Below are 115,385 nucleotides of genomic sequence, written 5' to 3'. Positions count from 1 at the left end.
CGACCTGGGCTATAACCGCGAAACCGATGTTCGCAAATTGCGGGCATTTTTCTCTGTCACTCAAATTACCCCTTCATTGGAGTAAAAGAGAAAGATCCCCGCAATTTGCGAACTTCGGTTTTCGCGGTAGCCCCTCTGAACTCACGGCACCTTAACCTTTTGGACGCCAATGACCGATATATACGCACCGCAGGTCCAACGCCAACGACGTATTAATCGGTCATAGACCACAGAGCAACATAGACCTAGGTGCATATGCATAAAGTTCAATTTCAGTTTTGACACTTCGGTGACGTGGCGTCTGAGAGACAGCTTTTGTGTTTGACACGGCGTCGAAAAGGTTAAGAGTATTTAGCCGAATTTCACCTTCCCATACAAACGGAGTTTCGTTCTCATTTTAAAACTACGTGTTGGATTGTCATGAAACTTTGCACATACAATGACATGAGGTACGAGGGGTATTCAAAATATTCTCGGTATGAGAATGAAAACAAACAAGTACGAAAAGTTTGATATTTTTATTTTTCAATATACTCCCCCCCTATGTTCATACACTTAAAAGATCGATCAATTATTTTTTTTAATCCCTCGTAAAAATATTTTTTATCTTTCGTGTAAAAATGCTCCTCCACTGCCGCCTTCAATGCTTCATCGTCAGAAAATTTATTTCCACGCAGATCCTTTTTAAGATTGGGGAGCAAAAAGAAGTCGCTGGGGGCTAAGTCCGGACTATACGGTGGGTGAGTAACAGTTTTAAACCCACGTTCAACAATAGCTGCCTTGGCAATATGAGCAGTATGGACGGGGGCGTTGTCATGCAGAAGCAGAATACCTTTGGTTAACTTTCCTCGCCTCTTTTCTTTAATTACATCCTTTAATTGACGTAGAATGTTAGCGTAGTACTGTCCTGTGATATTTACACCTTTTTCTTTATAATCGATTAGTAATACTCCTTCACAATCCCAAAATATCGTGGCCATGACCTTGCCAGCTGAAGGGATGACCTTGAACTTCTTGGGATGAGCTGAACCCTTAATGTGCCACTGCATGGACTCTTGTTTACTCTCTGGGTCATAATGATGAACCCAGGTTTCATCTCCAGTAACTATTCTTTGCAGCACCTCATCAGGATTTTCACCGCACAGGTCAATAAAATCGGAACAACAAGCTACACGCATGTCTTTTTGAAGCCGAGTCAGCATTCGCGGAACCCATCTTGCACTTACTTTTGACATATTAAGATGGTCATGTATAATATCATGTACGGTACCAATAGAGAGATTGGTTACTTGTGCTATAGATTTTACCTTCACTCGACCATCTTCCAATATAAGTTTTTCCACTTTATCAATATTTTCTTGTGAAGTAGCTACTACAGACCGGCCAGGTCTAGGGTCATCTTCAATACTCTCCCTTCCGCGTTTAAACTCGCTTGACCACTTTTGAATGGTAGATAAAGAAGGAGCAGACTCACGGTAAACACAATCCATTTCCTCTTTTATGGTTTTTTGATTTTTACCCTGTTTAAGAATTTTATCACGCATCGATGTTCTAATTTAGTTAACATTGTCAATTCGCACAGGATGTTCATGTTTGTTCAGCAATTGCAGAAAAACAAAAGACTATCTCGGTTCGAATTATACTTTTTTTTAATGTCAATGAATAAACCTTAGCGGCCAGTAACGAAAGAAATTTTAGAAGAGGTCGTAAGATATCAATACCGAGAATATTTTGAACGCCCCTCGTATATCTAGGTCTGTAATTAGCAGAGATCGGCGGGTGTGAGCTATTTACCTTATAATTTGACAAGTCTTACGTCATATTATAAGGAAAATAGCTCACCCTCGCCGATCTCTGGTAATTAGCAGAGATCGGCGGGGGTGAGCTATTTACCTTATAATTTGACAAGTCTTACGTCATATTATAAGGAAAATAGCTCACCGCCGCCGATCTCTGGTAATTAGTTTATATAGCTCCAGTTTATAAAACGAACGAAAAAGAGCAAAAATAGGTTTTGAATTTAAAACTTGTAAGTGTAACTGTGTAAGTTTAACTATGGTACTTATCTGAATATGCTACATAAACTAATGGGGTATTTGACTGTATTTAAAATAAATTATTTTACACCATGCATCAAATAAAGCACCAGAAGATTAATAGAGAAACGTAGACAGTAGTTATTTTTAGACACAATTTAACTGTCAAATCGTATGAGGTTCCATAGCAACACACTAATAATATTAGTCTAATACCGTTCGAGAAATGGGCCCCAGGACTAGTCTAGTAGTAGGCAATAGGATAGGGTATCTTTAGAGATACCCTATCCTATTGCAAGTACAAAGTTTCAGAGCAACCTAGCTGGTAGTTTTAAAATGAGAGCGTAACTACCTTTGTATGGAGAACCCAGCTTGCTGCGGACTCTTAATCTTAGTCTAATTCATAGAAGAACTATGGCTTATTCACCTTACTTCATGACTTTGTGGACTTTTATTCCATGTGTCCGTTTTGACTTTAATTTAATTGTTGTTTCTAGACATTCTAAGTCATTCTTTTCGTTGTCTTGTTTATTTGTCCCCAAAAATGTGACGGACAGTAGTTTTTTGTATGGGGTGAAATTTAGTTTTTATTTCTTTGATAGAAGACGGAAATACAAGCGTGACAGAGTGGTCAGAACCAAGACAACGAAAAGAATTTTGACCCGCTTGCCGCACTGATATCAACCATATTTAGTTGATAATAAGTGTCAAATTTCTTGTTGTATAACTGTTTAATCGTACGGCACAGATAATTATCCTGCAACGGCAAAAATCACACAGCATTTCGGTGTCAGAGTATAATCTGTGCCGTAGGGTTAAGCTTTCTCTTGTTGTGACGATGTTTAGATGTTAGATAAATGTTACATTAGATCATAAGATTTATAAGATCACCTGTTGAGCCGGGGTAAGTTTATAATACTTAATAAAACAAAATACGCTGAATAGGCACAATGGTTGTCAATTTGCGGATATTGCCTGTATTGAGTTGTTAACCCGTCGTATGCCGCATGTCGAATTTGATCATTGAAAGTGACCGTGACATTTGAGACAGATTTAAAATCAAAATATAATTCGAAATAGTCAAGGCCAGGGAAAGGATATAGAATAGTTTATATCTATCATCATCATCCCTCGTAGAGAAAGTCGCGGGCAGAAGCTAGTGAACTATAACTTTGTACAATCAATTCGTGATTATTATATAAGTGGAGGATTATTTTTGTACGACCTCAACAATATTGAAAGGCACTTTGGTACTGGAAAAAAAAGATAAAATATATTTAAAAAAAAAGTCGGGACTGGAAAGTTTATTGTTGAGATCCCTTCCTCGTTGAATGATCTATTGTAGTCCAGTGTCTCAGTGTCTGTATTTACATGGTCTTGTTTTGATAAATAAAAGTGTATAAATATATGAAAATCATTTTATTTCTCTATTTCTAAGTGGATAAACAACACAAGTAAAAATAATAGATATATTTGGCACTTTTTAAAGGTAAAGATTTTAGCTGACAATACAGCGAATAAAAAGTATACTAAGGGACAATTGCGCCATCCAGGGTTAGCCGGTTAAACGGTATACCAGTACAATTTAACCCTGTGTTGACGGTTAACTCCGAGGAAGTGGCTAACCATGGATGGTGGAAGTGGCCCTAAGCATAGGAAATGGCACAGACAGCTGTCAAATTAAATTTTACCCTTTTAACGCTATCAGCCTGCCTACATGACAGTTTTTAATTAACCCTCTAACCGCCAAAGACGTCACCTGACGGGCGCGGCCACAGCCCAATATCAATCTTCGTGCATTCCGACAAGGTTCACGATGACGCGCCGCGCACGATACGCGTTAAAACGGGTTAAACCCTTTGAACGCCAAAGATGTCTATAGACGCGCGCGGTTACCGTTTAAATAATAAGTTTTATGCATTCCAATGAGGTTTATTATGGAGTGTTTTATATAAATTAGCCGTAATAATTTAAAAATAAGCCTCATATTTCCCAATGTGTTTCACAATTTCTTTGCCATTCTCCTAAATAAAATGTACAATAATTTATAAAACAGTGATATGAATTTTATTCAACCTAATCATAGACAAAGAAATACTGAGTAAAGTAGTGCAATATATTGTAGCCGTAAAGTTGCCTCCCGAAGTAGATGGCGCCGTGCGGCCCAGCAAAGTATACGCTAACGTTTGACAATCCAGTTTCCACAAAACAAATTTTTCAATACTTTAAGCATAATTGTTACCAGGATTTACCAATACGTGTCTAAATTCATTAAAAAAATATAGTGTCATGTTAAAATTACAAAGGATCAGTCGTATCTATTCTATATACTACATGCAAACAAACAACATATACATTATAGCACCTAGATATACAAAAATATACGTTTGGAACATTTTCTATATTACTAACTATTCTAAAATAATAAAATCGTCATTTGCATAAAATACATATTTAATTCGCTCCTAATATTTTACCGAGTTCCATTATTTAGGTACTTCTCGGAAGGTTTTTTATCAAACAAAAAAACTAATCAAGAAATGTCTTTCTTTCTTATTTTTTTTATAAAAACTTACAACTTTTCCGAAACAAAAACCTATCAATTATCTGTATGACCAAAATGTACTTTGTCCAAGATTAAATGGATTAAATCAATTTTATTTAGCCCGATTAAAATTATTTTAAAGAACCTTCATTAAGTCAATTAAAAATGTTAATAATGTATAGACCGAATGTCCTACAGTGCACAGACTTTGAAGTGACAAAGCGTGGAAGTGACATAAACCTCATATTTCCATAAAGTTTGGACTTTTAGAGTTACACATTCACTGCTAACTCTGTGCAAAGATAGTTTGGTCCGACTCTAGGAATCCTTTTTGACAAAACATAGTCCAAGATTATAATTCTAAATTTCCAGAAACATCTTTTGGTTACACCAATGAACATTTCATTCAAAAAACCTATCAAATAATCTGCTCCTGACTATCAGTTGGCGTCCCTTTCGCGCTGCAGCAAGTTATCTTAGGGCTCTCCTCTCTCACCTGTTCAGGAGTATCCTGGTTACAGCACGAGCTAGAAGGCTGGTGGACTTCCACCTCTTTATTACAGCAACTGTCGCCTAGCAACTGCGCGTCTTCCACGGTCGGCTCCTCTTCGTGACAATGTTTCTGTAAAGTTTTAGCTTTGGCCACTTTGGACGGACACTTGGCGCCGAAGTGGCAGCTGGCTGGGGTCTCCTGAGACGAGCTGGCGCGGAAGTAGTGGGACGGCTGGATGCAGGTGCGCGTTTGGCAGATGAAGTAGTCGGATTCCGTGGTGAGAGACGCGTCCAGGAGCGGCGGGGTGGAGGTTTCAGCTGGAATAGAAGTGGTTTTTAGGTATTGTACATGTGCAGCCATCAGATATATTAGAGCGGCTAGGGTGCTCATAAATATCTGAACAGGCTTCTATTGCCAATGCGCTAGAGTGCGTGTTCAGATATTTCTGAGTACCTCGATATTCGCTGATGGCGAGTGTAGTTGATACAGAAGTGGCCATTGGCTACTGGAGTGGTATAAGCACAGAATAACTAATAGTACTACCGTACAGAAAATTCACTCCTTCACAAAAGTCAGGTTTAGGTATAAAATTACACCTAGATCGCCGCCTGCAAGCAAAATTGAAACTTATAACGGCGCACGAACCGTGAATCTCCTTTGCGCGCCGCAGTTTTATGACCGAGCTGTGAGTGTCGGCACGGGGTTATCACTTGACAAGTTTTTATACCTATACCCACTGATTTATTGTTTTTAAGATAAATATGTAGGAATTACAAACGTTGATTATGTAAACATACATTTTTTATAGAAGATAGCATGTCTGATTCTCGCGGAAGTAAGTTTCGAAGCCATTGTGTATTTTCAATTTTGCGCAAGCGCCATGTGACACGACTATCGTGCGCGCCGAGCGGCAGCCCACTGCTATACGCCTGTCCGGTGGGCGCGCCGGCCAAATGTACCTAAACTGCGGAGTGAAACCCCCCTGGTATAAGTATAACAAGTATCTTTAATATTGTTGGTTTTGTATTCTAGTATTTTAGAGGATTGTTTAAACTCTACAGTGGTATTTTATTGTATGCATTAATGCATAAAATAAATACTCGTTTACACGACAAACTCGTTGATAAAATAAAATAAAGGGCTATTCATAAATTACGTCATTTCAAAATTCTGGACATCGGATGATGGTAGCATGACGTAGGAGGAAGCGGGGTCATTCGAAGCATGATTTTTGGATGATTTTAGAGGGAGGGGGGGTCAAAAATCGTCAAAATTAGATGACGTAATTTATGAACAGCCCCTAAGCACTACACAAAAAATTTTACAGGTTATATTACCGCAAAACTGCTAAAATATCTTACACTATTATAAACTAAAAACCACTACTACCATCACAACTAAATACTACTACTAGGGTGAGTGCTATAGTTATTGGCCAGTCAGCAGCAGAAGTTGCTAAGCGGGCCAGGTGTTCAAAATGATCTTGACGCGACTTTATTGTTAAGAGAATAAGAGCGTGACAAGGTAATTTTTAACACCTCGCCCGCTTAGCAACTTCTGCTGCTGACTGGCCACTCTTAACAAATCAGAAAGAAACAAGGCAACAACACTCGTAGCAACTATAGTAATCGAAGCTCAACTTGATGGGTCGTTCAAATTATCAAGCTACTGCTTAAGGCGGTTATCCCGCGATCCGGTAACGGTGTGAAGATCTCGTATATCTCAAGCAGTATTTGACTTATTTGCTAACAATACCGTTCTCCGACAAAACCTACAGTACATCACTACATATAGTATAAAACAAGTCGCTTCCCGCTGTCTGTCTGTCCCTATGTATGCTTAGATCTTTAAAACTACGCCACGGATTTTGATGCGGTTTTTTTTAATAGATAGTGTGATTCATGAGGAAGGTTTATGTAAATGTTAACCCGTGCGAAGCCGGGGCGGGTCGCTAGTAAAAACTATACTGACTCCACGGCCGATTCGGCTACGGCGACTGCTTCAACTACGTTGCTGTCTCTGGTGTGCTCGCTCGTAGCCGATCTTAATAATAACTATACAAAACTGGTGAAAAATAAAATTAAGTTGCCCAATGAACACTTAAAATTTGGTAGCCACCTACTTTGGTTACTATAACGTCCATTGATAGTAGAAGTGTAGGAACAAATATGCTTTGTTTAAAAAAGCACTTTCGTAAAACGGTGTAAATAATCTGCTTAACTCTGCACAAATTTGGCAAGTAACGTAGTGTGGGAGCGCCACCACAAATTCACTTTCGAGTAATTTATTTCCTTATGCACCCTTTGTAAGTGTTGCCATTCATCAAATACAAAAATGACAACGCTTGCTGGATCTGTGGCGTCTCCTCTGTCACTGCCAACGTCGTGCCACAATATTGTAACAGATGGCGTTAGCATCATCTACATCGCGCTTGCGGAGTTCCGAATGTTAGTTCTGACCAACTCTCAGTGGACTTCGGTCCCCAGGCACACCTGCTGGGAGAGAGTAATCTCTATCGCCCGGTCTACATACAGATGTTATGGCCTTGGTTTAACGACTTCACTTAACCGTGTTGACGATGGTTCCTATGCTACAAAAGAACGATAATAATCATATTTCAAAGTAAGTAGTGAAGAGGATTTGAGTTTTGACAGCGTACGGCAAGGCAATACGTAGTCACTGTCGGAGTCGCACCGGTATTGAAGCCAACTTTTTCAAGTTTGCTTAAGGGGCCCACTCATGATCAGTCCGCCGGACTTAAGAGGATAAAACCAAACGGAGACGCCTTGTCTGTAATTTTCTATACAAAAAAGCCTGCCGATTTTTGCGGGGGAGAGGCACGTCAAATGTATGCGTAACGTTAAAATAGCCATGTCAGATAAACGTCAGTCCATATATTGTGTATGACCATTGGCCGCCTATTTTCGACAGAGGGTAACGCCTGCTAATGGCTACTCCGTTCGGTGATTATCGATGGGCCCCTTTAGGGTCGCTTGCACCAAACCGTCTGTCACCGTAAAAGAGTTCGCTAAATTTTATTGTATGGGAAGTTTCATAGTTGACTGCTGAGTGACGTTGTGATTAGTCCGCTAGATGTGGTTGGTTTAACTGTGCTCAATTAAAATATTTGAAGGGATTTAATAAATAGCTATATTACGAGTAGGACGGCTGCCGATATCTAGTAATGACTTTCGACTGAAAGTTAGCCTGAAAATTGTCAATACGTTGTGCTCGGAATTCAAACAGTTGCTACGAGAAAGTAGACGTGTGCGCCTCTTTATGAAACATAACAGCAATCCAAGATACGTACGATACGGCAATATTTTCACCGCAATATATACAGCCTAATATTTACTTACTTAATTGCAAATGCATACTGTTAAATAGAGTTCACAGAGAAGTAGCGAAAACGGAAACATCAAATTACAATTGTATTTTTGTACTGTCATCATCAAATTTGTAGTATTAGTAATAGTTAACTTTGTAGAGTTAGTTATACGGGGTGCTTCCTGTAACAGGAGCAATAAATTAAACTAAAGGCTGTACTCCTCAAACTGACCAACATTTGTTCAGCAAGTTTTGAAAATACCTTATGTTTTGATTTTTATTACACTTTAAAGTTTCTTCTAAGACGCAATGTATTGCAAATTTTGTTATGTTTAAAGCGTGACAAGCAACGTCAAACACACTGATGTCAGCGTACATTGAAGGCAATATTTATTTTGTATGAATAAGAGGAAGTCTAAAGGATTCATAAGTTGCTGAACAAATGATGGTCAGTTTGAGGAGTACAGCCTTTAGTTTAATTTATTGCTCCTGTTACAGGAAGCAGCCTGTATACGGAATTTCATTCTTAACGTCTCATATTTTTTCATTTATATGATGTCATTTGATTTGCGTCACAAGTTTCTTTCGACATGACAGTTAAAGTACAGTTTTCAATGTGTACTTAGGTATACATAAATTGGGTTAGGCCCAGTTTATTTTTAGGATTCTGTACCAAAAAGGTACAAAAGATACCGTTATGTTGCTTATGTTTAATTAAGCTTTGCTGCAGAAAAGAAAACTTTAACGTACAAAAGGCGGAATAATTTACATCAGGCATTCTCTATCAGTCCACCTTAGAGCATATAGCAGAGATTCTAGGCTGTGCTACTAACAAGCAAGAACAGAAAAACATGTACCACTACCAAATTAACTATTATGCCCCCTACACACTCGCGTTCGCGGCTTCGCGCCGCGATTTGCGCACGAGTGTGGAGGGGGCTTTAGGTTTACGTTTTTGGCCACTTCACTGAACAATCGATAAACGCCATAGATCAAAATGAAACACCTTATTAGCTCAGTAATCGCGCGGGCGCCGTCCGAACTCAACCTCCATTTCATGGGACATGTCTACTTTAAACCCCGACCTGATGGTGTAGCAGATTTGAGGGTAAGTAAACAGGTTACAGTAAACAATTATTTAAACGCTAAATTAAGGGTTGATTTAGACGGCGCGCGAACTCGCATGCGATTTTAGTTAGGTACATTGTGGACCATTGAGGTGATAAAACTCGCATGTGAGTTCTAGCACCGTCTAAATGAGCCCTATCGATATACAATGAGAGTGAAATTTCACATTCACAGTGGAAAAGATAGGTTTAAAAGTTGCAACGACGGTATTAGCATATAGTCCAGCGCACACGCCTACCGCGAACCCTCTAATGCAGACAATAGGTACCTACATTTAATTTTTAACAAGCAGGAAATTTAAAAGTGGAAAAATTACCCAAGATAGTAATTTTTCCACTTTTAAATTTATTCTAAGCTTAATAGGTACCTTACATTCTCAGTTGTCTGTCTTTTCGGCAGAATTAATCTATTATTTATTGATTAGAATAATACCTTTTGCTTGAAAACCTCACATTAGTCTTATCTTATCCCTAGGCTTTAATCTCTAGTATACCTAGTTGACATTTTCTGAGATGATTATTTCGGCTCAGACCTTGATCTGTTAAACAAAAGGCATTGTATCTTTTATGCAATCTCCATCGCCGTCATATGTCCGAAGCAACAATGTCGTTTAAAAAGCAACTATCTTGATACTCATATTGAATACCCATCTACAATTTAGGAGGGAATGAAATCTTCTCGGGTCAGAGGTATATTCTAGGTAGTATTCTATTCTATAAGGCCGCTCGGCAAGTTATTTACCTACTCTTGCGTTGGCGCTTAGGGTTGTCACTTTTATTTTTAGTTAAATATTATTTGCGTATTATGAGTAGCACTAGGTTTCTATTTATATAATACTAGCTGTTGCCCGCGACTTCGTACGCGTGGATTTGTATGTTGGTGGTTATTATATTCTACATTAGCTTAGAACATTCTTGTATTCTAATAATATGCCTTTATACAAAGATTCAAGTCCCGCACTCAAAAAAATGTTTGACTTTCACATAAACTTTCAACCCCTTTTTCACCACCTTGGGGGATGAATTCTCAAAAACTCTGAAATTCGTTTTCTTCTCTTTTAATATAATACCTTTTAACAAAGTTTTAAGTTCCTAGAATTAAATAAAATTTGAACCCCTTTTTAACCCTTTTAGGGGATGAATTATTAAAAACGCTGAAATCACTTTTCTTTTTTTCAAATAATTTGCCTTTATACAAAGATTCAAGTCCCGCACTCATAAAAATATGTAATCTCCATACAAACTTTCAACCCTTTTTTCACCACCTTGGGGGATGAATTTTTAAAAACGCTGAAATTAGTTTTCTTTTCTTTTAATGAAATAACTTTTTACGAAGTAAGAAATTCCTAACTTAAAAGACAATTTGAACCCTATACAAACTTTTAACCCCCTTTTAACCCTTTAAAGGGATGAATTTTTTAAAAACGCTGAAATTACTTTTCTTGTATTCTAATAATATGTCCTTATACAAAGATTCAAGACCCGCACTCACAAATATATTTTATCTCCATACAAAAATTTCAACCACTTTTTCACCATCTTGGGGGATGGATTTTTAAAAACGCAGAAATAAGTTTTCTTCTCTTTTAATGAAATAACTTTTTACGAAGTTAGAAATTCCTAACTTAAAAGACAATTTGAACCCTATACAAACTTTCAACCCCTTTTCAACCCTTTAAAGGGATGAATTGTTAAAACGCTGAAATAACTTTTTTTGTATTCTAATAATATGCCCTTATACAAAGATACAAATCCCGCACTCGCAAAAATATTTTATCTCCATACAAACTTTCAACCCCTTTTTCACCATCTTGGGGGATGAATTTTTAAAAACGCTGAAATCAGTTTTCTGGTCTTTTAATTTAATACCTTTTTGCAAAGTTTAAAATAAAATTTGCACGCCAAGACAAATTTTCATCCCCTTTTTAACCCCCTTAGGAGTTGAATTTTCAAAAACGTCTCAATTACTTTTTTTTTGTAATCGGCTATTATGCCTTTCTAAGAAGTTTCAAAGCATTTGTAATGTATTCAAACTTTCAACCCCTTTTTAACCCTGTTAGGGGATGAATTTTTGAAAACGCTGAAATTATTTTTCTTGTATTCTAATAATATGCCCTTATACAAAGATTCAAGTCCCACACTCATAAAAATATTTGGTCTTAATACAAACATTCAACCCCTTTTTCACCACCTTAGGGGATGAATTTTCAAAAACGCTGAATTTACTTTTCTTATATTCGAATAATATGCCTTTATGCAAAGATTCAAGTCCCGCACTCAAAAAAAGGTTTGATCTCCATACAAACTTTCAACCCCTATTTGACCCTTTAAGGGATGAATTTTTAAAAACGCTGAAATTACTTTTCTTGTATTCTTATAATATGCCTTTATACAAAGATTCAAGTCCCGCACTCAAAAAAATATTTGATGTTCATACAAACTTTCAACCCCTTTTTCACCACCTTGGGGGACGAATTTTCAAAAACGCTGAAATGAGTTTTCTTCCATTTTAATATAATACCTTTTTCCAAAGTTTCAAGTTCCTAGCTTGAAATAAAATATGCACCCCAAGACGAATTTTCATCCCCTTTTTAACCCCCTTAGGGGTTGAATTTCCAAAAACGTCGCAATAAGTTTTTTTTTAAATCGGCTATTATGCCTTTATTAGAAATTTCAAAGCATTTGTAATGGATTCAAACTTTCAACCCCTTTTTAACCATGTTAGGGGATGAAAATTGAAAAACGCTGAAATTACTTTTCCTGTATTCTAATAATATTTCCATACACAAAGTTTCAAGTCTCGCACTCAAAAAAATGTTTGTTCTCCATACAAACTTTCAACCCCTTTTTCACCACCTTAGGGGATGAATTTTCGAAAACGCTGAAATCAGTTTTCTTGTTTTTTAATATAGTACATTTTTACAACGTTTCAAATTCCTAGCTTAAAATAAAACTTGCACCCCATACAACCTTTCATCCCCTTTTTAACCCCCTTAGGGGTTGAATTTTTCAAAATCGCTTCTTATCTCTTGTACACTTTATAAATTCAACCTAGTGTGCAAATTTCAACTTTCTAGCTTTTGTAATTTCGGCTCTGCGTTGATGAATCAGTCAGTCAGTCAGTCAGTCAGTCAGTCAGTCAGGACACTTGCATTTATATATATAGATAATGAAATGTTCTATCCATTCATAAATGAGGTATAAATGAAGGCCGGTAAGAGCAGGCAAATGCGAGCGTACTCGAATGCGCGCGATCTCAGTCGCGGTACGGCCCGCACTGCCGCCACCGTATTCCCCCGTATATTATGCGAATGTGTGCGTGGCAGCGCGTGCGTACACGGCGCCCGGCGCGCACGCACACATTCAAGCCGGCAGCGGCACATTTCTATGAAGATTCACTACTGTTCTTGTACTGTGGTTAAGTAGAATCGTCGTAGCTTTTGCAGTGTAATTTTTCCTCAGTCACCCGTTGAAACGTCGGGATGTAGTATAAATACGTGTCGTCTCCGAATGGGCTATTTCATGAATTTGAACCATATAAATAGGATGGTAAAATTGCTTTTTGAACGGGCCTGTTCCCGTTCACTTATGACGGGGTCATTAGCAGTAGCAATTTGCACAAAAGAAACAATACCTTTTGTTTAATAACAGATTAGGGGTTTACGATCAAGAAATCACCTCAGAAAATTCCAACTATACCCGTACCGTTAATATTTTTCGTGTTTATTATATGTGACGTTATCTATGAAAAGGGACCTTATTGTCGATGGCGCTTATGCCATTATTAACGATGCTCCGATATAAATACGAGGCCACGCGACGCCGTGTGGCGTAAGCGCCATCGACTATAAGGTCCCTTTTCATAGATAATGCCCCATATAGTTGAGTTTGGTCCATCTCATTCCTCGGCATGTTCATCGAAAGCATAGAGAAAAAAATACATAGATTGCTCACTCCATACATCAGTTTTGGTACCAAAAAGACTATTAATTTCAGTGTCTACATCTAGCATCGAGTAGCGGAACTATCAGTACTGCTACTTGACAATAGATGTAGCACCGACTGGAAATTCTTTTGCTGAACAACAAGACTTTCCGGTCGGTGCTACATCTGTTGTCAAGTAGCAGTACTGATAGTTCCGATACTCGATGCTAGATGTAGACACTGAAATTAATAGTCTTTTTGGTACCAAAACTGATGTTTGGAGTGAGCTCTTGCCTTACTATATTTCTCTATCTCGAAAGTGACGACGCGCCACAACGCACTAACAGACCATGAAACGAAATTACTCAAGATAAATAGGATAAGGGGAGACTGAAAGGAAGGGATAGGATAAGAGGAAGTTCATGAGTTGCATTTACATGAGAGAGTGCTAAATTGATATTAAACCTTTTGAGCGCCAACGACGCCATATCACGTGACGGGGAACCTTTAATTTTCATAGACGTTTAATCAAATACCAATAGTACTCTTTTTTGATATTACAAGCATTAACTACCACCTGTCATTGGCCAATGAAGTTACCGTTTTAGCACAAAAACGTTTTAAAATGTAATTTACTACCTTCATGATTTATAATGAATATATTTTGTTATGTATTGGGTCACTGCTATAAAAAAAACACATTTTCTCCAATCCATTCATCCCGAATTTAAAGCGCAACAGTTTGTTGTGTTTTTTTAAATCGGTAAACAATTTAACTAACATATAACATACTTACAGGCACTTGCAATTATCAATATTTTCTCTAAAACAAAAGCGATTTCATCTGTAATTCTAAGTGTGACAGTTGGCGCTCAAAAGGTTAACACATTCAGTGCCGAAAACCCGACTATCGGGTATTTTATGATTTCGTTCCCAGGCCGGACGACACGATAGCCGGGATCGTGGTACTACAGCTTTATATGACGATATTTTAGTGGCCTGGCGCGGTCTTGTTTGGCTGGGTGGCAATGAATGTGTTAAACAAGTGTACAGAATAAATGGGACATGTCTGACTTGTTAAGATTCGTGTTTCGCGTCTGCATCTCCACTCCGTCCATGAACTTGCACAGTTTCCCGTCGCACTCCTCCCACGAGCACTTGGTGGTGTTGCAACGGTCTTCAAGGACAGGACAGGGTTAGGTTAGGGCATAGAGAAAAAAAATACATAGAGTGCTCACTCCATACATCAGTTTTAGTACCAAAAAGACTATTAGCATCTAGCATCGAGTAGCGGAACCATCAGTATTGCTACTCGACAATAGATGTCGCCACCGACCTGAAAGTCTTATGCTGTTGAGATAAGACTTTCCGGTCGGTGCTACATCTATTGTCAAGTAGCAGTACTGATAGTCCCGCTACTCGATGCTAGATGTAGACACTGAAATTAATAGTCTGAACTGATGTATGGAGTGAGCACTCTATGTATTTTTTTCTCTATGGTTAGGGCAAGAAGAATTTGAATTATGTAGTCACAGTAAATTTACTGCCATCTTTCGACAGAAGATTAAAACTGTTAGAACGCCATTTGACTTTGACCCTTATTCTTTCACTGACAGTAGGCCAACGGTGTGGTGCAATCTTTTCGAGAGATGGCGCCATAACCTGTGGCCTACTCTCGGGTAGATGGCTTTAAGTTCAATATTTAACAAATGAACACATATCAGTGAAAGAATAAGGGTCAAAGTCAAATTTAATGGCGTTCTAACAGTTATAATCTGCTGTCGAAAGATGGCAGTAAATTTACTGTGGCTACATAATTTACCATGACAGTAACTCTCTATTCTCTTTGGTTAGGGTATACACGATGATTTTTAAATCGGTGATCAAGAGTAGAAAAATATTAATATCTAGCCCAAATAATTCATGCACGGTGAAAAATAATTTATTTTAAATATAGTCGAATACCCTATTGTGTCATTTTTTTAAGCCAAATCTCATAGAAAAAGGGGCAAGCTATGATGGCGCCATCTATGCAAACCTTTGACAGTTGCCAACCCCATTGAACGCGAGGCTGCCTGTAGGTATCTGGACCTGTCTGTCTGTAGTCTGTAACTCCGGTACATACCCGTGTCGTCGCATTCAGGAGTGCATATCACGACGCGTTTTGTGCGGAAGCATTGCATTTGCAGTCTCGTAAGCTTCGGCCCGAAGAGGAAGTAACCTGCAGAGTAAAACATGTAAGTAAAGTGTCATTCTACGGCACTTGCTAACTATGTAAACAAAAGACATTAGTAAATTCATATTTTTTAACAATTCCAATATGGCGGTTGGTTGACATAGTTAGCAAGTTCCATAGAATGACGCTTTAGGTAATTTATTTTAGCCAATAAGTATCAATATCTGGGCGACCGAGAGAAGACCTAGCCGGATCGATTTTTCGCCCCCCAAAACCCCCATATAGCAAATTTCATCGAAATCGAAATATATATATATATAAATAAACAATAATTGCTCGTTTAAAGGTATTAGCGTTCAGCACTTTCAGCGCCTCTAGCGTCAATCCGCGGCCTACAAGTGGGAGCCCTGATGACAAATGTGACCCTACGAGTCTGCTACCTGTCATCATGCCCAGCACCACCGCCAGCATCAGCTCCACGTTGTAGATCATCACCGCCAACATCAGCAGGTAACCGACTATATTGTGGGCCGCGAACACGAAGGTTTGGTGGGAGTTCACTAGCATCCTGAAACAATAAGTTATTTATTTAAACTTCATTGCACAAAATATACATACATAGACTAGGAATCTAGACGGAGTTTAGAGCAATTATTTCATGAAACCGATGCTGCCAAAAATACTGGGGTGCGGGGGACGAGGTGAGCGAAACCCGTGCCGTGATTGGTCCGTTCAAAGACACGGACCAATCACGGCACGGGAATCTGACACTTTGACTCGAAGATGGAGTAAAACTACCGTATATTTGTGGCAGAGGGGTTAGCGTTACTATGCTCAGTCTAGACTTCTAGGGGATGTCTTGTCTGTGTATACATACAACAATGTACAAATGGCGGACCTAATGCCAAATGGCATTCTCTACCAGTCAACCATAGGGCCAAACAGAGATACCTACAATAGGGGGTATTACTGCAATGTTCTGCCGCCAGAGTGCAGCACTAGCACCCATCGTAAACCATAGAGTAACTTATACATACTATTCCTTAAACTGTTTTTGACAAGTTTTCACAGACAATCAAATATAACATTATTGACATTGATACATCAAGGCGGTTTGTTTTCAAGGGGCCTACCGGGAAACGTGAAAATCGTAACTCAGCTATCTGCCTCTTTATCGCTGCAATAGTATAGAGAGGTTAGATATGCAAGAGTGATAGAGAGGTTAGATAACAAAATTTCGACTCTCTCGTTTGCGGTAGACCCTTAGATTTTGACGGATTGTGGAAGTGGCGCCCCCTACGCAGAGCTTTGCGTAATATTACCTACTGGTGCAGAGAGAGATTGGACGAGTTATCAATACCAAGACCGAATATATTATATTATTTACAGTACCCTTAGTGTAAATTTCATTCGATAGCGTGACGTGACGTTTGCGTTGAGTGTCATTTTGTATGGGATTTTGCGTTTCCAAATCGTCCCGCATGACGCGCCGCTCAAAATCCCATACAAAAATAAGCATAATGCAAACTCTCTTCACGCTAACGAATGGAGTTTTTTTAAGGAAAAAAAAATCATGGCTCCTCTACACGATGGCCCATCATACTGGCCCACTAAGATGGGCCAGCGTGTAGAGAGGGTAGTGGTGTCGGATGGCTTATGGCGCGGCGGGATGGCGATGAGATGGCCGGTGTCGTTTTTTCGTCGCACATCAAAGTTAGTGGGCCAGCGATGGCGCGTACGCATCTGCACGTGACCTATTCCATAGTGCGTGCTCTCAACCATCGCATGGCCATCTCGCTGGTCCAGCGCTGGGCCATCGTGTAGAGGCCTCTTAATTAAATAAAAAATACCTGGTCCTAAAAGACGCCCATCTTCCCACCTGGCCCTGACTCGCGTTGCGGCTGGTCCCTGGCTCGACGGGGAGGTCCCTAGAACCAAGCAATCTATATTTTAGTGTTCATTTCTTTACGTTGTTTTTTTTTACATTTTCGGGTAGGTACTTTTGAAAAGGGCATGCCCGCTATCCCTTATAAAGGATTTTGTATGGGTTTTGAATACCCATACCGTTGCCCGAAAAAACCCTTTCATTATGGTTTTAAAGCCCTTAAGGGGACGGTATATGACGTTTTCGATTTAGACCTCACTTTGTGCAATCAATTTGTTCAATGAATGATTAATAACTGCATTAAATTATACGCAAATCTGTTCACGAAGAAGCCGTGTACCGGCTCTTCACGCCATATTTTTTTTTATTTCCTGTAATTCTCTACAAATCGACACTAAAAGTGTCCAAAAATCAAAATATGGAGTTCCGTTTGAGCAAGACGCATTACAGTTTTGTCTTTGACAGTAATTGAGTTGTTGTGGGATTTTGAAGGCTAGATAACTAAACTACCAGATTATTATCTACTTATATTTTTACTCACAAATACAACACAGAAATTCAATCCCAAATGTAAACTTTCGTATAATTTCCATACATTGACAACATCACTCAAAACTCTTCTTCGAGTCAGATGGCCGTTGGCCTTGCATCGAAGCAGACGTGTACATCGTCATAGCTCGTTTTTGACATTAATAAAGACATTTCATCATATACGCATACGAAAATGTATACCAGTAGATAAATTGTATTTCATAAAATAGGGTAAATAAATATAATCACGTCGAGCTCCAGTCAAATTTTAAATGTGAGTTGTTGTTATTTACGGGTCGTAACGGTCGAAAACAGCAGTAAATTATCCTAAAACAATACGATTACAATCGAATTTAAGTAACTTGTTCCTTCAAAACCCGCTTAAAATGAAAAAAGTTTAAAAACTCGTTTTACTGATTGGGATTGATTTTCATTATGCTGGTATCAATTTTACGTCATTATAAAAATGTATATGACTTCTGTACGTCAATGACTTTTGATGTCAATTAATTGTAATCTTGTATTTATGTTAGAGAATATTATATGTTCATTTAAATATTACTCATCTATTAATACGAAGCGTAATTCGTTTAATACCTAAAGACTTGCAGTGTCTACACCTACGTTCGTTCCGTCTATGTATGCGATTACGTAACGTGCTGTTCTGATAATCTTCAAGAATCAAGATAATTAATAACGGCAAGACCAGCATTTAGTACCAGCGAGTTTTGCGGATTTGGAGACCGAGATGAAGCTTACAGGCCAATATCGCTGCGGCCTGGCCTGCTTATTGTTATGTGTATAAATCGAATGTTATATTAATTTACTATAAAAAACAATGTTTTATTTCAATGACATTCTGTGCGTAGAGGTATGTATGTTTCGGTGATTATAAGAATTATGTCCACACAATAATCGTGCAAAGCAGAGACTGCATTATTTCTTTACGGTATAAGCGGTAAGGAAAAACTCATTGGTATCCTGGCTCGTACCAATGAGTTTTTCGGAACTTATGTACGAAATATCATTTGATATTTACCACTAGCTTTTCGGTGAAGGAGGAAACATCGTGAGGAAACCTGCATACTCGTAGTGCATACATTTGCGAAGAAATTCAAAGCTGTGTGTGAAGTCCCCAATCCGCATTGGGCTAGCGTTGAGATTATTGTCTATACAGGGTGGTCCAAACCGTGACGTCCAAAAATCGTGGGCTATCATAATGTACCCCATATGTATGTTAGCCGATTTTTCGTAGTTTTCAAGTTATGATTTTTTAAGCTTTTAACTTTTCCTATGTAGGTAATATTCTCCGACCGTCCATAGTCTGGGACCGGTCTGAAAACCAGCGCCGGGAACCTAGGCCCGGCACACGCTGAGACTGGAACCCTGTGCCTAATACAAAGATCTTCTCACTTTTGTTTTGTATATGATAACAACTGTTTTATTTTATTATGTAAGTAATTCTAACTCTATTTTATGTTCATGTATGTGGCAATAAACAATTCTTATTCTTATTCTTATTCCTATGAAATTCCGGGGTTCCCATACAGAGTGGCTGAAAAATAACTGCATTCCGTTGCCAGGGAGGTGTTGGGATTATACTGAGCAACTTTTACAACCTCCCTGGCAACGGAAATGCAGTTATTTTTTAGCCACTCTGTATGGGAACCCCGGAATTTCATATGAAAAGTTAAAAGTAAAAAAAAATCATAACTCGATAACTACGAAAAATCGGCTAACATACATGGGGTATATTCTGATAGCCCACGACGTGAGGAATCTAAAAAAAAATTTTTGGACGTCAAGGTTTGGACCACCCTGTATATAGGCTGAATTATTATTATTATTTATAGGCGGTACGGTACCGTTATTATTTATCAATACCGCTTCGTTTTGAAGGTACTATACCTGTTGAAATATAAAGTACGGTACCGGTATAAAATTGCAGCAGGTACAACAATTTTTTATAGGTGTACAGTCAGCTGCAGAGAAAAGGTACCACCCCTGCATACAATCTTCTATGCAGGGGTGACCTGCAGCTGACTGTACCTAAACCATCACTGACCGAGCGTAGGCGAAGGTCTCCGTTTCAGCTTGGGCAAAAATACTTTCGTTTGTTCGAATGTTCTCCTTTGCATATCACATTTCTCAAATATCTCGAGAAAATTTGTAAGCAGGTTCGGTAGTTGGATATAATTACTCGGTTTCTTTTTTTTTTATAAGTTCTAATAGGCAGAGATTGGCATAAAGGACTTAAGCGACAGTAGGGTCTGTGGTACTTAGACCATTGTGATTATTCGTAGTGTCCGACCGAAGATTCGGTTTCGGTTTCGGTTTCGGCCATAAAATCATGTTTCGGCCGTAGTTTCGGTTTCGGCCAAAAAACGGCCGAATCTTTCGGCCTGGCCGAAACATACGAAATAGTACTTCGTATTATGAAACTAAACTATGTGACAAAGACCAAAAGTTGGCGAGCAAGTAGGACAACAATATTTATATATACAGAAATTTGTGTTTCGGTCGGACACTAATTATTAGGTACTTACTGATTACGCTGCGCCGCGTGGAACGTGAGGTGCGTTGGGGTAAGTACATACAAATCATTCAAGAAAAAAATCCCTTTTAAGATCACTCGTGTGTCTGCCCCTAATAGACTAATTCAATTGAAATTTGGTACACATTTTTCACATATGACAAAGAGTCGGTGATCCAAAGATGGACTAGTAACGTAAATAAATAAACTTTTAACTTTGCGGCCATTTTTTTGTATCGTGTGATATATCAGATATTAAATTGTAAGATATTTACTAATAATAAGCATTGGTCACGTAAATTATTTTTAGTCTTTTTTTGCAAGTATGAATGATATAGAACATTATTTCAATTATTTTTAAAATTAAGCCTATCCAAAGGCGACTTGGAAGATGTGTCATGGGGATCTATATTCGTTGGGTGAAAAACAAGTTTTTTTGTCTAATTATCGTTTAAAACACAATCGATCGGCAATAACGCGGGCACATAAAACAAAAAACTTCTTTTTTCACTCATAAAACTCCTTAAACCTAATAAGAGCTAAACAAAAACAAGCGCGAGTCGGACTCGCATTCTAAGGGTTCCGTATATTAAGTCCGTCTCACGCTTGACTGCACATTTCTTATAGATTTTCCTGACATATATAGGTAAAGAACTACTTTGTGTATTTTTTTCAAAATTTTAGATCCAGTTGTTTCGGAGAAAGTGGGCGGAGAATGATCATTTTTTGCCTATTTTCATGAATAACTGCTGAACTATTAATCCTAAAATTATAAAAAAAGTTATGTTTGAGATTCTTACAATGAGCTCTTTTATTTGATATGTAACACTATATAGTTTAAAAAACATATTTTTTAATTTTTTCATTTACACCCCCCCCCCCCCCCCCAAAAATGGCTACCGTATTTCAAATTCTCTAAAATACATTTTATTTACGTTACACGTCCATCTTTGGGTCACAAATTTACATTTGTGTGCCAAATTTACATATGTGTGCCAAATTTAAACTGAATTGGTCCAGTAGTTTCGGAGAAAATAGACTGTGACAGACTGACGGACAGACAGACAGACGCACGAAGAATTATATGTATATGCACTTATCCCAACGCACCTCTCGTTCTACGCTGCGCGGGGTTCATTGCCGCTCCTACCGCCGTAAGTGTAAGTACAACTACATCATCAAGGCTACGATCGAAGATAATCAGTTCAGCACTGAAATAATAGCGGTGGAATGCCAGTATAATATTTAATTATTTATTTTAATTTTATAAATTTAATAGCAAAATAAATAGCGAATATACGATACTCGTACAAGTAAATCTGTAAAGATCTTAGGGGTACATCAGCCGACATATATTATTAAATTTTATTTTGTCGGCCTTAATTAAATTTCCACCCTGCCGAAACTTTATTTATTTAAATTTTTAATTGAATTGATTTTTCGCCTTATGAATAACCGTATAGAGTAGTAAATAACATTTTACATCTGACTTAATGACATCTGGGTTTATTCGGTTTAACTTTACAAAACGCGTATCTCGACAAAGCCATAATATGCAGAAAATAGTTAACAATCAAATGAATTAAATTAGAATTTAAATACGTCACGTGTGACATGAACAGACAAGGAGAGCAAGATTTAATGTATTGTTTCTCTTTCTTCTTTCAATGGAACGTTTTTACAGTTTCTGTTCCTCAAAAGAGGTCAGTGGTTAACACTAAACTCAAAACGCAATCTTAAAAAAACTTGATGGGTCAATGACCTGTCCCAGTAAAGTGAGGTAGTGTGCGTGAAGTGCGCTTGTGTGTGAAATGGGGTAAATTGACAGAATCTGAAAATTTACCCACCTCTACCGTCACCTTAAGTAAACGGTAGCCCATTTGATTAATCGGTATCCCAACACCCATACAAAACCCTTGTCACCCGCTCACCAATACCTTCCATATTGCTTGTAATGGTTAGCCTAGCCTTACAAAAACAAATATTTCATAAAATCTCTTCAAAAAATATTTCATAAAATAATTTGGAAAGTTTCTCAAACTTTTTGGTTGAATAAAACATCAGCTGTGTGAATAGATAGTTTAAAACGCTTCGATACGTAGCGTATTGCTGATAACACAATCAAATAAACACAAATAAATTAGCACTAATGAGTCAATCGGGCGTGAACAGGCAGAATATAAAACAGCTCATTTGTATATCGAAACTATTGGATAAGCCGGTTGGAAAAAATCGATTTAGACTTATTTGCTTAATTTCATTGGTACTTTGCCCTTTGAGTTTGAAAGAAAAGTAAAATTTCAAGTAATCAACTCGGTACTTATTCTAAAACTCTAAAGAGACTTCAGAATCATGGAGCGTTTCTCAAAAAGACTAGTAGACGTAAAATAAAATCGCAATAAAGAGAAAATAACATAATCACGATTGTATGTACTATATCTAGAGTAAATTATCACCTGTTGCTTACCTCTGCTTATGTTTCTGTTTTCTTTTGTATGGTTTTCATTTATTGAGGTGTACAATAAACTATAAAGAGTATTTGTATTGTATTGTGAATGATGAAAACGCATAGGAAATTAGTACACAGTATCAAACCACACCAAGGTTCAAGACAACTTCAAACAAATCTGTTGCTAGCGCTTATAAAAGGGATAATATTTAATTTCTTCCTTTTTGAACTCGGAATCCGGACTAATCCCAATAAGGTCTAGTTTGCCTTCTGGGTTGGAAGGTCAGATGGCAGTCGCGTTCGTAAAAACTATAGGTAGTGCCTACGTCAACTCTTGGGATTAGTTCTCAAGCGGACCGCAGGCTCCCATGAGCGGTGGCAAAATGCCGGGATAACGCGAGCAAGAAGATTGACACTACCTCACTTTGTTCTCTTCTATTTGGTGCATAGTTAGCTTGGATTAGACGGACTCTAACGCGTATCTCACATAGGCCTCTTCGGCACTGAGCCACAGAAATGACTTACATCACACACGGGCCGTATTTTTGTTTTAAAATACTAGCAATTGTTTAGTAGTATGTATGACCATTGTGTTCAATTGTAAAACAATCGACGTACGATCACGTACATATTGTGGATGGAGTCGGTTAAATAGATCTTTATAATACGAGTACAGTCGCCATCAGATAAATACGCTCCTATTTATCTATCTATCTGAGGTGCTCAAATATATCTGAACACGCACTCTAACGCCTTGACAATAGAGGCGTGTTCAGATATGTGAACACCTTGGCCGCTCCGATATATCTGATGGCGACTGCACGTAGGTATCAACTCTATATACATAGCAATAAGGTGCAAAACGCTAAACTCACCGGCACAGCAGATTCCGTCGCTCGTCAGACCTATTAGGATACAGCAGTTTTTGGGCGGAGCGCTGCACTCGCGCCAAGTACACCTGTGGGGTTAAGACTATAGTGGACGGTGTATTCCCATTTGTCCCCGTCGGGAACAGATGGGAATAGGAGCTTTATATTAAATCATTCCCAGCTGTAACCGCCTAATTTGTGGCGGCGCGGTCACGTGGAGCTCAGACAATTGGGAATACACCCCGCTTCTACATACAAACGCAGTCCCCATTTTCCTCTGGGTACACAGTGTACACACACAAAACATACAACACATTACAGAAAATATGCATATGAAAGAAAATATTTATAGGTACCTACACAATTTAACACATTCATTGCCACCCAGTCAAACAAGACATCCGCGCCAGGCCACAAACATTTCTTCGTATAAATGTGTAGTACGGTACTACTAGTACCACGATCCCGACTATCGGGTCGTCCGGCCTGGGAAAGAAATCATAAAATACCCCACAGTCGGGTTTTCGGCACTGAATGTGTTACTGTATATTGACCATAGCTATGCCCCTGTTTGCTTTTTTTTCGATTGTTTTTTAACCGCGCCTGCTAGCGGACGCCACCGCGCCAAGCTTCATCAATATTGGATTCTTTCTCTTGAAATTATGGTCAATCGAGATCGAGAATCACAACGACCCGAAGATAGAAAAGTTTTGTGGAAAAGTCTGAGAGCTAGGGGCTCTGATAATATTTTAACGTTATTTTTTACAAAAAGTACTGTTAGAAAGCATGGTTTACCTTAGAACCTTCAAATAGAAGCGCCACCACAAACAGCACTATCCAGGTGAGAGCGAACTGCCAGCGCGTGGTGATGTCGAGGCCGGAGAACAGGAAAGGCCCGAGGTCGTAGCCGAACCACATCCACATATGCATGGCTGATGGTTAGTTCCTGAGGACAGAAAACGTTATAAATAAATACGGAACCCTAAAAAAACAGTCAAGAGCAAGACTTAAAGGGGCCCACTGATTACCAGTCCGCGAGACGGTATCGGACTGTCAGTTAAACGCAAAAGGTGATAGCTCCGAACAACTGACAGGCCGATGACCAGCGGACTGATAATCAGTGGGCCCCTTAAGAGCATTTAAAATTTGTATGAAATCTGTTTTAAGATGTTAATGTCCAGAGAGGAAAATGAGGCCTACGTTTGTATGGAGAAGCGGCCGTCCGACGGGGACGCCTTTCCTCGTAAGGGCGTCCGCTAGCTGGCGCGGTCGCATTAACGAAAAATAGTATGAGCAACGCTAAGGGCTCATTTAGACAATGCGAGAACTCGCATGCAAGTTTCATTACATTGCGGGTTTTGATCGGTCGGTTGAATTGGACGTAACCAACAGTCCGCAATGTAACTAAAATCGCATGCGAGTTCGCGCGCCGTCTAAATCAGCCCTAAATGGCGGGGACGCGTGCGAGGGATTTCACCTACAACGACACCCGTGTGCGTCGGCCCGCGCCAGTAGCGGACGCCCTAAAAACTACATCAAAACTTATAGGTATTTGCGATTGAAGTAATTGATAATATAAATATATGAATACGGGTGACACACGCCATGACGTCACGAGATCAGAACGGTCAAGCGACAACAATAGGCCGTGGCGAGCTATCTGATAACTAATAACAATGACTAGGGACGGAGCGGGTCAAAGATCGAATGTTTATGTAGCACTCCCGTTTTTTTGCGATCGATGTGCCAAGAAATGTACACCAATTATTACCGATATATACGCACCGTAGGTTCAACGCCAAAAACCGATTAATCGGTCACAGACCACAGAGCAACATCGACCTACGTGCATATACATAAAGTTCAACTTCAGTTTTGACACTTCAATGATGTGGCGTCTGAGTGACAGCTTTTGTGTTTGACACGGCGTGGAAAAGGTTAAAAACTCTATCGCAGGTGGGGCAGTAAAGTTGAGGGCAAGAAATGCCGCGCTGCTATAGGACTTAATATAGCCATCAACGGCGATACGGGACCCCATAAACCCACAAGCGCCGCAACAAGCATCTAGAACATGATGTGGCCAATGATAAAGTACCTATACCTCTTGTGTCGAATGATGGTCCCTATTACCATTATTGGCATGGGAAGTAGACAGGTAGTGTGGCCGCGCTACTCGTCGGCGGCCGCCATACTGCCCTGTATACTTCCCATACCACACATTAGAAATAGAGTAGTTGTGGCGTAAAATGTTTGTAGAAACTTTTAACAATTTTATCAACATATCATATTAATTTATTAAATTTAGAAATGTAACATTTAAGTTACAACCACATGGTAAAAAGTGAAAACATATTTCTTCAAATAAACTATAGATATAAAATTTTTTGTTACCAAATGTGTAAGGAAATCTGGTAACAAAAAAGGAAGTTTCATACAAACTTTCTTGGACATTTTGGGAAATATGGTGGAAATTGTTCAGCTTCATGTACTTTACCAGCATACCAATTTTTATAGAAATCTAAGATGTGATCGAAATGTACAAATTATTTGAGAAATGCTCACACATAATTTGTATTATACAGCAAAACCTGTACTCTGTAGATATATTTCTAAAGGGGGGGTTAAAATAATAAGGAAGACAATAACACATGTAACATGTATCATAATACCAGTATCTATTATCTTTATCTAATATAGCTTATCAGTTAATGTCCTAAGCTAGCGACAATGTAACAAATATAATCGTAATGATATCTAAATAACATTATGCACTCACTAAAACTAAAGTAAGGACGCTGATCACGAAGAATTTCGTACATTGACCCGCCTGTTCCTATCTCTATCGCACGCGCGTAATTATATTGCTGTCCCGCCCATGTGCCGGCGGTCAGTCAGTGACACTGTGCAATAATTTACTGCACTGCAAGACTGCAACTTTTTGGTTTACCAATATACTTAATTGATAGGATATTATCCTACTGATAGTGTTATTGTAACAATTGTAGGTGTCATTAAAAACATTCTCTTAACCTTTTGGACGCCAATGACCGATATATCCGCACCGTAGGTTCAACGCCAAAGACCGATTAATCGGTCACAGACCACAGAGCAACATCAACCTACGTGCATATACATAAAGTTCAACTTCAGTTTTGACCCTTCAATGATGTGGAAAGGTTAATACACGTTTTGACCTCTAGCGGCTCACCAAGTAACAAAAATTATTGGCAGTCAAATTTATTGCTAATGTTTTGTTTTAAAATCAGACCAAATAAAACAATGTTTCATTTAATAATTTAGATTTCATTGTAGGTTATTACCAGAGATTGGCGGGGGTGAGCTATTTTCCTTATAATATGACATCAGACATGTCAAATTATAAGGTAAATAGCTCACCACCGCCGATCTCTGGTTATTACTGTTATTAGTATTAGTAACAGGATGTTGGGCTAATGCAGCGGTCGGCAACCCGCGGCGCATGCGGACCTGTCACTTGCGGCCCGCGAGCCTCCCTGGCTATTTTGTATGTAATATTGACAAACGACAATGTCTGATAAAGTCATAAATATTAACAGCGTGCGGCCCGCGTCAACTTCGTTAACTACTATGTGGCCCTTGGCTGCTAAAAGGTTGCCGACCGCTGTTCTAGAGGATAATTAAACCTTAAGAGAATAATACAGACAAGGTTTATCTGTGTACCTGTACATTTCCCAGTGTGCGGCAATAAAAGAAAATACATATGTGCTTAGGGTTCTGTCTCTGCTTTTGGATAATTGTCATAAAGCAAAATGAAAGGGGCTTTGACAAGGAAAGGGTTTGAAGTTAGCTTTATGTAAAAGAAGGCTGAGCTTGCCTGCAAACCAGGGGCACATCAGTTGAAAAAAAAAAACCGGCCAAGTGCGAGTCGGACTCGCGCACGGAGGGTTCCGCACCATCAACAAAAAATAGAGCAAAAAAATCGTGTTTGTATGGGAGCCCCTTTTAAATATTTATTTTATTTTTAGTATTTGTTGTTATAGCGGCAACAGAGATACATCATTTGTGAAAATTTCAACTGTCTAGCTATCGCGGTTCATGAGATACAGCCTGGTGACAGACAGACGGACGGACGGACAGCAAAGTCTTAGTAATAGGGTCCCGTTTTTTACGTTTTGGGTACGGAACCCTAAAAAAGGTACCTATACATTTCATCATTTTCCTCGCGTTGTCCTGGCATTTTGCCACGGCTCATGGGAGCCGCTTGGCAACTAATCCCAGTAATTAGCGTGGGCACTAGTTTTACGAAAGCGACTGCCATCTGACCTTCCAACCCAGAGGGGTAAACTAGGCCCGTATTGGGATTAGTCCGGTTTCCTCACGATGTTTTCCTTCACCGAAAAGCGACTGGTAAATATCAAATGATATTTCGTACATAAGTTCCGAAAAACTCATTGGTACGAGCCGGGGTTCGAACCCGCGACCTCCGGATTGCAAGTCGCACGCTCTTACCGCTAGGCCACCAGCGCTTCTTTACCTATACCTATACATTTCATAAGAAATAAAATATGTTTTTATAGCAAATATGAAAAGGGACAACCAGAAAAATTATACTGAAATCAGAAAGGGAATTTTATAGTAAAAATATTTAGAAACAATATCAAAAGTAAGTTTTTTAACATCCATGATCAGTCCAACAAAATTAAACTTTCTTCCCAAACAAAAATATTTTTAAATAATCTTTTATTAAAATCTACAGTGTATCAATGTGATGATATTTATTTTTATTAATTATATTTGATTTGTTTCATCCAATAGGAACTAAGTCCCTTAGTAGACAAGTACTTCTAACAAATATGTGCATATAGAACGGACGTTTATGTACTAATATAGATTGCACATACATCGTAGCAAATTAAAAACACAAGTCTAAGTTCAAGGATATTTAAAAATAATCGTTTCTTATTAGAAAGCCTACCTGCTTGTTGCCTGTCAATTGAAACTCCAATATCTTCTGTTTACCATCAGCACACTTCTTATCACAGCCCTACATCCTTATCAATACGATAAATAGAAAATAAATAGTATAATACAAGATATCTCTATTATATTTTAGAACTTATTTTAGGTAAATAATACTATGCAACTATTAGCGTAAATTCTAGCACTCAGCAAGGTAGGAATGCGAGGCGCGTGATATAATTTAAATCGCGATAATAAGGTGAAAGTGAGTTTTTCAACTAAAATTCGTATAGAGAAAGGAAGGTCGGACCGTGCGAAGAAAAGAAATAATTTGAATCTGCCAAATGTCAATCTGACGTTTAGGAGCATATACGAGGTTTGCTATCAAGAAATTAGGGACCGAAATGTGATTAATAATCGATTCAACACGAGTGTATGCGATGATTTGATTTTCCAGTTCCATATGACAAAATATAGCTGGTAAAGCAGATCTTGTCAGCAGAAAAAGGCGGCAAATTTGAAAAATGGAGGCGCTAAGGAATATTGTCGGTCATACAAACATTTGAATTTCGCGCCTTTTTTACTGACAAAATCTTGTCCACTTGACCAGCTATCAATCTAGTTATAGCGATGAAGCTTCTTTAATAAGTGTCCTTAAGAGTAGATTTTGATCTACTATCCGATATTGCGAATCTAACTGTTTTTACATCTTTTTATCTCTAAATGATGCATGGAGTTTATTTTTCATAAAGGCATTATAAGACAAAACAACTAGAATACATAATATCTAATCCATTTATTATTAAATTAATTTGCAGTTATAATTAGCCACAGCGCTGTTGCTTACTTAGATGCTAAGAAAAACGTCAAACTCAACTGTACAAATTTCTCAAAAAGTTTGTTAATCTCTAGTTAAATTTGGGTCAATAATTGACAGAGCCGCTCCCACTAAATATAAAGAACCAGTAAAAAGAACAGATTTTTTATCTATAGAATTGTAGGAACGCTTAATACTTATTAATGCCTCAGAAACATTTTCCTTAGTATATATTTCACAACTATTGTCATAATTTGCCTTCCAGATCTCAGCACAGCTTCGACATCTTTCTATCAACTCTTTCTGTTCTGTTATAGAATAGTTGTCATTCTTCTTCGTAATATCGCTGTATGCAGTTGGTATGACGAAATATACTGCATTGAAATTCAACGTCTTCAGTGGTTTTAGAAGAATTTCGGCGTCCCGGTCTCCTGTTACGCTAAATATGAGAACTCGGTTTTCAGACCTGCGAACAAAAAATAAATTTTTATGTATTGAATATTTTGTCGATTTACTAATCGAATATTCGGCTCGGCTGTTTGCTACTACCTATCTCTATAAACGACTACGATGCGTTCAAAAATTTGCGTTTAGAAAATTCATATCATAAAATTCACACATTTGACACAACATTTCTGATTACAATTGTAAAAAATAAAATTCTATTAAAATACGCATGGTTTTATTCTAAACATTAAAACAGGCCACTTGGTTATAAATTAATCAAATCGTATGCACATGGTTGATGTGATTTGATTGTTTCTAAACGCACGTCAAGTGTCAAACCTACACCATCGTGATTTGTGATCTTGTTTAGTGATATTTTTGTGACAAGAATTATCAAGGAAATAAGCGAGAAAAATCCTTAGATCACATAAAATAATTTCTCCTCGTCTCGTTTTAACATCAAAATGGAATCCAAAAAACCTAGAAAGAAACCAACCAAGATCGAGGAAATGACTAAGGAACAAGTTCGACAAGCGATCCTTAAGAAACGTGAAAGTAACGCGAAAGCTCTAACTATCGTGGAGAATTTGTTAGAAACCAATATTTCCGAGACGTACTTAATGGAATGCCTGCCCGATATCAACCAGAGCCACTTCGAGGACGTCATAGAAGAGAGGTCCATCCTGCACATCTGTGGTTACCCTTTGTGCGATAAACCTATCTCTGTGAAGGACATTCCTAAACAAAAGTACCGAATATCGGTGAAAACTAACAAGGTGTATGATATAACTGACAGAAAGAGCTTCTGCAGTAACCACTGTTACAATGCAGCAATGCATGTGAAAAAACAGATGTTGACGAGTCCTCTATGGTTTAGAGAGTATGAGGATATCCCAAACTTCCATTTGCTTCCATTGGACGCGGTAGGGAGAATGGGGCAGGAGGTAGATGTTTCTATCATAGAAAAGGTGAAGACAGTGGAGCGCCCAGCGTTTACATCTATTAATGAATTCGCAAACGCCAGTTTGCATGAAATGGGAGGCAATCAAAATAAAGATAATGATGAACCAAAAAAGAAACCAATAAAAGCTGAATCTGAAGTGAAAAATAGTATAGAAAATACCAGCAAAATAAATCAAGAATCAGGCTCAAGTACAACAAAACTAGTACAAGAAAATTCAAAATCACCGGAAGTTATGAAACCAAAAGTTACTCCAAATCCACTAAGCATTGTGGGAGAAATCATAGAGAGGCCGGAGCGGAAAATAGACCCAATTCTCTCAAACAAGCCCCCGGAATTGAAAACTCAAGTGTCACAGAGTAAAAAGGTCCAACAAAAGAAGCAACCTGCCATTATTGTTATTACTATTGAAGTAGAAAAATGCTTGACCGAATGGTTCACCATAGATACCATGATGTTCTTGTTAGGAGAAGAAAAAGTAAGGGAACTGGTCACAGATAAAGGTGAATGCATTAAAGAATACATGAACAACTATGCCCAAAGCATATTCTATAACTCAAACAACTACGATCAATATCAGGCTTTATGCCGAAAGCTAAACATGCTTGAGTTTGAAGACAGAAAGATTGATGCTAAAGCAAAGAGGGAGTTAAAGCCATTACCCGACTACTCAATACTACAGGAAGAGAGCAAACGAATGCAATTAAAAATTAAGGCATATTTAGAAGGCAAAACGGAGATACCAGAACCATCAACAGAGACCAATGACGCCAGCGAGGATTCTAACGTAACACAGTTACCATTAGTTGACAAGAATGCTCAGAATGCACTACGCAGAAACATAGTCTGTCAGCACTTGAATAAAGTGTTACCAGACTTGTTACGGTCTCTAGGTTTATCAACTTTCTCTGTCAGTGCGGAGTTAAAATTACTCGTAAACACTTTCAAGTTAAGTGCAAATAACATTATGTTTAAGCCAATCCAGTGGACGCTAATAGCGATAATAGTGTTAAAGCTACTTTCTTTGCGGGATAAACGGTTGGAATATCACCTGGAGCAACAAACAGCGTTCCAGCACATGCAGCTGTTGTTGCTGAGTTATAAGCAGGATGGTGGATATGTGGACAGGCTGATCTCCTGGTTGACTGACATTGACAGGCTACTGGATAACAACGGAACGCAAATGACACTGAACTGAAGATCTTCTTAGAAATAAAGGAATACTGGTAAAACTGACTGACTCAGGCGAGAGTGAATTTGCGACTCCAGGATATCAGCTGCTCTACCATTCCTTTACATGTGCTTTTGTTCTATTATGTATTATTATGTGATGATAAAATAAACTATTTTTATTGATAATCATATTCTTTTTTTTTTGAGGTAGTTTGAACGGAAATACCGTAATTGGTAATCTTCCTCGAGTTGTACTGTTGATGAAATTTACCAACATATGACTAAGGTTGCGTTTCCACCAATGATGTGTGAGGATGCGTAGCGAGGGATGTGTTTGTTAAATGCGTCGAACGCGACTTTATCTGCGTTAAATGATGATGATGATTGGTGAAAACTACCCTATACCCTTCTTCCAATCTTCATACCAAACTTTTTGCCATATCATTTTAAAGTACGGAATTATACATTGTCTGCATACTCACACGCACTTAGCCAATTTTTTTTATTACTTATATCCCCATTAGATCATATAGGTACTTACTCATAATGTCGACTCTCTGGTTTGCGGTAGACCCTTATGGCTCCTCTACACGATGGGCCAGCGCCGGCCACTCCAAAGTACGTATTTATGCGTTAGAGGGCGCAAGTGATATTGCTATCTCATTCTACCGCATGGCTGCGTCCCTTGGAGTGGCCGGCGCTGGCCCATCGTGTAGAGTAGCCCTCAGATTGTGACTTGTTGTGAGAGTGGCGCCCCATACGCGGACTTTCGCGTAATATTCCCTATTATTTCAAAGTAATTTAAACCATGTTCGTTTGGAATTACAGTTGCATTTCTTTTGTTTCAAGACGAAATAAAATAAATTTATTTTCTTAAGCAATAGACTTCAAATTCGACTCTCAATTTTTCTCCTATGTCAGGCCTTAGAGAAATAGTTATTTTCGATACAAGTGCGAAAAAGAGGAAATTCGAATCGAGTGGCGATAAATTAAAACACGACCGAAGGGAGTGTTTTAAATCGACACGAGTTGCGAATTACCTATTTTACAACGTTTTACAGTACATATGGCACTTTAAAGTTTCGACATACGCACGAAAAGTGCTATTTTACGCACTAGTGCGGAAAAGTAGCCCCATATGTACTGTAAAAAAAATTACCTTACAGTATCGCGGAACCACTTAGCGCAAATGTCCATAGACTCGGCCGTATGTGCTCCGTCCAAGTAGAAAGTCGCATACTCCGCGTCTATTTTGTGATACCTCCCCGGCCAGTGGCACTCTTTCAAACCGACTATAGTTTCAACAGGAATAAACCCATCAAAAGAATCGCTAATCTTTCCATTTTCAGTAAAGATGGCGTCGATGGACATAGAATTTAAGATTTTCCCGCCAACTTTTTCTTTTTTCGAATTTTGTTTTTTTAAGAGTGCGTTCCGTTTCGCGTGCCGTAGCCAGGCGTGCGCGAGTTGGATGGCTAGAGAGGCGTTTGTCTGGTATGCTGGGAGGTCCACTTGGAGAATGTTGTCGGTTGGTAGGTTGTATGTTGCGTATGATGGAACGATGGTCAGTGGACACTGGAAGAAAACGGATGACTTGTAGAGCCCCTTTTTTGACGGACTTTGTTTTTTTTATTATATTAATATAGCTGGTCAACCAAATCGTGTCAGTAAAAAAAGGCGCGAAATTCAAATTTTCTATGGGACGATATCCCTTCGCGCCTACATTTTCCAAATTTGCCGCCTTTTTCTACTGTCAAGATCTGGTTGACCAAGTATATTTTGTTATTTTTGCATCTACTTTTTTTTCTGTGTATTACCTGAACATCGCTAGCGACACTTTTTAAAACATCCATCGCTTCGTCGGGCTGATGCACCGTGTACGCCTCGCAGCCCCGCTTCATGATGCCTGCCTTCAAAAAAGAATATTTATTTATTTTATTATATTACTATTATCGCAATGCTGTTTGATTCCATAACTAAATAAAAAATAATGAAACCTTCGCTCGGGCGATTTCTGGTAAGGTGTGTCCAAGAATGGAAGTGTGGTCCAGCCCCAGCGTCGTTATGCCCACTACTGGGACCCGCCTGCAACAAATATTCACCTAGTTATGAGATATACAAAACTTTAATCTGGGGTCATATCCTAGATACATGACTTTTGACTAGAGATGGGCCGAATACTCGGTTCGGTATGATCTGAACTCTATATTCGGCCCATCTCTACTCTTAATTGGACTTTATGACTTTGCAATAAGGTATACGAATTGTCAGTTAACAGTTTTGACCATTGTACTGTCAGGGAATTTGGAAATATCAACTCTATTACAATAGCAATAAGGCACAATACCTGAGCACATTCGTGTAGTCCACGACGCCGCCTATCCCGACTTCTACTACGGCGACGTCGACTCGCTCTTCGAGGAATATGTTGTACGCCAGGACGGTGAGGAAGGCGAAATACTTGGGCATGTCGCCTTCGAATGCCTGAGACAACAAAAAGCACAACATTAAAAACAGGTGCTATAGCTGGTCAACCAAATCTTGTCAGTAAAAAAGGCGCGAAATTCAAATTTTCTATGGGACGATATCCCTTCGCGCCTACCTTTTTCAAATTTGCCGCCTTTTTCTACTGTCAAGATCTGGTTGACCAAGTATATTTCTATTTTTAATTTTCATTGTCAATGTCAGGCCAAACATCGAGATGCGTCATTGTAGATAGTGTATGGGGCTCAATACATTCCACGACTCTTATCTTTCCGAACACACTCTAGATAATCTACGATGTTCGTGGTAAGCTCCCAAGTAGGTAGGCGAGTAAATTGGTATAACATCAATTTACTCGCCTATACTCGAGTGTCTGTGAGCACATTGTATACGATGGCAGTGCGCGCGAACTGTTGGCGCGAGAGCCGCACGGAGCATAAATGTGGCGACGAGTAGAAGCCCTGTAGCCAACATTGTAATAGAACCCACCAACTGTAGTTATTACCTGCGTGTCAGTGAGCGCGTCGTACACACGATGGCATTGCGCGGCGAACTGTTCGCGCGACAGCACGCGCCCGGACAGCCGCACTCGTTCGCGCACGGAGCACAGATGTGGCGACGAGTAGAAGCCTGTGCGGTGCCCGTGCGCGCGTAATATTGACTCGCACATTGCGCTTGTTGAACCCTGATTTAATATAACATAACGTTAGTCTCTTAACCTTTTGAACGCCACAGACGGCAATTGACGTCAACGCAAAATCGTGACAACGACGCCAAAGACGGCATTTGACGTCGATAGTTTTTTGATGAAAATCTACTGAAAAACACCCCACTTTTAGGTTGGCATTATTTATTCACAAACATTTCGGCCGTCATCGCAACCATGTTTCGCAACCAGGTGCGGCGGAAGAATTTTCCTGCTTTGTTTGCAACTAGTTGTAAATGAGGAATAATTAACGTAATACACAACCAGTAAAACTAAATTTTACCCCCGTGGCGTCAGTGGCACGGCAAATGTATGTGCTGTTTGGCGTTCAAAAGGTTAAACTGTCAAAAAGACGAATAAGGGATTTAATTTCATCGTTAACACATCCCATACCCAGAAGCCTTGGCGGCGAGTCAGGTCGTCTCAAACTAGCACAACCTCAACTTAAAATATTTACGCATAAATATTTACGCTATACGCATAAATCCGCAAGTGTGATAATCGCATAAACGCACCTTCCCCTTGGTTCCAGCGACGTGTATGACCGACAGCTCGTCGAGACGGTCCAACGACACCCCGGTCCTCTGCAGGTAGTTCGCCATTTCTTCCAAATTGTTGCATTTCTGTAAAACCACATAATGCCATCAAGTTGGTCAAGTGCACCATACCTCTCTCGTCGAGTGATGTTTCCTATGCTCGTTTTTAACCTTCGACGCAAAAAGCGATATATTTGACGCCAATGTCTGTCTGTGTGTCTGTAGCATGCCTTTCTAAATGAGCAAATTAAAAAATAAAGTTTTTCAAACTATATCGTGTTACATATCAAACAAAAGAGCTCATTGTAAGAATCTCAAATATTTTTTTTTTATAAAATAAGAAAAATAGTTCAAGTTATTCAAGAAACTAGGCAAAAAATGACCATTTCCTCCCCCCCCCCCTTATCTCCGAAACTACTGGGTCTAAAATTTTGAAAAACATACATAAATAAGTTCTTTACCTATAGATGACAGGAAAACCTATTAGAAATGTGCAGTCAAGCGTGAGTCGGACTTAATTACTAAGTTTTTTATCCGACCCCTACGGGTTTTTAATAGACATTTCACTCACGTTTCACATAAAAAAATACATTGGTAAAAATTGTGTAATGTAATGTACGGAACCCTGGGAACGCGAGTTCGACTCGCACTTGGCTGGTTTTTGGATCCACGGACAGGCAGACGGATATGGCGAAACTTTAAGGGTTCCTAACTAAGAACACAGTCCACTGACTGTGGGACCGTAAAAATACCTTTTGGATCTGAATAACATGTCCGGGTACTAAATACAGCAGGGTGCAGATATTAAACAAATAGTTCACCTCTCCTGCTTTAATATTCTTCCGTATTTGGTCTATGGTTGACTTGTTGGACTGCAGCTGGTTCAGCTTCCGCACCGCCTCCTGCAACATTTAATAATATGTTCACCGGTAAAAAAAAGGTAAAGGTAGTTAAGATACTACCCATGACTCAAGAAAAACATTGTTTTAATTGGTTAATTATGTTGAAACCAATTGCAGTATCTTTCAAGAAACAACATAAAACACAAAATAGGACATTCAATTTTAATGTGCAATATGGTAGAATTTTTACAGGCATCGGTGAAATATCTAAAATATTTCAAAATGTTTGATACCGTTATAATTTGATGGTTTTAACTTTTACGGTACATCAAAGTTATATTTGTCTGAAAACATTCAACATACTTAAGTTATATTTATATATGTATATCATCACAGGCCTTGACTGTGTGATCTTCTTGTTAAGATACTTTAAATGATACACTCTGTGATACATATGTATATGTTAGTCATTGATAATACTTAGATCATAATGTATATTTAGATTCATCATCAACCATAGCCAATTTAGTTTTGTCATACTGGGCCAAACTAATTAGGAATACATTTTATATTCAGATAGAGCTGATAAATAATCAATTGAATACAAACTTAAATGTTTTTGGTAATTTTCCATTGAAACAATTTAGCATAGCTGACATGAATAAGCAAAGCACTGGATCGTATAAATAAAAAAAAAACAATGTTAGTTGAAAACCAAAACTGACTTTATTATACCACAACTTCAGAGCTATATTGAACCGTACGGTTGTACCAAAACAAGGTTGATTTTTGTTTAATATTTTCTTTTGAAAATAGTGATTTTTGGTGATGATATGTGAAATGTATTGTATATGGCATAAACAATAAAGAAAACAACAATGGATTATAAAAAAAAACAACACAATTATATTTCACCTTTTACATTCAGATATGGTCCCCCTACTTTAAAAAGGACATCACATTGCTGGAGAAAGTTCAGCGAAGAGCAACCAAAATGGTTATTTCATTGAAAGACAAGCCATACGAAGAATGGCTTCAGGAATTAGGTCTTACAACATTGGAGGACCGAAGGAAGCGAGGCGATCTTATCGAGACATACAAAATCTTGTCTGGACACTACAATGTTCCTAATATTATCGACCTATACACATCAAGCCAGAATGTAAGGTTAAGAGGACACTCCAAAAAACTTGTCAAACCTCCGTGTGCTAGTAATCCTAGAAAACACTTCTTACCGAATCGTGTGGTAAATGTGTGGAACTCTCTACCAGAGACTGTTGTTAGTGCACCATCGGTCAACATTTTCAAAAATAGACTGGATACACATTTTAGAACTTTAAAAAGTGCAAAATAAAATAAAATACAAGTGCTTCGATATACACGCATCAGCTCCAAGAGCTGCTAGTGTATCAAATAAAATAATAAATAATAATAATAAAAAAACATACATCTCAACAGCTATGTTATTTCGACAACAAACTCTAAATAAAGAAAAATTGCCAAGGTAACTAAGGATAAATAATGTAATATATTAAAACAGTAAGCCAAAGAGTAAAGTAAGTATAATAGGTATAAACTATGTTAAATTCCTCCGTTCATTGTATTAATTGATTTAAAAGGCAACTAAACCACAAAATCATATTTAAAACTTTACAGTACTCAAAACTTAGTAAACAAATATAACATTGTTTAATTAAGTAGGTACACAAATCGTATTACCTACCTCTGTAAACAAATCTTTAACAAGAGAACAAGCACTAGTCTACATGATATAGAATAAACCTACCTCATAAGAATACTTAGATGAAGACATCCTCCTCACGAAACGAATCAAGCCTAGACTGGCGAATGCTGTTCTAGATGAGGTATAAATCATCGGCTGTATGCGTGTTTCCAAGGTTAACTATAGAAAAAAAAACACTGTTTGCCTAAACGGTACAATCACATGGTGCGCGAACGTGGCTCGAGCCCCTAAGCTTATCACACGATTAAACTGACATCTGACCTCTCACATCGTCATAACTTGAAACCGATTAAACTGGAATGCACAAATTGAACATTGTTTGAAATTTCATAACATAACCTCAAATTGTCGCGTGTCACGTTGACAATCAGCTGTTTACTCATTTTATCGGAAGTGGACTAAGGGATGTGTATATTCAGTATATAATGTCATATTTTATAAAATATAGCTGGTCAAGCAAATCTTGTCAAAAAAAAACGCGTAATTCAAATTTTCTATGGGACAATATCCCTTCGCGCCTACATTTTTCAAATTTCCCGCCTTTTCTACTGACAAGATCTGCTTGACCAAGTATATATTAAAAATTGCGATTTTTTTCATTAATGTAGCCCATTTAATTTAAACTAAAACAATATTTTTTTATATTAGAGATCGTTAAATAAAACAAAATGCAGAGAATTGGCAGTTTAATTCAAACTTTTTGGTTTAATCAGTTATATTATATCTTATTGTAATGATAGCATAGAGTAGGTAACTTATATATACTAATGATAGTTGCTTGTCACATTGGCGGACATCAATTTAATAATATTATTATAATTTAATTGAAAATGATTACTAATATCCATTAAAACATGACTGAAACAGATGCAGCAGCGAATCCTGTTGATATACCCGTAACATTTTTACCCTACCTGGAGAAATATAGGCTTTACAAGTTATTCAAGGTAACGAACAGAATCCAGTCCCGAAGTAGGCCATACAATTAAATTTAGGTCAACATAGGTCCTGCTCTTCCACGTTTAATTAAATTGATGGTCCGATTTCCAAAAGTGTTTCACGCACTAAATGTGAAGGCAGAGGCGTAGCTAGGCGTAGGCGAAGCGGTCCCTCGCCCACGGCCTCGCAGTTAAGTAAGGCTCCCCTGCTGGAGCCCCTCTTTTACTACCCTGGGAATGCACATTAACATGGGCGTAGGGGAAGGGGGGAGGGGGTAGCTGCCCCCCCTGGAGCTCAAATTTTACATACAATGCATGCCCCTCTGTGGCCTCTGCGCCCCCCCCCCCCCGGCCTATCAACTCGCCGCCCCCTAGTTCAATGGCTGGCTACGCCCTTGCACATTAAAAAAAGGGTTTCGCAGATACAACTTCGCCCAAAGATAGGTTACTTAGTTCACGCTACGCCACTGTGCGGAGAGCCCGTAAATTTCACAAACTACTAGCCCCTTCCACACAAGCCGCGATTCACGCACATAGTCTGGAGGGGGCTTAAGAAGATACTTGCCCGTAATTAAGCTAAGCTAGGACCACTCAGCACTAATAGCATATGAACAATTTTGAACATACATTTTATTGTAACTGTACATGTTTAACATAAAATGTAGACATTGACGATGCAAAAGCGATCCAACAGGTCCTACTTGAATAAAGTGATTTTTATCATTATCTTTTATGTTTGTATCTAAATTTCTCCATCCAAGACAATTAATAAACTATAACGGTCCCGTATAATTTTTCAGGACATGATGCAGGACCTGATAGTGAACTTGCCAAGGGACCCCCTAAAGCACATGAAGAACTTTCTCAAAAACCACGAGGGCACGGACACCATCAAGCTGATGTTACTGGTATCGCCGGAACTGAATTTTGGTAAGCCTTATTCCTACGTTAGGGAACGTGCCCATACTACGTTGGGGGGGGGGGGGGGGGGGTCTTCCAACGCTTCACGCTTGGTCACAGCGCGGGGGAGGGGGCTTAGGTTTTCGTCACGTGGTCAATTTCCCCTAGGAAAAACTCGCTATAATTTTATTTGCTTACCTAAGTACCTTTAGAAATATTTGTTCACAGATGTACCCAGCGTTGTTAAGGCAATGATAAGGGACTTTGGATTCTTCGTGATCACCAGACGATCTATTTTAGACTATTACGAGAAGGTATAAAACACATTTTATTGGGCATTGCTACGGAGCCAATTTGGCTTAGGTATTTTTTGTGAAAAATCTTCATGCTACCTAAGCAATAGGTTATGAGCTTAATGTAGATATTTTGATCCTAGTGGTAACTTGCACAGTACATAATTAATTTCATACGTAACGACGACGCTCCAACTCGCCTAATATGGAGGTTATTACCTCACCCGAGGCGGCACATTGAAGGGAACGTCAGGGCCTACTGCGAACCACGTTCAACGTGTTGCCTCCCTGTCACACTTACGTACGAATTTAGAAATGCGAAAGAAAAGCAGCACGTGGAACGTGGTTCGCGGTAGGCCCTCTGAGTGAGGCGCTACCGCAAAAAACGAAATTTCTCTATCGCTCGAATATGCAAGAGTTATTTTGATTTTTGTTTTTCCCGGTATAGCGTCTGAGTTTGGAATTTTACTTTAACTGTAGATACTGTCATGAAAGAGCAGTTAAAATACCCGTGTATTATCCATTTCGCTAGGCTTCCAGTGCTCAACCATATGGTCTTTTGTAGCACGACGACTATAAGCCAGGCTGCATGGACCCGGCTTTGATGTCGGAGGTGACGAAAGCGCTCACCATTAAAGACGAGGTGATCAAAAACGGATGGGTCATGTATGGTAAGTACCAGGGATGTTGCGAATATCCGCATCCGCAACCGCGGAACTTCCACATTAATTTCAACATCCGCATCCGCATAAAATCGATGCGGATTTAATGCGGATGCGGATGTGGAACAGGTCGGTACAGGAACGTCTTAGCATCGGCGACCGGCGCGGCGTAAGTGCTAGACTGCTAGGTAATTTAGTCATTAACCAAAAAACCTATTAAAAATGAGCAGTCAAGAGTGGGACTTAATGTACGGAACCCTTGGAACGCGAGTCCTACTCGCACTTGGCCGGTTTTTTGAAATAAAAATTACTAAAATGTAATATTTGACGTTTTTTATGGTACTATCTTGACATCCGCATCCGCATCCGCGGATGTGAGCCTTTAAAAATCCGCATCCGCGGATGTCAAAAAATCGGTATCCGCAACATCCCTGGTAAGTAGGTACACGTAAAATTCGAACCTCACGAACACTAGCCACCATCAGTAAAATATCTTCCTAATAAGGTATTCTTAGAAAAATCTAGTTTCTATAACCTTATTGTTTACGCATGAACAGTACGTCTGGTTTAGCCCCAATTTGTAAGGATGATCCGGTACGGTCAGACTTTAATTGTTGATCCATTTGGGGTTCAAGCTAATTTGGTTGTCAATGACAGTATGAAATGTCCAATGTAAAGTGAACCCTAAATGGCTTCAACAGTTAAAGGAGCGCGTTCACCAGTTCAGAAGACGTTACGGTTCCAGACCATCCCTGTACGCTCCGCGAGGCCCGCTGCCTACAGCAAGATGGCGTGATCCCCAGCGTGGCGCTGGCGATCATGCCCACGCCGCCAGTGGCGCCCCCCGCTACCAAGTACTACACTAAGCCGAGGACCTTCTTTCAGCAGGATTTTGAGGGCCTTCAATACGCGTATAAAGTGACGCTTAAGGTTCTGGACTGACTTAAATCTTTTAATTATTTAAGCACGATTGCATTAAAATCATAAAAACTGGGTGTGGAGCATCCACATAATTCGATTGATATCAAGATCCTCAATCATCATCAATCATGAGCTTGAGGGAGCGACCACAGAGAGAGCATTGATAATTTAATACTGACGAGGGATAGGGCGTCAAACTTCTCTGGAGTGTGTAAATAGACTGTCTGTGTTAGCTAGGTTTCCCATTTAGACGGTTCAAGAAGTTGCATGCAATATTCGATACTAACTACAGGGTACCTACATACAATGAATTCAGTCAATCGACCAAATAGGTACCGCAATGTAACGAAAATCACATGCAAGTTCATGAACCGTCTAAATGAGCTTATTTAGGCTTGGGCGTCGTTCAATGAAATAGTTATTACAGGAAGTCTACATCGACCCGTCGGATTCCACCGACACCATATCCAGCAAGTGCTTCAACGCGATCCGGGCGTGCTCCGCGGGCGCCCAGGGCCCCAAGCAAGGGCTCCACGCTACGGGCGCTCCGGGGGCCTACCGCGTGGCGCTGATTGGGCCTCGGGGCGCCGGCAGGAAGACGCAAGCGGCGCTCTTGGCGAAGCAGTTCGGTTTAGTCTGTTGTAAGTCATTTATCACATTAAGATGATGCTGACGTTAGCTGCTTTCAAGAATCTCTACAACGACTGATTGTGTGCAACTTTTAAGTTTGTCTGAGAATATTGCTATTTGATTTGACACTTAAATTTGGAAGCCATCAGATCAAAATAGAGTTCGCAAGCGACACATGTGGAGGAGTTTTCTCGTTCAATTTTAAAAGAGGCAGGTTTTACCAACAATGTGTTATTCGTAAAATTTTGGAGCTGCGCAACGTGGTCTTCACTTTCCATCCAGAGGACCACATCCTGTACTAACACTAACTGTTAGTGGACCTTATGGAATTGCAATAAGATCCGATTCACGAATGGTTAGTTAAGAGGAAAGGGGACGACGTCACCTCCATACAAACGTAATCCCCATTTTCCTTTCTGGATACTTAATTAATATTATACGAAATATCGAAAAACGTGAAACGAAGGGGCATATAGTGGCTAATCGATTTATTTTAAACCTATATATACTCACTGTCGATAACATTGTAAAACTTTCTAGTAAACTTCGAGAAGTTGTTCGCCGAAGCGTCCGTCCGCGACGACGACATTGGAAAGAGGCTGCGCCAGCACGGGCCCAGCGTGGAGATGAAAGCGCAGATCGTGCGCAGGCGTCTACTGGAGAAGGTAGCTGTCTGATAATGGAGTAAAAACCGGCCAAGAGCTCGTCGGGCCATGCTCCAGTGTAGGGTTCCGTAATTACCCATCCGTCGGATCATAACATAATAGGCTGCCTTGAACGAGGGCTATCCTGTACATTTGATTTGATGGAAAAGACTTTTCTAAAAACTCAAAAACTGCTTTATTAGTATGTGAGGTGGTTATTCATTTTTGTGTTGACCAGGATTGCATAGACTACGGGTACGTCATAACCGGCTTTCCAGCTTCGGGGGCAGAATTCGAGCTGTTTGAACATATGGAGACCCCTCCCAATCGGTTAGTCGTTACAGCTACTAATTTTGTTGTAGCAGCCAGTTATAGCTACTACTCTTGTAGTTTAAGTTTGAGTATAAAAGTACATAAATATATTGAAGTACCTAAAGTAAAGTAGGTACAGTAGAGTTGGTAGATAGTTTGTCAAAGGACGGTCTCATTCTCATTTCAAACATAGACAGAGAGAATCAAACTATCTTTTCACCTCAGCAGCTCGAACAAGGGTACTTTGCTACTTAAAAAACAGTGAGCAAAATCGCATTTTGCTCACTGAGCGAGACAAAATGAGCAAAATGTGATTTTGCTCACTGTTTTTAAGTAGCAAAGTACCCTTAGTCGAGCTGCTGAGGTGAAAACTTAATTGTTGGTATATCTTAAGAAAACGAGTGAATAGGTAAGTGATGAAGAAGGAATACCTACATTTTTCGGGTTCTCTAATATGTTCTCACTGCTGAGGTGAAAAGTTTTATGAACTACACGAGATCAAAGTTATTTACATCTCGTGCGCTTTTGAGTCCCTTACTACGCTCAAGATTCTAAATTAGATTAGTAGTATAGAATCTTTCGCTTGCACGGGACTCAAAATAAGCACTCGAAGAAATATCAAACCTTGATCTCTTGTTGTACAAATAACTATTGTCTTACACTAGTACTAGCACCCAAAAGAAAAGGATGAGTACAGTTTTCCTGGTTCTTACTGACTGACATATTGGTTTGACCAAATTTAGTTGACTCTCTTTCTCAAGAATCTAGAAGCGTCTGATTAGGTAAGGCTGACGTTTCATTACTTTTATTTGTTACCTAACTATTCTAATATCTAATATTCGCTGTTGCCGTCCGACTTAAATCTAGGTTGCAAGTGCGACTGAAATGTAGGTTGCGACTGTTGCAAGTCAAGCATAAAGAATTGTACAATGATGAAAAGTAACTGTACATTTGTAAATGCTACGAAGTTTTTGCGAACAATCTAGAGAGATTTGGGCGATTTTATTTTTTGTTCCTAATTTTACTGTCATACCTAGTAACTTTCCCTCCGGTACCATCGTTACATTCTTTTTAGGGTTCCGTAGCCAAATAACTGAACCCTTATATATTAGTTTCGCCATGTCCATCAGTACGTTCGTTCTACCGTCTGTCTGTCCGTAGGCATTCTTGTAGGTAAGGTAAACTAATACTGTTAGACAAGCTGGTGTAATTCTGATCTAGATAAGAACTGATTTTTCGCAGCACAATCTTCATGAACGCCGACATGGAAACATGTAAGAGCCGCATCCTGGCGCGCAGCGTGGACTGGTGCACCGGCAAGACAACCGCACGCGGCGCCCCGCGCTCCCTGCCTCATCCAAGGGACACGAAGAAAGTTGTCGAGGCCGAGGTGATCACAGCTCAATACACTTTATAAAACAAAGTCCCCCGCCGCGTCTGTCTGTTTGTATGTTCGCGATAAACTCAAAAACTACTGAACGGATTTTCATGCGGTTTTCACCTATCAATAGAGTGATTCTTGAGGTTGGTGTATAATTTGTTAACCCGCGCCTGTTCCACCTATCCCTACCGGGTTGTCTCCACTGGTAGGGATGCATGGATTTTTTTTCCGTCTTTCCCCACTGGTAGGGATAGGTGGAAGGGTGGAACCTATTTAGGCGCTCCTATTTTTAGTGGGGATAGGTGGAAATATTATGGCTTTGTATCTCTACTGTACGGATATGATGGTCGTTCTTGTCTACGTGACAGCGTGATAAAACGGTGTCCGTCACTTTCTTTCCCACGGTGTTAAACAGTGACAGTTATTTTATCACGTGGATAAAGATGGATAAAGCTATCCATAATAGGCTGGCTGGTAGGGATAGTTAGACAAAATATTGCGCGAAGCCGGGGCGGATCGCTAGTATAATATATTCCTCACACAGCATTGCCGTGCCAGCAGTGGCGTAGGCGTAGCGTTGAATTAATCTAGCCGCGGGCGAAGTCGCATATCTGCGAAGCCCTTATCTTTCAATGCGTACCTATTCCCGTTTCAATGTACGAAATTGTATTCGTTCGTATCGTCCCAACTTTAACTGTGTAGATATTACACTCGATTGGTAATTTTCTACATCCCGCTCTTTGTCGCAGGAGCCTAAAAATAGTACTCTTTTTAAACATAATTTGTTTGTGCAGCTTGACTTCTACTTCTCCGACGCCGTAGCCGAGATGCGGGCAGCTGCTGGACTTAGCGCCTGGGAGATCGACTCCAACCAAGCAATCGGTGCGTTCGTCGTGATTTTCTCTCACTACTTAAGAATGGCATTACACATTACTCTGTGTGTGTAATGCCATTCTTAAGTCGTGTCCTGTCGAGACGGCAGTGGCGTAGCTATAAAATAGGCGTGGGCGAAGCGGCCCCTCCACGCCTAGGGGGCTCCGCGCACATAATTATCTCGCTGTCCCACTCGCACTGACCGCGGCATGCGGGACAGCAATACAGAATTATGCGCGTGCGACAGGACAGAAATATGACAAAGCGGGTCAAAGTCCGATATTCTTTCTGCACTTTAACGGCTTGATAATACAGATTTTGTTCATATATCTGTGTACACCGACTGTGCTCATATGACGAAAATCGCAATAAGCCTAGTTTTATTTCTAGACCACGTGCAGACGAAGCTGCAGGCGGCTATCATGGCGTCTCCGTCCTGCGACATCAAGATAAACCAAAGCGGAGTGGGCCTGGCGAATGCTCGCGTCGATTGAGACGAAGTCACGTGACCGCTTCAGGGGCTACCGCGGAAACCGAATTTAGCAAATTGCGGGTATTTTTCTCTGTAACTCTAATTACGCCTTCATTGGAGTAAAAGAGAAAGATCCCCGCAATTTGCGAATTTCGATTTTCGCGGTAGCCCCTCTGCATACAAACGTAATCAAGGGCCTGCCGCCAAACACATTCGGCGTGTTGCCTCCCTGTCACAGTTACGTACGAAGTTACAAGTGCGAAACACGTCGAACGTGGTTCGCGGTAGGTTCTCAGTTTTCCTGTCTGGATATTAACATTATAGAAACTAATTTTACGCGATTTCATGTTATATTAACCATAGCTTCGTTGGCTGTTCATAAATTATGTCATCTATTTTTGACGATTTTATAGCCCCTTTAAAAAAAAAGTATGGTATTTGTTTTTCGCTCCAAACTCACTATATCTAATACCTTTAAACGAGCAATTCTTGTTTATTTATTTATATATATATTTCGGGGATCTCGGAAATGGCTCTAACGATTTCGATGAAATTTGCTATACGGGGGTTTTCGGGGGCGAAAAATCGATCTAGCTAGGTCTTATCTCTGGGAAAACGCGCATTTTCGAGTTTTTATATGTTTTCCGAGCGAAGCTCGGTCACCGATATTTATAATAATCTCAGCTTAGCTCTAATGGTGAACATACAATAAATTGTGTAAAAAAAATTTCCATGTCAATATCCAGGAGGAAAATGTGGACTACGATTGTATGGAGGAACGGTCGTCCACTATCCTCTAAGACCTATAGTCCATACTTTTACCTCGTGGAGTAAGCCTTATTGCAACGACTAACCTCATTTAAGTAGTTAATTTTTTTTCTCTCTTTTATTATTATCTATCTATCTAATACCTTTAAACGAGCAATTCTTGTTTATTTATATATATTTCGGGGATCTCGGAAACGGCTCTAACGATTTCGATGAAATTTGCTATATGGGGGTTTTCGGGGGCGAAAAATCGATCTAGCTAGGTCTTATCTCTAGGAAAACGCGCATTTTCGAGTTTTTATATGTTTTCCGAGCGAAGCTCGGTCACCCAGATATTTTTGTATTAAGTATGTTCACTCTCTTTGTTTTGTATATGTAGTGGCGTGCGAGTGAAGTTTTCATATGACGAATAGTAAAAGGTTCCGTTTAATTTAAAGCTAAAATAAGGTATTTAGAAATTAAAAACATAAATTACATAAAAAATGTTTTTATTATGTAACTCCCTCCTTCAATTTGAAATTAACTTCTACATAATTAACTTGCTAATTATACCCTAAAGAGGATGCAGTCTCACAATAATTACATACAATACAGACAATGAGGTCGCCCCCGGGCGGTATGTCCACGGAATCTAAGTGAAAACAGGCCCCAACTGGTAAATACTGCAAGCCTGGCAGAAATGCCACAAGTGTCAAGAAAATGCCACAACTAACAACAGAAATGCCATAACCAACAACCTAAATGCCAAAGCTGCCAATACTTGAAGCAAATATTTTTTTTACAATCGTTTAAACGTTGGGACTATGAAAATACTAACGGTTACTATCGAGAACATTAAAATATGTATTTAACATTTAACTATTTATCCTATTTAGTTAATATATTTTTTAAATCTGTTTTAAAATTGGCATTATTCAATACATTATCTGTAGACACACTTAACCTGAGGCAGCGGCACACTAGCGTCTACCGGCTCCATCTCTGTCTAACAGGTCTACTGCGAAAGGGACGCAGATAGACACAGTGCGCCACCACCCGAGAGACTTGGTTGTCTATTACTCGTATCCCTTTTTAACAAAATCTCAAATTTTAACGTCCGGAGACATCAACTCATTAAAAAAATAACATACGTATAAAAAAACGAAGAGATGTTGTCAAAAAGAGATCACAAATGAGCATAAGTCCCTTATCAAGGAACTTACGCCCCTGTCTAACGAGTAACAGAGAGCAGAATTGAAAAAATCTAATAGAAATGCATTTACGAGGCAGCCACCGGCTTGATCGCTAGATTTAAAACGCCGTCGACTAGCCCCCACACGCCCAAACACACAAACCAGAACGCGCAAGTTTAAATTAAGAATACTTCGCCTAAACGCGCGCGCTGAGGTCCATACACACAATAAATATTCACTACGCGCTGTTTAGATACGGGTTATCCACAAATTGTACTGTTTATAATCCGTATAGGCAGGAGATCACAAAAGACCTGTGCCGGCTCTGAAGAATTTGAATCTATCCAGTTTTACAGTTCATCAACATTCAGATCCGGTTCATCCAAGCTTGGCAGTCTCCGTCCGTGCAGGCCTTGTGGTTACAACTCATCCTTGAAGTCTTCATCTTCTCCAGCCCCGGGGGGTGGTACTCCACCGGTTCCCTGGTACAGCTTGGCGATGATGGGTTGGACAACATCTTCTAGGCTCTTCTTCTGCTTCTTGTATTCTTCGGCGTCTGTGTCTTGGTTGTCTTCGAGCCATTTGATTGCTGCGTCAATGGCTTCCTCCATCTTGTTCTTTTCATCATCTGATACCTGTTGACAATAGAAAGGAGAGGTTAGTTGTGTTGGTAATGTTCTTGTGACTAGACTGCTCATAACTTGGAAATTGTGGCATTTTCGTTGTTAGTACTGGCATTCCTGACTTATTTTCTTACGTGATAAATGCAGGTGGCATTTTCAGGATTTTAATAGTTATTAATGATAGTTAAAATTTTAAGAGAACAATAATTAAGTTAAAAGGTAAATTTAAAGATACACACCTTAGCACCAAGCTTCTCCTTGTCCTGGAGCTGGTTCTTGATGGAGTACGCGTAGCTCTCGAGCTCGTTCCTGGCCTCGACGCGCTCCTTCAGCTTCTTGTCGTCGTCGGCGAACTTCTCCGCGTCCTTGATCATCCGCTCGATGTCCTCGGGCGTCAGCCTGTTCTGGTCGTTGGTGATCACGATCTTCTCCCGGTTTCCGGTGCCCTTATCCTCGGCGGACACTTGCAGGATACCGTTGGCGTCGATTTCGAAGGTGACCTCGATTTGAGGGATACCACGAGGCGCGGGAGGAATGCCGGTAAGATCGAACTTTCCGAGGAGATGGTTGTCCTTGGTCATTGGGCGTTCACCTTCGTAGACCTGGATGGTGACGGTGTGTTGGTTGTCGCTGGCGGTAGAGAAGATCTGCGACTTCTTGGTGGGGATGACGGTGTTTCTGGGGATGAGCTTGGTCATGACGCCTCCGACGGTCTCGATACCCATGGTAAGAGGATTGACGTCAAGCAGTACGATAGCGTCAGTGTCTTGTTCGCCGCTGAGGACTCCGGCTTGGACGGCGGCACCGTACGCTACAGCCTCGTCGGGGTTGATGCCTCGGGAAGGCTCCTTGCCGTTGAAGAATTCCTTGACCAGCTGTTGGACCTTGGGGATACGGGTGGAACCTCCGACCAGCACGATCTCGTCGACGTCCTTCTTGTTCATGTCAGCGTCTTCCAACACCTTCTGGACGGGCTTGAGGGTAGATCTGAAGAGGTCCATGTTCAACTCCTCGAACTTGGCACGAGTCAGGGTCTCGGAGAAGTCTTCACCCTCGAAGAAGGATTCGATTTCGATCTTGACCTGGTGGCTGGAAGACAGGGCGCGCTTGGCCTTCTCTACTTCACGACGGAGCTTCTGCACGGCACGGTTGTCCTTCCTGATGTCCTTGCCCTTCTTCTTCTTGTACAGCTTGATGAAGTGCTCCATGACGCGCTGATCGAAGTCCTCACCACCAAGATGGGTGTCTCCGTTAGTGGCAACGACTTCGAATACTCCGTTATCGATGGTGAGAAGAGACACGTCGAAGGTACCGCCACCAAGATCGAATACGAGAACGTTCTTCTCTCCCTCCCTCTTGTCGAGACCGTAGGCGATGGCGGCGGCGGTGGGCTCGTTGATGATCCTCATGACGTTGAGGCCGGCGATGACACCAGCGTCCTTAGTGGCCTGACGCTGAGCGTCGTTGAAATAGGCGGGTACAGTGACGACGGCATGAGTGACCTTCTTGCCCAAGTACGCCTCGGCGGTTTCCTTCATCTTGGTGAGGACCATGGCGGAGATTTCTTCGGGAGCGAAGATCTTGTCGCCCTGGGCGGTCATGACCGAGACGTGGGGTTTGCTGTTCTTTTCTACGACCTTGAATGGGAAGAATTTGACGTCGTGTTGTACGGTGGTGTCGCTCCATTCCCTACCGATGAGACGCTTGGCGTCGAAGACGGTGTTCTCGGGGTTGGTGGTCAGCTGATTCTTGGCGGCGTCACCGATGAGACGCTCGCCGTCCTGGGTGAAGGCGACGTATGAGGGAGTGATACGGTTACCCTGGTCGTTGGCGATGATTTCCACGCGGCCATTCTTGTACACACCGACGCTGTGGACAAAGAAATTGATAAGTTAGCCTGGTGCATAATACACCCGACATAAATCGATACCTTATCCTTTTTTTTATCGCGAAACTACCTAACAGAATTTAATGAAACTTGGCATGTAAAAATCCGTGGTTAATGGACTTGATGGATTTTTATAACAATATATGACAAAACGCATGGGACTAGTTAGAGCTATTTTGACCTTAGTAATTTTAACAGAAAGGTGGTTTTATGAGGGCATTTTCACTTAAAAGTGTACTATTTATAGCTGGTCAACTAAATCTTGTCAGTAAAAAAAAGGCGCGAAATTCAAATTTTCTATGGGACGATATCCCTTCGCGCCTACATTTTTCAAATTTGCCGCCTTTTTCTACTGTCAAGATCTGGTTGACCATCTATAGAAAATAAAATATTGAAAAAAGATCATATATACTTTTACTGACAAGATTTGGTTGACCAGCTATAGTGTTAACGAAACGATATGATAGGAATATTAGATTAGTAGTTACTTTTATTTTTATAAGAATAAGAATAAGAATAATTTATTAAGAAAACCTTATTGCTAATGTTACATTATGCGTGAATTTTTACATATTACGTACATTGTTACGTGCGCCTGAACTAGGAATATAATCCTGTATCTCAGGCAAAGAGATAATATACTTTAATGATCAATATAGCAAATTAAAATCATGAACAAGAGACATAAATAGGTATTGAGATATCTTACACTTTGTAACCAAGTATTGCTGTGTCAGTGTCTATAGTATACAATTTATAAAGTAGGGCGATCGTGTTTATTTTATTATTGCATTGTTATTAGTTTACCTTAAAAATAGTTACTTACGAGGTATGAATTACATTTGATAGGTTTACGGTTAGTAGGGCAAATTAAACATAAGGTACCTATTGGTTAGTAAATAAAGCACTTATTGATGACAATTTAATACAATCATTAATTACTTAAGTATGAAAAACATTATCCATCTATACGTCGATCGCAAATGATAATAACTACATATAATGTTTTAGCATGTACTTAGAGCATATTTTAGCCCTCCCCATAATCAATAGAGTTGATGTAACGTCGTTCGGCCATTTTCCTGACGGGACAGTCAGGGTCCCCAGTTATATGAGCATTGGGTTTTTTGAAGAGACTGCATGATGCGCATTTGGGATATTCTTCTTTAAGCACACAATCCTGGTTTTATGGTTGTTCACTTTGGCAATCATATTTATATTAGAGATGGGTTGAGTCGAGTATTCAGTAATTATTCGGTATTCGGCCGGATTATTCGTTATATGTGCCGAATATTCGGCAAATATTTTTTGTTGTTTGTCTGGTTGTGACACAGCCTCTCTAGAACTTTTAAAGTACAGTCAGCAGCAGAAGTTGCTAAGCGGGCGAGGTGTTCAAAATTACCTTGACGCGCTTTTATTCTCTTAACAATAAAGTCGCGTCAAGATCATTTTGAACACCTCGCCCGCATAGCAACTTCTGCTGCTGACTGTACTTTCTACCAGGTTAGGTCTACCCAATGTCATTAAAATTTAAAGATTTGAACCGATAATTAATTTTATTGAATGTGAACATGAAAAGTACAACTCAAAATGCTTGATACAAAATAAACAATTTTCCCTGTAAATGTGGAAAAGGTGTGTCTCTACAAATAAATATGATAAATAATTAATCAAATAAAATTAAAAGCATATGGATAAGTCATGTGAGTCATGCCCCTATAGGCTTACACCTTAGTCAACTAAATCTTTGCCTATTAGGCACAAAACAAGATGATGATGATGACCTCACACATAACTGTTGCTATGCTAATAACGTGACACAATTTAAATAACTGTTTGCTGAATAAACACAAGTCACCGCAAAAATAACTGCCTACTTTTACCAAAGAAATATTGGTGTAAGGAAATATTTAGTTGGAATGCCTCTGCTTGGCAAAACATGGGATTTGGAGTGCTGATTGGTCACATTTTCTCAAATTTGTGTAAGTATAAAGCTGAATGCTTGACACTTTTCGTGATGAAGAAAATTTTACTTTTGTAAGTTTGTAATAAAAATATTTGACTGTTCAAGAGTTCAGGGACAAAATAGGATTTAACCAAATGTTACCAGGTTTTTTATTAGGTTTCAATTGGCATGTTATACTTTTATTATAAATTAATTAAAATGGATTTAGTTAGAGGTATTTCCACAGCTCTGCTTCTTAATACTGTTTTGCTGATGTGTCAAAATTAATGTAAAAAATTAATAAAGCAAAAGCTGAATTAGCTGAATATAATTAAATGTAATTGAGGGGAAAAGATCCAACCCACGAAACACTCAATAAATTTAAAATATATATCAAAAGGAATCCATTCATCTAAATTAGCCTCTAGCATCTAAATGGCCCGGCAGCTTGAATATGTCATGCTCGCTTAAAAGTCTTTGCTTACGGTGGCGTTGTTGATCGGGTCGCCACTTTCCCGAATGAAGGTTGAGAGAGGCGATGGCTGAGATACGCGTCATACTCGTGAACGGGTGCTGTTTGTGGAGACTGGTCTATTTAAGCTAACACAAGCTATTATATTTAGTAACTTTATTTTTGAGTATAATTACATGGACACACCTCATTCGGTTCTCGTATGCTATTTTATTTTTACTATCATTTTCTTTAATTTAATGAATGTTTTAATTAGGTATACAGGATTTTGACTCTTGGAGACCCTATACATCTCTAAGGATAATTTGATTAACTACTATATATTGTAATCTTTTAGTTATGATGACACTTAGAGACATTTACATCTCTAAATAATTTTAGATTATAGTTTTTGTATCTTTGTTTTTTTTTTTTCAATACTATTGTTATTGCGTTTTTTGTAATTCGACATTTAGAGGCTTTATACATCTCTATGTTAGTTTGATTTGATATTTAAGGCTTAGTTGTATTTTATAATTATTGATGTGTTTTTTTTTTTGCTGTATGTAAATTCCATATTGACGTGTAAAAGTGCCCTTGTGGCCTATTTGCTGAATAAATGTTGATATTTGATATTTGATATATTAGAAATTGTAGAGGATGGATCCTTTTCGCTAAACTATGTCTAATTGATTGACTTATGCTAAAAGCATAGGTATTTGCTAGCATTTCCTAAGTTAAGATCTGCATGAATATTTTATTAAATAACTGTTCTAAACAGAATTTACAAGAGGCTGTGCAGTGTTTAAAATTAGATATCATTGTTACAGAAAACTTAATATTTGATTGATCATTGCTGAAAATTAAACAATATGTTTATTCTAGAATGGTTCGCCTGAATGGGATCTAACCTTGGCCTTGCTTCCAAGGGACTACCACAGAAAAAAGTACCACGTCATCTATGGGAAACATAACCTAAAAATTATAATAAAGATTTTAGAAAAAAAACTTACCAGGAATATGTGGTTCCCAAGTCAATACCGATGACTGTGCCGATATCCTTATCCTTATCTTTTTTGTCGTCGGCACAAACTGCCGCCACGACGCACGCTAACGCCAGTAAACTCCACCGCATTGTTGCACCTATATTAACTGGAATAATGAAAAGAAAAACTTTAAAAAAACTTGTTCAACTAAAAAAACTTAGAGAAAGCACCAGTTGTCTTTAGATATCAGTCAACGCGGTATACGTGGTATCTACGGATGGACACGTCACTCCGTAACGGGAATGCCGACTACTGACCGAACTGATTTTGCGACCGGCGAAGGCTTTAGAAAGGAAAAGCCAGTACAATAAACGATGGTAACGGGATAAAATTTGATAACGGTACATGTGTACGCCTACAACTAAGTAGGACAGTGCGCCGGTCTGTCTCGCGCATCGAGAATTTTCTCTACGTATGCTAATCGAAATCTCGTTTAATATCAGACAAATTCCAATAAGATCACATTTATTTGACACTACAATGCTGAAAAAATTAATAAGTGAAAAAAAATCTCTTACAATAACTGAAATATTGTCACAAAGACAGGTTATAATTAACGCAAGCTAAAGTCTCAGGAATTTTACAATGAAAGTTACAATTTAGAGAAATTAATGAAGAAAATCACTTACCGTTTTAATTAGATAACTAATGTGAAGTTATAATTCAGATAATAAGTAATTCACAGCCACGACAGCACTGGAATGAGTAACTTGCTTCTACTGTAACGATATTCTATGATCCTTTGCTTTCGATTTCCCAGAGTGAACTGAAGTTTCGCACGCCGCCGCCGCTATTATTTAGCGCTAGCGTTGATCGTGGGCGAACGTGATTGGTCCACCAAGTCGTGACGTATTTGATGCTCGCATGCCATTGGGCCAAGTGTACATATCTGGCTCAACGTGATTGGCCCACGTCTATAACTGGCATAGAAAAAGTTACACTTTCTTTGGCGTAATTTTTAAATTTTGTTACTCAAACTAGTTTCTCAACAATTTCTCAATGTTTACGAGATAAACATTTCCAGAAATGACTAGAATTTTCTAAAATGTGTTTTCTTATACAACATATACCACATTTTATATTTTTTGGACAGCACAAAAAGTGAATTACTTCATTTGGTCTCTTTGGATCAAACATTTGTAATCTCTTTGATTTTCTAGATGCGTGTCAAAAATGTTCTAATGCTGAGGGCCTACCGCGAACTACGTTCGAAATGCTGCCTCCCTGTCACACTTACGTACGAATTTACACGTGCGACAGAGAGGCAACACGTCGAACGTGGTTCGCGGTAGGCCCTCTGTGAACAAATGGAACTGTCACACCATGAACGCTGAGCACTCTTTGGTAAACACAATCACACACCCAAATACACAAGTAAGTGCTACATTTTAGAAAATGATGATAAGATAAATTATAAGTTTCACATTTTATATAATGGAGCACGAAGGTCCTATGCCCCGACGTTGTGGTCGCCCCTGTGAGGTGCGAATTCTATTTACTTATAATATCTGGGAGACCGAGCAAAGCTCGGAAAACGTATAAAAACTCGAAAATGCGCGTTTTCCTTGAGATAATACCAAGCTAGATCGATTTTTCGCCCCCGAAAACCCCCATATAGCAAATTTCATCGAAATCGTTAGAGCCGTTTCCGAGATCCCCGAAATATATGCAGTGTGGAAAGTTAAGTCGGGCCCTGGAGGGAAACTACCTTAAATCCTTAAGCTGGCTCATTTTACTTAAAGGAGACATTCCTTTATTTTTAAAAAGAAACAATAGATATAATAATAATAGCACATTAGTATTTTATACAATCGTGATGGTACTTATACCCAATGGAGAGCTTTTCAGTCGAGTAGTACCGTGTTTAGGCAACGAAGCTTGCTGAGTTGCCTAAGTAAGGTACGAGATTTAATGCCTAAGAAAAGCTTGATTATATCACTATTGTATACAATACTTTTTCTACGAGTCAACAAAAAAAATACTTAAAACTAGTAGAAGAATCATATATGTAGGTAAAAAAACCAAAAGTATACAGCTAATGGCTCCTCTACACGATGGGCCAACGCCGGCCACTCCAAGGGACGCAGCCATGCGGTAGAATCATCATCATCTTCCTCGCGTTTGTCCCGACATTTTTTGCCACGGCTCATGAGAGCCTGGGGTCCGCTTGGCAACTAATCCCAGGAATTGGCGTAGCTAGTGCCTACGAATTTTTACGAAAGCGACTGCCCTCTGACCTTCCAACCCAGAGGGTAAACTAGTTGATGTTTTCCTTCACCGAAAAGCGACTGGTAAATATCAAATGACAATTCGTACATAAGTTCCGAAAAATTCATTGGTACGAGCCGGGGTTTGAACCCGCGACCTCCGGATTGCAAGTCGCACGCTCTTACCGCTAGGCCACCAGCGCTTCCGATACGGTAGAATGAGATAGCAATATCACTTGCTCCCTCTAACGCATAAATGCGTCCCTTGGAGTGGCCGGCGTTGGCCCATCGTGTAGAGGAGCCATAAGATGCGCGAGCAGCAGCGATACCCTCATACTCATACGCGACCCGGCCCCCGCGCCCCGCGCTCCCGGCCGGTTGGTCAACGACACCTCGTAACTCATGAGGCCCTGGCCCTGGTACTTGCTCCGCGCTTTTGATTGGTCAATTTCATTATAGTTGACTATACTGTATCGAAATGAATATTATAGTTGAGTTGGGGTCCCATAGTGAAAAAAGTATGCGATTAATGCGATTTCATATACGAAGTCTTAATTCAAGCATTGTAGTCGACGAGTAGAAAAAGTTACTAGAATCTGTCTGTCCGCTACTTAAGAACGTATTGCATTCTATGAGTAGCTCTAGAGGTTTTTAGTTGATTTCCTATTCCTATAATCAGTGATCGGGGATTTCTATGCCACTTGGGGTGAATGACCTCAATCATTATGCTAGTATGGATATGCCGCGGGATTCCGGGATTCGTGTGCGATATAGGAGAGTGTTTTGGCATGTTACTGTTAATCAATTAATCATGCATTGCATATATTATTAATATTAATAATTAAAAATTTGAAATTGAAAACTTAATAATTTTTTGAATAATATTTTTTCTTTAAATCATAATTTACCAACACTGTTTTTTACAGTCCTTTATTTTATAAACGAATTACCAACACCGAAATAGCGTTTACTTTTCGAACAGTTTTGTTCCTATCGCGGGCCAAGTGGCGTATCCATATTACCATTTCGACTTGATATCCCGCGGTGTGGCATAGAAATCCCCGATCACTGCCTATAATACACTTAGAGCATTTAATATAATACATCACGGTTATTTTAATAACTCCTGAGTATTAAAATGCATTCCCATCTACAGTAAAATCGACCAAACAGACGTAGTATACTAGACTAGTACAGTCACCTGCAAATGCAATAGTCAAGCACTTTTAGCCGAGCGCAGTTTCGCTTCCAAATTGGGGTTCGTAGAGTCAGGGGCGTCATCTAAAAATTCTAAAAGCTTAAAACATGTTCTTTGAGTAAATAAGTTCCTTAACATGGGTTGCTAAGTGGACTACAGGCCCGTTGTAGTTTTTTCTGGACAATGGGTAAGCAGCTATTTTAAAGCACTAAGCAACGTTAAAAGCAACCAAAATATTTGTTATAAAATCCCGAATAAAAACCCCAGCAGTTACCAGCAGTTGCAAACAGGGAATACCTATAATTTTATTGTATTGTCGGGAACTACCAAACTCGATCGTAACGATACTTTGCTATTACAAAAATGTAGGCGCATCCTAATTAAGTTCAGTAATTTTATTTTGTTGCGCACTTTTTATTTTGTATATGTTATGTGTCGTGTGTTCCAGTGTAGCGTCGAAACCTTACTAACTTGATCATTCAAATCATTTAGGTGTAGTATTTCTAAAAAGTCTAATTATATAAGGTTAACGACACTTCTATAACTCTATGTCTGTGGTCAAGTCGATCTGATTTCGAGTGCCTAATGTAATGAACTAAATACGGCTTCATTATTCAATTCACCAGAAGAACGAGAACGCAGTAGACCGCTTCCGAAATGCGCACGAGCGTCCTACCCAGGGGTCCAAGAAGGTGCACCCAGAGAAAACCAACCAGAACAGTCCCTCTCTTGACAATGAGCTCAGCAAGAGGCGCTGGCTACAGAACCCCGATATGGAGAGTCATCATAAGTGATTCTTGATTCTTATGCCTTTTAAAATAAGGTCTAGTTTCTAATGAGCCTCGTTCCTCACAGACCAATAGGTGCACCTAGAGAAGACCAACCAGAACAGTCCCTCTTGACAATGAGCTCAGCAATAGACGCTCCCTACAGAACCCCGATATGGAGAGTCATCATAAGTGATTCTTATTGTTATGCCTTTTTAAATAAGGTCTAGTTTCCAATGAACCTTGTTCCTCACAGACCCAATAGATGCATCCAGAGAAGACCAACCAAAACAGTCCTTTTCTTGCCAATGAGCGCAGCAAGAGACGCTTGCTACAAAACCCCGATATGGAGAGTCACGGAGAGTCATCATAATTAAATCTTATTCATTGCTTTTTCAATAAGGTCTAATTTCCAATGAGCCAACTAGATGCATCCAGAGAAGACCAATAATCATTCGCATACGAATGAGCTCAGCTCAGCAAGACAGAACCCTGATATGGAGATTCTCAGACCTACTCGCTTACGAAGTAAGCTTGATTTAAATAAAATAGTCCCTACTAAGTCCTATAATCACGGTCAGAAAAAGTAATTTGGACGCGGGGGTCAAACGTGAGATAGAGTATGTAAATAACATTACTTATCTCTATGACCGATAAAGTGAAGCACCTACACGAATAGTTGCGAAAGGAATTAAGACAATCGTTAAGCTAAGGCGTATAATACCTTTATCAAATTATCAATAAACATAATGTTAAAAGCCACGTAAGGTTGATTTACTTACATATTGTTTCCACAGCTGTTTTAACGAACTATCGATAATGATAGTCAGCAGCAGAAGTTGCTAAGCGGGCGAGGTTTTCAAAATTACTTTGACACGCTCTTATTCTCTCAATAAAGTCGCGTCAAGATCATTTTGAACACCTGGCTCGCTTAGCAACTTCTGCTGCTGACTGTACATACCGGTTAACTTCAATTCGAACACGAGGGCAGAATGGACGATGAATGTTAATATCAATTTATGACGCACACTTTTATTGCTGACTATAGTTCATCTCCTTTCGATTAATTAGTTCCCGATTCGCCGGATTTACTTTATTACGTCATAACATAATCCGAGTCGATTGTAGCTATTACTGAATCGCGATTAGAAAGGGATTGAGATAGCTGTCAATCCATATTGATTTTGACGTAAGTGTATGGAAATCTGTTATTTCTAATCCCTTTCTGATCGCGGCATGATAATAAATAAAAGTGCAAAAATAAAACTCCAGTTGAATAACACCGATTTAATAAAAAAAAATAGTAACATAAACAACAGTCGTTGTACTTATAATTTTATCAAGCACCGTTATTCTTAGTCTAAATTTAGTCTAGTACTATTAGGTAGGACCGTGGGACTTATGGTAGATTGGTAGGGGAGCCCAAGAGGGGATTTTTGTGTTTCCTCGAGCGCGTCAGATTAAGATATGAGTGATATCTTGCTACCCCGTGTAGTCTACCTTTACCCCTTTTAGCCATCTATGTTGAGCCCTTGGTTGGTGGGGGGTTCAACAAATTGTTAAGCAGATTGTGGATTTGGTCATATTAGTCGAAATTAACGCTATAATTATTGTGCTATTACTAAATCTGATAATTATTTGCACGCATTTCCTTAATCTGACGGTTACAATGTAAAAATTAGGGGTCAAACTTGTGTTCGTCAGATTAAGAAAATGCCTACAAATAAGTATTATATTAAGTTATAGAAAAAATATAGCATTAACGTGGACAAAAACGACCAAACTGCTTAACGATTTTTTAACCCTCCATCAGCCTCCCGAAATTTGAAAAAAATTGTAAACGCTTTCCGGCTCGCTGGAAAAAAAACTTTATATAACTTTTTTTTCTTCTTATCATCTAATATTTCGATTCCAATAGGTCTGTACGACGCTCGAGTAAGTACACATTTAGCATCGTCGGCTCCCCAACTATTAGGAGGATAAAATGTTATATAATACATTTCACTTTTTGTTTATTATGCTGAGCACCAGTGGAGCGAAGTAGGTTATAATGCAGTCGGCACCTGTAAAAATAAATTAATGACACAATATTACATAAGTGAGGTGCTCCATTTGAGTAACAGTGTTGGTCGAACGTTAATAGCAAATGACCACAGTACAAATTGAACCGTAAACCGTAACGGACTATTACAGTTTACGGTTCAATTTATAAGGGATAATGGTAAAAAAATAGTCAATTGCATTAACGTTTCGGCCAACACTGTTGAGTAGTCACCACTAGGGACAGAACACAAGCAATTTAATTTGACAGGACAGCATACCATTGTATTAATGTATATCAATAATTTAATTAGCCTTCTTTTGCCGAGACACACTTGTTTGCCAAAATGAAGAGGTGATTCCAGTTGGCGTGCAGTTCCCATACAAATTGCAGTCCGTCTGTATTATTAAGGCTTACCTGCACGTCGCATGCACGTCAACGTCTCCATCAAAGTGTTCTGGATCTCACTGCTGTCGCCGCTTTTACATATCATCGCGTATTCACCGGACACCTGCACAGCAATAAAAAAAAAACAAAGTTGAACTAACCTGCAACTAAGGAAATAAAGATTTTAAAATTATGTTCTGAGGCAAGACAAGGAACAAAGCATAAATGTTCCAAAATTATATGGAAATTATGGAACGGCTGTCACGTAAAATGTACTTAGACATTTTTTGGAAGTTTAAAGAAGAAACGCTTTCGAGATAGATTTTCGTACATTGACCCGCCTGTTTCTATCTCTATTGCACGCGCATAATGTACGAAAATCTATCTGAAAAGGGGACTAAGTAGTTTTGAAGGACAAATTAAGGATCCCATATGATATTTAGGTGCAATGAAACCAATAACAAAATGATAAAATACCTGGTAGATGAACAGTGGATGGGTAGGAAACTGGTTCTTGGTCTGACGAACGATGTCCAGGTACGGCAGGCCAGGTTTTACCATCAGAAAATCTGCGCCCTCAGCCACATCGCGAGCCTGTATTAGACGGGATGGATCTCTTCAATGCTGGAGTCTCACAAGTAATTTGTCGAGTTAAAATAATATAGGGCCTAAAATTCATCCTTTCGGTACTCCCTTCAGTAATGGCGCTTTAAACACTTTGTGTAAGCCTTCTGTTTCTTTGTACTCCTACACATTGTTTCCAGTTTTATGATTAATTAGTTTTAAAGCAATTTAAGATTATTCCCATTTATACTACAAAACCAAATTATACCTTTCTTAGAAATATTATATGGCCAACAGTGTCAAAGGCTTAGCTAAGTTTCAAGTTTAAAACCAATTGTTAACCTTTTGGACGCCAATGACCGATATATACGCACCGTAGGTTCAACGCCAAAGACCGATTAATCGGTCACAGACCACAGAGCAACATCGACCTACGTACATACATATGCCTAAAGTTCAATTTCAGTTTTGACACTTCAATGACGTGGCGTCTGAGTGACAGCTTTTGTGTTTGACACGGCGTCGAAAAGGTTAAGGCAATAATATGGACTAGGCAAGGTACTAAGTGGCCAGTATAACCCACCGCAGCCCTGGCAGCGAGCCCGGCGCTCCCCGGCGGAAGCTGGTAGCACTTCCGGTCGCCCTCCATAGGGGAGCTCTTCATCGTATCGCGGAACGGGCCGTACATGCACGACGCGAACTTGCACGAGTACGATAGGACAGAAACCTAGGAAAGAATAGATATGTAATACTCCCTACCATATAGGGATTCGTTTTACAGGATTCTTCGTGCTTAGCTTCCCTGCTTTACCTACCTACTCACTTTTGGGACTCTAATCAATAGTCCGAAATATGAATTGTTTTAAGCCCGTGAGTCTTCTAAATGGGGCCTTATTTTCTTTCCAGAGAAGGATCAGGGTTTTTGCAACAATTTTCAATGCAAATTCTGTGTTGGTTTACTTGATTAATTATCATCATAATCATCGTACTCTTTATAATGTACATGTATATTTACCTGGTTGTCCAGTTTGGAGGCAATGAGAGCGTCCTTGATAGCTTTTATTCTATTGTCCATCATGTCCGACGGAGCGACCACGTGAGCGCCTGTAACCATAACACTTCTTTCTGATTCCTGTCTAACCTTTAGTAACTAGGTACCTACATACATTTTTACTTAACCCTTTATAAGTCATAAGCGTGTCTGAAATTCACCAAGTCCTTTAGGATGCCACATTCTAGAAGTGGAACACAAATTTGGAAATGTTACCTGCTTTAGCGTAGGTCAGCGCGACTTCGGCTACTCTCTTGACGCTCGCTGCGTGGTCGATGGCACCAGTCTCAGTTAGTACCTGATACAAAGCAACTTTAAAATTTGAGTATCCCACAGGGTTCACATCACAACAAAGCCATGGTGTTCAATCTCGAGCAATATTGCAGCGAAACAGTATATTTTAACACTGATTTAAACTTTCACGATTTTTACACATTACATTTACACAGTATATTTTGTTGAAAAAACCTTAAGCCTGGCTTTTCTCTTTATTAGGACGGCGCGTAGCTTACGCGGAAGCACTTTAATAAAACAAAACATCGGATAATGGTCCCTGTGACGGTTCATTGTCACGTAAAATATTTGTAGACATTTTTTGAAAGTTTAGCACAATTATTTATTTAGAAATGTAACATATAAGTAATAATATGGTAAAAACAAGTTTCACCTATTATTTTTCAATAAGCCCAGCCAAAAGAGACTTGAAGGAACTGTCATAGGGACAGAGACCATCATTCAATGCAACAGGGTAGACACTGGTTTTACAGTTTTTTTTTTAATTACAACTAAAATAGAGGTAATGAGAAGTGCTAAAATAACGGATATTTTTAGCACAGTGTCAATTACAGAGGTCTTAGTTGTAATGTGGTCAATTACACAGGCAAAATTCCGAAAAGCAATTAAATCTAAATTGCAATTATAGAGGTTCCAAACTTTCAATTATAGAGGCCTTTTGGTATCAAGGGACCGGGACCGGACCTTTGGTTGCAATTATTGAGGTTTCGCATTTATCCAGGTGTCAATTAACCAGGTTTCACTGTAGCTAGATAATTCAATCTCACCCCACAGTGACCATGGGAAGTGTAAGGGCAGAGGCACACATCTGTAGTTATGAGCAGAGACGGGAATGTAGCCCTCAGGATGGGGAGAGCCTTGACAACTGGGTTGGATGGCGAGTCCGCATTGGAGCCTGTTGGATCCTGAAATATAAGAAGTTTATGAGTTTTCTCAGGGTTTTCATATGGCTTGAGACAGATAGAGTCTGTGCGGAATGAGAAAAGTTGTGGAATGTATGGGGTCCAATACATTCCATGACTTTTCTCTTTCCGAACAGACTCTAGTGCAACGTCAAACTTTTTTTAAACTACCTCGTAAACACGGCCTCCTACCTCCTAGCCTAATCGGGTTGGTTCACAAATAAAGTATCTCTAATAATATCTCTATACTATATTTCTTTCGTCGTAATCGTAGGACTCCCGTATGTTGTTGATTGCTGAATCTAAAAGCAATGTTCGCTGCTTTGTCGATGAAGTTATCAATTTTGATTGTTGTTCGAGAAAAACGCTAGGGGACGGAATGCCCCTATTACCCAAATTGACCTTACTCTAAAAGCTTAAATATATACTTTGGGTAGAGTCTCCACAATGCCAAATATGAGTATGGACTTGAGCCCCTTCTCCACCAGATCAGTGAGCGCCGGAATGAGCTGGTTCAGACCATACCGGTTCACGTTTGGCAGGCTGGCCACGGGTTGGACAGCGTCAACATTTTCCCTGCAATCAGAAGAGGTAACATATTACAAAAAAAATCATATTAAAACATTTTTTTGGATTCTGTTTAGCCAATTTATTTATTTCTGTTTTATGTTAAAGTAAAAAGAAAAGTTAGATCTGAGAACAAAAGTGTTTTGAAAATTACCATAAAAAGTTACTGGTTCGATTATGTTTATGTCATAGGAAGAAGACTGAGAAATATATTTTGTAAAGAAATCAACAGATTTTCCATAAATACAATGCAACTGCATTTATGTATATTCCTATGTACTACGTAGCCATTACAAATATAACATTGTTACAGTTACCGTAGGTACTTATAACTAAAATACCTACTTAAAAACTACAACTCATCCTGATTAACGATTAGCCGACCGTATATTTATTATTTATTAACTTTGATTTACCGAAAGTTACGAAGTTTAGAAGCGAAAGAAGTTTAGAAATTCTAGGGTAATAAACATACTTACAGTAAGAAAACTGGGTACATAATATTGTGAGGCTCAATACTGGTGTTCTGCTCTTGAAGTTTTCGCAATGTCGAGTGGAAATAGCCCCCCTGCAATACATGTTCGCGGCTTACAAACAGGTCACCCATTTTGTCGTTTATATCAACGAAATACAATTTTTTTTAAAGAGAAAATGCCAGTTTATCAGAGCGGCGACAGCTCTAGTTAGAGGTTATTGGTATTTAATTTATTTTAATTGAACTATAAGGAAAACTGGTTACAACTCGGCACTATTGGGACGACATCGGACGACATCGACAACGACATTGGTTTATCGGCTTATGTCAAACTGACGGTATTGCGTTTGATTATTGCAAGTGGTTGTGTTTAAAAAAAAATCAACAATCGAATTTATTATACTTGGTCAACCAAATCTTGTCAGTAAAAAAAGGCGCGAAATTCAAATTTTCTATGGGACGATATCCCTTCGCGCCTACATTTTTCAAATTTGCCGCCTTTTCTACTGACAAGATCTGGTTGACCAGCTATATTATATATATCGCTATAATAAGTATACTGGGTCAACCAAATCTTGTCAGTAAATAGGAACAAAAAAAACTATACTCATCCTTTTCTTTTGGGTGCTAGTACTAGAGTAAGACAAAGATAGTATGATTCTCTCTGTCTATGTTTGAAATCAAACAGACCTTTGACACACTATATATTAGAGAAATCAAATTCGCAGTGTTCACTTATTATTTCAAAATATAAATCGACGTAGAAATCAATTAACATTTACATTTTGCTGAATATAATTATAGTCCGTCAACCAAATCTTGTCAGTAGCAATGTAAAGCAAACTAAAGTAGGGCAACACTCAAAGAGCAGTATTGCGCTAAGAAAAGCAGCAATGTACATCGAACCAAAAGATTTTTTTTTCCGCTGAGCGCGCCCTGCGTACGTCAATTCAAATTGTCACTCGCGGTTTATTGAAAAAATTTGAAACATGGACGGACAATTTAAAAGCGATGTTAAAACAATGTTAATCAAAATGATGAACAAATTTGAAGATATCAAAAACAACTCCCTATTGTAGTGCTTATATTCTCTTTGTTCCCTATCTATGTCTTCTAAGTTTACTAAACTAAAATCATATCAAAATGCAGATAGATAGTGCATATATTTGTTATTTACAATATAATATGCCACTTGTTAATGAAAATTAGTGTACTCTTCTGGATGAATATGACATACCTGTGTAATTTTTTTGATTGGTATATATTGTACAATAGGATTACATATTAAAAATAAAACAACTGATATTTGGGTGTTTATTTAATTTAAAGGTAAATAAGATAAGGGTCACTTTAACTTACACTATAATTCAGGTCATTAATTGAAAAAATATAATGAAGTTACCAATGTTACCGGGTCACTTCAACCAAGCATTAGTAGTATTCTATTGCATCTTTGTAAATAGTCACAACTGATTGCTGAAAATATTAGACATGTGGGCCTATGGACGGTTTCCAGGACACAATTTATGGTCTTGTTGGATAGATTTAGGCATACGTTTTAATTTTATTTATGCCTTTTAACCCTAAAACAAAAAAACTGAACATAATCTTAAAAGTTCGAAAGAGTTCTTCCAGTATGTACTTGTCATAACCTCAATTTTTAGTAATGTTTACCATCAACGAGCATGATTGTACATTGTAGGCCCCTTAGCTTTGCTTATTCTTATTTAATATATTGGTATTTAATGGTGACAGCAGAAATATCTCTTGAAACAGAAACGATTCAGATTGAAAACCAAATGAAAACAAATAAGGTGACGGCTGTCATTCACGATCCACATTCCACAGATAAAACACAGATGACACGCATTTTGGAATTATTCGAACACAGTGTTGCTAACCCGCGATTTTTCAAATTTGCCGCCTTTTACTACTGACAAGATTTGGTTGACGGACTTTATTATGGATGTTTGAAATGACAATAGAATGATTGAGCGAGCGGTCTCAGTGAGTCTGGCAGCACCGCCCGTCGCTGCCAAACCTGCCATTTTATTTCGGCTGAGTTTTGTTGTCATAATATTTTAATGAAATTATAAAATAATCTTTACATAATAACTTTAATAGTACAACGTGGCACAACGTGATAGTACAATTTATTTTTTAGAAGTTTTAATTCAAAATATTTGGTTAAAATTTGTTTACATATCCCGTTAAGTGGTTCATTGTTTCAAGGATACAATCGAAAAGAAAGAGGTATCCGCATCTCGCAGGGGCTCGTGATGTCATAAATTGGTGAGTACAGAACTATTAACGGATTAAGCGTCATTATAATACAGTCTCCGCTGCACTCGTGAGTCGGCCAGCATCGTTCGAGTATTCAATTGATTTTAATTACTTTTCTCGCGAGTGCAAGGGGCATGGACCAGTGCCAAGTCGGCCGTTCGAACGTAACTAAACTGAATGCGTAATTAATGCGTGATCCGTGTTGATAAAACTGGTAATTTTACAAGAATCGCGTGTTGTGCCTGTTACTTGTAAGTAGTTTGTTTATGGATGCATGCTTATACAATGCCCAAGTCAGTTAAAGGGTAAAAAAGTTATAATCATTGAGCCTGTGCGTTATTCATGTGCGCGCGATTGTCATGTGCTGATAAAATGGTATGAATGTTATCTTTATTTTTAACTGTTTCTTACAAAATACTGTCAACTCTTCCGGTCTATAATTAGATATTTCAAATGAAGCATTTCAAATATGTTTGAGTAAGCATATTGCATGGAATATAGGAAGTTTAGTTAGAAACATTAAACTATACTCAAGCAGGTACATCTGTTTCCATGGTAATGATGATCACAATAACCAGTAGCATAAAAATTCCTTTATTATGATTTTTTTATAGTGCATGTTTCTGTTATTTCTTTTGTATTTAATGGAAATTAATGTTGCATTTAAAAACAAGTATTGTTTCTATAATACTTATTCTTCAATCCATTTTGTAGCACTCTTCTTTCAAAAGCTCTTTCTTACTCTCCATATAAAAATCTTATTGGTTGGTATTAAAGACTTAATTTTGAAGGAGTAATAGTAGGAAATGCATTCTCTTACCTTTCTTCTTGCACCATTTTTATAACATCTCTGTTTAGCTCTATGGTTGACTGGTAGAGAATGCCTTTAGGCATTAAGTCCGCCATTTGTACATTTTATTTGTATTTTGTGCAAAATTAATAAAATAATAAAAAAGCCTTTTATTTCTGGTTTTAATAACATGGATTTTAAAATATTAGTAACTTAGCTTATTTTGTGCAATAAAGTTTAAATAAATAAATATATGCAACCTATAAACATTGACATATATCTCAGGAAGGGCTTTACGGGCACTATAAATGGTACTAGTTTAGCGGTGTCACTCACGAATTCGAGCCAATCATGCAGTGTAACGCAACTAGTTCCATCAATCGCGCGCGTGATGCGAACTCATCAACCAATCACAAAGTAGTGGTGTCACACTGCTGTACTGGCCCCATTCATGCTCCATTCTTATTGCCCGTAAGGCCAGTCCCTACATATTGGTTGTCAATGCCTACAAGTGATTTGTTTTAATAACAGTTTTCTGAAATTGTTAAAAAAATTATGCAATTGCGATTCTATGCTCTGCCAGCATGAAACAATAATTAATTAGGGTGAATGTACCAGTTACACAACTTGTATTCAATAAAATCACCAAGAAAAAATCTCCAACAGCTGCAAATCTTCAGAAAATTCGCGTTTGTATGAGACAACGTAGAGAATTTCGTGGAATGCTCCTATATCTATGTGTACTCTGAAAGAAATTCCTTATCATCTATCACGAACGCCCTAGGCCCGTAAGTTTAAGTTCAATACCCTCTACGCGCGTACCATTATTAACTAACAATCGTAAACCTTATCACAAGGAAATAAGACCCACCAATGGTCAGTCAAGTGCTGTTGAGAGGGTAGTACTCCATATAAACGTAGTCCCCATTTTCCTTCCTGGATATTGACATTATTAGATCTCTTAAGATTAAGAATAATACTCAAGATCCGTCAGACAATAATAGTCCGTATGTCATCGTGTTAGGAACCAGTACGTAGGTGTTAATTTGTAAAGGCGATCACCTGCTCTCCTAATTGATAAATGACCTCCTTTCTAAATAACTGTTAACACCCACACCGAGTCAAAGATACCTATTATATGCGAATCTACGTACATGCGATGAAAACAACGGTATTACAATACGTAATAGACATGATCGCTTTAACTAGGCCCAAAAGAAAAACAGTCTGACAGAATAGGATTCCGATTACCCACCCTTTGCCCTTTTGGTACGAAAACCTAAAAACAAGTGAATTCTTTCAAATTCTATTCAAAACAACCATTGAACTATACGAATAAAACCGGCATAGAGAACCAGCATTTTGCAGCAGCAGCAGTATTTTGCGCCATGAGTTGTTGTTGTCAACAAACCATAGAAGCGGGGCGTGAATCTCGCGATCTAAACGCGTAAGCGCCATGAATTTTTACGGCGCTTACGAAGTTTTGGTCGCGTGGTAGAGGTCAGGTTGCGATTGCGACACTTTCATTGTTCGGTATGGCTTCTCTATAGGAACAATAACTCAATGAAAAGATCTGAGACATTAAAATAATGAACTGTACTTAATATTATTTCTTAATACAGAGTCCTTTTATACTAAATGTTTTCTAAGATACGGGCATTAAGTATATAAGCAATTAAAAGGTATGTAATAGCTTAATAAGTGATGAATCATTTGTCCCAACAAGGATACCAACAACATTAACTGATGAGCTTATGACTAAACTATTAGTAATAAATTCATTTGCATTACTAGGAATCGTCTGTCACAAACATAGTGTTAGATAATTTCATTTCGTTGTGTTTCGGTGGATCGTTTTCCGTTTTTCGTCTTTAAACAGCAAAATATGAAAATAAGTTTTTTGTCAAAACGCCTCTATATTGTTAGGACATTAGAGTGCGTGTTCAAATATTGTGAACACCTTGTCCGCTCCGATATATTTGATGGCGACTGTACCAAAGTCCATAATACATTATTAGTATTGGTTTACCGATACTTTTGTAATTAAGCTTAGATATTGTGTTGTAATTACCTGAATAAAAATAAAATAAATAAATAATAATGTCACATAGATAATGTTCCTCATTCTCTAAAGCGGGATAAAACGTTTACCCGCGCATAGTATACATTGGCTCATTGAATTGAAACTAAGATAACATTATCAGTTAATGTTAATTATTACGTAACTTCAGTTTAAAAGTTTATATCAAACCGGCTACGTTCACACACAAGCGGTCCTGTTTAGTAGAACCATAGAAAAAATAATAGTACTAATAATAGTAGTTAGTCTTCTGTATCTAGATACAGAAGACTCACTCTCTTCTGTAACAAAACGCTTCTATTACGACAGATATGACCGCTAGGTGGCGCAAGTGCGAGCAGGCGTCCGTTCTGTAGCGGTGCGCGGCAACTACTATAGCTAAACACCAAAATTGGTGTAGGTCGCATGTACTTGTAGGTACTTGTAGCGACGCGCCGAAATCGCGGAGTGAGCCACGCCTGGTAGAACTCGTACCTTTCCTGATACACATTTGTATTTGCAATTAGTAAAGAACATAAACCCGGATGCAACGCAATTGAAATTAGTGTTCACACTCTCATAGTAGATTAGTACTGGATCACCAGTGGTCCTATACTCCATCTATTGAAGTGATCTGTGATAGTTTAATCTTCGCTCGATTCCGGCAACCCGTCTAGACGTCAATCTGTCCCAGGTTCAAACAGGCGTGTCTCCATAGGCTAGGGTGGGCGCTTACGCCTTTAAGGACGGCGGACAATAAAAGGTTTAGGTGAACTTTATTGACTGGGAACTCGGTGCGTCTCTGTTGTGTTTAATGCGATTGTGGAAACTATTAGATTCGGGTATAGTACAGTCAGCAGCAGAAGTTGCTAAGCGGGCGAGGTGTTCAAAATTACCTTGACGCGCTCTTATTCTCTTAACAATAAAGTCGCGTCAAGATCATTTTGAACACCTCGCTCGCTTAGCAACTTCTGCTGCTGACTGTATCTAGTAAAGCGACACTGTTTCTTTAGTGGACGGCGAAAATGTACACCCGAGGGCAATGAAATCATTTTTATAGTACATATTATGGTGCTAATTTACCTAATTTCGATAATATTCCACTTTTCGAAATAATCGCTACGCTCGATACGCTAAAAAATAATTTGTTTTTATAATAAAAGTATATTGTGCTAGCGCTACTTCTCTTTTCCCTGTGCTTTGCGAATTGTGCTCACTCGATTCATTATATAGCTCTTGTCCAAATGTTAAGTACTGAAAAACGATATTGATTTATATTAGCTACGAGAGCGATTGTGACTATGATTTGAACTCTTGTGTATACTAAATCGTACATAGTTTAAACAACTAACGTTGCGAGCTGCGTTTAGCCTTGACTACAAGTTGAGGTACAGTCGCCATCAGATATATCGGAGCGGCCAAGGTGTTCACAATATCTGAACACGCACTCTAACGCCCCGACAATAGAGGCGTGTTCAGATATTTGTGAGCGCCTTAGCCGCTCCGATATATCTAATGGCGACAGTACAATACAATTCTGGTCCGGCTCGAATGTGTAAGGCTGGCTAAACCTAATTGTTGACGCTTTCCCAGTTGATATTCATAGACAATCAATTTGCCTTCAGGAGTATACAAGCGTTGACCAGGTCAGACTTTTATATTGCTTTCATACCCATTATCAACTTTAAAGAAATTAGGATTGATTTACACCATAAGATCCACCACATTATAGCGTCTTTTGAGCGTCGACGTTTAGTCAGTGTTATGGAAAATGACGTGGCTGGGCAGTCGCGCCAACGTTGCGTCGAGCAGGGGCCATAGGGTTGGGGTGGCTTAGGGCCACAAAAAATAAATAATTACATAAACTGAACAAATTTCGTTACTTCCAGAACCCGAACGATGTAAAAATGTCGCGCGTACTCAGCGCTCTGAACGGGGCGCTGCCGGACTCGCGGCCGCTGCTCTCGCTCCAAATAGTCGAGACTGTCGCCAAGTGCCCCGCCGGCTATGTGGCCGTCAGCCGCACCTACGACGAGGACGCCGACGCCGGCCTGCTGCGGCAGAACGGGCTGTTCGGCAAGAAGCCCACTCACTACATCTGCCTGTCCAAGTCTGAGGGTGAGCTCTAAATAAACAAGTTCTCTCTAGATACCATAGGCTGTAGCCAAATGCCCCGGATATTGGCATTCAGTTCAGACACTGTGCTCGACCAAATGTGATGAACGGCCTTAATATACCGTTCGTCGCGCCGCGCGCCGCTTGCGTCCAGTCCGCGGCCCAAGTCTGAAGCTGAATGAATAAATATTCTGTGCAGTGCGCGCGTTGCACAGTTGCCATCAGATATATTGGAGCGGCCGAGGTGCTCAAAATACCTGACAATAGAGACGTGTGCAGATATTTGTGAGCGCCTTAGCCGCTCCGTTATATCTGATGGCGACTGTACGGGGCGTATAATTTACTTTTTTCTACTCCCGTACTTTTACTTGTCATTTAAAAGGTCGTACACACACCTTTAAACCCCTATGTTATAGTTGTCAAGACAAGTCTTTATTCTATTCCCCAAAAAAGTATTTGTGCATACACGCAGTATCTTTTTGGTACTTTTACGATACTTCGTGTAATCACCATTTAAAAAATATTGTATGAAATACATTGTTGCCAACCTAATTTTAATTGTCATCTCTGACAGATGAGTACTAACTAGTAGAAACCATAAAATTGCTTCAGAAGTCAGAAACGCGCATGTGACACCCGTAATATAGCAAGATCCATAGACTACGAACACCGCTTAGCGTTGCTTGTTAGTCTCCATAGGCTACTGTGGCCAAAATCGAGAAAAAAACTGTCCAAAATTGTAATTTAACTAAGAGCAAGTACCAGGGCCTCATGAGTTACAAGAAGGTGTCGCTGACCAACCAGCCGGTCGTGGGGCGCGGGGCGCGGTGGCCGGGTCGCGTATCTTAGCTATATACTTTTGGTTTGTTTACCTACATATATGTCCTATATGATTCCACTTATTTAAAGTATTATTTTTGTTGAATGAAAAATATTTGTTAAATTTACAAAAAAATTTCAAAGTAAGTGCTTGGTCGTAGAAAAAGTATTGTATGCAACGTTGTTTAACTGAGTCAAAAAATACTCGTGGCGTCTTTATTAACAATTTTCGGCTTCGCCTCAAATTGTTACTCACGCCACTCGCCTTTTTTGACCCCTCTTAAACAACGGTTGCATAAAATACTATATCGATATCGGAACTGTCATTAAATTTTGCTTTCTAGAGTCCCATGTCTGACAACAACGTTTTTCCTTTGTTCCAGGCGTCCCAGGCTACGTGATGGACGGTATAGCGGTGGTCGGCGAACGCGAGGCGGCCCCGGCTGGCTACAGCGTGGCCGGACGGGCGGGCAAGCGGCGTCTATGTACGCGAGTGTCAAGGTACGTTTGCTCTTATCCATGCATTCTCCTTAACACCTTCACTGCCAAGAACCCGCTAGGTGGGTTCATTTTGTAATAAAAGTGGGGCACTTATGATACTGAAAGTACCTATTAACTGCAGTGAGTTCAGCCAGCAGAGGTTTGAAAAATCGCAGCGCTTTTGCTGATGTTGGTGACCTCACGGTACCCTAATACGCTAACTGGTAGTATATTCTCTCAGACAAAAACTAGTACCCACGCCAATTACTGGGATTAGTTGCCAAGCGGACCCCAGGCTCCCATGAGCCGTGGCAAAATGCCGGGACAACGCGAGGAAGATGATGATATTCTCTCAGACATTCTGAAATTTACTACAGTATAATAAAATTCGTGTCTCTGACTTTCGCAACAACTAATACATTATTTTACAGTACATATGGGGCTACTTTTCCGCACTAGTGCGTAAAATAGCACTTTTCGTGCGTATGTCGAAACTTTAAAGTGCCATATGTACTGTAAAACGTTGTTCGATACACGTGCGAATAAGTAATTCGCAACTCGTGTCGACTTAAAACACTCCCTTCGGTCGTGTTTTAATTTATCGCCACTCGTTTCGAATTTCCTCTTTTTCGCACTTGTATCGAAAATAACTATTAATATTCAGAGGTGCGGCAGAGCCGCGCTTGCCACCCGTGACGGACGTGATCGTATGCTCGCGGATGCGGCAGGCGCCGCGAGGATTCATTTTAGCTGGGTGAGAACACTTGTCATTTCACTGAGGCTATATAAAGGACTGTGTAGGTTATGAAGCTTTTTTGGACTGATTTGAAAAAGAAAAAAAAAACATATATCTTCCATTTCACTTCAGTGATGGAACATAGAAAACACTTTGATTCAACAATACAACTTTAGTATTAACATATGCAGTTGACATATGGAAATCGCCACATGAATACTAAAACATATTGTTGTGTTTAATCAAAATATGTTTTGTTTCGCCACTGAAGTAAAGAAAAATATCGATTATCTTTTCTTGTTGCTGCAATGTCACTGTGTATGCTAACAAAGTTACCCTAAGGTAAGGAAGAGATCGCTTGCAGCGATAAGACCGCCTGTTGCTACCTTCATCTGTTTTGAATTTGTTTTGTATGTGACGCAATACAGAATATTTAGTTACTTACTGTTACATTTTGGTGCCGTGACCAGGATAATCATCATGAGCTTACACACAATTCTGTGCCTTATTGACAGTGAGATAAACGGCAAGATGGTGTGCTACAAAGTCGGCGACGGCAGCGTCGAGTCCTCGCCGACGCACACACAGAACGAGTACGAGAACGTCGTCTCCAACACTACTCCTGAGGCCAATAGAAGGTAAGTTTATCACAACATTTTCATATATACACAATCCTAAAAACTCACACATACTCGTAATACAATACAATACAATACTCTTTAGTGCGCATTTCTTGGCAATGTATCTTAAAATATACATCAATTTACATCCTTTTTTTGTATTTTTTTCTAAGAGTAGTTTTTTCTTTATCAGGCGCAAGCGAGGCTTGATCTCACGATTTATTTTTATTTCTCAAGAAAAGGGTTTAGTATGATGGTTATTAAAAGAATGCTGAGCAGAGAAATAAATATGCTTGGATTTTATTAGGTAAAATATTGCTCAATTCTAACCCATTTACCTTTGACTAAGAACTTTCTTCAAACTAAAAATCTAATTGAAAGTACATTGTAATGTAAACGAAAACATAATGATCCGTGGCATTTTTCACGGTTCAACAATGAAACAATGGAATCGCTTTTGGACCGCCCTTTCAAAATTATATACGGTGGTAGTACCAGCAGCAAATCAGTACAATACTCGGGTTGTACTGATTTGCTTCATTGAGGGTCGGTTGCGCCAAACCAATTTTATTGTTTTAATAACAAAACTTCCATGAAACACAGATTTACGCGTTTTTTGTAGTCTGTGCGGAAAGAATGGGGCCCGATACATTCTACTCCTCTTCTCTTTCCGAACAGACTATGGGAATTTTTGAAGCAATTTATCGTCATAAATTATTGTGTAGTTTTACGGTAAGCAAGAAATAATTATACTTGTAGAACCGGTGACCGCATTGTCAGAAACCATTCTTTGGTTAAACATTCATTATATTTTGGCCGACACTGGCCGAAACTAAAAATTCGGTCTAACACTAACACAGGACATCCATTGATTAAATAATTATCGTTACAACTTTTTTTGTTTTTGAAATTGTTTTTTCTTTTGAGGTGTGCACTAAACAGTATTTTATCTATCTATTTTCTAACAATAATTAAATGGGTATGTGAACTTAATACTGTTAAAGGCGTAATCCTGAATGTATAATATGTTGCTTATATTTATTTATGTAGGCATGTAATGTTTAAATGTTGTTTATTTCCAGTTCTATATCTTCGAAACTGTATCATGACATCTTAGTCTGGACAAATAGGTATATCTGTCGCCTGAGTTTGACGTTTTCGAATTTGCTAATGGTTTTCATCAACTAACATTAATCATCTGTGGGATGGATCCCACTGCAGCGCTATCCTTGTCCAACAAAAGTACTTAAAGACGCTAAGCAGGAAGAGTTTCGTACATGGACCCGCCTGTTCCTATCTCTATCGCACGCGCATAATTATATTGCTATCCCGCCCGTGATGCCGGCGGTCAATACAACTGTGCGAGCGGGACAGCAATATAATTATGCGCGTGCGATAGAGATAGGAACAGGCGGGTCGATGTACGAAATTCTTGGTACTTAGCGTCCTTATACTTTATCTCTGCAGCTGACTATTCATTTTGAAACGACTTGTTGTTGTTTGGGGTTGTTGGCTTATGACTTATTACTGAGACCATGATATTACGTTACACACTCCATCAAAGATAATGTTTTTGGACGAAAATACCATAACTTGAGTTTCTTGTGTTTATTTTTGCTTGAAATCAACTACAAAATCTACCAGTTTTAACACTGACAAACACGATAGCGTGTGTTTAACTTGCTTTACAGATGTAGTGCATAATTATTTTCCATCGTATTTTCACGGAAACCTTGCAACAAGTACTGACATTGACTGAACTAGCATGACAAATACGAATGTTTCCGAGAAAATACGATGAAAAACAATTATGAACTACATCTGTATATGCATCTCGCTCGTACTCGAATATTAGTGCGAGCGTGATGTATCGAAAGTATGTTACGCAGGCGTTAGCGTTTATGTCAATGCGAAACTGGTGGTAGCTACACTGGTCTACTTGCGATGGAGTGAAGTATTTCAATACTATGCGTCTTTAATCCATACTAAAATGCCATTGATTTCAGACTGCGAGCGGTGCCCGAGAGGCCTCCGAAGCTGTCCCCGATCATATCCGACTTGAAGAACATGAATGTGAGCGCGTACCCCAACATCGAGGACTTCACCACGGGCCACGATTACGAGGCCCTGAGTCCGTCCTACAACATCAAGCCGGCGAGGCCGGCGCCCAGGTACACTTCTGTTGTACTAGTTCGTGAATGGAACGCCATTTTGGGACAAATAACAATAGGCTACATGACTAATTTTTTTTGTTGTATCAATCGATCGGGTTTGTGTTTAGGATCAAATGTCTATATGGGACCCATTGCATTAAAGTAACACAAAAGTCAGAAATTGTAGTCAAAGTCCGACAGTCGCACTTCACTCGCGAAACGCCCTATACAAAACGGCCAGAGGCCGTGACGTCATCGCCCATCTTGTAGTATGGACAAAACAAGAAAATTGCGTTTTTGTCGGTGAAATATTGCGTTTATGTATATAGTTGCTATACAATATTTTTTGGATGAAATGTAAGGAATCGAATGGTACCCTTACTTTTATCGTTTTTGGAAGTTAAAAAAAACTTAAATTTTGAAACTTTCAGGTCCTGTAATTTTTCAATATTTTATTTTAATATCCACATTATTGTGATAAATTGCTCGTTTGCTATCTATTTTACTAGATTTTGTTATAAAATTCAACATGTGTCATCATCCCTATTAGAAACTGATATCCCGTGCAAATCATGTATTCGACCGCTAGTTCAGTCTCCATTTTCCGTACAAGTAAGCTACTTTTGTCAGATCGGATTGTTCGATGTCGTTCTAATGTATTGTAGCTGACAGTACTTGCCTTTGACCTTATGAAATCCGATTTATCTTTTACGGGGGTTGACGTGTTAGGTACCTTATTCGTTTGTGCAGACGTACCCGGTTCTGGTTCTAGGTTCTTTACGAGACTATTGCAATGTACCTATCTATGTATGTTTTTACGGTCAAATCTTGTAAGTTAAATTTAACCCACCTACCGACTTCCAACGAAGCTGAAAATTTGCATACGTATGTAAATCGAATGACAATGCAATATATGGTACGATGATGGAGACACGAGGTGGCCATATAAACTGTGATAAAACAACTCAACCTAATTGTGTTTGGGGTTTTTAGAATTGTCTCGATGAGTATTAGTTGCCTGTGGAAAGAAAAGTACAGTCAGCACTAAAAGCTTGTGCCAAAAATGAAATTTTAGTAAACAAGTATAATTGTACTTATATGTGGTGACCTCGTGGTGTTTACGAGAGGGGTAGAGAGGTTATTAAATTAAACACGTGCGCTCTCTTAAGGTGACGGTAGAGGTGGGTAAATTTTCAGATTCTGTCAATTTACCCCATTTCACACACAAGCGCACTTCACGCACACTACCTCACTTTACTGGGACAGGTCACTGACCCATCAAGTTTTTTTTAAGATAGCGTTTTGAGTTTAGTGGCCTCCTTTTAGGAAAAGCGTTCCATTGAAAGAAGAAAGAGAAACAATACATTTAATCTTGCTTTCCTTGTCTGTTCATGTCACACGTGACGTATTTAAATTCTAATAATTCATTTGGTTGTTGACAATTTTCTACATTATGGCTTTGTCGAGATACGCGTTTTCTAAAGTTAAACCGAATAAAACCAGATGTCATTAAGTCAGATGTAAAATTTTATTTACTACTCTATACGACTTTTCATAAGGCTCAAAATCAATTAAATGAGAATTTAAATAAATAAAGTTCCGGCAGGGTGCAAAATTTAATTAAGGCGGACAAAATAAAATTTGAAAATATATGGAAACAGTGTTGGCTAATGTACCCCTAATATCTTTACCGATTTACTTTTATGTGGTATATTCGCCTTTTGTTTCACTATTAAATTAATACAATTAAAATAAAAAATATTATACCGGTATTCCACCGGTATTATTTCAGTGCTGAAGCGATTATCTTCGATCGTAGCCTTGATAATGTAGGTGTTGATAGTTACTTACGGCGGTAGGAGCGGCAATGAACCCCGTGCGGAGTAGAACGTGAGGTGCGTTGGGATAAGTGCATATATCTACTTATAATTCTTTGGCTGGTTGGTAACCCTCTATATTTTATTTTTTGTTTTACTGTTATTAGGTTAAGGGAGTTTTAGGGAGTGAAAAAAAAATGATTTTCGTTTTATGCGCTCGCGTGATTGCCGATGGATTATAATTAGACAAAAGAACTTGTTTTCCACGCATCGAATGTAGATCCCTATGACACTTCCTCCAAGTCTTCTCCAATAATGTTTATACCGTATTTTAATTACCTACCTTAAATGTTACATTTCTAAATATTTTTTTGTGCTATACATACTTCAAAAAAATCGCTGGAGGCCTAGCGGTAAGAGCGTGCGAATTGCAATTCCGGCTCGTACCAATGAGTTTTTCGGAACTTATGTACGAAATATCATTTGATATTTACCAGTCGCTTTTCGGTGAAGGAAAACATCGTGAAAAAACCGGACTAATCCCAATAAGAGCCTAGTTTACCCCCTATGGGTTGGAAGGTCAGATGGCAGTCGCTTTCATAAAAATTAGTGCCCACGCCAATTTATGGGATTAATTGCCAAGCGAACCCCAGGCTCCCTTGAGCCGTGTCAAAATGCCGGGACAACGCGAGGAAGATGATGATGATGTGACACATACTTCCAAAAAAATCTACAAATATTTTACGTGACAACTGCTTATAAGTAAATATTATGTAGGTACACTTATAAAGTATAAAGTAGAAAATATCTTATAGGTACATAATATAAAAACCGATCATGTACGAGTAGGATTCACTATGGGTTCCACAGTTACACATTTTTATTGCATATTTTTTGTTTAAGACCAACTCACCTATTATAGGACATAGGTCTTCCATTAATCTTTTGGCGTTGAACTATTTTTTGTATATGTATTTATGTAATACAATTCTGAGTTAGGTTATGGTACATTTTTGCTCACCTACTTATAATTATGTATTATATCTGATATGTCACATGATACCAAAAATCGCCGCAAAGTTAAAAGTTCATTTATTTACGTTACTCATCTTCGGATCACCGACTTACTACTTCCTTACTTGACATATGTGTACTAAATTTCAATTGAACTAGTCCAGTAGTTACGGTGAAAATTGGCTTTAACAAAATGGCAGACACACGAGTGATCTTATAAGGGAGATTATTTTCCTTGAGTGAATGGTATGCATTTACCCCAATGCACCTCACGTTCCACGCGGCGCGGCGTAATCTGGCCCCTATTTCACCACGGTGACAGGTACGACAAAAACATCACTGTTATTGACGCCATAGGCATCCATGGACTACAGTTACCGCTAACACTGATTTAAACTTTCACGATTTTTACACATTATTAAATTGTACAACGGAACCGCAAAACGTTCAAGCGGATAAACAAGACCAAGTGCGGGTAGTTCGAAAAACTCGCGCGGTTAGAAGATGCTGATGTCAACTTAAGCCAGTCTTCTCCGAGACCACGGGGACAACGCCGTCCTCGAAACGTCGGAGGTAAATCTTAAAACTTAGATACGCGATTAAGTCCCGTTGTACAATTTAATAATACAGTTACCGCTTAACCTCGGGCGGGCCGTATTCGTGTTTGCCACCGTCATTGTACCTATTATTAAAAAAAAACTTTATTATATCGGATAAAACAGACATTTCTCTCGCGAAAAAATCTTGTGACAATTGTCACAAGATTTTTCAAAGAATTTTCGGTAAGTCTTGACAGGAAATGAGTTCTGTGTCGCAATTTCGATACAGTTGCCGTGTTTCTTGTGACAATTGTCATTAGCTTCGCAAAATAAGAATTTTTTAGTGGCAATATAATGGAGTTTATTTATTTATTAAAATGTTGATGGCAAACAAGCACATCGCCCGTCCGATGGTAAGCGGTTACCGTAGCCTATGGAGGCCTGTGACGTCAGCAACAGTGATGTCGACAACTGTCGCACCTGTCACCGTGGTCGTGGTGAAATAGGGGCCAGTAAGTACCTAATAATCGCAGTGGTCTTAAGTGTCACAGACCCTACTGGCGCTTAAGTCCTTTATGACAATTTCTGCCTATTTTAAATTGTTCAAAAAAAAAAGAAACCGAATAATTATATCGGACTACCAAATTTTCACGAGAATCAGTTGAGAAATGTGATATGCAAAGGAGAAGAATTCGGACATACGAAAGCATTTTTGCCCAAGTTGAAACGGAGACCTTCGCCAACGCTCGGTCAATGATGGTTTAGGTACAGCTAGCTGCAGAGAAAAGGTACCACCCCTGCATACAATTATCTATCTGGTCGTACCTTTTCTCTGCAGCTGACTGTACACCTATAAAAATGGTTGTCCCTGCTGTAATTTTATACCGGTACCGTACTTTGTATTTCAACCGGTATAGTTTTACCTTCAAAACGAACCGGTATTGATAAATAATAACGGTACCATACCGCTTATACCGTAAAGAAAGCATGATCTGCATGATGCAGTCTCTGCTATGCACAATTATTGTGTGGACAAAATTCTTATAATCATCGAAACATACATACCTACGCACATAATGTCATTGAAATAAAACATTGTTATTTTATAGTAAATTTATATAATACTCGATATATACACATAACAATAACCAGACCGCAGCGGTATTAGCCTGTAAGCTTCATCTCTTGTCTCCAAATCCGCAAAAACTAGTTAGTACTAAATGCTGGTCTTGCTGTTATTTTATTCTTGAAGATTATGGCTTGTTTCTTGATTATTGAGAACAGCACGTAATCGCACACATATAGACGGAACGAACGGCAACAAAGTAGGTGTAGACACTAAGACTTTCAGGTATTAAACGAATTACGCTTCGTATTAATAGGTAAGTAATATTTAAATGAATATATAATATTCTCTAACGTAAATACAAGATTACAATTGACATCAAATGTCATTGACGTACAGAATCATATACTTTTTTTTAATGACGCAAAATTGATACCAGCATAATGAAAATCAATCCCAATCAGTAAAACGAGTCTTTAAACTTTTTTCATTTTAAGCGGGTTTTGAAGGAACAAGTTACTTAAATTCAATTGTAATCGTATTGTTTTAGGATAGTTTACTGCTGTTTTCGATCGTTACGACCTGTAAATAACAACAAATCAAATTTTAAATAAATTTATTTACCCTATTTTTTGAAATACAATTTATCTACTGGTATACATTTTCGTATGCGTATATGATGAAATGTCTAAATAATGTCAAAAACGAGCTACGACGAAGTACACGTCTGCTTCGATCCAAGGCCAGCGGCCATCTGACTCGAAGAAGAATTTTGAGTGATGTCGTCAATGTATGGAAATTGTACGAAAGTTTACATTTGGGATTGAATTTCTGTGTTGTATTTGTGAGTAAAAATATAAGTAGATAATAATTTGCTAGTTTAGTTATCTAGCTTTCAAAATCACACAACAACTCAATTACTGTTAAAGGCAAAACTGTAATGCGTGTTGCTCAAACGGAACTCCATATTTTGATTTTTGGATACTTTTAGTGTCGATTTGTAGAGAATTACAGCAAATAAAAAATATTATGCCGTGAAGAGCCGGTACACGGCTTTTTCGTGAACAAATTTACGTATAATTTAATGCAGTTATTAAACATTTCTTGAACAAATTGATTGCACAAAGTGAGCTCTAAATCGAAAACGTCATATACCGTCCCCTTAAATGGTCCGTTTACTACTAACTCAATAATCTCATCTGTCTCGCTATACTATACCACATTACAGGGGTAGTTGACAAAGAAAAATGTTTGACAATAACATTTTTCTTTGACGATACGTACAATTACATTACTATTACAATTAAGTACAATTAAGACCTTAAATGCTAGGTACAAAAAGTTTAGTTCGGTTTTTGTGAACTGTTTCATGTTTGTTACATTTTTGTATAATGACATTAGGTTCCTTATCTTCTAAAACAACATAAGGGCCGTCGTACAAACAGTCAAGTTTTCCACCGGCACTAACACTTTATCACCACACTTATATGTCACTGGATTAAGTTTTTTGTCGTATGCACTTTTACGGTCCATTTTCACTTTTAACAGGTTTTCGCGCGCATCTTTATGCGCCACTTGTAAACGGTACTTTAATTCTAAACTATAGTTATCAACATTATACAATGGTTCTACAAAATTACTTAATCTACTTGGAATTTCACAAGGTTTTCCGAACACTAGTTCGTATGGGGCATATTTGGTTACTGTGTGAACTGTATTGTTGTAACAAAAACACCAAAAGGGAAGCCAATGGCTCCATGTCTCAGGATGTTGGTTGCATTGTATATGTAAAAATGAACCTAAATTTGTATGTGAATTTTCTAATGCTCCTATTGTTTCGTGATGGTATGCTGTGGAATTTAATTTTTCAATTTCTAGTAATCTACATACTTCTGTCATGGTGGATGAAATAAATTCTGAACCCCTATCTGTTGTTATGCATTTTGGAATTCCAAACCTTAAAATAAAATTATTAACTAATGCTCTAGCTACTGTTTTAGTCTCCTTATTCGCTAATGGATACGCTTCCACGAATTTACTTAACTCACATTGTATTGTAAGTATATGTATAGTTATTACCGTTATCGTCCCTATCGACAGGATCAACTATATCTAAAAATATTTTCTCTAAGGCATAAGTTGCGGTGGTCGTCACCACCATAGGCTCTTTTGTGTGCCTTGAATGTTTCATTTTTTGTCATTTTTCACATGTTCGAACAAACTCTGTTACATCTCTATCTATTCCTGGCCAGTAAAAATTCCGTTTAATATTATTTGCAGTGAACGAATATTTACCATGGAAGTATTCTGTCCGCTCAATTATGACCCAACGTAAAGTATTCGATTGTAGGCGGTACTTACGAACTGTTCGATTGGCAACTTCAGTTCGACCGAGATGACAGTCAGTGACGGATGGCTAAATTGGTTTATAAAAACAACGTCTTTTTGTAATTAAGAATGTCTTCATGGGTCGTGAAGTGGTGCAGAAGTTATTTTAGTTCATACCAAGGACAGTGGAATCACTTTTCACGTGTAGTAAACAGATAACTTCAGTAAAATTTGGAATAAACATGACGACATTTTTTCAATACTACCGTGCTAAGCTAAAACGTAACAACTGCATACGACTTTCTTAACAACATACGACATTTTAAATTGCGAGGATAATAGGGATGGTGTTATGCCAAATGAAGTAGACAAGTAAGCAAAACGTCCCACGGTCGCCATGAGGTGACGAGAGGGGTAGAGAGGTTATAAAATTAAACACGTGCGCTCTCTTAAATGGTCCGTTTACTACTAACTCAATAATCTCATCTGTCTCGCTATACTATACCGCACGATGTGCACAGGCCTCCGTCAACGGAGTCCCCCGTGACGTCCCCGCCGCCCCCGAGCCGCAGGAAGGGCCCCGCGCCGCTCCCGCGCAACAACTACCAGACGCTGGGCGGGTACAGCGGGCTCGAGGGCGTGCCGTTCGTGCTCAACCCGAGGCTCAGGGGGCTGCCCGACGACGCTCTAGTGAGTGCTTTGTGAGAACCTGTTACACTCAATATGGCTAGTTATGTGCATATGTTATTTACGATACAAGTGCTAATTGGGTTGGCCGGTCGAAGTATTACGCCATCATGTCAATCCCTAGAAATATGTCAATTAATTGTTTTTTTAATGCCCTGGATGCCAGCCCTTTTAGCAAAATCTAATAGGAAAAGGGGCAAGCTATGATGGCGCCATCTATGCAAACCTTTGCCTGTTGCCAACCCCATTGCGTAATGTGCTTATTATAGCACAGGGTGTCGTAGTGGAGTTACAGTATATATGGCGCTAATTTACCGCCCTAGTGCGGTAACTAGCACTATACGTGCGTATGATGAAAATTTAAAGGGCCATATGTACTGTAAAACGTTGTACAATACACGTGCGAAAAGGTAATTCGCAACTCGTGTCGATTTAAAACATTCCCTTCTTTGGTATGAAAAATTTTGCCACTCGTTGCGAATTTCCTACGTTTTGCACTTGTATCATAATGTAATATTAACACATTCAGTGCCTGCGCTTTGCTACGCGCTACGAGCGTAGATAACATGGGAAAAACCGTATGTAGCGAAAAGCGACTACGGATAGTCCACCCGCGTGGTCGGTTGCTGGCAGTGAATGCGTTAATATCTATTATCTAAATCTCGCCAGTGAAGCTAAACAAAAGTGTAAAAATCTTTTGTCCAGTTACATTTTAATACTTTATTTACAGACTCAGTTTCCGATGATCAAGAAGCGTACTCGCTTCGAACTGGACCGGGACTACTCATACCCCTACACCGCGGAGCGGCAGACGTGAGACGACCGGAAAAGCACCTTAAACACGGGCATACAAGGCTCAGTTTGACATGGCGATAGCGGGGGTATCTTAGCGTATGAACTTTTTTTAAACAGGTGCTTATCTTACTCATTCACGGTGATGCCACAGACGTGAGACGACCAGAAAAGCACCTTAAACACGGGCATACAAGGCTCAGTTTGACATGGCGATCGCGGGGGTATCGTAGCGTATGAACTTTTTTCTAAACGGGTGCTTAATTGCTTATCTTACTCATTCGCGGTGATGCCACAGACTTGCGACAACCAGAAAAGCACCTTAAACACAGGCTCACAAGGCTCAGTTTGATATGGCGGTAGCGGGGGTATTTTTGCATATGATTGTGAAGTAAGTACATATAATTTAACAGACTGAAAACCAAAACTGGTGTTGTTGGAAAAGTTAATAATTTAACAGACTGAAAACCAAAACTGGAGCACTGTGTATCGTCGTCGTACATCAACATTCTGTCTGTATCATAAATGATACATCAAAACAAAGTACGCTGATGCGCATAATCATTGAATGTAATGTTCTATAATAATAATAATTAACATATTTTACTAATGAAATAAATATTAATGGACTTAGGCATACAAGAGGAGACTTATCGAGTATTGGCATATTGGGCGTAGCTTAGCGGCACAGACAGACATCCTCCAGACTGAGCATAGTAGCGCTACCTCCTCTGCCACAAATATACGGTAGTTTTACTCCATTTTCGAGTCAGTGTCTTTGTGTGACGTCCGTGTCTTTGAACGGACCAATCACGGCACGGGACTCGCTCACCTCGTCCCCCGCACCCCGTATTTTTGACAGCATCGGTTTCATGAAATAATTGCTCTAAAATCCGTCTAGAGGATTCCTAGTCTATGCTTAGCGGAAAGGAACCATCCTCTAAAATTTGTCATTTAAATTAATGACTTTTCTCTTTGACAGAGAGTTCATATTCAATTGGCAAATTTTTGAGGATTGGATCCTTTTAACACAGTCATGAAAAACAATGTTTGTATAGTCTGTAATAGACTTGAATGCCATAATTATAACTGTAAGTAATAATTACGTAATTATGCCATTGTTGTTTCCTGTGAAATTTTCCTAAAATTTCCTAGAACTTTTCAAAACTTTTGGAAATATTTCCGCAACTTGAACATCTGTATACACATTGTAACATAATCGACAAAATAATTGAATACAAAAAAGACTGGCGGGAATGAATTTGGGGAAGGTTTACATTATTATGTATTGTTATTATACTTATTGTACACACATAGAATGTATGAGTTTATACATCCATTCTGGGGCCTATTTCTCGAACGGTATTAGACTAATATTATTAGTCTACGAACTGTCAAATCGTATAGGTTACTATGGCAACACACTATAGTAGTTTATGCAACAGTGATATAATAAGGGTTCTTAAAATTCAAGGGTCGAAGTTACAAAACGAGACGTAGTCGAGTTTTGTAAAAAAAGACCCGAGAATTTTAAGAACCAATTATGAGCTGTTGCATACATTACTTTTTCTATGACAGCTGCAGCAAAAAAAAAAAAAAAAAAAAAAGTTATTATTAAAAAAATGAGTTATTATTAAAAAAAAGAGTTATTATTTAAAAAAAATTGAGTTATTATTTAAAAAAAAAGGGTTATTATTTAAAAAAAAAAAAGAGTTATTATTGTAAATGAAAACATACCTCTTTCAATCAAGATGATCGGAACTTGTATCTTTAAAAAAAATAAAGCAGTTGTATTATACTCATAAGATGACTGCTAGCAGTCATCTTATGAGCCTATAGACAAAGCATTCAAATGACATTGCTTTAGATATCACTGTCAGTCATTTAATTGACACATTTAAGTGCTGGAGTAGAAAAATAATATTAGACTAATACCGTTTGAGAAATAGGCCCCTGTACGTATCGTGGAGGTTGTAGAATATAATGTAAACGGGTAGGTTAGGTTTTTATAATACATCGATTTTATTGATTGAACCAAAGAGCTTTGATTGTAATAGAGAGGTAAAGTCTAAGAAAACATCGTGCTGCTTAGTTTGACATGCAAAACAGATGGCGCGACTGAGTTGTCAAACGTCAACTTTTGACAATAGAGTTAACGCAAAATGTATGGAGCTCATAGAAGGTAGCATCCTATAGAAGTGGTCTACGCGTGCCTCCGTGAGGGACAAAACATACGCAATGCGACGCAGTGATTGGTCGAATTTATTTGTCATGGTGGGCAACAAATGAATTCGACCAATCACGGTGGGGAATAAAAAAAGATGTGAGACTGTGACAATGACAAACAATAATAGCGCTTTCGCTGCTACTCCTACTGAAAGATGTAACATAAGTCTATCCCGTTCTGTCAGTTATCCCCACCACTCATGCCCAATCCAGTTTAATACTAGATTCATGATGGAGCTGTACAGCGCCATCTCGTTGACCTGTCAAATTCGAAGCACGAAATTGTCTTAGATTTTACACATCTTAATCAATCTTTGACTGAACTGGACTTTGACTAACCGGAATCTTGCATATTTTCGGTGTATTACAAAAATCGTAGTGTAAAATGGACATAATAGATGTACAGAAATATGAATATTCGATGCCTTAATAGTAGAAATGGTGACTCTTTTTTTTAATTTGTCATTATAATATATACAATAATTTTTTTTTTTAAGTAAATAGCATAGGATGTTCTATAGGAAAATGATGTTTGAATTGAAGTCGAGTTGCCATAAAAAATAAATTGTTCGTATTTTCACTGAATAAAATGTTTTGAAGAAATGGTTCTCGTGATAGAGTCTGTGCGGAAAGGGAAGAGTCGTGAAATGTATGGGACCCAATACATTCTACGACTCTTCTCTTTCTGCACAGACTTTATACACCGTGCTTTATTAAACTCCGTTAATTTCAAAACACTAATGAGCATAGCTCTTAAGTTATGTTGATGGTGATCAGAGCTCGGCGGGGGGTGAGCTATTTACCTTATAATTTGACAAGTCTTACGTCATATTATAAGGAAAATAGCTCACCCCCGCCGAGCTCTGATGATGAATAAATATGTAAACAGGCCCTAAGGAAAGTGTACACGCTCGTGAGGGCCTAATCAGATTTTTTTTAATCTTGAAAATGGAGTTTATTAGAATACCGGTGTGGTTGAGATATAAACTTAATTTAAGCTCAGGAATGCACCCTTGAAATTAACGGAGTTGAAAAAAACACGGTGTATAGTGTATGTATACCATTATAAATTCGCTTGATAAAAACATTCTAAAATACTACAAGTAACACTGGGCACAATTCGCCTTATTAGGCTGAGTTTCCACCAGAGATGTGCGAGGGATGAGGTTGTTAAGAACTAATAGAATCACTTGATTGGTTTTCCTTGCTCAGCGTGCAGGGATACTATTGTTTCTTAACAAACATCTCACGCTACACATCCTCGCACATGTCTGGTGGAAACTCAGCCTAATAAGGCGAATTGTGCCCAGCCAATTAAACTAGCGTCAAGTTACGGTACAAACTAAACAGAATAATAGAATACCACTTAGTCTAGAAGTATCTTTAAGAAAATTCGCACTCAAATAGCAACGTATCCGAGTTCAAAATTACTGACACAAGTTTGTAGTCTGGCTTTAGGCAGTGTGAAACAATTACGTATCTTATTATTGTAAGAATTTTAAGCCATTTATTATTAAAAAAGATCACTTAACCCTTCGTATGTATAAGCACTGATCAGTTTGAACGAATTTAAACCTATTGTATTAAACAATGGATTTAAATTCGTGCGCACTGATCAGTGTTTAGACATACGAAGGGTTAATCCTCTCGCGTTGAATGGTGATCCATATGACAGTTCATTTATTAAGGTTTTGTCACGTAAAATGTTTGTAGACATTTTTTTTACAACTTTAGCACGTTATTTTATTTATAAAATGTAACATTTAAATAATACGGTAGACAAATATTTCTTCCATTTTTTTAAGCCCATACAAAAGAGACTTGAAGGAACTGTCATATAGGGATAGGGATCTTCATTCGACGCGAAAGTTCATTACAGAGTATGATCGCATGGGACGCATGATAAATTATTTGTGTCACTTAATTATAATATTATTAAATGTGACATAAAGGTGTACTCGTATATTATTCAAAATGACGCACTGTCTTTAGTGGGTCACGTTTAATAATTTGACTATGATTATTTTTATTGAATATTAATTTTTGGCTAATTTGTGACATTTCGAATTCAGAATGACTGGAATTTATTTGATATATTTCGTGCGGTAATGCTTCTTAAATTATTTATCCATCTGTCTTTATCAACTTATGTTGTTGTACCAAGAATTGTAATACAGTACACAGTAATAGTGTTTAATTTGGTACCAACTAAAGCTCTGTAAAATCATTGATCTGTTTTTTTTTAATGTATTTATTACTACGAAATAGTACCTACGTGTTTATATTCATATGCATACGCAACAATGTTTAATAGAAAATCATAGCATATCATGATAACGACATAGGGTCATAGCACGTCCGATCAAAATAACGCCTTGATTAATTTATCTATTATAATAGTAGTATAGAGATACAGTGGCCTTGTGCTATCTATAGACTATAGGATCACCCCCTTAATCGACAAAGTGGTACCCGTTGAGCAGGCTGGATTCAGGAGAGGTCGGAACTGCTCGGACCAAGTGCTCTCCCTCACCACACACATAGAGGCGGGTTTCCAGAAACGACTTAAGACCGTGGCCGTTTTTGTGGATCTTTCAGCCGCGTATGACACGGTGTGGAGAGAGGGCTTGTTTTACAAACTCATGAAGACAATCCCATGCCGGCGGACTACCAGCCTTATAATAAACATGCTCGGTAACAGGGAATTTATCGTGTACTTGGGAGATAAGCAAAGCCGCACCAGGAAGCTAAAGAACGGCCTACCCCAAGGTTCAACATTAGCGCCCCTGCTCTTTAATTTGTACACCTACGATCTTCCCGATACCGTGTCCAGGAAGTTTGTTTATGCCGACGACATCGCCGTTGCACACCAACACGTGGGATTTCAGGAGTCGGAACAAACCCTTAGCAAAGACCTAGAAGAGCTAACCAACTACTTCAATATATGGCGCCTGCGGCCTAATGCCAACAAAACGGAAGTGTCTGCGTTCCACTTAAACAACAAGCTGGCTGCATACAAACCCAATGTTATTTTTGAAGGGAAAGCTCTTTGCTACAACCCCCACCCTAAATATCTAGGTGTTACACTAGACCGCTCCCTTACGTTCAATCCCCACCTAAGCAAGCTAGGTAAGAAACTGGGCACCCGAAATAACATACTGCACAGATTAACCGGCACATCTTGGGGAGCCTCAGCGGATGTTCTGCGCACGACTGGACTCAGCCTAGTCTACTCGGCAGGGGAGTACTGCGCTCCAGTTTGGCTAAACAGCGCACACACTGAAAAGGTCGATGTCCAACTGCGAAATACCATGAGGTGTATAACGGGGACGGTCAAGTCGACGCCTATTCGTTGGCTGCCAGCTTTGAGCCACATTCCACCTCCTCACCTCAGAAGACAGCACGCCTTGGTAAGGGAAAGCGAGAAAATAGTCCAGCACCCAAACTTACCCGTCTATCAAGAGTTCCTACACCCACCAAAGCACCGCCTGAAATCTCGGAACCCACCATACGAAACAGCAAAAATTCTGCGGGAATGTGGGTTCAATATAAATGAGGAATGGAGAAAGGACTGGATGTCAGATCCGCCTAGACAGTCCCTATCGAACTTCGACCCTACAAAAAAGCCAGGATGTTTTTCGTCTCCCAGAAAGGAATGGTGCCAGATCAACCGACTTCGAACTGAGCATGGACGCTGTGCCGATTATATGTTCAAGTGCGGGTGGCGAGACTCGCCAGAGTGTGACTGCGGAGCTCCAAAGCAGACTATCCACCACATAACAGTCGACTGCCCTAAGAGAAAGTTTATTGGCAACCATGAAGACTTGCTCGCTCCTAGTGAAGACGCAGCCCTATGGGCCAAGACATTGGATATAGTTCTTTAATTATTTATTACTTTCTAATACTTTAAGCGACTCGAATCTTGCCATACGATTTAATTAATTAATCTATAGACTGATTGAGTTCACAACCCAGCAACGGCGGCGATAGTTATGTAAAGTCATGGTCGAAACTAAACGTCAAGTCTAAAGTAAGCTTCCTACAAGCACAAGTAGGTATCTAATCATCTATGTTTTAGCCGATTATTATCTTTAGGGGCCTACCCTAACACATACGGCAATATCAGTCAATGAGGTAATGAAAATGAAGGAAAACCATGGGAAAAATATGGGAAGTACATAAAAGAAACATGAAAACCGGAATTATTTTTATACATTTTTGTTATTCCGCTTAAAACGTGTTTTTGGCGTAGTCCCACCGGAATCTTTTTGACACGGTTTACGGTGATAGCCGTACGGCTAAATCTTAAAGTTTAAACTCAATTGGCAAGTACGGCTATAGCCGTTACCGCCGCTGAACGCGTTGAGCGCTAAGCGGGTTATACTGTATTTCATAGCTGACAGTGGAAGGTGAATGCATTTCGAGTAGATTTTTAATTATTTTTTTGAAAATAATCTTTGTTGTGGGTTCCTTGAGCTCCCAGTAAGCAATGCTGAAATAAGCTGTATCAATGTTTTATTGTACGCCTTAATAGCAGCAAGCGATATTGTAATAGTTTTGAATATCAAATTTACTTCCATAGAGCTAGCTAGATTTTATACAAGCGTCACAAAATCGTAGGATTATGACATGTGACGCACTCTAGTACATAATAACAAATGACGCGTGTCCAAATTGTTTGGACATCAAGATGTTGAAGCGTCACATTTGATAATATTCTGCTGACACATAAATGTATGTGTATGCAGGGCCGGATCTAGGGTAGAGCGAGTGGAGCGGCCGCTCTAGGCGCCGGATGGCAAGGGGGGCACCAAAATGGCAAAAAAAAAGTTTTAAAAGACGCGAGTGTGGCGAAGGGGAGGGGGGGGAGGGGTCGAAAATACGTTTGAAAACTTCAACGAAGGGCGCCAAAACCCGATTTCGCTCTACCCTGATCAAGGGCTCGGGCCGGCACTGTGTGTATGTTTTTGTTGTGTATTATGGTCTACACTAGCATTGGTCACTAAATAATCCTCTCTTCTGTACAGATGTAGTGCATAATCCTTTACCATCGTATTTTCACGGAAACGTACCAACTTGTCATACTATTTCAGTCAGTCTCAGTACAAACAATACTGACGTTGACTGAAGTCCAATGAATGACAAATAAGAATGTTTCCGAGATAATACGATGGTAAAGGGTTATGCACTACATCCTGTAACACCTGCAATTTCATTTTGTTTAACTGAAAGTTTTGATTTCGCGCCTTTTACTAGTGATACCACTGGTTAACCAGATTATATACATTATTTTAATTGTATTAAGACTTATATCACTTGTGCCAACGCTAAAAAAGCAAAGTAGAGCCAATATTCAAGCCCGTTTTATAGAAGAGGCCATTGCTTATTTAATGGGCCATTTTATTAAAAGTTGTAAGTACAATGGCCATCAAATATATCGGAGCGGCCGAGGTGCTTAAAAACGCACTTTAACGCCTTGACAATAGAGGCGTGTTTAGATATTTGTGAGCCCCTTGGCCGCTCCGATATATCTGATAGCGACTGTACAGTGTACTTACACTTACACTATTTTTTTTAATTTGGAATTTTTGAAGTGAAAACTTCTTTAGCGGCGCGGGCACTTTTTGAGGTGGGGAAAAAATGATAAACTCGAGACAGCGTAAGGCATTCACGTGACCGTAAGGTTTAGATGGCATTTAAATGAATAAAGAAAAACTCAATGACATAATTCAATAAAGCTACATCTTGATGAAATCGCAAATAAAAGTGGTGAATAAAACTCAAAATATCATGACCAATATTTAGATGCGAAGTCTGCAAGGTAACTTTACAATTTCTATTCGAATTTTAAACAAGCTCACTGACCAGCAATTTCGGAACTAAAGTTTTTCAATAGAAAGGAGGATGGGTCAATTATACATAGTGCTGCAGACATTTTGGACTAGTCATTGAGTTTTCACTTCTGTCGGGACTCCCGGAGTGCAGCCCGTTGTTTTTTTTATGTAATTTCTACTCAAAATCACACGCTTATCGATCCAGGAGCAAAAATGTGTCCTGAGATTTTTATTCCATCCCTTTACCATTTTTCATAGACTTTGTATGACGGTATCGGAATGGAAGAATCGAAAAGTTTATGGACATTTTGCGACACTTTTCTCATATTAGGATCGAAAGAATTCGTCATTCTGAGTAGAAATAACATAAAAAATCTAAAAAAAAGTGGAATGTACAATTTTAGATAAAATCGCCCTAGTATTTTTTGTGGTTACCGGGGTACGAGTATATGCCGGCCAATATGACTAGTCAAACTGTTTTTTATTATCCTGGCATGTGATTTAACAATAAACCTTTCCAAATAACGATTACCTAAGTTTAACACTTTGCCGACAATTCGAAATAGGTCAATTTGATCATCCCGTCTGGACGGGCCTTAAGGTTAATTTCTAATTGTACCTTATGTCTGTGAGTCTTATTCGCTACCCACATTATGTTACCTTTTTCTTGAAAATGTCTGACGTTAAATCTTCATATTTAAATGTGTACAATACAATTAAAAGGGGCTCACCTGTTCGGACAAATTAGTACATATTTAATATATTCTTAGTTGTATCTACTTTGTTAAGTTATTATACATGTATACATATTATTTCGATTGTACTAACTATTGTTAGATAAAATTTACTTGTTCCCATACTTTTGTCAATTCTTGTACATATCTTTTAGTTTTCAGTTAGCGTTCTTCGTGTCGTGTTATCATTATCACAGTTGTTTTACCCGGTTATTACACTAATGCGAATTCGCATGTCGCTCCGGTGTATGACCGTGACAGCGCTATGCGCGTATATAGCGATGTCTCGCTCGGACACCGCCTTTGGTTGGAAGCAATCCAAAATAGTCTCGAAAAAGACTGCCAATGTGACTATATTAATAATATTATTATAAAATATCTCAAAGTAAATGTAGAAGATATCCAAAATCTTATCGAAATTGTAAACTAAACTAATTAATTAATTATAACTCCTGTGGTTGTATACAAATTATGGTTTAGACCTAAATATAACTTTTAGGACTCTTAAACCTTACTCACGGTTCTATTTGCAATACTTACTGTGAGAATAAGAGAAAACTATGTGCTAGAGTGAGAAAGTAACACATTAGGTAGTCATATATAGCCATTTCACTCTAGCATATAGCTGCCTCCTCTCGTATGCAAGCGGACCGTGCAGTAGTTTTAAAATGTCATCCTTATCTAACCACTAGGTACTATACCTATTTAGAAAACGTGTACATATGTTTGTATCGATTAAGACAGCTTTTTTACCTATTAGACCCTTTTATTCGTATATTTTTTGTTTAGAGCAATAATTATAAATACAATTTTAAATTATTGACTGATTTAAGTGAAGTTTTATTTTAGTTTTAGAATAGATTGTCCTCATAGTATAGAACCCTGCTTTTCTTAAGCATGGATGTTGCGTCGAGAAGCAGTGTGGCAGATCCTTCAGCGCGCCTGGTCCCTCCAAATTTGAATAGAACCAAAATGAGGCAGGCCTAATAACAATTCGTCCACAAAGAGAATATTTTAACCACTATCACAGCCACTATGGCCTACCCTACCCAACAACGGCAATACTATTGCTCAAAGGTCGCTATGGTGCTAGACTGGCGAAAGCGAAAACAATTAAGAGATGAGATTTAGGTATAAACAACAGAGGATTTTTTTGTTCCTCTATTTGCCTCTCTATCCCTCTATATTATAGTAAGGTTTTGAGTGGTTTGCACACAGAAAAAAAAGTATAATGCGTTTACTTATTTTTCCAAATAAATCCACTTATGTTTTATCTGTGACACTGACAACAAGAATGATGCTAAACTAAACGCAAACTCTGATTTTGAGGTTATCTTTGAAAAGTCGCAATCCTCAGCGGCTTTTGTTTTGATTATTCCTTTACATAATTTGCAAGTTTAGTTTTATATTCAATACGCTTATAACTAGCTAATCGTCGTCAAGATGGACGGTGATTTGTACGACGAATTCGGGAACTACATAGGGCCTGATCTAGATTCAGATTCAGACGATGACCAGAGCGTCTACGATAACCGGGAGGGCGACGAGGATGCCATGGACGATGATGAGGATGCTGACGCGGAGCCGGAGGCCGCGCCCATGTCGGTCGTGCTGCATGAGGACAAACGGTGAGCGTTGAAAGTTAAAATCGCTAAGTAATTGGTTACAACTTACACTGTGTAAGTTACACACACACAGTGTGCGGTTACGCAGACGACATGGTGATTCTGAGCGCCTCGGTCTGTGTTGTTGTATGTACGTTGCTGAAAGTATGCATGGCCTAAGCAATGCTAGCTAATGCATGACTAAGAAGTCACAGTTTAAAATACAATGTGAAGAAAAGCCAGTATGCTGTTGCAATTGGCTACCCGGGTTAGCTATGTCTCACTTATTACGGCAAGGTGTATCTTTCCTTGATATAGTAGCAATTCTGATTCTAATGTAAAGTACTGAAATTTAATTCCTTGACTGTACTCATCTATGTTATCTAAAAGCCTCCTTTTTAACATCAATGATCATTTGATTGAAAACATTATTTCTATATGTTTGTAATCCAGATACTACCCACAAGCAGTAGAAGTATACGGGCCAGACGTAGAGACGGTGGTCCAGGAGGAAGACACCCAGGCGCTGGATAAACCGCTGGTGGAGCCGGTGAAGCACAAGAAGTTCCAGATGCAGCAGCAGGAGTTGCTAGAGACCACGTACGACATGGAGTATTTGGCCGACATGCTGGACAATACGAATCTGATGAGGAATGTGACGCTTATGGGGCATCTGCACAATGGTGAGGATCAAAATTCTTTATTAATATTTAATTAGACTGAGAATTGATTCATTATCAGGTCAAGGTCAATGACCTGCATATTAAATTTCTTGCAGGGAAGACCACTGTGGTGTCCATGTTTTTTTTATCTTTAGTTCTAAGTTTATTTTATTTTTTTTTGTTTAGTTTATCTTGTTTAGTTTTAGACCTAGTTTAATTAGTGGATAAATCAATTAAGTATGAGTAGACTTCAAATCTTACTATACTAATATTTATATAATTATTCAGATGCAGAGTTTTATTTGCTTAAACATGAAATACTAATACAATAGAGCTACATGTTTGGTCATAGAGACATAGATTAGATTATAGTTTTTGTATCTTTGTGTTTTTTTTTTCAATACTATTGTTATTGCGTTTTTTGTAATTCGAGATTTAGAGGCTTTATACATCTCTATGTTAGTTTGATTTGATATTTACGGCTTTGTTGTATTTTATAATTATTGATGTGTTTTTTTTTTGCTGTATGTAAATTCCATATTGACGTGTAAAAGTGCCCTTGTGGCCTATTTGCTGAATAAATGTTGATATTTGATGCAAATATCATGATGTCATGTGTGTCGCATGCATCATATTTAAATTAAATTAATTAATATCTAAGTACTTACTAACTAGGTAATCTTATAACTGTGAATATATGTCATTAAGATATTCCTGAATGGTGTAGTAGGCTTTGGATGCCAAAAAATTATATAATGCAATTATAATTCACTAACGTTTTCCAGTCTTAAAATATTAATTGGCAATTTATTGAATATTCGTGGATATTGATTTTCTTGACATCTCAGCCCTCTAGCGATATATTTTAACTCCTGTGCACACATATTCTTCTTTGCCTGTCCCTCTTCCCAGTTTATCTGGGCGTCTCCTTGTATGTCTGCGCCAGAGTGCCCTGTTCTGGCTTGTCTGCATACTCAGGTTCTCTTTCCGGGTTCTCTCTCCTGTGCACACATGTTTAGAGTTATAGTCTAGATTTGAAATGTAAGTTATTAATGTAATTCCTGTACATGTCTGTAACTTGTTTTGTGAGCCAAATAAATTAAATAAAAATTTAGGGCAAGAACTGGTATTCATATATGTACATCGCTCAGACACAGTCAGAAAGGAAGAGCTTCACTCCTGCGCTACCAACCTTCTGTAGTTATTTCAGTGAATTATTTACACAATAATAATGGAGTATGTGATGTCAGCAATAGTCTTTTTTTTTAATTATTTTAGGCAAAACTTCGTTCGTGGACTGCCTCATCCGCCAGACGCACCCCAGCACCGTCAACAACGAGACCACCATCCCCATGCGATACACAGACACCCTGTTCGTCGAGCAGGAGCGTGGGGTGTCCATAAAAGCCATGCCGGTCACGCTTATGTTGAAGAATATCAAGGGAAAGTCTCACTTGCTGAACATCATGGACACCCCAGGCCATGTGAATTTTAGCGACGAAGTCACTTCCGCTTTAAGGATTTCTGACGGTTAGTCTCTTTTGAATAGGTATTTTAAAGGATGGTTACAGTAAAGTGTGCCTACTTTGCTCCAAAATTAAATTAAAATGATACCCATTTAAAGTAGACCATCACTACTATCATGCTGTAACACATAAATGAATTTTTGAAATAGTTTTCATATATAAAAACGGTTGGGAAAAAAGTATGTACGGTATAGTTTTAAAATAAGGGAATAATGAAAAATTCAATGACTCTTGTATAACATTTTGCAATTTGACAAGTTACTGTAGATGTGCTTAAATTATTTAAGGAATTCCCTCCATTTCTCCACAATATTTTCTGAATCATTCCAGCGATCTTCTTGAAATCGGGGAGCATACATAAAAAACTCTAAAAAATCATTCAAGATCATTGAAATCTGTTAAATAACTTATTTTTGTACTCTGCCAACAGGCGCGGTGCTTTTCGTTGATGCTGCCGAGGGCATAATGCTAAACACCGAGCGTCTGCTCCGGCACGCCGTGCAAGAGCGGGTTCCCCTAACAATCTGCATCAACAAGATCGACCGTCTCATGCTAGAGCTGAAACTGCCGCCCGCAGACGCGTATTACAAGCTCAGGCACATAATAGACGAGTTGAATTCGTTGATAGAAACAAACCAGCCTCAAGACAACCCCGACGAGCCGGCTACAGTGTTCTCGCCTTTACTAGGTAAGTCACAAGAGTTACAATCCCTTGGAGCAGGTGTCTAGTATCAACAAGATCGACCATCTCATGCTATAGAGCTGAAACTTCCACCAGAGTTATTTTTTGGTATCAGTAGCAAAAATGGACAAAAACTTTCTTCAAGATATTTAGTTTAAATATCGTGCCTTTATACTGCTCATTCACTTGAAACGGCTTTTGCAATTAGTGTTTTACTTTGGGCTGATTTAGACGGCGCGCGAACTCGTATACGATTTTAGTTACATTGCGGACCACTGAGCTTACATCCATTCAGCTGACCGATCAAATGACACAATGTAACTAAACTCGCATGCGAGTTCTCGCACCGTCTAAATGAGCCCTTAGTCGTGTAACATCTTTAGGTACGTAAATAGTCCACATATATTGCACGTCTGTTGCAATTAGTGTTTTACGTGTCCCATATTATAGATAAGGTAAATGTGGCTAATTCCGTCATGGACTATTCCGTCCACGAGCGTATATTTATATTATTTGTTTGATTTTCAATCGTGGGAAAAAATAATCATTTGCTTTTGATTGCTGAAACTAAAAGCATTCGCTGCTTTGTCGATGAATTTATCAATTTTGTTCGTTGTTCGAGATAAACGCTAATGGGCGGAATAGCCTCTAAGACGGAATTAGCCACATTAACTTTACATAGTTTCGCAATGTACGCCAAAATTTCTTCGCAGTTGGTAAACAGTAAACTTAAATCTTGACAGGTAACGTCTGCTTCGCCTCCTCCCTGTACGACGTGTGCTTCACGCTGGAGTCGTTCGCGGCCATGTACGCGGCGGCGCACCCCGCCTCGGGGCTCCGCGCCGCCGACATGGCCGCGTGGCTGTGGGGCGACGTCTACTTCAACACCAAGACCAGGCGGTTCACCAAGAAACAACCGCACTCCTCCGCGCAGCGAAGCTTCGTAGAGTTCATCCTTGAGCCGCTCTACAAGATCTTTGCTCAGGTATGTCGTGAGACTTGAAGACATGGAGGTTCACGAAGACAGATCATAATGCCTATAAATAGGGAAACAATCTGAGGGTCCACTGTAGAGAGTAGAAATTGTGTTATCTAACCTCTCTATCACTTTTGCATATTCGAGCGATAAAGAGGCAGATATCTAGCTGAGTTTCGATTTTCGCGTTTCCCGGTAGGCCCTTTGTAAACAAACCGCCTTGATGTATCAATATCATATTTTATTGTCTGTGAAAACTTGTCAAAAAACAGTTTAAGGCACAGTATGTATAAGCTACTCTATGGTTCACGATGGGTGCTAGTGCTGCAATCGGGCGGCAGAACATTGCAGTAATACCCCCTATTGGCGTGAATAGGTACTGTAGAATGTATAACTTACTCTATGGTTCACGATGGGTGTTAGTGCTGCAATCGGGCGGCAGAACATTGCAGTATTACACCCTATTGGCGTGAATTAGGTACTGTAGAATGACAATGTAATCTGTAATCTGTATAATACAAATACAAATACAAATACAAATACAAATACAAATAATTTATTGAGAAATGGACTAAATAAGTGTCGATCCATTGTGCAGGTGGTCGGCGACGTGGACGACACGCTGCCGGCCGTGCTGGCCGAGCTGGACATCAAGCTGTCCAAGCAGGAGTCCAAGCTCAACGTGCGCCCGCTGCTGCGGCTCGTCTGCAGCCGCCTCTTCGGAGACTTCCGGTACGTCGGTACACACTACACAGCTATAAGATATTTGCCTAGCCACTGTATTTGACTACTAATCAAATCAGTTTCCTTTTTCGAACTATCAAAACGATTTTGCTAGTACGGAATTTATATGAAACACTAGCATGTGACGTCACAATCAAATTACCTACTCTTTATAGTTTTATATGGGTTTGAAAATAGAAATGTTGAAAACAAATACCCTATTTTATTGGTAGATTTTTATCTCGCTCATCGCTCCGCTACCTCGCTCCGCGCCAGTGGACAGGCAATCAGACGCTTTGCATCATCGATTCAAACCACAATTAGGGTAGTCCGTTTCTTCAGAGTAAGCCAGCCTTTGGGGAGGTGGTCTGAATTCCCCGACGCTTAATGTTTCCATACAACACCTGTATTAATGTACGAGTGTGTATTCGATTTAACTATGTTTGAAAATTAATTTGTTTGTTATCCAGAGGTTTCGTGGAGATGGTGGTCCGTCACATTCCCTCCCCGCTGGACGCGGCCACGCGCAAAGTGGCACACACGTACCGCGGCACCGAGGGCCCGCTGCACGACGACATGCGCACCTGCGACCAGTCGGGGCGACTGGTCGCACACACCACCAAGATGTATCCCACCGATGACTGTAGCTTCTTCTTGGTGAGTTTAGTTGTTATGAACATGTCGCACACACGTACTGTGGCGCCTGCGACCGGTCGGGGCGACTGGTCGCACACTCCACCAAGATGTATCCCACCGATGACTGTAGTTTCTTCTTGGCGAGTTCAGTTGTTATGAACATGTAGCACACACGTACTGTGGCGCCTGCGACCGGTCGGGGCGACTGGTCGCACACTCCACCAAGATGTATCCCACTGACGACTGTAGCTTCTTCTTGGTGAGTTTAGTTGTCATGAACATGTCGCACACACGCACTGTTGCGCCTGCGACCGGTCGGGGCGACTGGTCGCACACTCCACCAAGATGTCTATTCCACTGACGGGGTTTTCGTTTTTCGAAAAAAAGTTACTAGGTATGGTAAACCTTTTTCTGAAAATTCCCAAAACAAAGGAAATTTAAATAAAATGTATTTAAAAACGGGTCGAAAAATTAAGGCTGTTTAGACGTCGTCTTGTATCGAGAGAATAATTAAATAGTATGTTATCGTGATATAATAGAGCTTTTCAGTCGAGTACCGTGTAGCACAAAGCTTGCTGAGTGGCCTAAGTTAAGTACGAGATTGAAAAGCTTGATTATATCACTATTACAACACTTTTTCAGGTGTTGGCCCGCATAATGTCCGGCACGCTGTACGCGGGCCAGTCCGTGCGCGTGCTCGGCGAGAACTACAGCACGCAGGACGAGGAGGACTCGAGGATTATGAACGTCGGCCGGCTGTGGATATACGAGGCCAGATACAAGGTACCGATTCATTTTAAAATATGTACTGTAGTTCGTTTTTTTATCTTGACGTGTCTTTTTATTAAAAAATATTGAAAAACGCTTTAAAAATTAGTTTATACTACTTATGAAAGCAAAATCATGTAAAAGATCGTAATACGTGTATAATTTATAATTCTAACATATACTCGTATGTTGTGACTTATTTCTCATCTCAAGATCGCTTACCTTCTTTCTAATGCTAAAAAACACCTAACCCCTTGACCGGCAAAGACGTCAACTGACGCTCGCGGCTACAACCCAATATCAACCTTGGTGCATTCCGACAAAGTTCACTATGACTGGCTGGGCTGACGGGGATAGGCGCCACTAGAGGGCTTGGTCACTTTTTCCTTAGTATATGATATTTATTTCAGTTTATTTATTTTATATTTAAGCTAGTTTTTAATTTCTTTTAGTAATACCACTGTATATATCTTGTTTGTAAATAAATGATTAAGATTTTCAGTTTATTTTGTAATATTAATCAGGTGGAGTTAAATCGCGTCCCCGCCGGTTGCTGGGCGCTGGTCGAGGGCATCGACCAGCCCATAGTGAAGACGTGCACGTTCGTCGGCGCCGACGAGGCCGAGGAGCTGCACACGTTCCGGCCGCTCCGGTTCGACACGCAGGCCGTCGTCAAGATAGCCGTGGAGCCCGTCAACCCCTCGGAGCTGCCCAAGATGCTGGACGGGCTGAGGAAGGTGGGTCTAGCGTCAGTGGCGTAGCGTGAACCAATCTAGCCGTGGGCGAAAACCACACCTGCGAGGCCCTTTTCAATGTGTTTTCCCAAGGTGATAAAATAGTTGGCTTTGCGAGGTTCTGCTAAGTGCGAGGCCGTGCACGAAGGCCTTATTCGCCTACGCCTAGACGCTACTTTCTAGCGTCACGAATAGATATGAAGCATTCCACGAAATGTATGCCATTGTCCCGTATCAAAGATTGTCTTTTTTTGTCATCGCTCAAACCAATCAGTAAATCTAGGCAACTAGTCAACTTATCGTGTAATGATTGAGTAGACTCTCTTATCCGACCCTCGGTAATCCGGCGATCCCTGTAATCCGGACGGTCTCGGCGCGAAGCTGAGCGAGGTTCCACTGTAGATGACAATCATTTTGTTTATTTCAAATTTCAATATTTCATTATACACCAGCTTTGGTAAATCAATATGTACAGCCACGCTCCGTGATTGTTACGCCATTTAGGGTTCTAGCTAAATTGGACATTCCATAACGTATGGATCAACCAATTTCGCTAGGACCCTAAACGGCGTAACAATCCCGTGTGGTGACTGTATAGTTTGTAGCTTTCTAATAGACCCCGAAGGCTAATCCTATTGTCTATTGTTAAGAAAAACCGCTCGTGCCACGTGCCACAACCACCTGCATAAAAAATCGATACTTCGGTTACTGAGTGCCGGCGAGTCGAACGCTACAGAACCACTCTAAAATGTGTCATCGAGATGCGTAACAAAGGCGCGTTATCGGAGAGCGCACCTACACTGGTTTTTTGAGCGTCGGACTAGCCCGCGCTCAGGTGCCAAATAGAATAATTAGGACCCTTTTTTGCAGGTAAGTAGCACGTGCGGTTTTACTGAACAATAGACAATAGGATAAGCTTTCGGGGTCTACTAGAAAGCTACAAACTATACTAGGTGTACCTGTTTCCAGGTGAACAAGTCGTACCCGCTGCTGTCGACGCGCGTGGAGGAGAGCGGCGAGCACGTGATCCTCGGCACGGGCGAGCTGTACCTCGACTGCGTCATGCACGACCTCAGGGACATGTACTCGGAGATAGACATCAAAGGTGCCGCTTCATTTAACAAGACAGGCTGTATTGAGACGAAAGATAAATCATAAGTTTTTGGCACTAAACTACATTTTTGGTACAACTACAAGCTTTTATCGCTGACTGTCCTTTTCTTTCTCATCGACAATTCTGGAAAAGTTCCCATGACCACCTTCTGTCTCCATCATCAGATCGGCTCCATGTCATAATAATATTGCATTGTCATCCGATTTACATATATGTATGTAAAATTTCAGCTCAATCAGAAATCGGGAAGATGAATGGGTTACTAACTGGGCAAGTTAAATTTAAATGCAAAATTACTGTAACAAAATGGTTAGAGTCCCTTAATAGGGATGATGTCACATGTTGAATTTTATAACAAAATCTAGTAAAATAGATAGCAAACGAGCAATTTATCACGCTAATGTGGGTATTAAAATTAAATATTGAAAAATTACAAAAATACAGGACCTGAAAGATTCAAAATTTAAATTTTTTTTTAACTTCCAAAAACGATAAAAGTAAGGGTACCATTCGATTCCTTACATTTTATGCAATAAAATATTGTATAGCAACTATATACATAAACGCAATATTTCACCGACAAAAACGCAATTTTCTTGTTTTGTCCATACTACAAGATGGGCGATGACGTCACGGCCCTTGGCCGTTTTGTATAGGGCGTTTCGCGAGTGAAGTGCGACTGTCGGCCTTTGACTACAATTTCTGACTTTTGTGTTACTTTAATGCAATGGGTCCCATATAGACATTTGATCCTAAAAACAAACCCGATCGATTGATACCATAAAAAAAAATTAGTCATGTAGCCTATTCCATTCCAGTCGCCGACCCCGTAGTATCGTTCTGCGAGACGGTAGTAGAGACCTCCTCGCTGAAGTGCTTCGCGGAGACCCCTAACAAACGCAACAAGTTGACGATGATAGCGGAGCCCCTGGAGCGGGGGCTGGCCGAGGACATCGAGGCGGGCGCCGTGTGCGTCACGTGGGACAGGCGCAAGCTCGGGGAGTTCTTCCAGAACAAGTCAGTACATAAACTAATTGTTGTCTATAGTTGGTCAAGCAAATCTTGTCAGTAGGAAAAAGCGGCAAAGGGTATAGCCGGGTAAGCATGGCCAAACTGCCCTTAGCGAAAAAAACAATTTCCTTTTACTGGATTATTAACCTATGTATATGTAGTGCTTTCACCAAATATTAAGCCTCAAATGCTTCAGATTTAAAAAAAAAATGCAAAAAAAGAAAAATCATTTTTATTTTATTACAGCCAAAGTACTAATCCGATTTCTTTGTAATTTGGGTATGTTGTATATACAATTAAGGCCGCTTTCTGAAAAAAATAATATTGAATTATCTCTTAAAATAATAGTAAAAAATTTAGATGAAAATTTTCAGAAAAATAAAAAAATACATGCGAGATAGCGACAGTTATCAAATTTACATATTTCATGTAGAATTTAATAATGTTTAACATATATTTTTTTCAAAAATTAAAATCGGGATTAACAGTGTTAAAAACTCGAATTTGTAACATCCCATAATACCTTCTCTTCATACAAAATAACTTGTACGTTATACTAGAAAGTTATATTCCCAACGCAATTTGAATTTAGAACGCGACTTATTTCGCTGAGCGCGGACCTTAAACTCCTGTATATGTATGCAGCTAGGGCATGCTGTATGCGGCTAGGGCGAACGGCATTCAGAGATTAAAAGCGGCCAAGTGCGAGTCGGACTCGCCCATGAAGGGTTCCGTATTTAGGCGATTTATGACGTATAAAAAAAAACTACTTACTAGATCTCGTTCAAACCAATTTTCGGTGGAAGTTTACATGGTAATGTACATCATATATTTTTTTAGTTTTATCATTCTCTTATTTTAGAAGTTACAGGGGGCCACACACATTTTACCACTTTGGAAGTGTCTCTCGCGCAAACTATACAGTTTAGAAAAAAATGATATTCGAAACCTCAATATCATTTTTGAAGACCTATCCATAGATACCCCACACGAATGGGTTTGATGAAAAAAAAATTTTGAGTTTCAGTTCGAAGTATGGGGAACCCCAAAACTTTATTGTTTTTTTTTTCTATTTTTGTGTGAAAATCTTAATGCGGTTCACAGAATACATCTACTTACCAAGTTTCAACAGTATAGTTCTTATAGTTTCGGAGAAAAGTGGCTGTGACATACGGACGGACAGACAGACGGACAGACAGACAGACAGACATGACGAATCTATAAGGGTTCCGTTTTTTGCCATTTGGCTACGGAACCCTAAAAAAAGCGCGGGAACAGGAAAATAGGCACGAATTTTATACAGAGCGTTAACGATTGAAAAATGTCTGTTCCTTTGATGAATAAAATACGTCATATTCTAAATTCAAATTCGTAAAGACTGCGTTCACAATATACTTCATTCGTTTATGACTACTTACCTTTGCTTGTATGAAGAGAGAGTATTATGGGATGTTACAAATTCGAGTTTTTCACACTGTTAATCCCGATTTTAATTTTTGAAAAAAATATATGTTAAACAGTATTAAATTCTACATAAAATATGTAAATTTGGTAACTGTCGCTATCTCGCACGTATTTTTTTTATTTTTCTGAAAATTTTCATCTCAATTTTTTACTATTATTTTAAGAGATAATTCAATATTATTTTTTTCAGAAAGCGACCTTAATTGTATATACAACATACCCAAATTACAAAGAAATCGGATTAGTACTTTGGCTGTAATAAAATAAAAATGATTTTTCTTTTTTTGCATTTTTTTTTTAAATCTGAAGCACTTCAGGCTTAATATTTGGTGAAAGCACTACATATACATAGGTTAATAATCCAGTAAAAGGAAATTGTTTTTTTCGCTAAGGGCAGTTTGGCCATGTGTCCAGCGTGGAGGTAAATGGCGGCCAAATTAAAAGCAAGGAATATACTATATTAAGTTTAATGTTAAGCAGAAGGCTGGTTGGAAAAAGTGATCGTATATACAGGCAAGTAGGTTCTTATATAGCTATCGTACAGCGCCACACTACTGATTACTTATGAACTATTACATATACTGACATACCTAAACTAAGCTGTTGAGCTCGTATGCTAGTACATAGGAGTTTCGGTAGATGTCACCTTATTTACATATTATAGGACTGTGGTGCTGTCTACCGGTGATTTATATCTAATATCTATTAATAAGTTTGAGAGCCCTAACCTAGATGGCGTAGGCAAGTAGGTATTGCATACCTATTTGTCCATTCCCTGATAAGATAGGTCTTAACACCATGCTTACCCGGCTATACCCTTTGAAAAGTCGCGGGTTAGCAACACTACCGTTTGAATAGTTCGAAAATCGCGAGTCATTTATATCTTATCTGTGGAGCTGTTTTGTTTACATTTCAAAGCAAAGCAAGTAAGCTTGTGCAACAATAGCGTGGTCAGAGTTTAATAAATGAAGCCGGCGTTTTTAGAGTTAGACCAAGAAAAGTCTGCAACGATTTTGATAGCACACGCAGTGCAAGTGTTATTTTAAACGTCAAACTTCTATAAAATTATGACGTATAAATGACACTTGCACTGCGTATGCTATCAAAAGTTATGCAGACTTTTCTTGGTCTAACTCTATAACAATTCTCATTTTGTTATCTTTTAAATATCAGGTACGACTGGGACTTGCTGGCCGCCCGTTCTATCTGGGCGTTCGGCCCCACGGCGACGGGGCCCAACATCCTGGTCGACGACACGCTCCCCTCCGAGGTCGACAAGCATCTGCTGGCGTCCGTCAAAGAGAGCATAGTGCAAGGTATTTTACTGCATAGTTTACATTTTCAGGTTAAAAGCTTTTGTGCAAAATAGTTTCAATTTTTAATGGTGCGTTTTATACCTGTTCGTGTTTTTTTGTTCGAAAGTTGCTTAATCAGGTTTTGAATCGATGAAGTTACTAGAGACGGTCCTCAAGATTGCTATTTATATTTTTTGCAACCGTATTGTGATCTGAAAAAACGCTACCATTATTCAAAAACTCTGCTGCCATTGCATTACATTTTCAGTGTTCAAAATTTTAAACAGAGGTATATTTTCAGAGTTATCGACGTAAAACGTTAAAACCCGTGCGATGGCTATATCTTCCGTCGCAAGTTTCGCGCTGTCCGCCGTATATTTTGCCCTTCTAATTTCCTCGCATTCATTCTAATCCTTAAGATCGGTTTCCCTAGGATAGCGGTGCCGTCATATAGCGGCCGTCTCCATACTAAATAATACGGCTAAATATGGATGTCGTAGTATTTCTATGGAGACGGCCGCTATATGACGGCACTGCTTTCGGAGGAAACCAAAGCTTTAGAACGCCAGACCTATGTTGCGCGGCGCGTCATCGTGAACCTTGTCTGAATTTCACGAAGGTTGACTTTGGGCAGTAGCACGTCAGTTGATATATAATTTGATTGTGTCTCAGGGTTCCAGTGGGGCACACGCGAAGGCCCGCTGTGCGAGGAGCCGATCCGCAACGTCAAGTTCAAGATTCTCGACGCGGTCATAGCGCAGGAGCCGTTGCACAGAGGTGGAGGACAGATCATTCCCACAGCCCGCCGAGTGAGTATATTCATATTCATATTCATCATTTATTTGCATAAAAAACACAGAAATGCATGCAAATACAATTTTTAAAAACACAGAGATCGTAACAATACATAAAACAGAAATAATAAAACACAGCTATACCTAAGTCAAACAGAAAAAAACCAAACAATAATACTAAGTCAAATGTCAGGTACAATGGTCAAATACAACTTCTACGACATAACTTAAACTAAGGCAGATAGGTTTAACAGTAATAAAAATAAAAAATAAAAAATAAAAATGAATACTATGTCCAAAATAATAATAATAAGTCAATAGAGAGAGTGAAGATATCAGATTACAAATATATAATAAAACATTAATTTAATAGAATAGCATTACAGAGATGTCAGGTACATTGGTCAAAAAACTTATCATAGTATTCATTTATGGAATAGAAAGTATCTCTCTCTCTCTCTTTCTGTTCGTTTCCTCATGACTGGACATCGGACTTTTGGGGGCAGAATTAACGTGAAGTTCAAGATTCTCCACGCGGTAATAGCTCAAGAGTGAGTTCTCTTTCTCTCTCTGTACCCAATACCCATTGCCCGTAATTTCGGTGAGTTACAACACAACTCATTATAATTTCCTTTTATATACAATTTATCTTTGACATTTCAATTTGTCAAGAGTTTACGAGGTGAGCGACAATAGGTGGCGCGCGGCTATCGTGACCGCTACTCATGCGCTGTTAGTGCTTGAAAATGGAGACCTAGGTTCTCCGAAGCATAATATGTCGTGCGAGTGACTAAAAATACGCGAGTTAAACGGTAAAATTAGTTTTCACCAAATTCGATTTTGCTCACTGTTTTTAAGTAGCAAAGTACCCTTGTTCGAGATGCTGAGGTGAAAATTTAATTGTTGGCATATCTTAAGAAAACATGAGTGAATAGAGGTAAGTGATGAAGAAGGAATACATTTTTCGGGTTCTTTAATATGTTCTCACTGCTGAGGTGAAAAGTTTTGTGAACTACACGAGATCAAAGTTATTTACATCTTGTACGCTTTTGAGTCCCTTACTACGCTCAAGATTCTAAATTAGATTCACTCGCTACGCTCGTGAATCTATTATAGAATCTTTCGCTTACACGGGACTCAAAATAAGCACTCGAAGAAATATCAAACTTTGATCTCTTGTTGTACAAATAACTATTAACAATAATAATCGTTGTACAGGTGGCGTATTCAGCATTCCTGATGGCGACGCCTCGCCTCATGGAGCCGTACCTGTTCGTGGAGGTGCAGGCGCCCGCCGACTGCGTGTCCGCCGTCTACACCGTGCTCGCCAAGCGGAGAGGTATAATCGCAGATCAACTATGCACGGTCGAAACTATTCATTTATGACTGACCCATTTCGTACCTTGTCACAGTGACAATCAATATGAAAGTCGCTAGACACCTCATACTATTGTCAATTTGACAAGGTACAAAATGGGTAATAAAATAAAACTTTCGACTGTACAAGGAAACCTGTCAAATAAATGAACTATGATGAGACTGAGAAACTATTAAGCCAGGGATTATTTGGGTGTTAGGATTAGTACGCGCACATACACACACACACACACACACATAAATGCATGCAAGATTTTGAATAGCCTTTCCCGCTATATAGTCTGCACCTAAACTAGATATATTATTATATAATTATAGAGTTATTGTGCCATTACTTTTTATGTTACAAATTAAGTCTGATTGTTCTATCAAATTCCAAATGATTATGTAATACGGGCAACCACTGGGGCTGCAACACAGTGTAAACAACGCAGTCTCCAGGGCTCCAACTTCATTTATGTAGCATGTATGTTTTGAACAATAAAGATTTATTTATTTATTTATTTATATCAAAAGTGCGACTAACATCGGAATGATGTCAAGTGTCATTGAAATTAAATATGTGATTGCGTAAATTATTTGCTTTTGTAACAGTATATTCCGAGGTATAATCACCTTACCGCATCTCCACCATATTTTCCAGTCCGCTAAAGCTTTGGATTCCTCCGAAAACGGTGCCGTCATATGACGGCCGTCATATAGCGGCAGCAAAAGACGGCCGTCTTTACGGTGGCGACATGTGGAAAGTACCACGGCGTCATAACACACCGTCATCCACCAAGGTCAAAGCAGGAAATTTGAAAAATGTAGGCGCGATGGGATAACGTCCCATAGAAAATTTGAATTTCGCGCCTTTTCCTACTGACAAGATTTGCTTGATCATCTATAATTTACTTGGAGGATGAAATATCATCAGAAGAGGAAAATAATCGTAGTACGGAATCATTTATTCAAATCTCGTGTCATTTATTCAAAATGGCGTCACCGCTATCTAATAAAACGTTCACGAAACTATCGACAAGGTCATGACGGCCGTCATCTTACGTTACGTTGACAATCAACGAAACGTAACGCCGTCTAGGAAACCGCGCCATCTTGTTTACATAGACAACGTTCTAGTGACGTCAGTCAACGCTATATAGCGGCCGTAATATGACGGCACCGTTTTCGGAGGAATCCAAAGCTTAACCATACGTTTTGGTACGATCAAGGGGCTCTAGCGGCCGCTATGAAGCTCAAAAGTAATCGCGTTTTTTCTGTAGTCTGCCTCTTTCCCACTCATGTAATGTTCATATACGTGATGGCTGAAAATTTTCAAAATAAATGCAATCTCGATTTGTTTTTTAGGCCTGCGAGTTCGAAAATAGACTCTAATTTTGCTAATATGGATGATTTTCAGAATTCTCTGACATTCTTACCATCCCACTAACCCAGGGTTAACTGGTTAAACCGTTAACTCAGTGTCATTGTACTGGTAACCATGGTAACTCCAGGTTTAACCGGTTAACCCCGAGTTACTGGAATAGTGCAAGTGGCCCTAAAGCTTTGGTTTCCTCCGAAAGCGGTGCCGTCATAAAGCGGCCGTCTCCATACAAATACTACGACATCCATATTTAGCCGTATTATTTAGCATGGAGACGGCCGCTATATGACGGCACCGCTATCCTAGGAAAGCCGATCTTAAGTGCTATATTTTGAACGTACAACTTGTCGCAGGTCACGTGACCCAAGACGCGCCCGTGCCCGGTTCGCCGCTCTACACGATCAAAGCGTTCGTGCCAGCCATCGACTCGTTCGGCTTCGAGACGGACTTGCGGACGCACACGCAGGGCCAGGCCTTCTGCCTGCAGGTGTTCCACCACTGGCAGATCGTGCCGGGAGACCCGCTCGACAAGAGCATAGTCATCAGGTAACAACGACAAACTGAAATAACTATTTATTTATTCGTATTCGTCGATGTTTGACATATAGAATTTTATTTTAGCCAATCAAAACTTCTTGTGACGATTCAAGACTTTTTTTAATAGCGGGAAATTGTATTGGGTATTCAAAGCCGCAGGCGGGATATACCTATGTATGGAAAAGGGATAACGCAAGGATAACGTCAGTGGTACGTTTCAGACAAGTGTCAGTCATGTGGACTGTTTTTTGAAGTCAAAAGGGGCCTTTTTTTGTTGTCCCCTACACTTTTTTTTCAAATTTGGGATTTTTAAAATTATTTCTACTCAGAATCACAAGCTCTTTCTATCCTAATAGGAGAAAAAAAGTGTCCTAAGGTTTTTATTTCCATTACGTCACCATTTTTCATAGACTTTGTATGGCGGTCGCGGAATGGAAAGACCGAAAAATGTATGGAAATTTTTGGACACTTTTTTTCTCCTATTAGGATAGAAAGAGCTCGTGATTCTGAGTAGAAATAACAAAAAAATCCCAAATTTGAAAAAAAAAGTGTAGGGGACAACAAAAAAAAAACGCCCACATGTGCTAAGAGTTTCAACTGTTATATATTCCGTCACAAAAATCAGTTTTTTTCTACCTAAACGACGTGTTATTTACTAGGTATACCCTAAGGGCCACTTTCGGTTTAGGGTTAGCCTAAGCGTTTATACATGGTTAAAATGTACTGTTAAATCCAAACCTGGCCAACCCTGGAACGCGCAGTGACCCTAATATGATCTTTGTGTACTTAAATATAAAGTTGTTTATTCCTTGCAGGCCGCTGGAGCCCCAGCCCGCCACGCACCTGGCCCGCGAGTTCATGGTGAAGACGCGGCGCCGCAAGGGCCTCAGCGAAGACGTGTCCATCAACAAGTTCTTCGACGACCCCATGTTGCTCGAGCTGGCGAGGCAGGACGTGCAGTTTAATTAGTTAAGCGTAGTTTACTTGTGAATAAATGTGAGAAAATAAAAAATATCTTGTCTTTTTATGGGTACAACTAGATTTTCCAGCCCGCAACACTTTAGGTTTCCCAAAAAATCCAAACATATTAAACACATAGTAAAGTTTAGGTATCGTAAAGTTCTTTAATAATCTATGAACGTAAGGACCATTTAGACGGGACGAGAACCGAGTTTCATTACGTTGCGTTATTTGATCGGTCGGCTGAATTGATGTCACCTCAATGGTCCGCAATGTAACTAAAGTCGCATACGAGTTCGCACGCCGTGTAAATGAGCCCTAATTGTTCCTTCGCACTCATAAAATGTTCATATACGTGATGGCTTCCCTTCTTTGCACACTTTAATTATCTTTAAGCGTCATTTGCGTCGATGTAGATGTAGATTTGTGGGTAAGTTTTGCAATAACAACAACGTTATGTATACAGGAGGTACGTTTATTTAACTATTATATCGCCAAGCCACATTTGACCTAATTATAACAGTAACAATTCACAGCCATTATAATTATAAGTACAATTTAAAAACATAATTTGATTATGTTTCCATAAAATAAATAATGTTTTCTTACATGGACTACGGCAGCCAATTAAATACATGTACTTAAGCTACAATATTGTAATTTATTCAGGCCAAATTTTACTCACACAAATCACAGAATTGAAGAAAACTTATAAGATTACAACTTTACCCACCATGTTATTGATCTTGACTGTCTTGTTATTTCTCATCACGTCGGTTCCCACACAATGTGTTAATAGCAGGTAATTTTAAAAAGTGTTATTTTGGCACAATCTAATACTGATTAATACAACGGATGAGAGTTACTTGTTATTGTTGTGCAGTTTATTGTCTATGATTATTTGTGTTAGGCCCAAAATACACTTATAAGGTATACTTACGTAAGTAGCACTGCTACATATATTATTATATTAAGAGATGAATATCGTTATCTCATTCTAACAAATTGTTTAGTCTCCACTTACGTAAGTAAAACTTACAAGTGTATCTCAGGCCTAGGTACTTACTGTAAACTATATCAACATGAACATAAACACGAATAAAATTATTAATATACAAAATATCTGGGAGACCGAGCTTTGCTCGGAAAACATATAAAAACTCAAAAATGCGCGTTTTCCCAGAGATAAGACCTAGCTAGATCGATTTTTCGCCCCCGAAAACCCCCATATAGCAATTTTCATCGAAATCGTTAGAGCCGTTTCCGAGATCCCCGAAATATATAAATAAATATACAAGAATTGCTCGTTTAAGGGTATTACATTAGATAGATATATCAGATAACGTGAAATAGCCCGTTTCTGCCCTTGGGTTTCTATGGATATTCAATTGACTTATCTAAAGCCTAATATTGATTTTAAAAACACTAGTATTGCTACGCGTTCGGATTTTACGCTTAGCCCCAAAGTCAAAGTTGGCAAAATTCACATTATCATAATATTATTTTAACTATGGTACTTATTAGGAGACAAGAGGCCCCCAAACAGATCGTCAAAAGTCTATGTGTCTTGCTACAACAACAATGCTTTAACAACATTTACAACTAGTTAAGCCGGCTAGGTCTAAGAGTGAGTCTTGAAATGTAAATTTTAGATTAAGAAAGCTCTATAGTTAAGTGCTCTATTAAGCTCAGTTATTCTAAGTAGAATATTCCGCAAAAATGCTATGAGAACTTAATGACAATAGACAATATGCCTTGGAAGCTTGTAGAGGTTTATCAATTATAACTTTACACTGTACTTAGACTATTGGCTTGAAATACAGCAAGCAACGAAAATCTGAAACTGATATAGATGTCATATATACCTACATTTGCCTCCAGTGTCCGGCTGGAATCCAGAGATTGCATATACTCGAGAAAATTTCTACCCATACCGCCGTGACTCGGGTGGCCGAGTGGTTGAGGCATCTACCGCGAATGCTGAGGATGCCGGTTCGGTTCCTGCCCTGGGTAAGTGGGCATAGGTCACTTTTTTCGCATATCACATCTATTTCTGTTTATAATTGATATTGGTACTAGCGTTTCTACACTTTCTACTTGACGTAACAAAAATATGTTCATAAAATAATTTGATTTGTGCCCTAGTAACGAAAACTTCAAAAGTAGTTACCTAGTTTTAGTGTATTGGCAGGTTGTGGATCTGGATGGGATGTATATTAGCTTAATTAGTTTAATTTGAAACGCGTATTGCAAAGATAACATTAGTAACAAATGTAACAATATTATTAAGCTAAGAAAGTTTTAGTACCTACAAGCTAAGCATTAAATAAATATTAGGGTAAGAATAAAAAAAAAACAATTTACATAGATACAACCATCTCAGATAAACACATTTTTGATTATAATTTTTGGTGGTTTGTTAACAATGAATGCGAAATACAATTAATATGATATGTCTGATATAAAAAGAAAAATATGGGCTTACCTATTTGTCTATAATTATATGTAACAATTCTGTCAGACTACTTGGCGTGAAGATTGTAAAATTTACCTAAAAGTGCATTATCAAGATCCTAATTATATTTTTTGTTATCACTTGCGGCTAATGGTTAATACATTATAAACTGTATATTTTAGGCCAAAAATATATGTCGGTACAATTAATTACAAAATATTTTTCCAATATAAATATGCGTCAACTATTTGCAACATGCGACCTTTATTTTTATATAAAGTGAAGTACTTGTCATTACTTGCTATTTAAATTAAATATACATATACATAATATACCTATGCCTGGTACTAGTATTTAACTAATAGGAATAGGTAGGTACAATAATTCCGTATATGGTATACAAACTAGGCAACTCTACAATTGATTTCTTACTTAATTTCTATCTGCAAGCAAATAAAGTTAGAAACTGCTTACAAATTTTTGCAAACACAAATATTGGTTTAATTAAGGCCTTTCTATATTAGTTTGCCGTATATTTATCAATTTATAAGATATGTTCATTTAATGCCATTAGAGCAGGTACGTCTCTAAAGCTATCTCTGCACTCCTCACTTCGTAACTTTGAGATTACAAAGTGTGGACTGCCACTATAAACGTAATGATGTTCTCATGGCAATTCGACAATTATGCTGGAACT

General features: G+C 39.0%; 8 protein-coding genes and 1 long non-coding RNA gene across 12 annotated transcripts; 4 read left to right on the top strand and 5 right to left on the bottom strand.

The window, feature by feature from the left end:
• Positions 1-4,985: 4,985 nt before the first annotated feature.
• On the bottom strand, positions 4,986-24,831 carry LOC134661538 (uncharacterized). The gene is made up of 6 exons (XM_063517669.1): positions 24,691-24,831; positions 23,902-23,984; positions 17,479-17,556; positions 16,069-16,196; positions 15,578-15,673; positions 4,986-5,391 (listed from the first exon to the last, which is right to left on the bottom strand). Exons 1-6 carry the CDS (start codon positions 24,823-24,825, stop codon positions 5,000-5,002), a joined length of 912 nt encoding a protein of 303 aa, XP_063373739.1. The 5' UTR covers positions 24,826-24,831; the 3' UTR covers positions 4,986-4,999.
• A 4,864-nt stretch (positions 24,832-29,695) lies between these two features.
• LOC134661530 (folylpolyglutamate synthase, mitochondrial-like) lies at positions 29,696-38,888 on the bottom strand. Its single transcript, XM_063517651.1, has 9 exons — positions 38,586-38,888; positions 36,779-36,859; positions 35,937-36,044; positions 35,221-35,400; positions 34,579-34,715; positions 34,229-34,316; positions 34,049-34,141; positions 33,391-33,806; positions 29,696-30,116 (listed from the first exon to the last, which is right to left on the bottom strand). The coding sequence occupies exons 1-9, from the start codon at positions 38,673-38,675 to the stop codon at positions 29,735-29,737; spliced, it is 1,575 nt and encodes a 524-aa protein (XP_063373721.1). The 5' UTR covers positions 38,676-38,888; the 3' UTR covers positions 29,696-29,734.
• On the top strand, positions 30,467-32,257 carry LOC134661529 (putative RNA polymerase II subunit B1 CTD phosphatase RPAP2). Its single transcript, XM_063517650.1, has one exon. The coding sequence runs from the start codon at positions 30,562-30,564 to the stop codon at positions 32,254-32,256; it is 1,695 nt and encodes a 564-aa protein (XP_063373720.1). The 5' UTR covers positions 30,467-30,561; the 3' UTR covers position 32,257.
• Positions 38,889-39,354: 466 nt separating the features above from the next.
• On the top strand, positions 39,355-46,591 carry LOC134660704 (adenylate kinase 8-like). Its single transcript, XM_063516485.1, has 11 exons — positions 39,355-39,490; positions 40,282-40,411; positions 40,610-40,695; positions 41,240-41,345; positions 42,082-42,266; positions 42,685-42,898; positions 43,428-43,552; positions 43,770-43,861; positions 45,086-45,233; positions 46,019-46,106; positions 46,488-46,591. Exons 1-11 carry the CDS (start codon positions 39,398-39,400, stop codon positions 46,589-46,591), a joined length of 1,371 nt encoding a protein of 456 aa, XP_063372555.1. The 5' UTR covers positions 39,355-39,397.
• A 1,217-nt stretch (positions 46,592-47,808) lies between these two features.
• Positions 47,809-55,250, bottom strand: LOC134661527 (endoplasmic reticulum chaperone BiP). The gene is made up of 4 exons (XM_063517645.1): positions 55,092-55,250; positions 54,430-54,568; positions 49,372-51,001; positions 47,809-49,144 (listed from the first exon to the last, which is right to left on the bottom strand). The coding sequence occupies exons 2-4, from the start codon at positions 54,549-54,551 to the stop codon at positions 48,929-48,931; spliced, it is 1,968 nt and encodes a 655-aa protein (XP_063373715.1). The 5' UTR covers positions 54,552-54,568; positions 55,092-55,250; the 3' UTR covers positions 47,809-48,928.
• A 5,363-nt stretch (positions 55,251-60,613) lies between these two features.
• On the bottom strand, positions 60,614-65,193 carry LOC134661536 (delta-aminolevulinic acid dehydratase). The gene is made up of 9 exons (XM_063517666.1): positions 64,920-65,193; positions 64,302-64,449; positions 63,739-63,876; positions 62,894-62,975; positions 62,642-62,730; positions 62,210-62,353; positions 61,540-61,656; positions 61,093-61,186; positions 60,614-60,697 (listed from the first exon to the last, which is right to left on the bottom strand). Exons 1-9 carry the CDS (start codon positions 65,045-65,047, stop codon positions 60,636-60,638), a joined length of 1,002 nt encoding a protein of 333 aa, XP_063373736.1. The 5' UTR covers positions 65,048-65,193; the 3' UTR covers positions 60,614-60,635.
• A 1,718-nt stretch (positions 65,194-66,911) lies between these two features.
• On the top strand, positions 66,912-85,360 carry LOC134661067 (uncharacterized). Of its 3 annotated transcripts, none has more exons than XM_063516967.1 (9): positions 66,912-67,207; positions 71,937-72,165; positions 73,365-73,482; positions 74,126-74,215; positions 74,713-74,835; positions 75,900-75,947; positions 76,824-77,001; positions 84,272-84,424; positions 85,152-85,360. In XM_063516967.1, the coding sequence occupies exons 2-9, from the start codon at positions 71,955-71,957 to the stop codon at positions 85,236-85,238; spliced, it is 1,008 nt and encodes a 335-aa protein (XP_063373037.1). In that variant the 5' UTR covers positions 66,912-67,207; positions 71,937-71,954; the 3' UTR covers positions 85,239-85,360. The 3 variants fall into 3 exon arrangements, with proteins under 3 accessions (XP_063373037.1, XP_063373036.1, XP_063373038.1); XM_063516966.1 differs by having other exon boundaries at positions 66,913-67,207; positions 76,824-76,988; positions 84,256-84,424; XM_063516968.1 differs by lacking the exon at positions 75,900-75,947 and having other exon boundaries at positions 66,914-67,207; positions 76,824-76,988; positions 84,256-84,424.
• A 2,319-nt stretch (positions 85,361-87,679) lies between these two features.
• On the bottom strand, positions 87,680-88,477 carry LOC134661040 (uncharacterized). The gene is made up of 2 exons (XR_010097921.1): positions 88,428-88,477; positions 87,680-87,762 (listed from the first exon to the last, which is right to left on the bottom strand). It is a non-coding gene; the product is annotated as an uncharacterized LOC134661040 (long non-coding RNA).
• A 6,893-nt stretch (positions 88,478-95,370) lies between these two features.
• LOC134661523 (116 kDa U5 small nuclear ribonucleoprotein component) lies at positions 95,371-112,268 on the top strand. Of its 2 annotated transcripts, XM_063517640.1 has the most exons (16): positions 95,371-95,635; positions 96,065-96,294; positions 97,552-97,803; positions 98,230-98,487; positions 99,225-99,466; positions 100,056-100,189; positions 100,651-100,837; positions 101,459-101,599; positions 102,109-102,321; positions 103,288-103,423; positions 104,251-104,449; positions 107,081-107,223; positions 107,875-108,011; positions 109,215-109,335; positions 111,090-111,282; positions 112,089-112,268. In XM_063517640.1, exons 1-16 carry the CDS (start codon positions 95,451-95,453, stop codon positions 112,240-112,242), a joined length of 2,925 nt encoding a protein of 974 aa, XP_063373710.1. In that variant the 5' UTR covers positions 95,371-95,450; the 3' UTR covers positions 112,243-112,268. The 2 variants fall into 2 exon arrangements, with proteins under 2 accessions (XP_063373710.1, XP_063373711.1); XM_063517641.1 differs by lacking the exons at positions 107,081-107,223; positions 107,875-108,011; positions 109,215-109,335.
• The last annotated feature ends 3,117 nt before the right edge of the window (positions 112,269-115,385 follow it).

This window comes from Cydia amplana, chromosome Z, assembly GCF_948474715.1.
Source record: "Cydia amplana chromosome Z, ilCydAmpl1.1, whole genome shotgun sequence".
In the NCBI taxonomy this organism is placed as follows: Eukaryota; Metazoa; Arthropoda; class Insecta; order Lepidoptera; family Tortricidae; genus Cydia; species Cydia amplana.
Note: the sequence above shows the minus strand (reverse complement) of the source record. Positions and strands in the feature narration are given on the sequence as shown.

Coding starts and splice junctions, on each gene's coding strand:
- LOC134661538 (XM_063517669.1), bottom strand. CDS start 24,825: ATGCATATGTGGATGTGGTTCGGCTACGACCTCGGGCCTTTCCTGTTC. Junction 23,985..24,690: donor TTCTATTTGAAGGTTCTAAG/GTAAACCATGCT, acceptor TTAACCCCACAG/GTGTACTTGGCGCGAGTGCA. Junction 5,392..15,577: donor TCCTGAATGCGACGACACGG/GTATGTACCGGA, acceptor CTTCTATTCCAG/CTGAAACCTCCACCCCGCCG.
- LOC134661529 (XM_063517650.1), top strand. CDS start 30,562: ATGGAATCCAAAAAACCTAGAAAGAAACCAACCAAGATCGAGGAAATG.
- LOC134661530 (XM_063517651.1), bottom strand. CDS start 38,675: ATGATTTATACCTCATCTAGAACAGCATTCGCCAGTCTAGGCTTGATT. Junction 34,716..35,220: donor ACGCGCTCACTGACACGCAG/GTAATAACTACA, acceptor TTGTTGTCTCAG/GCATTCGAAGGCGACATGCC. Junction 34,317..34,578: donor GACTACACGAATGTGCTCAG/GTATTGTGCCTT, acceptor TATTTGTTGCAG/GCGGGTCCCAGTAGTGGGCA.
- LOC134660704 (XM_063516485.1), top strand. CDS start 39,398: ATGACTGAAACAGATGCAGCAGCGAATCCTGTTGATATACCCGTAACA. Junction 39,491..40,281: donor GGCTTTACAAGTTATTCAAG/GTAACGAACAGA, acceptor ATAATTTTTCAG/GACATGATGCAGGACCTGAT. Junction 43,553..43,769: donor GCAGGCGTCTACTGGAGAAG/GTAGCTGTCTGA, acceptor TGTGTTGACCAG/GATTGCATAGACTACGGGTA.
- LOC134661527 (XM_063517645.1), bottom strand. CDS start 54,551: ATGCGGTGGAGTTTACTGGCGTTAGCGTGCGTCGTGGCGGCAGTTTGT. Junction 51,002..54,429: donor TTGGGAACCACATATTCCTG/GTAAGTTTTTTT, acceptor CTTTGTCCACAG/CGTCGGTGTGTACAAGAATG. Junction 49,145..49,371: donor AGGAGAAGCTTGGTGCTAAG/GTGTGTATCTTT, acceptor TATTGTCAACAG/GTATCAGATGATGAAAAGAA.
- LOC134661536 (XM_063517666.1), bottom strand. CDS start 65,047: ATGGGTGACCTGTTTGTAAGCCGCGAACATGTATTGCAGGGGGGCTAT. Junction 62,976..63,738: donor CTTCCCATGGTCACTGTGGG/GTGAGATTGAAT, acceptor GCTTTGTATCAG/GTACTAACTGAGACTGGTGC. Junction 61,657..62,209: donor GGCTCGCTGCCAGGGCTGCG/GTGGGTTATACT, acceptor CGTCTAATACAG/GCTCGCGATGTGGCTGAGGG.
- LOC134661067 (XM_063516966.1), top strand. CDS start 71,955: ATGTCGCGCGTACTCAGCGCTCTGAACGGGGCGCTGCCGGACTCGCGG. Junction 72,166..73,364: donor CTGCCTGTCCAAGTCTGAGG/GTGAGCTCTAAA, acceptor CCTTTGTTCCAG/GCGTCCCAGGCTACGTGATG. Junction 76,989..84,255: donor CCGGCGAGGCCGGCGCCCAG/GTACACTTCTGT, acceptor CGATGTGCACAG/GCCTCCGTCAACGGAGTCCC.
- LOC134661523 (XM_063517640.1), top strand. CDS start 95,451: ATGGACGGTGATTTGTACGACGAATTCGGGAACTACATAGGGCCTGAT. Junction 98,488..99,224: donor AGTGTTCTCGCCTTTACTAG/GTAAGTCACAAG, acceptor AAATCTTGACAG/GTAACGTCTGCTTCGCCTCC. Junction 100,190..100,650: donor CGCCTCTTCGGAGACTTCCG/GTACGTCGGTAC, acceptor TTTGTTATCCAG/AGGTTTCGTGGAGATGGTGG.